This window comes from Heterodontus francisci, chromosome 4 (genome assembly GCF_036365525.1).
Source record: "Heterodontus francisci isolate sHetFra1 chromosome 4, sHetFra1.hap1, whole genome shotgun sequence".
NCBI classification, from domain to species: domain Eukaryota; kingdom Metazoa; phylum Chordata; class Chondrichthyes; order Heterodontiformes; family Heterodontidae; genus Heterodontus; species Heterodontus francisci.
The window spans coordinates 14169349-14313527 of record NC_090374.1 but is presented as its reverse complement, the minus strand read 5'-3'; the positions used below and the strand labels follow the sequence as shown (position 1 = coordinate 14313527).

General features: G+C 45.5%; 1 protein-coding gene across 1 annotated transcript; it reads right to left on the bottom strand.

The window, feature by feature from the left end:
- Window positions 1-29230: 29230 nt before the first annotated feature.
- Window positions 29231-122185, bottom strand: tmem8b (transmembrane protein 8B). Its single transcript, XM_068028980.1, has 16 exons — window positions 122002-122185; window positions 112983-113172; window positions 107937-108144; window positions 101303-101436; window positions 89555-89823; window positions 86784-87068; window positions 74414-74565; window positions 63969-64131; window positions 63488-63885; window positions 46928-47024; window positions 46019-46142; window positions 43370-43512; window positions 40473-40651; window positions 38702-38848; window positions 31869-31985; window positions 29231-29581 (listed from the first exon to the last, which is right to left on the bottom strand). Exons 1-16 carry the CDS (start codon window positions 122183-122185, stop codon window positions 29231-29233), a joined length of 3141 nt encoding a protein of 1046 aa, XP_067885081.1.
- Between the last annotated feature and the right edge of the window lie 21994 nt (window positions 122186-144179).

Below are 144179 nucleotides of genomic sequence, written 5' to 3'. Positions count from 1 at the left end.
TTGTGAAGGGGAGGTCATGTCTCACTAATTTGATTGAGTTTTTTGAAGAAGTGACGAAGATGATTGATGAAGGAAGGGCAGTGGATGTTATCTATATGGACTTTAGTAAAGCCTTTGACAAGGTCCCTCATGGCAGACTGGTACAAAAGGTGAAGTCACACGGGATCAGAGGTGAGCTGGCAGGATGGATACAGCACTGGCTGTTTCATGGAAGACAGAGGGTAGCAGTAGAAGGGTGCTTTTCTGAATGGAGGGATGTGACTAGTGGTGTTCCGCAGGGATCAGTGCTGGGACCTTTGCTGTTTGTAGTATATATAAATGATTTGGAGGAAAATGTAGCTGGTCTGATTAGTAAGTTTGTGGATGACACAAAGGTTGGTGGAGTTGTGGATAGTGATGAGGATTGTCAGAGGATACAGCAGGATATAGATCGGTTGGGGACTTGGGCGGAGAAATGGCAGATGGAGTTTAATTCGGACAAATGTGAGGTAATGCATTTTGGAAGATCTAATGCAGGTGGGAAGTATACAGTAAATGGCAGAACCCTTAGGAGTATTGACAGGCAGAGAGATCTGGGCGTACAGGTCCACAGGTCACTGAAAATGGCAACGCAGGTGGATAAGGTAGTCAAGAAGGCATACGGCATGCTTGCCTTCATCGGTCGGGGCATAGAGTATAAAAATTGGCAAGTCATGCTGCAGCTGTACTGAACTTTAGTTAGGCCACACTTAGAATATTGTGTGCAATTCTGGTCGCCACACTACCAGAAGGACGTGGAGGCTTTGGAGAGGGTACAGAAGAGGTTTACCAGGATGTTGCCTGGTCTGGAGGGCATGAGCTATGAGGAGAGGTTGGATAAACTCGGATTGTTTTCACTGGAACGACGGAGGTGGAGGGGTGACATGATAGAGGTCTACAAAGTTATGAGCGGCATGGTCAGGGTGGATAGTCAGAAGCTTTTTCCCAGGGTGGAAGAGTCAGTTACGAGGGGACATAGGTTTAAGGTGAGAGGTGCAAAGTTTAGAGGGGATGTGCGAGACAAGTTCTTTACACAGAGGGTGGTGAGTGCCTGGAACTTGCTGCCGGGGGAGGTGGTGGAATCAGGTACGATAATGACGTTTAAGAGGCATCTTGACAAATACATGAATAGGATGGGAATAGAGGGATACCGTCCCCAGAAGTATAGAAGGTTTTAGTTTAGGCAGGGATCAAGATCGGCGCAGGCTTGGAGAGCCGAATGGCCTGTTCCTGTGCTGTACTGTTCTTTGTTCTTTGTTCTTTGTTCTGTTCATGGTTTCAAATGATACATGCATGTAATGATTACATAAAATAGCACAGTGAGAGGCTGAGATGAGGTAGATGGAATAGGAGGTGGCTCAGGTGGAGTATAAGCACCAGCACAGGTTAGTTGAGCTGAAGGATCTCTTCCTGTGTTATAAATTCTACATAATTCTATGATTCCTCCCACTAGCTTGCTATAAGTTCATTGAAGGTTTGAGTAACCGTGGTGCAAATGTTGCACTGCGTGGATGAACTGACTGGAGACTCATTAATCAGAGCTCAGCAGAAGCACAAGCACCTGGAGAGAACAGAAGGAGTGACACACAAAGAGAGACTTATTTTGGGACCGTGGTAAAAGATGCCACCATGATAAATGGGGGTCAAATATCTTGTTCTGGATGGACAGCTGTGTTGCAAGATGAGGCTCTAAACTTAACCAAACTAATTGGCACTGCTTTTACCAATGGGAGGCAGAGCTGGAAAGTAAAGAACAATAACCCAAACAAAACCTTTAAATAATTTAACACAAAAGCAAAATACTGCGGATGCTGGAATTCTGGAAATAATGTAATACATTTTATTAGATTTTTGTGCAGTAAGAATGATATGAAATACTTTGCAACATCAAGGCATAAAATATTTCCTTCCAGCATCCTGTTGCTAGTGTCCAGTTCAACATATAAATAAATATATATGGAACGACATCAATGGGAGACAACTGGTAAATAATTAATAAATTCCAATAGACTCATGTGCTAAAGAAAAATATCAAATACAATGCACAGCGCTGTGTAATAATATTTCATTCTGGATGCCATTCCCAATGCCCATTTCAATGTGTAAATAATTAATGAGTGGGTGCACAGCTACAGGAACTGAGAAGTAAATCATATTAAATAAATATTAGATTCATACTACATTCATTCCTATTTTACAACAGTGACTACACTTCAAAAGTATTTCATTGGCTGCAAATCACTTTGGGACAACCTGAGGTCATAAAAGTCACTATATAAATGCAAGTTCTTTCTTTCATGTGCTGCAAGCAAAGTATCAAATGCAATGTATATGTATTTAATTCCTATGGTACAGTTTCCAACAGCAGTTTCAGAAGACCAATAAGCCTGTAAATAGTTCATAAATTATGCCTGATATCTACCTGTAAAAAAAAACTGACTATCCCAATCTTAATAAATCTTTGGCCTCCTTATCTCGAGAGACAATGGGTAAGCGCCTGGAGGTGGTCAGTGGTGTGTGGAGCAGCGCCTGGAGTGGCTATAAAGGCCAATTCGAGAGTGACAGGCTCTTCCACAGGTGCTGCAGTAAAATTTGTTTGTCGGGGCTGTTACACAGTTGGCTCTCCCCTTGCGCCTCTGTCTTTTTTCCTGCCAACTACTAAGTCTCTTCGACTCGCCACACTTTATCCCCGCCTTTATGGCTGCCCGCCAGCTCTGGCGAACGCTGGCAACTGACTCCCACGACTTGTGATCAATGTCACAGGACTTCATGTCACGTTTGCAGACGTCTTTAAAGTGGAGACATGGACGGCCGGTGGGTCTGATACCAGTGGCGAGCTCGCTGTACAATGTGTCTTTGGGGATCCTGCCATCTTCCATGCGGCTCACATGGCCAAGCCATCTCAAGCGCCGCTGACTCAGTAGTGTGTATAAGCTGGGGATGTTGTCCGCCTCGAGGACTTCTGTGTTGGAGATACGGTCCTGCCACCTGATGCCAAGTATTCTCCGGAGGCAGCGAAGATGGAATGAATTGAGACGTCGCTCTTGGCTGAATCTTAATAATAATATTAGTTAATATAAATAACTAATGAAAATAATTAAATACTAATGAATTTCCCATCTGTCGCATGAGTTCTCCCAAACCAATTCCTAAATGATTTAATACTTTCTCCAGGTTTAGTCTTGAAATGATTAATGAATGCAACAAAGCCAGCATCTAAAGAATTAATGAATTCACCAAATTCAATCTCGAAAGATTTAACTAATTCTCCCAACCCACCCTCCAGATGATTACTGAATTCTCCCAATACAACCTGTAAATAATTAATGAATTCTCCCAATACAACCTGTAAATAATTAATGAATTCACCAAACCTAGCCTCAAAATAAGTAATACATTCTCCAAATGATTAATGAATTCTCCCATCCTGCCCTCTAGTCTGTAAATAATTAATTAACTCCCCATTCCGATTTATAGCCTGTAAATTAAATCTTATGTAATTTAGTAATGAATTCTGCCAATCTAAAAAAATTAAATTCTCCTGGCCCACTTGTAAGTAGTAGTCTTTCCCTCTTCACTCTCTGAGTGTCAGGCATGGTTCAGTTGGTAGTACTCTTACCTCTGGCTCAGAAGGTCATGTGTCTAAATCCTACTCCAGGACTTTAGCATGAAAGTATTCTAGGCTGATGCTCCAGTATAGTAGTGCAGAGGGGCTGTCTTTTAGATGGAGTAACAGAGCTGGTTGATGAAGGGAATGCAGTGGATGTTGTTTATATGGATTTGAAGAAAGCATTTGATAAGGTACCACATAAAAGGTTGGTAAACAAAATTGAGGCTCATGGAGTAGGAGGATCAGTGTCCAATTGGATTTTTAAAATTGGCTTAAGGATAGAAACAGCAAGTTGTATTAAGGGTGGAAAACAGCAAATTGTAGTAAATGGTTGTTTTTCAGACTGGAGGATGGTAGACAGTGGTGTTCCCCAAGGGTCAGTGCTAGGACCACTGCTTTATTTGCTATATATAAATGAATTGGATCTTGGAATACAGAGTAGAATCTCAAAATTTGCCGATGCTACCAACCTTGGAGGTGTAGCAAACAGTGAGGATGATATGAACCACCTGCAACAGGACATAGATAGGCTAGCAGAATGGGCAGACAAGTAGCAGATTTAATTTAATACTGACAAGAGTGAGGTGAAGCATTTTGGCAGTGGAATAGGGAGAGGCAATATATGCTTAATGACATAGTTCTAAAGAGTGTGCAGGAAAAGAGAGACCTGGGGGTGCATGTGCATCAATCTTTGAAGGTGGCAGGACATATTGAGAGTGTGCTTAGTAAAGCATATGGGATCTTGGGCTTCATAAACAGAGACATTAAGTACAAAAGCAGGGAAGTTATGCTAAATCTTTATAAAGCTCTGGTTAGGCTCCAACTAGAGTATTGCATCCAGTTCTGGTCACCACACTTTAGGAAGGATGTCAGGATCCTTGAGAGGGTTCAGAGGAGATTTGCCAGAATGATTCCAGGGATGGGGGATTTTAGTTACAAGGTTACTTTGGAAAAACTGGATTGTTCTCCTTAGAACAAAAGGGATTGAGGGGAGATTTTATACGGGTGTACAAGATTATGACAGGCTTAGATAAGTTAGACAAGGAAAAACTGGTGCCATTAACTAATGGTACAAGAACAAGGGGACACAGATTGAAGATTTTGGACAAGAGATGCAGGGGGAATATGAGGAAGCACTTTTGTAAGCAGCGGGTGGTAATGACTTGGAATTCACTGCCCACAAGGGTGGTGGAAGCAGAGATAATCAATAACCTCAAAAGGAACTTGGTTGGCCACTTGAAGGAAATAGACTTGCACAGCTACGGGGTTTGAGTGGGGAAGTGGGACTGACTGAATAGCTCCGTGGAGAGCCAGCATGGACTCGATGTGCCAAATGGCCTCCTTCTGTGCTGTAAATGACTCTATGTTAAACTGAGGCCCTATCTGCCTCTTCAGGCAGATGTAAAAGATCCCATGGAACTATTTTGAAGAAGAGCCAGGCTGGCATTCTGGCAATTCCTGCTGTCCTGGCCAATATTGATCCCTCAACCAACATCACAAAAACAGATAACCTGGTCATTATCAGATTGCTGCTTGTGGAAGCTTGCTGTGCTCAAATTGGCTGCTGCATTGCCTACATTACACAACAGTGACTACACTTCAAAAGAAAAACACTTCATTGGCTGTGAAGTGCTTTGGGACAAACTGCAGTAGTGAAAGACGCTATATAAATGCAATTTTTCCCCATCAAATTCTAAAAATCTCTAGTAAATCTCCTCTTTGTTTCAGTGGAAATAGCCCCAGTAGCTATGGAGGACTTGACAGGGTAGATGCTGAGAGGCTGTTTCCCCTGGCTGGGGAGTCCAGCACTAGAGCTCACGCAGTCTCAGGATAGAGTCAGCCTTTAAGGACTGAGATGAGGAGAACTTCTTCAGTCAGAGGTTGTGAATCTTTGGAATTCTGTACCCCAGCGGGTTGTAGATGCTCAGTCATTGAGTATATTCAAGACTGAAATCGATAGATTTTTAAACACTAAGGAAATCAAGAGATTTGGGGATAGGGAAGAAAAGTGGAGTTGAGATAGATTATCAGTCATGATATTATTTACTGGTAGAGCAGGCTGAAGAGGCCATATAGCCTACTCCTGCTCCACTTTCTTATATTCTTATCTCATGTCTCTCATTACAAAATCTTTAGTATGATCCTTACAAATCTTAGCTGCACGGTCTATATGGTTTTAACGTCATTTCTATAATGAGATGCCCAAAACTGCATCCAGTACTCTATGACCTAACCAATGTTTTGTGTAAATTTATTACATAGAATTTATAGCACAGAAACAGGCATTCCAAAATGGAGACGTGTGACCAGTGCAGTTCTGGGCGCCACATTACCAAAAGGATGTAGATGCTTTGGAGAGGGTGCAGAGGAGGTTCACCAGGATGTTGCCTGGTATGGAGGGCGCTAGCTATGAAGAGAGGTTGAGTAGATTAGGATTATTTTCATTAGAAAGACGGAGGTTGAGGGGGGACCTGATTGAGGTGCACTAAATCATGAGAGGTGTAGACAGGGTGGATAGCAAGAAGCTTTTTCCCAGAGTGGGGGATTCAATTACTAGGGGTCACGAGTTCAAAGTGAAAGGGGAAAAGTTTAGGGGGGATATGCGTGGAAAGTTCTTTACGCAGAGGGTGGTGGGTGCCTGGAACGCGTTGCCAGCGGAGGTGGTAGACGCGGGCACGATAGCGTCTTTTAAGATGTATCTAGACAGATACATGAATGTGCAGGAAGTAAAGAGATACAGACCCTTAGAAAATAGGCGACATGTTTAGATAGAGGATCTGGATCGGCGCAGGCTTGGAGGGCCGAAGGGCCTGTTCCTGTGCTGTAATTTTCTTTGCTCTTTGTTCATACAACTGGTCTATGCTGATGTTCATGATCCACACAAGCTTCTTCTACTCTCCTTTCATCTAACCCTACCAGAATATCCTTCGCGTTGTTCCTTCATGTGCTAATTTAGCTTCCCCTTAAATGCATTGGTGTTATTAGCTTCAACTACTTCATTCGGTAGTGAGTTCCACATTCCCACCACTATCTTTGCAGAGAACTTTCTCCTGCGTTCCTTATTAGATTTATTAGTGACTATCTTATGTTTATGGCCCCTAGGTTTGACCTCTTCCAAAGGTGGAAACATATTCTGTCAGGCTATTCTATCAGAGAAATGGAGTTAATGTTTCAGGTTGATAACCTTTATTCAGTAATAAATTTATTGCATTACTTTTTGCAAAAGTGAGAAGGAACACATCAGTGATAAAATGACAGTGTGTTGTAGAGAATTTCAAAGACCTAAGAGTGCTGTGTGAAGACTTGCATGCTTATTCTATGCAGGTGTTCTACATGTTAAACAACAGTGAAGTGCCACAATATCAGGTCTGGTGTAACTGTACAGTGTTGTTTATTTGCAGCTAACTGCAACGGTTCAAGAAGGTGGCTCACCACCACCTTCTCAAGGGCAGCTCAGGATGGGCAATACATGCTGGCCGAGACAGTGACGCCCACATCCCATAAATGAATAAATTCAATTAAAGTAAATTAATTGCTAGAGGCTCTTCCAATGCTGGATTTGGTACAGAGCATGTCGAAAACTGATAGGCATGTCGAGTATCTGCCTCTTCCATCATAGCACAGATTGCAGGCTCTCCCCTTCCCCCTCCTCCAAAGTCACAGTCTGTGTGGTATCTCTCTGCTCCAGTAGAAAGGCACACTCTGCAAAATGAAATTTCAACAGCTTTCGCCACTTCCCTTTTCAAAAAACTAATTTCTTTCAAATTTAAGTTTGAAGTTTGATTTAGCAAATCTTGCTTTATCGACCAATAAACATTTTACTTTACATTCATAAAATATTCAGTGTTTAAATTCAAGCACTTTAAGTAATAACACATCATCTCTTCACCTCTGAAATTTAAATTCGTATTAATTCTGAATTTTGCAAATCTTTGGTTATTAAAGGACTAGGTAACCTGGAAGCTCCACTTTCTGGTCACAGTCCACAAAATAAAAGAGTTACATTTATATAGCGTCTGTCATGACCACAGCACCTTCCAAAGTGCTCTACAGCCAATGAGGTACTTTTGAAGTGTAGTCACTGTTGTAAGGTAGGAAACACACCAGTCAATTTGTCATAGAGACATAGAATTATACAGCACAGAAATAGGCCCTTTGGCCCATTGTTGGCACAGCAAGCTCCCACAAACAGCAAAATGGTAATGATCAGACAATCTGTTCTAGTGATCTTGATTGAGGGACAAATATTGTCCCAAGGCACAAGAAATCCCTTGCCCTTCCTCAAAATATTGCCATGGAATCTTTTGCATTCGCCTGAGAGGGTGTATGGGGCCTTAGTTTATCACCTCATCCAAAAGACAGCACCTGCAACAGTGTAGCACTCCCTCAGTACAGTATTGGAGTGTCAGTCTAGATTTTTGTGTTCAAGTCCTGGAGTGAGTCTTGAATCTGCAACCTACAGAGACACAAAATGCAGCCAACTGAGCCACAGCTGAACACTCTTAGCGCTTTTATATATCTGTCGACTATATTATCTATCTTTTTTATCTCTATTATCTAAAAAATATATAAAAATCCTGAGTAATGCTATGTCAAGCTTTGTCGATGGGAAAAAACATTTAAAATGGGTAGGCAAACTGAACAAACTAAGATAAAATAAAATAAAATAAACACAAAAAAAAAGAAAAAATAACTAAAAATAAAAGTAAAATAACCTTTGTTATCTCTTGCCCCACCCCCGCTTTACTTGCTTAAAACCTTTCGCATTTCTAATATCTGCTAGATCTGAAGAAGGGTCACTGACCTGAAATGTTAACTCTGCTTCTCTCTCCACAGATGCTGCCAGACCTGCTGAGTACTTCCAGCATTTCTTGTTCAACGCAAACTCGAGGAACAGCATCTCATTTACCGATTACGCACACTACAGCCTGCCAGACAGAACATTGAGTTCAATAATTTCAGAGCATGACGGGTCCCCATTTTATTTTATTTTTATTTTTAGTTATTTTTTCTTTTCTCTTTTTAATATTTTTTTGGTGTTTATTTTGTTTTATCTTAGTTTGTTCAGTTTGCTTACCCTCTGTTTTATTTCATGTTTGTACTTGCGGCTGTTCAGTTTTCAGTCCGTTAACACCCTATCTGTACTAATGCTTTGTCTTTCAACACACCAATAACATACTGTTTGCCTTTGCTCCATGACCTTCTGGTCGGTTATTGTCTGTGACCTTGTCCTATCTAAACCTTCACCTTTGTTATCTCTTGCCCCACCCCGCTTTACTTGCTTAAAACCTTTCACATTTCTAATATCTGCTAGTTGTGAAGAAGGATCACTGACCTGAAACGTTAACTCTGCTTCTCTCTCCAAAGATGCTGCCAGACCTGCTGAGTATTTCCAGCACTTCTTGTTTTTATTTCAGATTTCCAGCATCCGCAGTATTTTGCTTTTATTTAAAATGTCAACATGTGCTTGCAGTGCCAGTCACTGTTAATGGCCACTTTCTCTTTCAAATGTGTCACATTAATATCATGATTTCTGATTCATCCTGAACTCCCCCACGCTGATCTCTTGAAGGCTGTGAAGCAGCCATTACTTCCAGCTCCCTTTTCAAGTATCAGATTAATATCACACCTCTCAATTCTTAAACTCAGAAAGCTGATTGAGATGATTGGCACCGTCTGGCAGAGTTAGAAACCTACTAACTGTTGGTCACAGTCGACCTCCCTTCCTGACAATCAGCCACTCGCTCACACTCTCTTTTTTTTTATTCATTCATGGGATGTAGGCGTCGCTGGCCAGGCCAGCATTTATTGCCCATCCCTAATTGCCCTGGAGAAGGTGGTGGTGAGCTGCCTTCTTGAACCACTGCAGTCCATGTGGGGTAGGTACACCCACAGTGCTGGTAGGAATGGAGTTCCAGGATTTTGACCCAGCAACAGTGAAGGAACAGTGATATAGTTCCAAGTCAGGATGGTGTGGCTTGGAAGGGAACTTGCAGGTGGTGGTGTTCCCATGTATTTGCTGCCCTTGTCCTTGTTGCGAGTTTGGAAGGTGCTGTCTAAGGAGCCTTGGTGCGTTGCTGCAGTGCATCTCATAGATGGTACAAATTGCTGCCATTGTGCATTGATGGTGGAGGGAGTGAATGTTTGTGGATGGGGTGCCAATCAAGCGGGCTGCTTTGTCCTGGATGGTGTCAACCTTCTTGAGTGTTAGAGCTGCACCCATCCAGGTAAGTGGAGAGTATTCCATCACACTCCTAACTTGTGCTTTGTAGATGGTGGATAGGTTTTGGGGAGTCAGGAGGTGAGTTACTTGCCACAGGATTCCTAACCTCTGACCTGCTCTTATAGCCATGGTATTTATATGGCTACTCCAGTTCAGTTTCTGGTCAATGGTACCCCTAGGATGTTGATAGTGGGGGGTTCAGCGATGGTAATGCCATTGAATGTCAAGAGGAGATGGTTAGATTCTCTCTTGTTGAAGATGGTCATTGCCTGGCACTTGTATGGCGTGAATGTTACTTGCCACTTATCAGCCCAAGTCCAGGTCTTGCTGCATTTCTACATGGACTGCTTCAGTATTTGAGGAGTTGCGAATGATGCTGAACATTGTGCAATCATCAGCGAACATCCGCACTTCTGACCTTATGACTGAAGGAAGGTCATTGATGAAGCAGCTGAAGACAGTTGGGCCCAGGGACACTACCCTGAGGAAACCCTGCAGTGATGTCCTGGAGCTCATGTGATTGACCTCCAACAACCACAACCATCTTCCTTTGCGTTAGGTATGACTCCAACCAGCAGAGAGTTTTCCCCCAATTCCCATTGACTTCAGTTTTGCCAGGGCTCCTTGATGCCATACTCGGTCAAATGCTGCCTTGTGTCAAGGGCAGTCACTCTCACCACACTTCTTGAGTTCAGCTCTTTTGTCCATGTTTGAACCAAGGCTGTGATAAGGTCAGGAGCTGAGTGGCCCTGGCGGAACCCAAACTGAGCGTCACTGACCAGGTCATTGCTAAGCAAGTGCTGCTTGACGGCACTGTTGACGACACCTTCTATCTCTTTACTGATGATTGAGAGTAGACTGATGGGATGGAAATTGGCACGGTTGGACTTGTCCTGCTTTTTGTGTACAGGACATACCTAGGCAATTTTCCACATTGCCAGGTAGATGCCAGTGTTGTAGCAGTACTGGAACAGCTTGGCTAGGGACGTTGCAAGTTCTGGAGCACAGGTCTTCAGTACTATTGCTGGAATATTGTCAGGGCCTTTGCCGTATCCAATGCCTTCAGTCGTTTCTTACTATCACGTGGAGTGAATCGAATTGGCTGCAGTCTGGCATCTGTGATGCTGGGGACTTCAGGAGGAGGCTGAGATGGATCATCAACTCGGCACTTCTGGCTGAAGATTGTTGCAAATGCTTCTGCCTTATCTTTCGCACTGATGTGCTGGGGTACCCCATTATTGAGGATGGTATATTTGTGGAGCCACCTCCTCCTGTTAGTTGTTTAATTGTCCACCACCATTCATGGCTGCATGTGGCAGGATTGCAGAGCTTAGATCTGATCCATTAGTTATGGGATAACTTAGCTCTGTCTATCACATGCTGCTGACACAGTTTGGCATGCAGATAGTCCTGTGTTGTAGCTTCACCAGGTTGACACCTCATTTTGAAGTATGCCTGGTGCTGCTCCTGGCATGCCCTCCTGCACTCTTCATTGAACCAGGGTTGGTCTCCTGGCTTGATGGTAATGGTAGAGTGGGGGACATGCCGGGCCATGAGGTCACAGATTGTGGTTGAGTACAATTCTGCTGCTGCTGATGGCCCACAGCACCTCATGGAGGCCCAGTTTTGCATTGCTAGATCTGTTCGAAATCTATCCCATTTAGCATGTGATAGTGCCACACAACACGATGGATGGTATCCTCAATGTGAAGGCGGGACTTTGTCTCCACAAGGACTGTGCGATGGTCACTCCTACCAATACTGTCATGCACAGATGCATTTGTGGCAAGCAGATTGGTGAGGATGAGGTCAAGTATGTTTTTCCCTCTTGTTGGTTCCCTCACCACCTGCCGCATACCCAGTCTAGCAGCTATGTCCTTTAGGACTTGGCCAGCTCCATCAGGAGTGGTGCTACTGAGCCACTCTGGGTGGTAGACATTGAAGTCCCCCAACCAGAGTTCATTCTGTGCCCTTGCCACCCTCAGTGCTTCATCCAAATGGTGTTCAACATGGAGGAGTACTGACTCATCAGGTGAGGGAGGGCGGTAGGTGGTAAACAGCAGGAGGTTACCTTGCCCATGTTTGATCTGATGCCATGAGACTTCATGGGGTCTGGAGTCAATGCTGAGGACTCCCAGGGCAACTCCCTCCCTACTGTATCCCACTGTGCCGCCACCTCTGCTGGATCTGTCCTGCCGGTGGGATAGGACATACCTGGGGATGGTGATTGCAGTGTCTGGGACATTGTAAGGTATGATTCCGTATGTAAATTAAGGCCCCACTGAGGCCTCACCGCCACCGGTAAAATGCTGAGGGGCCTTCTTGGCGTCAGGGATCATGGCAGGCGCAAGTATTTTACGGCCCCGGGTTCCAATCAAACTCCAGAGACTTGAGCACATAATCCAGGCTGACAGATCCAGTGCAGTACTGATGGAGCACTGCACTGTTGCAGGTGCCGTCTTTCAGATGAGACGTTAAACTAAGGTTGCATCTGCTCTCTCAGGAGGACATGAAAGAACCCAAGGCGACTATTTCGAAGAAGAGCAGGGGAGTTCTCCCCAGTGTCCTGGTCAACATTTATCCCTCAACCAACCTCAGTAGAAACAGATGATAAGACCATTATCACATTGCTGTTTGTGGGAGCTTGATGTGCACGAATTGGTGTCACGTTTCTGACATTACAACAGTGACTACACTTCAAAAGTGCTTCATTGGCTGTGATGTACTTTGGGATGTCTATAGGTTGCGAAAGACGCAACAGAAATGCGGATTCTTTCCTTCAAAGATTGGGGCCCTCCTGGCATTCTATGAAACAGAGATACATTGGGATCCAGAGGAAATGGGCTCAGTATGAAGGTGTGACCGTGTTCTAGGCTGACCTTGTGAGGATATTTATACCCTTTATAACTGTGGCAGCTCTCTGGGAATACTTGAGGCTGCTTGAGATTATTGATCATTAAGAGAAACAGTGTTAACTGGAAATATATTCTATTGAGTAATCCCTTGATGTTTGAAACAGAAATACTATTACTGCTACCTTTCAGTTGCTCTTTGTTGTTGCACTTTATACTTTAACAGTGCTCATTCGAGGCAACTAGTGAGCAGACATTTTATATGGAACTCCCTGTCATGAGAAATTCTGCTCGACGATCTCATGTTTGGTCGAGTGACTATGAAAGGACTGTTAAGTAGATATTAACTTTGTATATGATAGTGTAAAACGAGTAATAGCAAATCAACAGCTCGTTTTTCATCTCTCCCCATTGAATTCAATTGAAATAAAGATCGAGAGTAATGTAAAACAGTCTGCCAGTTCCACATTCTAACCACTCCCTGGGTAATGTAGTTTCGCCTGAATTCTTTACTGGATTTATGGATGGGTATCTTATATTTAAGGTCCTTAGAATTGGAGTCACCCACAATTGGAAACATCTTCTCCATGTCCACCCGATTGAAATTGAGGCCCCAACACCAATTCCACTCATCACGTCCTACCCATTATCCCTACTCTATGTCTTCTGCCACTCAGCTAATTGTCTAACCAGGTCATAATAATTTTCCTTCAATTCCATGAGCTTCAAATTTAGCTATCAGTCTCAGATGAGGTACTTTATCAAAAGCCTTCTGGTAGTCCATATAAATGACATCCATAGACATTCCCCTGTCCATGAGTTTAGTCAACTCTTCAAAAACATCAATCAGATTCATCGGGTATAACCTACCCTTTACAAAATCCATGCTGGCTCTCTCTGATTAGCTGAAACCTGACACCCTATCCTGAATTATAGACTCTAGTAATTTCCCAACAACAGATGTTTGGCTAAGTGGTCTATAATTCCCAGGTTTTTGTCTCTCACCTCTCTTAAATAACACAGTGATATGCACAATTTTCCGATTCTGCCGAGTTAATGATCCATCTCGGCCTCCTCCTGAGGTCCCCAGCATCACAGATGCCAGACTTCAGCCAATTGGATTCACTCTGCGTGATATAAAGAAACGACTGAAGGCACTGGATACTGCAAAAGCGATGGGCCTTGACAATATTCCGGCAATAGTACTGAAGACCTGTGCTCTGGTACTTGCTGCGCCCCAAGTCAAGCTGTTCCAGTACAGCTACAACACTGGCATCTACCCTGCAATGTGGAAAATTGCCTAGGTATGTCCTGTACACAAAAAGCAGGACAAGTCCAACCGGGCCAATTACCGCCCCATCAGCCTCCTCTCAATCATCAATAAAGTGATGGAAGGTGTCAGCAACAGTGCCATCAAGCGGCACCTGCTTCGCAATAACCTGCTCAGTGACGCTCAGTTTGGGTTCCACCAGGGCCACTCAGCTCCTGACCTCAGCCTTGGTTCAAACATGGACAAAAGAGCTGAACTCCAGAGGTGAGGTGAGAGTGACTGCCCTTGACATCAAGGCAGCATTTGACTGAATATGGCATCAAGGAGCCCCAGCAAAACTGAGGTCAATGGGAATCTGGGGGAAAACCCTCCGCTGGTTGGACTCATACCGAGCACAAAGGAAGATGGTTGTGGTTGTTGGAGGTCAATCATCTAAGCTCCAGGACATCACTGCAGGAGTTCCTCAGGGTTGTGTCCTTGGCCCAACCATCTTCAGCTGCTTCATCAATGACCTTCCTTCAATCATGTCAGAAGTGGGGAGGTTTGCTGATGATTGCACAATGTTCAGCACCATTCGTGACTCCTCAAATACTGAAGCAGTCCATGTAGAAATGCAGCAAGACCTGGAGAATATCCAGGATTGGGCTGATAAGTGGCAAGTAACATTCGCACCCCACAAGTGCCACGCAATGACCATCTCCAACAAGAGAGAATCTAACCATCTCCCCTTGACATTCAATGGCATTACCATCGCTGAACCCCCCACTATCCACATCCTAGGGGCTACCATCGACCAGAAACTGAACTGGAGTAGCCATATAAATACCGTGGCTGCAAGAGCCGGTCAGAGGCTAGGAATCCTGAGGTGAGTAACTCACCTCCTGACTCCCCAAAGCCTGTCCACCATCTACAAGGCACAAGGCAGGAGTGTGATGGAATACTCTCCACTTGCCTGGATGGGTGCAGCTCGAATAACACTCAAGAAGCTCGACACCATCCAGGACAATGCAGCCCGCTTGATTGGCACCCCATCCACAAACATTCACTCCTTCCACCACCGATGCACAGTGGCAGCAGTGTGAACCATCTACAAGATGCACTGCAGTGATGCACCAAGGGTCCTTAGACAGCACCTTCCAAACCCGCAACCTCTACCAACTAGAAGGACAAGGGCAGCAAATACATGGGAATGCCACCACCTGCAAGTTCCCCTCCAAGTCACACACCATCCTGACTTGGAACTATATCGTCGTTCCTTCACTGTCGCTGGGTCAAAATCCTGGAACTCCCTTCCTAGCAGCACTGTGGGTATACCTACCCCAGATGGACTGCAGCGGTTCAAGAAGGCAGCTCACCACCACCTTCTCAAGGGCAATTAGGGATGGGCAATAAATGCTGGCCTGGCCAGTGACGCCCACATCCCATGAATGAATAAAAAAAAAGAAAAAAAAATGAAAGGAACAGTTTCAGAACGAGAACTTTGGAAGATTATAGTCAGGGCATCTGCAATGTTTCCACCCACTTCCATTAAAAACCTGAGATGGATACCATCTGGTCCTGGGACATTTGTCATTCTTTAGTGCCATTATTATCTTCATGAGGGCTAAAGGATTAGATGATTATGCTGATAGGTTGAGATGAAGTAGAGTGGGAGGAGGCTCATGTGGAGCATAAGCACCAATACAGACTAGTTGGGACAAATGGCCTGTTTCTGTGCTGTACATTTTATGAAATCCTACGTATGTTTATACATCTGAGAATGTGTGTGTGTATATGTGTCGGTGTGTCTGTATGTTAGTGTTATGTGTTTGTATTTGTGTCCGGGTATATGTGTATCTGATATGTGTGTCTCTTTTTGTGTGTATGCCTGTGTGGCTGTATGTAACTATGAGAGAGATAGCAACAAATTATAGTGAATGAATTAAACTTTATTTTGCTTTCCATAAACTTTAGAATGTGAAAAAGAAGGAAAGAGGTCAGAGACTATGCTAGAGAAAGTGGTCAGAGTGCAGTGTCTTTACGTAATGAAAACATTTTCAAACAAAAGTAATTGAAGCCAGCTAATTAATTCATCTGGGATTATGTTGACAGTTAGAAAAAATCATTGCCAACCTTTTATCTGTGACAGCAGAGATTCTAAATCTCTAATGCCTATGAGACAGAGAGACACTGGAGTGCTGATTTGGGTTGCATTAGAGTGCTATAGTGGAAGTTTGGTAACTGAGGATAATTAAGGGTTAATTTTATCTTACACCTAATCTGTCTTTTATTTAGCAGATTAACTTAACAGTTGCTGTTAGGGTCAGGGAAGGTGAGTTTTAGACCAGCTTTAAACAGGGTTCACTCAGGCTCTGCTTGCAACTGCATCTTGTTAATTAGATAACTGGCTTAAACCAGTTTTCAGGGGGCTAGAGTCAGTCAGTATAAAAGTGAGCCAGCTTACACTGCTGACTTTGGTTGCATTGGAGTGCTGACTTGGGTTGCATTAGAGTGCTATAGTGGAAGTTTGGTAACTGAGGAAGTTCGGTAAGGAGGGAGAGAGGAGCCCCTTTATTTCCTACCTGTCCTCAGAGTGAGAGGAGCTGAGAACTTCCAAAGAGCACAGCTGACTAGGAGAAGACTCGGAGGGCGGAGTTCCAGACCGGTAAGTATAAAAAAAAACTTAGCTCTGGTAAAAAAAAACCTGAAAGTGATGTCACAGGAAAGCTGTGACCTGATTGGCTGGTAGGGAATTTTTTTTTTACTGAATTTGAAAATAAAACATTGATAAAAATTGATTAAAACCCTAATTAACTAACAAATAGAGTAACTAAACCAGAGGGAGGCGATTACTGTATTTACTTAGCATTTAATATTTATAGTAGGAATCTAGCACTAGGGACCATATAGTTAATTATAACAATTTAGTAAGGATTTAATAAGTATTTATTTATTTTAAATTAATTTATTAATTAGTGCTAGAAATGTCAGTTAGAGGGGTGAAGTGCTTCACCTGTGAGATGTGGGAGGTCCGTGATGCTTCCAGCGTTCCGAACGACTACATCTGCAGGAAGTGTACCCAGTTGCAGCTCCTCACAGACCGCATGGATCGATTGGAGCAGCAACTGGATACACTTAGGATCATGCAGGTGGCAGAAAGTGTCATAGACAGGAGTTTTAGAGAAGTGGTTACACCCAAGGTGCAGGCAGATAGATGGGTGACCGCGAGAAGGGGCAGGCAGTCAGTGCAGGAATCCCCTGTGGCTATCCCCCTCTCTAACAAGTATACCGTTTTGGATACTGTTGGGGGGGATGGCCTATCAGGGGAAAACAGCAGCAGCCAGAGCAGTGGCACCACGGCTGGCACTGTTGTTCAGCAGGGAGGGACAAAGCGCAGAAGAGCAATAGCTATAGGGGACTCTATAGTCAGGGGCACAGATAGGCACTTCTGTGGACGTGGAAGAGACTCCAGGATGGTATGTTGCCTCCCTGGTGCCAGGGTCAAGGATGTCTCTGAACGGACAGGGGGCATTCTGAAGGGGGAGGGTGAACAGCCAGACGTTGTGGTACACATCGGTACCAATGACATAGGCAGGAAGAGTGACGAGGTCCTGCAGGGGGAGTTTAGGGAGTTAGGTAGAAAGTTAAAAGACAGGACCTCTAGGGTTGTAATCTCGGGATTACTCCCTGTGCCACGTGCCAGTGAGGCTAGAAATAGGAAGATAGTGCAGCTAAACATGTGGCTGAACAGCTGGTGCAGAAGGGAGGGTTTCAGATATCTGGACCATTGGGATCTCTTCAGGGACAGATGGGACCTGTACAAGAAGGACGGGTTGCATCTAAACTGGAGGGGCACAAATATCCTGGCTGCGAGGTTTGATAGCGTAACTCGGGAGGGTTTAAACTAGTGTGGCAGGGGGTGGGAACCAGTGCAGTAGGACAGCAAGTGAAATAAATGAGGGGGAACTAGTAAATAAGGCCAGTAAGACGAAGAGCAAGAGCAGGCAGGGAGATGTTGCGGAGCACAGCGGGACTGGTGGTCTGAAGTGCATTTGTTTCAATGTGAGAAGTATAACAGGTAAGGCAGATGAACTTAGAGCTTGGATTAGTACTTGGAACTATGATGTTGTTGCTTTTACAGAGCCTTGGTTGAGGGAAGGACAGGATTGGCAGCTAAATGTTCCAGAATTTAGAATCTTCAGGCGGGATAGAGGGGGATGTAAAAGGGGTGGGGGAGTTGCATTACTTGTTAAGGAGAATATCACAGCTGTACTGTGGGAGGACACCTCAGATGGGTCGTGCAGCGAGGCAATATGGATGGAGCTCAGGAATAGGAAGGGTGCAGTCACGATGTTGGGGGTTTTCTACAGGTCTCCTAACAGGCAGCGGGAGGTAGAGGAGCAGATATGTAGACAGATTTTGGAAAGATGTAAAGGTAACAGGGTTTTAGTGGTGGGTGATTTTAACTTCCCCAATATTGACTGCGACTCACTAAGTGCTCGGAGCTCAGATGGGGCAGAATTTGTTAGGAGCATCCAGGAGGACTTCTTGAAACAATATGTAGATAGTCCAACTAGGGATGGGGCCATACTGGACCTGGTATTGGGGAATGAGCCCGGCCAGGTGGTCGAAGTTTCAGTAGGGGAGCATTTCGGGAACAGTGCCGATAATTCCATAAGTTTTAAGGTACTTGTGGATAAGGATAAGAGTAGTCCTCGGGTGAAGGTGCTAAATTGGGGGAAGGCTAATTATAACAATATTAGGCAGGAACTGAAGAATTTAGATTGGGGGCGGCTGTTTGAGGGTAAATCAACATCTGACGTGGGAGTCTTTCAAACGTCAGTTGATTAGAATCCAGGACCAGCATGTTCCTGTGAGGAAGAAGGATAAGTTTGGCAAGTTTCGGGAACCTTGGATAACGCGGGATATTGTGAGCCTAGTCAAAAAGAAAAAGGAAGCATTCGTAAGGGCTGGAAGGCTAGGAACAGACGAATCCCTTGAGGAATATAAAGACAGGAGGAAGGAACTTAAGCAAGGAATCAGGAGGGCTAAAAGTGGTCATGAAAAGTCATTGGCAAACAGGATTAAGGAAAATCCCAAGGCTTTGTATACGTATATAAAGAGCAAGAGGGTAACTAGGGAAAGGGTTGGCCCACTCAAGGACAGAGAAGGGAATCTATGTGTGGAGCCAGAGGAAATGGGCGAGGTACTAAATGAGTACTTTGCATCAGTATTCACCAAAGAGAAGGACTTGGTGGATGATGAGCCTAGGGAAGGGAGTATAGATAGTTTCAGTCATCTCATTATCGAAAAGGAGGTGGTGTTGGGAGTCTTGCAAAGCATTAAGGTAGATAAGTCCCCAGGGCCTGATAGGATCTACCCCAGAATACTAAGGGAGGCAAGGGAAGAAATTGCTGGGGCCTTGACAGAAATCTTTGCATCCTCATTGGCTACAGGTGAGGTCCCAGAGGACTGAAGAATAGCCAAAATTGTTCCTTTGTTTAAGAAGGGTAGCAAGGATAATCCAGGAAATTATAGGCCGGTGAGCCTTACATCAGTGGTAGGGAAATTATTAGAGAGGATTCTTTGGGACAGGATTTACTCCCATTTGGAAACAAACAAACTTATTAGCGAGAGGCAGCATGGTTTTGTGAAGGGGAGGTCGTGTCTCACTAATTTGATTGAGTTTTTTGAAGAAGTGACGAAGATGATTGATGAAGGAAGGGCAGTGGATGTTATCTATATGGACTTCAGTAAAGCCTTTGACAAGGTCCCTCATGGCAGACTGGTGCAAAAGGTGAAGTCACACGGGATCAGAGGTGAGCTGGCAAGTTGGATACAGAACTGGCTGTTTCATAGAAGACAGAGGGTATCAGTGGATGGGTGCTTTTCTGAATGGAGGGATGTGACTAGTGGTGTTCCGCAGGGATCAGTGCTGGGACCTTTGCTGTTTGTAGTATATATAAATGATTTGGAGGAAAATGTAGCTGGTCTGATTAGTAAGTTTGTGGACGACACAAAGGTTGGTGGTGTTGCGGATAGTGATGAGGATTGTCGGAGGATACAGCAGGATATAGATCGGTTGGAGACTTGGGCGGAGAAATGGCAGATGGCGTTTAATTCGGACAAATGTGAGGTAATGCATTTTGGAAGGTCTAATGCAGGTGGGAAGTATACAGTAAATGGCAGAGCCCATAGGAGTATTGACAGGCAGAGAGATCTGGGCGTACAGTGCACAGGTCACTGAAAGTGACAACGCAGGTGGATAAGGTAGTCAAGAAGGCATTCGGCATGCTTGCCTTCATCGGTCGGGGCATAGAGTATAAAAATTGGCAAGTCATGTTGCAGCTGTACAGAACCTTAGTTAGGCCACACTTAGAATATTGCGTAGAATTCTGGTTGCCACACTACCAGAAGGACGTGGATGCTTTGGAGAGGGTACAGAAGAGGTTTACCAGGATGTTGCCTGGTCTGGAGGGCATTAGCTATGAGAAGAGGTTGGATAAACTCGGATTGTTTTCACTGGAACGACGGAGGTGGAAGGGCGACATGATAGAGGTTTACAAAGTTATGAGCGACATGGACAGAGTGGATAGTCAGAAGCTTTTTCCCAGGGTGGAAGAGTCAGTTACTAGGGGACATAGGTTTAAGGTGCGAGGGGCAAAGTTTAGAGGGGATTTGCGAGGCAAGTTCTTTACACAGAGGGTGGTGAGTGCCTGGAACTTGCTGCCGGGGGAGGTGGTGAAAGCAGGTACGATGGCGACATTTAAGATGCATCTTGACAAATACATGAATAGGATGGGAATAGAGGGATACGGTCCCCGGAAGTGCAGAAGGTTTTAGTTTCGGCAGGCATCAAGATCGGCGCAGGCTTGGAGGGCCGAATGGCCTGTTCCAGTGCTGTACTGTTTTTTGTTCTTTGAAAAGCATAAATAGAGACAACCTGCTCACTGATACTCATATTGGGTTCCACCAGGGCCATTTGGCTCCTGACCTCTTTACAGTCTTGGTCCAAACATGGACAAAAAGAGTTGAATTCCATAAGTGAGGTGAGAGTAACTGCCCTCGACATCGAAGCAGCATTTGACCGAGTGTGACAACAAGGAGCCAAAGCAAAATTGGAGTCAATGGGAATTGGGGGAAAACTCTCCACTGGTTGGAATCGTACCTAGCACAAGGGAAGATGTTGTGGTTGTTGCCGGCCAATTATCTCAGCCCCAGGACATTGTTGCAGGAGCTCCTCAGGGCAATGTCCTCGGTCCGACCATCTTCATCTGCTTCATCAATGACCTTCCCTCCAACATAAGATCAGAAGTGGGGACATTCACTGACGATTGTGCAATGTTCAGCACTAATCGCAACTGCTCAGATATTGAAACAGTCCATGTCCATATGCAGCAAAACCTGGACAACATCCAAGTTTGGGCTGAGAAGTGGCAAGTAACATTCGTGCCACATATGTGCCAGGCAATGACCGTCTCCAACAAGAGATAATCTAACCATCTCCCCCTGACATTCAATGGCATTATTATCGTTGAATCCACTACGATCAACATCCTGGGGGTTACCATTGGCCAGAAACCAAACTGGACCAGCCATAACAATACTGTGGCTACCAGAGCAGGTCAGAGGTGGAAATACTGCAGCAAGTAACTCACCTCCTGACTCCCCAAAGCCTGTCCACCACCTACAAGGTACAAGTCAGGAGTGTGATGGAACACTCTCCAATTTCCTGGATAAGTGCAGCTCCAACAACACACAAGAGCTCAACATCATCCAAGACAAAGCAGCCCACTTGATCGGCACCCCATCCACCACCTTAAATATTCATTCCCTTCACCGCTGGCGCACAGCAGTGTGTACCATCTACAAGATGCACTGCAGCAACTCACCAAGACTCCTTCAACAGCACCTTCCAAACCTGTGACCTCTAAAACCTAGAAGGACAAGGGCAGCAGATGCATGAGAACACCACCTGCGAGTAGGGAATTTTTGCTACAACTGTACATGGCATTGGTGAGACCACACATAGAGTACTGTATACAGTTTTGGTCTCCTTATTTAAGGAGGGATATATTTGCATTGGAGGCAGTTCAGAGAAGGTTCACTAAGTTGATTCCTGGGATGAAGGGGTTGTCTTATGATGAAAGGTTGAGCAGGTTGGGCCTATGCTCATTGCAGTTTAGAAGAATGAGAGGTGATTTTATTGAAACATATAAAATTCTGAGGGGGCTTGACATGGTAGATGCCAAGAGTATGTTAACCCTCGTGGCAGAATCTAGAACTAGGGGACATAATTTCAGAATAAGGGGTCGCCAATTTGAAATGGAGATGAGGAGCAATTTCCTCTCCTAGGGTCATGAATCTTTGGAATTCTCTACCCCAGAGAGCTCTGGAGGCTGGGCCATTGAATATGTTCAAGGTTGAGATAGACAGATTCTTCAACTATAGGTGAGTCAAAGGTCATGGGGGGGGGGCAGGCACGAAAGTGGTGTTGAAACCAAGATCAGATCAGCCATGACCATATTGAATGGCAGACCAGGTTCGAGGAGCCGAATGGCTGACTCCTGCTCCTACTTCTTATGTTTTTTTATGTTCTCAGAATTAAGTGTGACCAGTAGACAGGAATTGCCAGAGCCATACACCATCCTGACTTGGAACTATATTGTCGTTCCTTCACTATCGCTGGGTCAAAATCCTGGAACTCCCTCCCTAATAGCACCTACACCACATGGACGACAGCGGTTCAAGAAGGCGGCTCACCACCACCTTCTCAAGGGCAATTAGTAATTGGTAACAAATGCTGGTCTGGTCCGCAATGCTCACATCCCATGAGAAAGATGTACACTGGTAATGTACACATTGGTATTGTACACTTTGGTGCTTTGCTGGTTGTGCCAACTTTCAGATAATCTGTTCTACTGAAGTGTTAAAGGTTTTCTAATAAAATACCCTTGTTGGTCACCAATGTTCCAAGAATATGAGTTCAGTCCACAGTAAAGGCCGGCTCGGGTCTGCAAATGAAACCCGACTGGAGCCTGACAGAACCACATCCGACCCCGAGCCCAACCCAGCCCAAGTCCTTCCATTTTTTCCTGGCAATTCCTGTCTGCTTGCCACACTTAACTCTGAAAACAGGTTGTTTTAATTTCCTCCCTCCCTTTTGCCCCCTGACATTCTCCTGTTATTGGGATACTTTTAGTGTCTTCTACCTGGGAGTAATGTGTGCAGTTTTGGTCCCCTTACCGTGGGAAGGTTATTATTGCCATACAGGGAGTGCAACGAAGATTCACCAGACTTGTTTCGGGATGGCGGGACTGTCCTATGAAGAGAGATTGGAGAAACTGGACATGTATTCTCTAGAGTTTAAAGAATGAGAGGTGACCATATTGAAACCTACAAAATACTTAAACAGATTGTTACCACCAGGTGAGAAAGGTGTCTGGGGTTCCCTCTCAGCCTTCACCTGGTCTTACTGTAACAGGGTTTAATTTTAAACACACCGTGTTTTTAGCTTCCTCTTGGTGAATCCTTGTTCACCGCTTTTCAATTATAAGGCAAAGAAACCAGCACAAACAGGCTTTCTTAGGTTTAAAGAAGAAAAGTTGAAATTTATTAAACTTGAACTTAAATTCGAATTCAGTTGACGCCTACGGATACATGACTCGCCCACGCTAGCATGCATACACGATACACACATGCAAATAGAGACAGGAAAGAGCAGAAGAAAAATAAAGTGGAAACGTTTGAGGCAATATCTGAAGAGTTTTTGTTACAGTTCTTCGAGCTCACTGTAAAGTCCTTGACTGTAGGTAGATCTTGCTTTTCATTGGCGTCCAGTATTCTTCTTAAACCTTGTTCGCTGTAGGAGACTTTTCTCTCTTAGGGTTCATGTGTCTTCAGTGGATTCAGAGGCTTGTGAGAAAGAGATGGGAGCAGACAGGAGAGATCTTCTCAGTCCAGGAGCTAACAGTCTTTCTGAGTTCAAATTCTCTGGGGCTAGTTCAAAAGACCCAGAAGCAGCCAGTTAGTCATGTGACCAGCTTCTCTAATCTGTCCTGGATTGTATCACCTTAGCAGTCTCTGGAATGCTCCTCTTATACACAATACCCGGTGATCAAGGTCCATTGTAGGTTTAATGTGTCAGGGAATGGTCCTTTGTCCTTCCGGCACTGTCTGGTAATATGCAAATATCATTTTCCAGCCATGGCTGATCTGTTTAACAAGTCATTTTCTCATTCCAGCAACAGTTTAAAATCAATGTTCATGACAAAATTAGTGTGCCTCATTCTTGGCAGGTGGGGACCTAGCATGACAAGATAGAGAGGGTAGATGCAGGCAATATATTTCCCCTGGTTGTGGAGTCTAGAACCAGAGGACACAATTTCAAAATAAGGGGGAAGCCGCTTAGGACCGAGATGAGGAGAAATTTCTTCACTCAGAGGATTGTGTATCTTTGGAATTCTCTACCCCAGAGGGCCGTGCAAGCTCAGTCATTGAGTATGTTTAAAGCAGTGATTTAAAAATTTCTAAATACCAATGACATAAAGAGATATGGGGATAGTGTGGGAAAAAGGTATTGAAGTGGATGATCAGCCATGATCATATTGAATGGCGGAGCAGGCTCGATGGGCTGAATGGCCTACTCCTGCTCCCAAGTTCCTACGTTCCTATGTATCATGAAGACAGATACAAAATAATTGTTCAAAGTCTCTGCCATTTCATTGTTTCTTCTTACTATCTATTTTTAGATTTCCTGCTAGTTTACTCTCATAATCTATTTTCTCCCTCTTTTGTTTTTAGTCATATTTTGCTGGTTTCTAAAATGTTCCCATTCTTCTGGTCTACCACAAATCTTCACAAAATTGTGCATATTTTCTTTCAATTTGATGCCATTCTTAACTTTCTTAGTTAGCCATGGATGGTTAATCTTTCTCAGAGTTTTTCTTTCTCAATTGAATATATCTTTGTCGAGAATTATGAAATATCTCCTTACATGTCTGCCACTGCTTATCTACTATCTTACCTTTTAATCTATTTTCCCAACACACTTTAGCCAATTCTGTCTTCATACCTTTGTAATAGCCTTTATTTAAGTTTAAAACAGGAGTTTCAGACCCAAGTTCACTCAAACTGAGTATGAAATTTTACCATGTTATGATCACTCTTCCTTAAAGGATCCTTTACTAAGAGATCATTAATTCTGTCTCATTACACATTGCCAGATCTAAATTAACATGTTCCCTAGTCGGTTCCACAACGTATTGTTCTAAGAAACTGTCCCGAATACACTCTATGAACTCGTCCTGAAGGCTACCTTTTCTAATTTGATTTGCCCAATCTATATGAAGATTAATATTGCCCACAATTATTGTCGTACCTTTCTTACAAGCCCCTATTGTTTCTTGATTTATTCTCTGTCCTACAGTGGAGCTACTGTTACGGAGCCTATAAATTGCTCCCATCAATGACTTCTTTCTCTTGCTATCTCTTATCTCCACCCAAATTGATTCTACATATTGATCTTCAGAGCCAAGATAATTTCTTACTATTGTACTGATCTCATCCTTCATAAACATAACTTCCCCACCTCCTTTTCCTTTCTTCCTGTCTTCCCGAAATGTCAAATACCCTGAATATTCAATTCCCAGTCTTGGTCACCTTGCAACCACATCTATGTCATGGCTATCAGATCATACCCATTTATTTCTATTTGTGCCATCAATTTTTCTACCTTGTGTGCATTCAGTTAAAGAGCCTTTAATTCTGTCTTTTTACTATTTTTCCTATTTGCTGGTGCACTATATTTGTACTCTCTGTCCTTTCCTGTTACACTCTGTTTATCATTACCTGTATTGTTACCCTGCATTATTGCTTTGTCCTTTCTCTTTAATTTTCTAAATTTCCCCTCCCTTGATCCTTCCCCTGCAATATTTAGTTTAAGGTCGTCTTTGCAGCCCTAGTTATTTGATTTGTCAGGTCACTGGTCCCAGAACGGTTCAAGTGAAGCTCGTCCCAAAGGAACACCTCCCACTTTTCCCAGTGCTGGTGCCAGTGCCCCATGAATTGAAACCCATTCCTCCCACACCAATCTTTGAGCCACGCATTCAACTCTCTGATCTTATTTACAGTATGCCAATTAGCTCGTGGCTCAGCTAGTAATTCAGAACTTTTGTGGTTCTGCTTTTTAATTTAGTCCCTAGCTGCTCATACTCCCTTGGCAGAACCTCTTTCTTAGTCCTACCTATGTCATTAGTACCTACATGGACCACGACAACTGGATCCTTCCGCTGCCACTCCAAGTTCCTCTCCAGCCCTGAGGAGATGTCCTTACCCTTGGCACTGGGCAAGCAACAACACAGCCTTCAGGACTCGTGCTCTCAGCTGCAGAGAACAGTATCCCCCTAACTATACTGTTCCTTCCACTACTACATGCCGTTTTACTCCCTCAACTTGAATGGCAGTTTGTTCATCTACCCTGTAGTCCCTGCTCTCGTCCACACAAGCTGCAAGAACCTCATACCCGTTGGACAAGTGCAAGGACTGAGCTCCTCCAGTGCTACCTTATGGATCCCCATACCTGCCTCACTCATAGTCACACTCTCCCTGATCACAGACCAAATCTGAAGTACTTAACCTAAAGGGTGTGACTGCTTCCTGGAACCAAGTGTCCGGATAAATTTTCCCCCTCCCTGACGCCTTGCAGTGTCCGAAACTCGGACTTCAGCTCATCAACTCTGAGCCGAAGTTCCTCGAGTTGCAGACATTTACTGAAAATGTGGTTGTTGTGGATCATACTGGTGTCCACTGGCTCCCACATGCTGCAGCTGTAACACATCACCTGCCCTTTCATCTCTATTGTATTTTATTTAACGAATTGGGTTTTCAAGTTTTGAAATATTACTCAATTTTCTTTTATAGTTTTTAATCTAGATAATAACCTTGTTTAATTTATTAAATTTAGTTACATGCTTTAGGTCTTTACTGTAACTTAGCCCACCGTCCTAATTTAACCCTTTTTGTTTATTTTCTATATATCGAGCAGCACCTGTAACTCCCACACTCACCAAATTCCCACAATCGCCAAATTCCCTTGCATTGTGGTGAAATCTGCTCTCAGATGAAGCTGCTCTGTGTTAATGCTCTTATTATTAATTCACTTACTGTTTTACTCACCCTGATTGAAATCTTTAAATTCCCAGGCTCTTAGTTTAAACCAATTCCTTAGTTTAGAGGGAAAAAAGAAAAGATGAAAGACTTACCAACCAATGACTTCCTTGTTTTCCTGCGACATCATGCTTTGATTCTTTTTCCTGTTTTTCAAACTTGTGATTCGAAAGCAGTCCATCTGTTCCCGCTGCTGCTCCCAACCCGCTCAGTCTGGGCCTTGAGCTTCGGGCTTTATTGAAGTGCTAGCAAAGGAAGCAAAGAGGATCTCCCCCATCCCCTCCCCGCGCCAACAGCAATTGTCACCATAAACTCTTGACAAATAATCTGATCCCTTGAACGTGGATCCATTGTTTGTGGTGCTGTGAAACTGTAGACGCCGCCCAAACTCTGTAGCTCACCATTAAATAGGGGCTAGTTATCAGATATCAATAAGTGGACATTGTAGTTTAGTTAAAGTCTCTCACTGTAACTCCCACATTCACCGGATCACTGGATTCTGCTGATAGGCAGGAGGAGACCATTCAGCCCCTTAATCCTGCTCTGCCATTCAATTAGCTCATGGCTGATCTGTACTGCAACTTCATTTATCTGCCTTTGCTCCGTATCCCGTGACACCCTTACCTAACAAAAATCTATTAATCTCAGTCTTGAAAGCTCCAGTTGACCCCCAACATCCACAGTTTTCTGGGAAGAGAGTTCCAGATTTCCATTACCCTTTGTGTGAAGGAGTGCTTCCTGATTTCACTCCTGAATGGCCCAGCTCTAATTTAAGATTATGTCTCCTTGTTCTTGATTCTCCCATCAGAGGTTCTCCAAATCTGCCCTATCAAATCCCTTTAATATTTTAAGCTCCTTCATCAGATCACCGTTCAATTTCCTAAGCGTCATTCCCAAGAATCCAATCTCACACCAAAGTTACAGGAAAATCCTGTGAAATTACCTTGAATAAACTTTTCTTTCCTCCTCTGTTGTCATGGTTAACAACTTCTCTCTCTCTCTCCAGCATCCCTTCACCCCCATTTAACCACTCCCCGGAGCTCTGACTCTGGGTGGGGTACGGTTTCACCAGCACTAGACATAGGGTTGGTTGCCAACTCTGGCGAGATGTATTCTTAGAGGTTTCATGACACTCATCATTGTGGCTCTGCCCTCCCAGCCAACTGGAAAGCAAATGGGCTCTTCATTGCTCGATTGGATGGTTTTTATGATCAGTAAACAAAATGTTCAACGAAAATGGGGAAAAAATGTTGTAATTCCTCTATAATTTTTCTCCTGGTTTTGCACCAAGAAATTAATCTTCAATATCCAGAGACTCCAAGTCAACCCTCCCACCTTGCTTCATATCACGCAATTAACATATCCTTCCCTTCTCTTCCCCTTCATGTGTTCTCTTAAATGCATCTATACTATTCCCCTTGACCACTCCCTTTGGTAGCGTGTTCCACATTCTCGCCACTCTCTGGGGAAAGAAGTCTCATCTGAATTCCTTTTTGCATTTATTCGTGCCTCTCTTACATTTATGACCCTCTAGTTCTGTTCTCCCACACAAGTGGAACACCTTCATTGCACCTACCCTATCAAACTCACATCTTAAAGACCTCTTTCAGTCACCCCTCAGTCCTTTTTTTCTGGAGAATCTTTCCTGATAGTTACGACCTCATGTCTGCTATCATCTGACAGTGGTATTAAATGGCAGGTGACCCGAAGAGCCTGTCCTGAGAGTTATACTGCCAGTGGGTCATTTAAAGGGAGCTCACACTTTCTTAAAAAAAGGTGCATTCAAAAAGCTTTGTCTTTTATTTTATACAGTTTTATTGAGACAATTAATGGGGGGGGGCCCCCCTCCCCTCCCCTTCCTTGTATTTCTGAACAAATAGTTCTTAAGGGGCCGAGGGACAGCAATGATAAGACAACAAGTGTTCCCTTTGGCGGAATGGAAAGCTCCGGTGCCGCCCAGTCTCGTGCGTTTTCACTGGGTTTCCTTTATTTACAGAGCACCTGTTCGTACGTTCGTACTCTTCTCTCTTTTTTTTGTGACGTTCCTTCCATTTGTTCATAAAGAGAGAGAGAACGTTTGTCGTTTTACTGCAGGTCCAAGCAGAAGAACATCAGCTGCTGCAAATGCTGTTTACAGACACCAGTCCCGGATCCACCAGTCCCATCTCCTCGTGCTCATTGACACAGAGCCGGTATCCGCACCCCCTCTTCCTCGGTAGAGGGACGACTCCTGCGCCCCCTGCCCCTCCATCCGGTCTGGCAGTAGGGGGCAGGAGGAAGCCCACACTGCCAGCGATCAGCATGTGCCAGATGCTGTGGATGTAGAAGTAGTTCTCCTCGGTCTCCACAAAGGCGTAGAGTGCCACGGCCGATGTGGCGATGACAGTGCCAGGGAAGAGATAGAAGACCCAGCGCTTCCATGTGGGAGGGTAGCAGTGACGTCTTCGGACCGTACGCACAGACTGTGAGAGAAAGAGGAAGAGAACGTTAAACCTTTTCTTGAAGTATAGTGTACCATGGTAAATCTTCATCAGTAGAGGGATAGAGTACACGAGTAAATATTTATCAATAGAAGTATAGAGTACCACGGTAAATATTTATCAATAGAGGGATAGAGTACCACGGTAAATTTTTATCAATAGAAGTATAGATTAACATTGTAAATATTTATCAATAGAAGTATAGAGTAACATTGTAAATATTTATCAATAGAGGGATAGAGTACCACGGTAAATTTTTATCAATAGAAGTATAGATTAACATTGTAAATTTTTATCAATAGAAGTATAGAGTAACATTGTAAATATTTATCAATAGAGGGATAGAGTACCACGGTAAATTTTTATCAATAGAAGTATAGATTAACATTGTAAATATTTATCAATAGAGGGATAGAGTATCATGGTAATTCTTTATCAAAAGAGGGATAGGGTATCATGGTAACATTTTTATCAATAGAAGTATAGACTAACATTGTAAATATTTATCAATAGAAGTATAGAGTAACATTGTAAATATTTATCAATAGAGGGATAGAGTACCACGGTAAATTTTTATCAATAGAAGTATAGATTAACATTGTAAATTTTTATCAATAGAAGTATAGAGTAACATTGTAAATATTTATCAATAGAGGGATAGAGTACCACGGTAAATTTTTATCAATAGAAGTATAGATTAACATTGTAAATATTTATCAATAGAGGGATAGAGTATCATGGTAATTCTTTATCAAAAGAGGGATAGGGTATCATGGTAAAATTTTTATCAATAGAAGTATAGACTAACATTGTAAATATTTATCAATAGAAGTATAGAGTAACATTGTAAATATTTATCAATAGAGGGATAGAGTACCACGGTAAATTTTTATCAATAGAAGTATAGATTAACATTGTAAATATTTATCAATAGAAGTATAGAGTAACATTGTAAATATTTATCAATGGAGGGATAGAGTACCATGGTAAATCTTTATAAAACATTGGCTCAGTCTCAGCTGGAGCAATGTGTTCACTTCTGGGCATCAAACTTTAGGAATGTTGTCAAGGCCCTAGAGAGGGTGTAGAATGGTACCAGGGATTCAGGACTTGAGTTATGTGGAGAGATTGGAGAAACTGTGGTTGTTTTCCTTAAAGCAGCAAAGATTAAGGTGAGATTTGATAGAGGTGTTCAAAATCATGAAGTGTTTTGATAGAGTAAATAAGCAGAAAATTGTTCCACTGACAGGAGGGTTGGTAACTATAGGGCACAGATTTAAGATAATTGCACAAAGCATCAGAGGGAAGATTGGGAGATTTTGTTTTGCACAGTGATTCTGAATCGGCACCGTTCCGAACCTCGGAATGTTCCAAAGTGTATTACAACCAACAACATACACTTGAAGTGTAGCCACTGTGTAATGTTGAAAACATGGCAGCTAATTTCAACACAACTTCCCACAAACAGCAATGTGATGATGACCAGGTCTTTGGTTTGTTAGTCATGTTGGTTGTGGGATAAATGTTGACCAGGTCACCAGGACAGAGTAGATAGAGAGAAACTGTTTCCACTTGTGAAAAGATTGAGAATGAGAGGGCATTGATTTAAAGTATTTGGTCAGAAATGCAAAAGTGCCATGGGGAAAACGTTTTCACACAGCGAGTGGTTAAGGTCTGGAATTTGCTGCCTGAGAATGTGGTGGAGGCAGGTTCAATTGAAGCATTCAAAAGGGAATTAGACAGTTATATGGAAAGGAAGAATGTGCAGGGTTACAGGGAGAAGGCTGGGGAAAGGGACTAAGGGAATTGCTCGCTCGGAGAGCCAGTGTGAACACGATGGGCCGAATCGCTTCCTTCTGCACTGTAACGATTCTGTGAGGAGAACATCCGTGCTCTTTGAATATTGCCACAGAATCTTTGGCATCTACCTGAGAGGGCAGTCGGGGCCTTAGTTTAATGTCTCATCTGATAGTCGGCACCTCCAACAATGCAGCTCTCCTTCAGTACAAGCATTGGGAGAATCAGCCTAGATAATATGCTCCAGTCCCTGGAGTGGGTCTACAAACTCACAACCTTCTGACTCAGAGAGCTAACCAATCAGCCACAGCTGACAAGTTGGTTGCAGACACTTTAGCACCAACTACCCGATGAATTGGATGAGGGCCACTCGAAATATTTCAGATGATTCCCAGAAACCCAGACTTGTCTTTCACTGACTGAAATGATTATGGCCAATGTAGCAGATACAACAAGGCATCTTTCTCTTTACCCAAGCAATGGCCATGATGCCAAGAGCAAAGAGGCTCGGCCCCAAAAGGTTCCACAGTCCGTGCCGGTCCAACTGCAAGGCCATCGAAAGCAACATGGCTCCCAGTAAGTACAAGATCTGTCAAAGTGCAAAGGACAGGGGTCAGCAAGCATTGGCATCACTGAATGCGACATAATAAACCATTAATGACAGTCGAACATTTTAATTATATACTCTTTCTTTGCTTTGACTTACTATTCATTGTCTTTTAGTAAGAAAAAATCCCCTCTTGTTTTATAGGATAGATCATGCAACCAATCACTTTCAAGCATAGTGCAAGGATATTAAGGGTTACAGAACCAAGGCAGGTGGGTGGAGTTAAGATACAAATCAGCCGTGATCTCATTGAATGGCACAATGGGCTAGAGGGGCTGAATGGCCTTCGGTTCCTATGTTTTTATGTAGGGCAATTTCTATGAATCAGCGAATCTCTGAATTCTATGAACTAGTGCTTGCAGCCGACATTATCCAGCTCTGACCTGCTGCAGGATAACTCCAAGGCCACAACATGACAACTGGGATTCAACCCACTCAGTTCCAGGTAGCCTGACAAGCTAATGGCCCAGAGAGCAGGGTGCTGCTAGTTGGGCAGACAGAGGGTAGCGTACCAGTGCTCCAGGCTGCTTGGCTACGGGGTTTTAACCAGTTAAACTTCACAGTTGCCAATTGCAATATTGGAAAACTCTAAACCTGGGCTCGAGCTGACTGAGGTGAGATGGAAAGGAAGAGCTTGCATTTATACAGCACCTTTCACAACCTCAGGACATCCCAAAGTGCTTTACAGCCAATAAATGCAATGCAGGGAAATGCGGCAATCGACTTGTGCACAGCTTGATCTCATAAACAGCAATGTGATACGGACTAGATCATCTGTTTTTAATAATGTTGAAGGATAAATATTGGCCAGGACACAGGGAAGAAGTCCCCTGCTCTTCTTCCAATAGTGGCTGTGCGATCTTGCGTCCACCTGGGAGGGCAGACCAGGCTTCGGTTTAACGCCTCACATTGGATTGGTATGTGGATTGTACCCCATGGGGACAGCACAGAGACTCCACTTCAAGCAAATATGCTTTAAAGACAGTAGAACCTTCTAATGGGTTTCCACATGTGACAAACCCATCTCTCTGGCTCTGCTCCAACTCTGACCATGAAATGTTCACTAGATGGCGCCTGGGAGCAGCATGGATTGATTCACTTAATTCCTCTAAAAATACTTGAATTATATTTTTCATTATTCAAGAGATAATGAAAGAAACAGGATTAATATACTCATAATCAGAATGTTTAGAAACTTATTTCTCAGACAAATCTGGAGAATAATGGATTACAAGGGCAGACAACTTAAAATTGTTATGTTCAAATAAACTCTTAAATTGGTGTGGTAATAACTAGATGTTTTTATTTTCAGCCCCTCTCCCAGGGCAGGTACAGCATGGGTTGGATACAAAGTAAAGCGCCCTCCACATTGTCCCCATCAAACACTCTCAGGACAGGTACAGCATGGTGTTGGCTGTTGCTTGATTGGAGGTGCTGACTGCTGATTGCAGCAACGAGCCTCAGCTGATAGTGCTGGTGCAATTGGAGGTTGCTGTGGTGGAGAGAGGAGCTACACTGAGCAGAGGGAGAAAAGTTACAAAAAACAAAATAAAAAGGGTTAGATACAGAGTAAAGCTCCCTCTATACTGTCCCCATCAAACACTTCCAGGGCAGTTACAGCACGGGATTGGCTGGGTAGTTTGTGGAGCACTTCCTGTGTGCAATCAGGAGAAACAGCTGCACCTGTGCTGCTGCAACAGCAACTGGATTGGAGAGGAGACTGTGGTCCATCTTAGCACTGCTGAGGCAGCCTGGCCAGCAAACTGGCAGGAGTTGGAAGCAAAAGTCACCACTTGGCTGGAGCACTGGACAGGGCTGCTCCGAGTGCTTTCCTAGGGGCCGAGTGCTGGTCAGAAACTGGTGGTCTCGATGCTGTGGTACTGGTTGGTCAGTTTGGCCCTGCTTCCTGCATTCACCACCAAGATCCAGAAGAAACTCGTCGATTTCTTCTGGGGCAAGAGGAAACACTGGGTCTCTGACGTGGTCCTGAGTCTCCTGATTGAGGAGGGCAGCCAGTCGCTGGTGTGTCCGCACCCAGACTGCGACTCTCCGCCTTCGGACCCTGCAGAGATACCTGTACGTTGAGCATCTTCCCAGATGAAGTGTGCTGGCGACATATTTTTTCCACCGGAGCACTGCCTTCATGACAACACGCAACTCCTGACACAGAACATAAGCTGCGCCTCTCTGAGGAAGTTGCCTGGCCTTTACTGGGATCTATTCAGAGTCGCCTCCAGTCATGGCACTCCCCCGCCGGCAGTGGAGACTGCCTCAGCTGTCCGGGCAGCCGGCTCCAGGGACGGACCGACAGGCGAGGGAGTAACTGAAGCCCCTGGGACGCCCCTCACTGTGGATGACGAGAGGGCTCGGGAGCGCGGAGTGCTCCCGGCCGAGCTGACGCCCACTCGGCCGCAACTACTCACTGGACCCAGGCCCCGAAACCCTCCTCAGGAGCTGGTCCCACACGACCCGAGTCGCCTCTCGGAAATGCCCTCTGTGCCATTCCACACGATGCGGAGGGGTTTCCTGTACGGGCTGCTCCTGCACACACTCCACTTCCTCGCCCTCGTCTGCCGTCTGGACATGCCGTGGCGGACTGTGTTGCCATCTGGCGGCAAGGGGAATCCCCAGTGGAGGTCTCTCTACGTGGGAGTCCTCCCCCTTTACATCGGGGACCTGGGGTGGAGGGTACTGCACAGGGCAGTCCTGTCAATCAACTTTTAAGTAGGTTCACGGACTCCCAGGCCGCCTGTATTTTCTGCGGCCTGGACGAGTTGGTGTTCCTTGTATACATGGAATGTGCGAGGTTGCAGCCCCTCTTTCAGTAGTTAAAGGGGCTGCTCCTCATGTTTTGGCTGCACGGTCCTGATCTTTGGGCACACAGTGCAGAGGGGGATGGGTCGGGAGGAGGATCTCCTCGTCGGTCTGCTCTTGGGCCTGGCCAAGGTGGCAATTCACAGGTCCAGGCTGCAGGCTGTCGGGGGGGTCCATCTGCCCTGATTGCCTGCCCCTCTTCCGAGGTTACGTTCACACCCGGGTGTCCCTGGAGAAGGAGCATGTGGTGCCCACCGGTTCGCCTGAGGCCTTCCACGACCGGTGGGTACCGCAGGGGCTGGAACGAAGAACAAAAGAACAAAGAACAGTAGAGCACAGGAACAGGCCATTCGGCCCTCCAAGCTTGCGCCGATCTTGATGCCTGCCAAAACTAACACCTTCTGCATTTCCGGGGCCCATATCCCTCTATTCCCTTCCTGTTCATATATTTGTCAAGATGTCTCAAACGTCGCTATCGTATCTGCTTCCACCACCTCCCCCGGCAGCAAGTTCCAGGCACTCACCGCCCTCTGTGTAAAAAATACTTGCCTCGCACATCCCCTCTAAACTTTGCCCCTCTGTATCCATCTTGCCAGCTCACCTCTGATCCCGTGTGACTTCACCTTTTGTACCAGTCTGCCATGCAGGACCTTGTCAAAGGCTTTACTGAAGTCCTTATAGACATAGGGCGGCGCAGTGGTTAGCACCGCAGCCTCTCAGCTCCAGCAACCCGGGTTCAATTCTGGGTACTGCCTGTGCGGAGTTTGCAAGTTCTCCTTGTGTCTGCGTGGGTTTTCGCCGGGTGCTCCGGTTTCCTCCCACCACCAAAGACTTGCAGGTTGATAGGTAAATTGGCCATTATAAATTGCCCCTAGTATAGGTAGGTGGTAGGGAAATATAGGGACAGGTAGGGATATGGTAGGAATATAGGATTAGTATCAATGGGTGGTTGATGGTCAGCACAGACTCGGTGGGCCGAAGGGCCTGTTTCAGTGCTGTATCTCTAAATAAAATTAAAAAAATAAACATCCACCGCCCTTCCCTCATCAATCATCTTCGTCACTTCCTCAAAAAACTCAATCAAATTAGTAAGACACGACCTCCCCTTCACAAAACCATGCTGTCTCTCGCTAATAAGTTCGTTTGTTTCCAAATGGGAGTAAATCCTGTCCCGAAGAATCCTCTCTAATAATTTCCCCATCGCTGACGTAAGGCTCACCGGCCTATAATTTCCTGGATTATCCTTACCACCCTTCTTAAACAAAGGAACAACATTGGCTATTCTCCAGTCCTCTGGGACCTCACCTGTAGCCAATGAGGATGCAAAGATTTCTGTCAAGGCCCCAGCGATTTCTTCCCTTGCCTCCCTCAGTATTCTGGGGTAGATCCCATCAGGTCCTGGGGACTTATCTACCTTAATGCTTTGCAAGACACCCAACGCCTCCTCCTTTTTGGAATGCATCATCGATGCCGAAAATGCTATTTTAATTTAAGTTTTTGTTTTTTTATTTGATTTTAATAAAGTTATTATTTTAGAATCTATATAAAATGGGCCTGGGGAATAAAGGCCCCATCAAGCAAAATAAAAGGGGCTTAGGGTATAAAGGCCACCTTTAAAAAAAAACAGGTTAGGTACAGAGTAAAACTGTCCCATAAAACACTCTCAATGTGAATTAGTGTAGATTTAATGGTTCTATCGAACCCTGGGTTTACAGCTCAGAATGAAGCCATTTAAGTCCATCATTTTTGCCAGCTCTTTACTAGAACAATCATAAACTAACCCCACTGCCCCACTCCCAAACCCTCTCTCTCTTACACTGTTTCAGGTATTTACCTACCCGGATCTTAAACAACACAGTTGGATGCATCCATCATTCTCTTTGGCAAAGCCTTTCATTTCCAACAGACCTCAGTGTAAGGAGATGTCTCCAAACCCCTCTCTCCCCTTAATTATCCTTTTTTCCCCCAAATTTATTCACAGGTTGTGAGCATCATTGGAAAGGTCTGCAGTTATTGCCCACTGAGTGGCTTGCCGGGCCATATAAGAGGGCAGTTCAGAGTCAACCACATTGCTGTGGGTCTGAAGCCACATGTAGGCCAGACCGGGTAAGGACGGCAGATTTCTTTCTCTAAAGGACCAGATGGGTTTTTATAACAATCTGATAGGTTCATTGTCATTATTTCAGATTTTTATTCAAGTAATTGAATTCCCTCAGTTGCTATGGTCGGATTTGAACTCATCACCTCCTGATTACAAGTCCTGCCCTCTTGGTTTCTAGTCTAGTAACACAACCACTATACGACTGTACTGACTGACCTGTACAGGCGATTAGTTTTCTGCTTACTCAGAGAATGTCCAAACCTGGTTCACATAGGACATGGAACCAGGAGACTAAGGACACTCCCAGAGCCTCAAGATTGAAATTCAGGAGCCTAGAAAGAGAAGACCTGATGTCGAAACCACAACAACATCCAATCTGTTCAAGTCATAGAGTCATTACAGCACAAGAAGGAGGCCATTCAGCCCATCGAGTCCATGCCAGCTCTCTGTGGAGCAATCCAGTCAGTCCCACTCCCCTGCTCGATCCCCCTAGCCCTGCAAGTTTATGTCCCTCAAGTGCCCATCCAATTTCCTTTTGAAATCATTGATTGTCTCCACTTCCACCACCCTGTGGGCAGAGAGTTCCAGGTCATTACCACCCGCTGCATAAAAAAGTTCTTCCTCACATTCCCCCTGCATCTCTTGCCCAAAACCATCAATTTGTGTCCCCTATCTTTGTACCATCAGCTAATGGGAACAGCTTTTCTTTCTCCACCTTATCTAAACCTGTCATAATCTTGTACACCTCTATTAAATCTCCCCTCAATCTCCTTTGCTTCAAGGAGAACAACCTCAGCTTCTCCATCCCTGGAACCATTCTGGTAAATCTCCTTTGAACCCTCTCAAGGACCCTCACATCCTTCCTAAATTGTAGTGACCATATGAACATACGAACATTCGAATTAGGAGCAGGAGTAGGCCATTCGGCCCCTCGAGCCTGCTCAGCCATTTGATAAGATCATGGCTGATCTGAATGTGGCCTCAACTCCATTTTCCTGTCTACCTCCCATAACACTTGACTCCCTAGTTTATCAAGAATCTATCTAACCAGAACTGGACACAATACTCCAATTGGTGCCTAACCAGAATTTTATAAAGGTTCAGCATAACTTCTCTGCTTTTGTACTCAATGCCTCTATTTATAAAGCCCAAGATCCCATATGCTTTGCCAACTACTCTCTCAATATGTCCCTGCCACATTCAAAGAGTTAATCACTGCTAGACACTAGATAAAGTGTCACATACCTGACATTCAATGCCAGGAGAACAGACAGACCAACATCATTCAGCCAAATCACACAGTTCTGAGACCACCTTAAGAGCGGACCACCTTAAGAAGCTGTAAGTGAAGGTCACTGGAGGAAGTGATGTCCTGTCACACATGACCAGGGAGTTGTGAGTGTAGCCCGACAGTGAGATGTGTTTAGCAGTAACTGTTTGTATATATATGTGCCAGTTTAACATATAATAAAGACCCACGTTTTCTTTGGATATTACTTGTAGTCTTGTGATTCTTACAATAAATCACACACCAAAGGAACAAGTAATATTAGACACACAAACCCTAATACAAGAGTAAAATACTGTGAATGCTGGAAATCTGAAATAAAGACAGAAAGTGCTGGAAATACTCAGCAGATCAGGCTGCATCTGTGGAGAGAGAAGCAGAGTTAACATTTCAGTTCTGTTGAAGGTCATGACACTGAGCAGGAGGTATAGAACAAAATGGTTCTGAACTGTCGTAAAACAAGGCTCCATTCGCCTGACTAAAGCCAAGACTAACCTGCTTGATGATTGGCTGAAGTCTCGCCATGGCAATGACCGTGACCCAGACAGACATCAGTGACCCCAGGAAATCGCAGAACTGCAGCACATCGTACTCCATGATACAGAAGACCACGATCCCAGGCTGATCGCACGCGTGGTAAAACTGCAGGAATTACATCAAGCAAATTTTACTTCGAAAATAATAGCGAGACTGAAGGTTAGAGGGATCCATACAGTCAGGGGGAGGAGCAGGGGAATGAGAGAGAGGTGTACAGAGTTGGAGGAGAGGGAGAGCGGAGGGAGAGAGTGAGAGAGGGGGAATAGAGAAAGTGGAGGAGAGGGGAGGGAGAGAGGGGGTGTAGACAGAGTGGAGGAGATGGAGACAGGAGGGAGAGAGAGGGAGGGGATGGAGAGAGTGGAGGAGAGGGAGAGAGGAGAAATAGAGAAAGTGGAGGAGAGGGAGATGGCAGGAAGAAAGAGTGAGGGGGGGGTACAGAATGGAGAGCGGGAGAGAGAGGGCGTAGACAGAGTGGAGGAGAGGGAGATGGTAGGGAGAAAGAGAGAGAGGTACAGAGTGGAGGAGAGAGAGACAGGAGGGAGAGAGAGTGAGAGAGCGGGTAGAGAGAGTGGAGGAGAGGGAGTGACAGAGAGGGGACAGAGAGAGTGGAACAGAGGGAGATGGGAGAGAGTGAGAGTGAGAGAGGGAAGGGTTATCTGAGAGAAGAGAGGGAGCAGACGGGGAGGTCAAGGGAGAGGTGAGAGAGAGGGAGAGAGAAAGGGGGAGGGAGAGATGGAGAGAGGTTATAGGATGTAGACTGAGAGAGAGGGAAGGTTACAGGATATATGTAAACAGAGAGAGAAAAGTGAAGGATGGGGAAAGTGGAAGAGAGACAAACAGATATCAGTACATGCCATGTAAACTGATTTTCAGAAAGCATTTGATAAGGTTCCACACAAGGGACCAAGATGGAAACGAGACAGGTGATGGGGGTTACATTTGGGAGCTTGTCCCCCTCCTCCAACAAGGCAGCATTATTCCCCATGCACTGACAGTGAGCTCCAAGGAGCCCAGACTCGGACTCCAACATCCTGAAACCACGCTGCTGGAGGACGAGAGTCTTGGAAGGCACAGCTGCGTATTAGGCAGGGAACTGGGGAGGGAGGGGGCTCTCTTGGAACTGAAGGCTAGTGAAGTGAATGATAGGGATCGGGAGGAAGGGATGGGGGGGGGGCGGGGGGAAAGAGATCGAGGGTCAGGGGTGAGGGATCGAGGGTCATGGAGGGATCGAGTGTCATGGAGGGATCGATGGTCAGGGAATCGAGGGTTGGGGAGGGGGAATCGAGGGTTGGAGGAAGGGATCGAGGATTGTAGGGAGGGGTCGAGGTCGGGAGTCCTGCTGATCAGAGGTGGGGCTTCTCAGATCTGGAAGTGCAGAGGATTGCGGTCAGCTACATCATGTTTCGGGTTGGTTTCCAAGCACACTGCATCCGGGGGAGATGTTGCAGCGAGTACCTGAAGGAGGCATGAAGCCTCTTGTCTACAGAGCGTACGAACTTTGTTCTAGGCAGTGATCAGGAGTGGGAGCTGTGGTCAGTCATCCCCATCCCGGTGACCCAGGGTCCTGTGGGAAAACAGTCACCGTCCGAACCAGCCCCTTGGGCCGAGATGGGCTAGCTGAGCACAAGCCAGAAGTCAAACTAGGGACATTCCTGCTGAGTGTATGCCACTGAGGGCCACTAAGCTGCGCCTCTGGGTAGTTTCCAAATGGACAGACACTGGTACTGACCGTAGAGAAAAACATGGTGAAAATGTAGACAGAGGCTTCCAGGAGATATTCACTGCGTATCGCTATGGCGACAGGCGGGACAAACATGAGGTTGCTGAGGCAGAGGAGGAGGGTGGAGAGGAGTTGAAAGCCATACGAGTAGGCCTCTAGGTTGTCAGTGCAGCCCCAGCCATTCCAGCCTGTAACAGGACAAAGCACAGTCAGAATCATGCCTGTGTTGGCTCTTTGAAAGAGCTATCAAATCAGTCACACTCCCTGGCTTTTACTCACAGCCCTGCAGATTAATTTTCTTCTTTCAGTATTTATCCAATTCACCTTTTGAAAGTTACTATTGAATCTGCTGCCACCACCCTTGCAGGCAGCGCATTCCAACACATAACAACTCATTGCGTAAAAAATTTCTCCTCATCTCCCCGTCTGGTTCTTTTGCCAATTATCTTAAATTTGTGTTCTCTGGTTACCAATGATTCTGCCTTCAGAATCAATTTGTCCTTATTTACTCTGTCAAAATCCCTCAGAAATTTGACTAGCTCCACTGACTGTTCCCTTAACCTTCTCTGCTCTGAGAGCAATCCCAGCTTCTCCAGTCTCTCCACGTAACTGAGGCCCCTCATCCCTGCTCCCATACAAATAAATCTCCTGTGCACCTTCTCAAGGACTTGACATCCTTCCTAGAATTGAAGACAATACTCCAGCTGAGATTTACAAAGCAACAGCGTAATTAGCCGTCCCAAGGTGCTTTACAGGAGCATTATAAAACAAAGTAGGACAACAGAGCCACAAAAGGAGATATTAGGTCAGATGACCAAAAGCTTGGTCAAACAGGTAGGTTTTCAGGAGAGTCTTAAAGGAGGAAAGCGAGATGGAGAGGAGAGGTTTCTGGAGGGAATTCCAGGGCTTGGGGGCCTTGGCAACTGAAGGCACAGCCACCAATGGTGGAGCGATTAAAATCAGGGATGTGCAAGAGGCTGGAATTAGAGGAATGCAGATATCTGGAGGGTTGTGGGGCTGGAGGAGATTACAGAGATAGGGAGATAGAGAGATTGAACACAAGGGTGAGAATTTTAAAATCAAGATGCTGCTTGACCAGGAGTTAGTGTAGGTCAGCGAGCTCAGGGGTGATAGGTGAACGGGACTTGGGTGAGTTAAGACTCGGGCAGCATAAGTTCTGTGCTTTTGTACTCCATGTCTCTGTTAATTAAACCCAGGATTTAGTATAAAAACAGAAAATGCTGGAAATACTCAGCAGGTCTGGCAGCATCTGTGGAGAGAGAAACAGAGGCTGGAATTTTACACTGCAGTGGTGGCCCCATCTATCAGCTTAAAAGAAGGAGCCCACCTCCTCCGGGCCTGGAAGCCACGCAGAAATGTTGCGTGGCTCAGGCCCTTAATTGGCCTCGGGCAGGACTCCAGCCCTCTGAGGCAGGAAGTCCCACCTCCAAGAGCTGCTGGCCAATCAGCGGGCCAGCAGCTCTCAGTCCCAGCAGTGCCACTGGGAGCCTCCCCTGTCGGCATTCCGAAGGGACTCTGGTCCACTCCTCAATTGCCCTCCCAATACCCTTCCAATGGCACTTTCCAAGAAAGCACAGGAGATGCAACACCTGCCCTTTTACCTCCTCCCTTGCCTCACATAACAGCCTGGAATACATCTCATCTGGGCCTGGGGACTTATCCACTTTTAAGCCCGCTAAAACAGCTAATACTTCCTCCCTTTCAATGTTAATATGTTCAAGTATATCACAATCCCCCTCCCTGATCTCTACACCTACATCGTCCTTCTCCATAGTGAACACAGATGAAAAGTAATCATTTAAAACCTCACCTATGTCCTCCGGCTCCACACACAGATTGCCACGTTGGTCCCTAATGGGCCCTAATCTTTCCCTGGTTATCCTCTTGCCCTTAATATACTTAAAACACCTTGGGATTTTCCTTTATCTTGCCCACCAGTGTTTTTTCATGTCCCCTCTTCGCTCTCCCAATTACTTTTTTATGTGCCACCCTACACTTTCTATACTCCTCTACCGCCTCCGCTGTTTTCAGCACTCTGAATCTGCCATAAGCCTCCTTTTTTTTCCTGATCCAATACTTTATATCCCTTGACATCCAGGGTTCCCTGAACTTGTTAGTCCTACCCTTCAGCTTAACGGGTACATGTTGGCTCTGAACTCTCACAATTTCCCTTTTGAATGACTCCCACTGAGTTGGGAGTTCAATAATTTCAGACCGTAACCTCTGCCCCCATTTTGTTTCCTTTTTCTTTGCTGCTTTTGGCTTTTTTCTCTTGTTTCTCTCTTTTTTTTCCTTTCTTTGATTTCAGACTGTAGCTGTTCATGATCTGCCATTCACACCTCCATTAAACACATCTTTTATTTAAATAAAAGCAAAATACTGCGGATGCTGGAAATCTGAAACAAAAACAAGAAATGCTGGAATCACTCAGCAGGTCTGGCAGCATCTGTGGAAAGAGAAGCAGAGTTAACGTTTCGGGTCAGTGACCCTTCTTCAGAAGGGTCCGATTACTTGTCCGATTACTAGTCCTTTTGGCTTTGCACCATGAAACCTTTTGTCATTTAATCTCTCCCGCCCTCCATCCTATCACAGGCCTTCCCTTTTTGTTCTTTTTCCACCCTCCGCCCTTTCACTTGATTAAAGACGGTTACATTTCTAACTTTTCCTGGTTCTGATGAAGAGTCATCGACCTGAAATGTTAACTCTGTTTCTCTCTCCACAGATCCTGCCTGACCTGCTGAGCATTTCCAGCAAATTCTGTTTTTATTTCAGATTTCCATCATCCACAGTATTTTGCTTTCACACCGGGATCCTGTCTGCCTCGTTCCCGATCGAATACCAGACCTAGCCATACAGCGCGAGCCCTGGGACTGCCTGCGGCCTACCTGCTTTACACTCGCAAGCTGCATACAAGTAGTTGTTGGTGCGCAGAAGCTTGCACTGCCCGTAAGTGCCACACTCATTTATGCACGGTGTCAGGTATGTCCTTAGATACACCTCTGCTGTCACATTGTTGCACACGTCATACCTGCTGGAACCAGAGAACACTCATGTTACACCCTTGTCATGTGACTATGGCCTCCTGTTATACCTGTCATGTGACCACAGCCTTCTGGTACACCAAGGTCACAAGATAGTGGCTTCCTGTTATGTGCCTGTCATATGACTGCAGCCTCTTGTTACACCCTGTCACATGACTGCAGCCTCTCGTTACACCCTGTCACATGACTGCAGCCTCTCGTTACACCCTGTCACATGACTGCAGCCTCTCGTTACACCCTGTCACATGACTGTGGCCTCCCGTTACACCCCATCATGTGATCACAGTCTCATGTTACACCCATCACGTGACCGCAGCCTCCTGGTCTAGGCCGTCACATGACCTAGGATAGTCTGTGAATCTGAGCTGAATCAACCTCCAGAGACTTGAGCACACTCCCAGTTTCTCCCTCAAACTCTCTCCCTAATAAAGCTATTGTTGGTTTAATTGGAATTCTCAAAGCTGTGATTGAATGATGTTTGTTCATTCAGGGTATCAAGGGATAAGCAGCAAAGGTGGGAAAATGGATTTGAAGTGTAAATCAGCCTTGCTGCTCTTCCTATGTTAAACTGAGGCCCCTTCTGACCCCCTCAGGTGGATGTAAAAGCTGCAGTGACACTACTTTGAAGAGTTTGGGAGTTCTTCCTGCTGTCCCGGCCAATATTTATATCTCAACCAACATCACAAAAACAGATTATCTGGTCATTATCACATTGCTGCTTGTGGGAGCTTGCTGTGCACAATTTAGCCATTGCGTTTTCTGCATTACTACAGCGGCTACACTTCAAAAAGTACTTCATTGTTGCAAAGTGCTTTGGGACATCCTGATTGCTTTTGAACAGTAAGTGAGTGATTACTAATCAAAGTTCTTCAATCGGTTGTGAAATCCCACCATTGCTCCAGGCTAATTTTGGTTGAACCTTTCATTTGGGCAGCATTTGCTCAAATTCTCCAAACATCCCTTTTTTTTGTTGTTCTGTGTAAATCAGTGCCTGATCCTGATTAAACTGCTTTGGGTTTAAACAGACTCCTCTGATAAACAAGCTTCCAATTATTTTCAAAGCAAATTATATTTAATAATAATCCCAGACGTCAAGTTCCAGTTTGTTCCGCCTTATATGCACATTTGGATATGTACAAATTCTCCATAACTGGGAGGTAAACAGTCTCTGCAAGAGATAAACCATCTCACACACAGTCGGGGGATAATTTTAACACTCAGAAATGGGCGTGTTGATGTCAAGTGAGATGTAAAAGCTTTTAAAATCTTAAACCTGACCCCTACCCATTGACTTCAGGGTTTGTTGGACATGGGACAAGGGGCAGGCAGCCAATCTGCTTGGAAAAGGCATGTTGGCCATTTCAATATGATAACAAGGCTGGGAGCCTCATATTTAACCTGTGGTTTAACTAAGCCTCAGCCGCAAGGAACTCAGCAGCTAATGGGAGGTGAGGACAGCTTCAAGGAAAAAGCTAAATGCCTCTACAGGAACCCCCTCCCCCACCCACCCCATGCAGCCCACCCTCCCACTGCCCCCCACTCCCCAGTTTCCGGGGTCAAAGACGGGAGGTTGGGATCCTCTCCGCTTCCCTTTCCTTGTGGCCTGGTCTGGAATGCTCTCCACCTCGCAGATCCAAGGGTGTTGATCAGTCCTGTTAAAACTCCATGGCACATGGAGAATCCCGGCCTTCCAGATTTCCCTACCAAATCTCCATGCCCCTCCTCCCAACCCCCCACAGCTCGGAAAACCCACCCTGTCAATATCAGAGCCTCTCTACAGGGAGATCAACAGCCTCTGGAGCATTATGGAGAGTTTTATCGAGGCTGAAGGAACAATGGATTGAGCAAAGGCAGAAATGAAAGAAGAGAGAAAAGACTAAAAGCACTGAATTTTCTTCCATAGCAACCTGCGAGAGTAGACAGAGCCTTAGTTTAACATCTCATTCAAAAGATGTTTATGATTCCAGCATTGTCTTTAATCAAAAGGTGAAAGTAGGTCGGCAAAAGGTTGCCATAATTTCAGTTTACTTATCTTTAAAATTATGACGGGGTTTGAAAGGGTAGATGGAGAGAGATGATGGTTGGGGGAGACCAAAACTAGGGGTCATAAATGCAACAGTCACTAATAAATCCAATAGGGAATTCAGGAGCAATTTCTTTAGCCAGAGAGTGTGGAATCCGCTACCACAGGGAATGGTTGAGGTGAATACAATAGATACATTTAAGGGAAAGCTAGACGAGGGAGAAAGGAATAGAAGGATAGTCTGACAGAGTAGATGAAAAGGGGTGGGGGGGTGCTTGTGTGGAGGATAAGTACCAGCGTAGGTCAGTTGGGCTGAATGGCCTGTTTCTGTGCTGTAAAATCTGTGTGATTGAGAGGAACTACAGCCTCAATCCTCAAAGATTTTCCCCACCAGACAGTTCACAATCTTTAAATCTAATTATCCTCCTTGTGTTAGCTGAAAACTGTATCATTTAAACGTGGAACCTTACCCATAGTCAACTGAGCAGAGGGAACGTAGACTGATGTACCAATTTCCTGTCTGCGGGTAAGGGATGCGCAGTCTGGTAACATTTGAGGTAGAGTTGACCAACAAGAGAAACCCTGCATAAGTTTCTGGAACAGAAGATATTTGTGTCAATTCTGAGTGAATTGAATGCTCCTTCTTCCTCCACAACACTGAGATGCTGAAACAAATGTTTTAACAATAACGGCAATTCTCTGCAATGGTCCACGGGAGTGAAACACCCTCATTATTGGTTGACAAGGAAATAGGTCCCATTCTTCAATGTCCTAGAGAACTGAAGACCACCTGTCTTTGGCCAACTGTTACTTTGTTGGAATTAATTCTGCCAGATATATTCCCAGTGGATTCTCAGTATTTGTATTTCCTTCACTGTGCTGCCTACACATCAGAGAAAGGATGTGGACCTGTAGCATGATGCTAAGTGACTCTTTATTTCCCTGCACCATCACAAGTGAATTCAACCAATTAGGCTCTAAGCTCTGGAACTCCCTCCTGCACCTCTCCGTCTCTCCTCCAAGGAGTGTCTAATTCCAACAAAGTAATGGTTGGCCAAAGACAGGTGGTCTTCAGTTTTGCAGGACGTTGAAGAATGGGACCTATCTCATTGTCAACCCATAATGGAGCTGTAATTCATCTCAGGTGTTAACGAATCAGCAGCCAAAGAAAGCAGGCGGAGTGTAAAACGAGCTGCCGATTGGTTGACGATTTTTCTTCCAGGGATCTCTGCGCTCTCCAAGCTCGAAGGGCACTGCAATATGAGGCCATATTTGAAGTGTGAGCATTAAATGGAACAATTCAAAAGTCAGAATGTGGGCTTGTTACTCAGGACAGGGATGAATGTAGAGATTTCTCCTGGTGCCTCCTCTCTATTTACCTGATTCACAACTGGTTGAAGTGTTGTCTGATGATGTCAGAGGCATTCCATGATTCAAGCAGCCAATCACAGTCACATTCTCCCCTTTTACTGAGGACTGTGGAGAAAGAGAAAAAGTTGGCAGGTTAATTGTTAAAATAATGATACTTTATTTCCTGGTCTAATTTTCACAGTGTATTTGTTGAGGGAAATGTGTATACAATTAGTCAACTGGACACCGCCCAACTCTTCTCAAACCTTCATGGACCTGATCTCCTTTGTCGATCTTCTCCCCACAGCCCTCCCAACCCCGTTCAACCCATTTCCATCTCCGCCAAGGTCCACCAACAGGACTATCAACCGACCAACGGTTTCAGTCTGCTCTTCCCTCACCAAACTTTTTTTCCTTTCAGCTCAGCTCTACTTTTCCCTTTTACCCACCTATATCCATGACTCTTCTCAAACCCCTCAGCCACTTTAGCCAATCCCAGTTTCCTAGCCCTAGTTATCTCCTTTAACTATGGCCATTCAGGCCCTCTGTGCCTCCATCCCTCAGCAAGACATACTGTTCCTTTACACGACCATACCTCACCAGGATGTCCAGTTTCTCTATACCTTCATCCCTCACTAGGACATTCAGTCTCTCTTCACAGCCATCCCATACCAGAATGTCCAGTCTCTCTACACCTCTATCACTCATCAGAATGTCCAGTTCCTCTGCACCTCCATACCTCAGCAGGACATCCAGTCCCTCTACATCTCTATCACTTACCAGAATGTCCAGTCCCTCTACACCATTACAGCTCACCAGGACATCCAGTCCCTTACCCTCCATCCTTCAGCCAGATAGTCCTTGAACAAGGGAACAGCCACTCCCCATTCACCACCCTCCTCCACCTGGCTGAACTTGATCTTATATTGAGCAAATCTTCCTTTAACTTCACTCCCTTCATCCAGATAAAAGGCATTGCTATGGGAACACTCATGGGTGCTAGTTATCCTCGTCCTTTTGTAGCATATACTGAACACACAGGTCACCTCTGTGATCTATCTTTGTGTTAAATTGATGATCGCGCTGACGCTGTTTTGTTCTTCAGCCCTGATCTAGTGAATTTCCACGTCTAGCTTTCCTTTCCATATTCCATCTGTAACTCTTCATAGTTACAGAAGGAGGCCATTCAGTCCATCAATCCTGTTTCACCATTCAGTGAGATCATGGTTGATCTGCATGCTAACTCCATCCACCCACCTTGGCTCTATATCCTTTTATACCCTTGTCTAGCAAAGATCAATCGATCTACGATTTAAAATTATTAATTGATCCGGAATCTACTGTTTTTTATGGGAGAGTTACACACTTCTACCACCCCTGTGGGAAGAATGGTCTGGCTTTGATTTTATGAATTATAGAATTGTAGGGCACAGGGTGAGGCCATTCGGCCCACCGTGCCTGTGCCAGCTCTTTAAGAACTATCAATAGGTCCCAATCCCCTGCAAATACTTTCCCCTGAAGAATTTATCTAATTTCCTTTTGAAAGTTGCTATTGAATCTGCTTCCACTGCCCTTTCAGTCAGTGCATTCCAGATCACAACAACTCACTGTGTAAAAAACTGTGTCCTTGTGTCACGTTGGATTCTTACAAAATTCTAAAAACCTAAATCACCCCTTAAGCTTCTGTAATCTAGAGAATACAAGCCAAGTCTATGTAATCTCTCCTCATAATTTAACTTGGAGCCTTTGGAACATACTGGTGAATCTGCACTGCACTCCTTCCAAGACCAATATATCTCTTCTAAGGTGCAGTGCCCAGAACTGTACACAATAATCCAGGTGTGGTCTAACCAAGGTTTGGTACAGCTGTGGCAAATCTTCCTCCCCTTTATATTCTAGCCCTTTAGATTTCATTAACCAACATCTGCAATATTTTGCTCTTATTCCATTAACCTTTTTGATTTTTTTTTGGTACCTGAATACTGCATTTTAGTGATCTGTGTACATGAAGCTTTTAATCTCTTTGAATCTCTGCTGCTTCTAGCTTTTCCCTCATTTAGAAATACTTGGTTGGGTTAAAACGGATGACTAAACATTTAACTGCATTGAAATTCATCTGCAACAATTCCACCCACTCACTGAATCTATCAATGTGTCTTTGTAATTTTATATTCCCATCTCCTGCTACTTACCACAATATTTTTGTCATTGGCAAGTTTGGGTATACGGCTCTCTCAGTCATTAATAAATATAGTGAATAGTTGAGACCCTAGCACAGATCCTTGTGGGGTACCACTAGTCACTTTCTTCCAATTCAAGCATACAACTATGAAGTGATACATTTTGGTAGGAAGAATGTGGAGAGGCAAAATAAACTAAAGGACACAATTTTAAAGTGGGTGCAGAAGCAGAGAGACCTGGGGGTATATTTGCACAAATCGTTGAAAGTGGCAGGGCAGGTTGAAAAAGTGGTGAATAAGGCATACGGGATCCTGGGCTTTATAAATAGAGGCATAGAGTGCAAAAGCAAGGACATTATGGTGAACCTTTACAAAACACTGGTTTGGTCTCAAGTAATTGTGTCCAACTCTGGGCACCACACTAGGAAGGATGTGAAAACATTGAAATAAAAGCAAAATACTGCGGATGCTGGAAATCTGAAACAAAAACAAGAAATGCTGGATTCACTCAGCAGGTCTGGCAGCATCTGTGGAAAGAGAAGCAGAGTTAACGTTTCGGGTCAGTGACCCTTCTTCGGAACTGACAAATATTAGAAAAGTCACAGATTATAAACAAGTGAGGTGGGGGTTGGGCAAGAGATAACAAAGGAGAAGGTGCAGATTGGACCAGGCCACATAGCTGACCAAAAGGTCATGGAGCAAAGGCAAACAATATGTTAATGGTGTGTTGAAAGACAAAGCATTAGTACAGATTAGGTGTGAATATACTGAATATTGAACAGCAGCAAGTGCAAACCTGAAGAAAAACAACCTGAAAAAAACAGTGGGTAAGCAAACTGAACAAACTAAGATGAAATGAAATAAATGCAAAAAAAGATTGTAAAAAATGTAAAAAGGAATGTAAAAAAAAAAGAATAACTAAAAATGACTAAAAATGAAAGTAAAGTGGGGGGCTGTCATGCTCTGAAATTATTGAACTCAATGTTCAGTCCGGCAGGCTGTAGTGTGCCTAATCGGTAGATGAGATGCTGTTCCTCGAGCTAGCGTTGATGTTCACTGGAACACTGCAGCAATCCCAGGACAGAGATGTGAGCATGAGAGCAAGGGGGAGTGTTGAAATGGCAAGCAACCAGACGCTCAGGGTCCTGCTTGCGGACTGAGCGGAGATGTTCTGCAAAGCGGTCACCCAGTCTGCGCTTGGTCTCCCCAATGTAGAGGAGACCACACTGTGAGCAGCGAATACAGTATACTACATTGAAAGAAGTACAAGTAAATCGCTGCTTCACCTGAAAGGAGTGTTTGGGGCCTGGGATAGTGAGGAGAGAGGAGGTAAATGGGCAGGTATTACACCTCCTGCGATTGCAAGGGAAGGTGCCCTGGGACGGGGATGAGGTGGTGGGGGTAATGGAGGAGTGGACCAGGGTGTCGCGGAGGGAACGATCCCTTCGGAATGCTGACAGGGGAAGGGAGGGGAAGATTCCTTTTTACATTTTTTACAATCTTTTTTTGCATTTATTTCATTTCATCTTAGTTTGTTCAGTTTGCTTACCCACTGTTTTTTTCAGGTTGTTTTTCTTCAGGTTTGCACTTGCTGCTGTTCAATATTCAGTATATTCACACCTAATCTGTACTAATGCTTTGTCTTTCAACACACCATTAACATATTGTTTGCCTTTGCTCCGTGACCTTTTGGTCAGCTATGTGGCCTGGTCCAATCTGCACCTTCTCCTTTGTTATCTCTTGCCCAACCCCCACCTCACTTGTTTATAATCTGTGACTTTTCTAATATTTGTCAGTTCCGAAGAAGGGTCACTGACCCGAAACGTTAACTCTGCTTCTCTTTCCACAGATGCTGCCAGACCTGCTGAGTGAATCCAGCATTTCTTGTGTTTGTTTTGTGAAAACATTGAAGAGGGTGCAGAGGAGATTTACGAGAATGGTACCAGGGATGAGGGACTTCAGTGATGTGGAGAGACTGAAGAAGCTGGGGTTGATCTCCTTAGAGAAGAGAAGGTTGAGAGGAGATTTAATAGACGTGTTCAAAATCATGAGGGGTCTGGACAGAGTGGGTAAGGAGAAATTGTTCCCATTGGTAGAAGGGTTGAGAACCAAAGGTAACTGATGTACAGTGAATGGCAAAAGAACCAAAGGTGACATGAGGAGAAACTTTTTTATGCAGCAAGTGGTTAGGGTCTGGAATGCACTGCCTGAGAGTGTGGAGGAGGCAGATTCAATCGAGGCTTTCAAAAGGGAATTGGATAATTATCTGAAGAGAAACGTTTTCAGTGCCATTGGGAAACGGCAGGGGAGTGGGACTAGCTGAGAGTGCTCTTTCAGAGAGGCAGCACGGACACCTTCCATTGGCAGAGATTCTGAAATGTTCTTTTTCCTCAGCTGAGTGTTTCCATTCACCATGGGAAGTCTCTTGAGCACGTCTGTTCTATTTATCCGTGCCTCTGCCCTCCAGAAAACCCCTCAGAATGATGATGCAGCCCCCTTGTCCTCATCTTCCACCCCACCAGACTCCGAATTCGACAAATATCTTTCATCACTTCCAGTTTCGTGTATTATTTCTGTTAAAAAAGTCTACTTTTATTGTGCCCTAGGGAGGGAAAAGTTACAATAGTGAGGTATGTGCCACAAAAAACTAAGTGTAAGAGGGAGGCAAATTGTTGTTTGTGCTCAGGAATAATGGTGGGTAACATTTTGAAACTGGGCAATTGTTGTTCAATGTTATTTGTCTAATCAAATCACACTGGACATTATCCCGACCAATGGAATTGGGTCCTGCAGCATCGCAATATTAAAATTCCCATCCTTGTTTTCAAACCCCTCCATGGCCTCACCCCTCCCTATCTCTGTAATCTCCTCCAGCCCCACAACCCTCCGAGATCACTGCGCTCCTTCAATTCCCACCTCTTGCACATCCCTAATTTCCTTTGTTCCACCATTGGATGCCTGGGCCCTCAGCTCTGGAATTCCCTCTGTAAAGCTCTCTGCCTCTCTACCATTAATATACTCCATAAATCTACTTCTGTCATCTATCCTAATATCCCTCTATGTGGCTCAGTGTTTGATAATTTGTTTGATAACTCTACGGTGAAACACTTTGAGACGTATAACTACATTAAAAATGCTATATAAATGCAAGATGTTTTCAGAGTTTGGACACATCGGGAGGGGGCAATTGTAGCCCAATTTTAAGTCAGTGAAGAGCAAAATTGAGCAGGGTGTAAAACCACGGGTATCCCAACTCCCAAGTAAAGTTAAAATTACCCCCATTGTCTCTTCCTGAGTTCTACTCTTCCTGGTAGGTGAGAGAACTGAGTGTAGCAAGGAGTTGAAAGAGTTAAAGGAAGAAGTTAACTTTCACAACCTCAGGGTGTCCCAAAAAGCCAATGAAGTACTTTTGGTGTAATTTGTGTTGTACGATTGTTGAATGGCAGCACAGTAGCGCAGTGGTTAGCACCGCAGCCTCACAGCTCCAGCGACCCGGGTTCAATTCTGGGTCCTGCCTGTGTGGAGTTTGCAAGTTCTCCCTGTGTCTGCGTGGGTTTCCTCCGGGTGCTCCGGTTTCCTCCCACAGCCAAAAGACTTGCAGATTGGTAGGTAAATTGACCATTATAAATTGCCCCTAGTATAGGTAGGTGGTAGGAAAATATAGGGACAGGTGGGGATGTGGTAGGAATATGGGATTAGTGTAGGATTAGTATAAATGGGTGGTTGATGGTCGGCACAGACTCGGTGGGCCGAAGGGCCTACTTCAGTGCTGTATCACTAAACTAAACTAAACAGTCGGAGGAGATGATGACCCCCCTCGGCTGATAAACACCAATTGGAAGTAGCACTGAGGGTGGCAAGACCACAGAATGTACTCTGGGTGGGGGACTTCAATGTCCATCACCAAGAGTGGCTCGGTAGCACCACTACTGACTGAGCTGGACAAGACCTAAAGGACATAGCTGCGAGACTGGGTCTGTGGTAGGTGGTGGGGGAACCAACAAGAGAGAAAATCCTCACCGATCTGCCTGCCGCAGATGCATCAGTCCATGACTGTATTGGTAGGAGTGACCACCACACAGTCCTTGTGGAGACGAAGTCCTGCCTTCACTTTGAAGATTCCCACCATCATGTTGTGTGGCACTACCACTGTGCTAAATGGGATAGATTTTGAACAGATCTAGCAACTCAAAATTGGGCATCCATGAGGTGCTGTGGGTCATCAGCAGCAGCAGAATTGTATTCAACCACAATCTGTAACCTCATGGCCTGGCATATCCCCCACTCTACCATTACCATCAAGCTGGGTCACCAACCCTGGTTCAATGAAGAGTGCAGGAGGGCATGCCAGGAGCAGCACCAGGCATACCTAAACATGAGCTGTCAGCCTGGTGAAACTACTTGCATGCCAAACAGCGTAAGCAGCATGTGATAGACAGGGCTAAGTGATCCCACAACCAACAGATCAGATATAAGCTCTGCACTCCTGCCACATCCAGTCGTCAATGGTGGTGGACAATTAAACAACTAACAGGAGGAGGAAGCTCCACAAATATCCCCATCCTCAATGATGGGGGAGCCCAGCATATCAGTGCAAAAGACAAGCCTGAAGCATTTGCAACAATCTTCAGTCAGAAGTGCTGAGTTGATGATCCATCTCGGCCTCCTCCTGAAGTTCCCAGCATCACAGATGCCAGTCTTCAGCCAATCCGATTCACTCCACATGATATCAAGAAACGACTGAAGGCACTGGATACTGCAAAGACTATGGGCCCGGACAACATTCCAGAAATTGTACTGAATATTTGTGCTCCAGAACGAGCCACGCCCCACACCAAACTGGCCTAGCCAGTGATGCCCACATCCAATGAACGAATTTTTAAAAAGCCAGAGGATTGGAGAATGGCAAATATTCAAGAAAGGTGTAAGGCCAGTCCTAGCAACTACAAGCCAGTTAGTTTAACATCATGGTGGGTAAGGTTTTAGAAATAATAATCAGGGAAAATATCAACAGACACACAGAGATTCGAGTTAATTAAGGATAGCCAGCATGGATTTGTAAAAGACAGATCATGCTTGATTAATCTAATTGATGTTTTTGATGAAGTAACAGAGAAGGTTGATGAAGGGAATGTGGTGGATGTTGTTTATATGGATCTTAAGAAAGCATTTGATAAGGTACCACATAAAAGGCTGGTTAACAAAACTGAGACTCATGGAATAGGAGGGTCAGTGTCCAATTGGATAAAATATTGGCTTAAGGACAGAAACAGTGAGTCGTAGTAAATAAGAGCAAAATACTGCAGATGCTAGAAATCTGAAATAAAAACAGAGTTCTGATGAAAGGTCATAGACCTGAAACATTAACTCTGTTTCTCTCTCCACAGATGCTGCCGGACCTGCTGAGTATTTCCAGAACTTTCTGATTTTATTGAGTCATAGTAAATGTTGCTTTTATGACTGGAGGAGGGTAGACAGTGGTGTTACCCAAGGGTCAGTGCTGGGACCACTGTCTTTTTGCTATATGTAAATGACATGGATCTTGGAATACAAAGTATTCTCAAAATTTGCCGATGACACCAACTTGGAGGTGTGGCAAACAGCGAGGATGATGTAAACCATCTCCAACAGGACATAAATAGGCTAGCAGAATGGGCAGGCAACTAGCAGATAGAATTTAATACTGACAAGAATGAGGTGATGCGTTTTGGCAGAAGGAATAGGGAGAGGCAATATATACTAAATGGCACAGTTCTAAAGAGTGTGCAGGAACAGAGGGATCTGGGGGTGCAAGTGCATCGATCTTTAAAGGTGGCAGGACATATTGAGAGAGTAGTTAGTAAAGCATATGGGATCTTGGGCTTCATAAGCAAAGACATTGAGTACAAAAGCAGGGAAGTTATGCTGAACCTTTATAAAGCTCTGGTTAGGCCCCAACTGGAGTATTATGTCCAGTTCTTGCCCACCACACTTTAGGAAGGATCTGAGGGTCCTCGAGAGGGTGCAGAGGAGATTTACCTGAAAACAAAGAAGATTGAGGGGTGATTTAATAGAAGTGTATAAAATTATGACTGGTTTAGATAAGTTAGCCAAGGAAAACTGTTCCCATTAACTCATGGCTTAAGAACTTGGGGACACAGATTGAAGGTTTTGGGCAAGAGATGCAGGGGGGACTATGAGGAAGAACTTTTTTATGCAGCGAGTGGCAATGACCTGGAACTCGCTGCCCACAAGGATGGTGGAAGCAGATCCAATCAATGACTTCAAGGGGAAGTCATTTGAAGGAACTAGATTTGCAGGGCTACGGGGATTAAGCGGGAGTGGGACTGACTGCATACATCTGTGCAGAGCCAGCATGGACTCGATGGGCCAAATAGCCTCTTTCTGTACCATAAATGACTCGATCACTCAATTTACACGCAGCAAGATCCCCCAAGCAGCGATGTGGTAAATGAGCTGTATAAGGGATAAATGCTGGTCAGGATACCTACTCAAGGGTTCAGCATCTTGAAGGAGCAGCAGGGAGAGAGCCCAAGTGTGCTATTTGTGTATTTTTAATTAACATAGTTGCTGTATGATCCTTTTTTTTTTATGTCACAGTGAGTTGGACAAGGAACAGACATGGCAACTGTATCCAGGGTAATTTTGTTCCATGGAATGTGATTGGGGAGAAAAATTAAATAGGGAGAGGGATGGTGAAAAGGTAATCATTATTGGTGAATAAGGAAGTTAGAAAATAACCAGCTGGAAAGGAGTAAAATGGAGAGACATAAAACAAGGAGGAAGATCAGTGATTATAAACTGGCTCTAACCCCTGTCTACCTTGCTCAGTTTGGAAAACGCTTTTTATGTAGAATTACAACAAATTAACAGCATAGAAGCAGCATTTGCCCTTGGCAGTCAATGCCAGTGTTTATGCTCCTCACAAGCCTCCTCCCACCTTACCTTATCTCACTCTATAAGCTTATCCTTCTATTCCTTTCTCCCAAAATGTGGTAGCGAGTTCCACATTTTCACCAATCTCTGGGTAACGGGATTGGACAAAGTCAGCATGGGTTTACAAAAGGGAAACATACTTAACAAATCTACTGGAGTTTTTTGAGGATGTAACTGGTAGAATAGATAAGGGAGAACTGGTGGATGTGGTGTATTTGGATTTTCAGAAAGCTTTTGATTAGGTCGCACATAAGAGGTTAATGTGTAAAATTAAAGCACCTGGGATTGAGAATTGGTCGACAGACAGGAAACAGAGAATAGGAATAAATGGGTCTTTTTCCGGGTGGCAGGCAGTGACGAGTGGAGTACTGCAGGGATCAGTGCTTGGGCCCCAGCTATTCACAATATATATATTAATGACTTGGGTGAGGGAACTAAATGTAACATTTCCAAGTTTGCAGACGACACAAAGCTGGGGGGGGGGGGGGGGCGGGGGGCACTGTGAGCTGTGAGAAGGATGCAAAGAGGCTCCAATGTGATTTGGACAAGTTGGGTGAGTGGGCAAATGCATGGCAGATGCAGTATAATGTGGATAAATGTGAGGTTGCCCACTTTGGTTGTAAAAACAGAAAGGCATATTATTATCTGAATGGTGATCGATTGGGAACGGTGGAGGTGCAACGAGACCTGGGTGTCCTATACACCAGTCACTGAAAGCAAGCATTCAGGTACAGTTAGGAAGGCGAATGGTATGTTGGCCTTCATTTATAAAGGATTCCAGTACAGAAGCAAGGAGTCTTATTGCAGTTATACAGGACCTTGGTGAGACCACATCTGGGGTATTGTCTGCAATTTTGGTCTCCTTATCTGAGGAAGGATGTTCTTGCCATAGAGGGAGTGCAAAGAAGATTTACTAGGCTGATCCCTGGGATGGCAGGATTGACGTATGAGGAGAGATTGGGTCGACTAGGCCTATATTCAATAGAGTTTAGAAGAATGAGAGGGGATCTCAGAAACCTATAAAATTCCAACAGGACTAGACAGGTTGGATGCAGGGGGGATGTTCCCGATGGCTGGGGAGTCCAGAACCAGGAGTCACAGTCTCAGGATACGGGGTATGCCATTTAGAACTGAGATGAGGAGAAGTATCTTCACTCAGAGGGTGGTGAACCTGTGGAATTCTCCATTGCGGAAGGCAGTGGAGGCCAAGTCATTAACTATATTCAAGAAGGAGATCGATATATTTCTTAATGCCAAAGGGATCCAGGAATATGGGGAGAAAGTGGGAACAGGAACAGGGTACTGAATTAGACAATTGGCCAAATAGCCTCTTCCTGTTTTATGTTCCAGTCATTGTACTTCAAAAGCATTATGTAGGTAAAGTACTTTGGGACGAACTGAGAGACGTGCATCAGGTGTATTAATTATGGAAGTGTTTTATCAGTTGGTGTAATTGGATGTCTTTACTGTCACCTCTCAATCTGTGCACGGTTTATTGAAGAGAAAGAGTTCTATTAACACGCTTGTCTCTTGCGCTAGCTCTTTGGAGTGAGGCAGGTTTTCTGTCGGTTTTCTAAATCACGTGCAGCCTGGGGCACAGAGGATGAGGCAATGTTTTGGCAGCGGTCCCACTTACTCAAATAAGCACAGCCATCCCTGAGGCTATTTCAGTCCAATATTAATGCACACAACATGTTACCAGAAAGCTACACGCAGACTTCAAGCTAAACTTATCACAGCAGTCCTGAGGTTATAAATTAATTAGAGCCATCCCAGATCAGTCTGTAATGGACTAGCTGAACATTTCCCCTGCACTCTGATTATCTTACATGAATTGAACAAGAAATGAGCAGTAGCAGTATTAAAACATACATTCCCACCAATCATAGTTAAAAACAGCAAGCCCAGCCCCATCTTTGATAATAGCACAGGAACAAGTGGAGGCCATTCAGCCCCTCAAGCCTGTTCCACCACTCAGTTAGATCACGGCTCATCTGCACCTCAACTCCATTTACCAGTTAGAGCAATGATCTTAAATACACAGATCAGATTAGAGCTAAGTATTAAAATTACATCCCAAATCCCAGGCTACCTATAAACAACGCCACGTGCAATCCACTAGAATCCATATCTTTTTTTCCCATGTCCATTAGTCTCTAGATGTCACACTTGAAACTGTAAAGAGTAGTAAAAATGAGAAAGGTTTTATTTTTCTCCGACCCAGTGCTGCAAATTTCCCTCGGCAAACAGCAATTAAACTCTGATTGACCTACTTAGACCGTCACCCACAGGCAATGTCTGACACAGTTTGATTAAAGAACAAGACCAGGCTATGAGTTAAACATCATAACTCTGATCAAGAACCTAGACCCTAATGTCAGAGAAGATCAGCTGATGTATATACATACATGAGAGAGACAGAGAGAATAAATGTCAGAGGAAGAAAGAGAACAAGATAGACATCGCCAGAAAGAAAGATAGGAAAAAAATCAGAGAAAATGAAATGGAGAGTGAGACAGGTTGGGGCAGATGAGAGAGAGAGAGAAAGAGAAAACAAGGGAGAGAGACAGAAAGAGGGAGAGAGAGGCAGAAAGTGAGACAGAGAGAGGCAGAAAGAGAGATAGAGACAGACAGAGAGAGAGACAGAGATGCAAAGAGGCAGAGAAAAGAAAACTGAGAGACAGAGTGAGAGGAACAGAGAGAGACCGAAAGAGTAAGAAAGAGATAGAGACAGAAAGTGTGTCATTATGGAGACCAATGGATTCAGCCCCAGCATTAAGTAAATAAAATAAGAACATAAGAAATAGGAGCAGGAATAGACCATATGGTCCCTTGAGCCTGCTCCACCATTCAATACAATCATGGCTGATCTTCTGCCTCAGTTGCCCACTCCCCATATCCCTTGATTCCCTGAGAGACCAAAAGTCTCTCTATCTCAGCCTAAAATATATTCACCGATGAAGCATCTACAACCCCTCTGTGGTAAAGAACTCCAAAGATTCACTACCCTTTGAGTGAAGAAATTTCTCCTCATTTCACTCCTAAATGATTGACCCCCTTATCCTGAGACTGTGCCCCCGTGTTCTCGGCTCCCCAGCCAGGGGAAACAACCTCTCAGTGTCTATCCTATCAAGTCCCTTCAGAATCTTGTGTGTTTCAACAAGATCACCTCTCATTCTTCTAAACTCCAAAAAGTGTAGATTCAATTTACTCAGCCTCTCAACATAGGATAACTCTCTCACCCCAGGAACTAATCTAGTGAACCATCCGTGTGTTATCTGCAATGTAAGTATATCCTTGCTCAAATACAGGAAGCAAAACTGCGCACAGTATTCCAATTGTGATCTCATCAAACCCCTATAAAATTGTAGCAAGACTTCCTTATTCTTGTACTCTAATCCCCTTGCAATAAAAGCCAGCATGCCTTCCTAATTGCTTGCTGTACCTGCAATCTAACTTTCTGTGTTCCTTGTACAAGTACACCCAAGTCTCTGAATATTAACATTTAGAGGTTCCAGGCCATTTAAAAAATATTCTGCTTATCTGTTCTTACGATCAAAGTGAATAATCTCACACCGCCTCATATTATACCAGATCTGCCACCTTGTTGCCCACAGACTTAACCTATCTATATCTCTTTGCAGCCTCTTTGTGCCCTTATCACAGCTTACATTTCACCTAGCTTTGTATCATCAGCAAACTTGGGTACATTACTTTCAGTCTCTTCGAATAGATTGTATCATATAGATTGTAAATAGCTGAGGCCCCAGTACTGATCTTTGTGGCACTTCACTAGTTACACCCTACCAACTTGAAAATGCCCCATTTATCCCTACTTTCTGTTTCCTGTCCGTTAACTAATCTTCCATCCAAGCTAATATGTTATCCCAAACTCCATATTCCGTTATTTTGAGTATGAACCTTATGTGTGTTACCTTATCGAATGCCTTTTGGAAATCCAAGTATACTACATCTTCTGGTTCCTTACTAGTTACATCCTCAAAAAACTCTAATAAATTTATCAAACATGATTTCCCTTTTATAAAACCCTGTTGACTCTGTCTGATCATACTATGATCTTTGAAATGCATTGTTAAGACTTCCTTAAGAATAGATTGCAGCAATTTCCCGACAACTAATGTCAAGTTAACAGGCTTGTAGTTCCCCATGTTCTCTTTTCCTTTCTTGAATAATGGTGTTACATTTGTTAACTTCCAATCTGCTGGGACCATTTTAGAATCTAGGGAGTTTTGCAAAATCATAACCTGTGCATCTACTACCTCTTTTAGAACCCTAGGATGCAGGCAATCAGGTCCTGAGGATTTGTTAAATATTTATGCCTTAAGTTTCTCCAATACATTTTCCTCTGCCGATATTGAGTTTCTCACTCTTATTAGCCCCTTGGTTACCCTCTATTTCTGGTATTTAATTTGTGTCTTCTACTGTGAAGACAGACTCACAATACTTGTTCAATGTCTCTGCCGTTTCCTCATTCCCCATGATGATTTCCCTTGACTCTGCCTCTAAGGAACCTCTTTAGCTGCTCTCCTTTTTATATATTTTTAAAAGCTCTTAAAATCTGTTACTATATTCCTGGCTAGTTCACTCTCATTCTATTTTATCCCTTTTTATCAACTTTTTGGTGGCCCTTTGCTGGTTCCTAAAACACTCCCAATCCTCAGACTTACTAATATTCTTTGCAACATTATAAGCCTCTTCTTTTAATCAGATACTATCCTTAACTTCCCTAGTAAGCCATGGATGGATCTTTCTTGCTGTTTTTAATAGAATGTATTTTTATTGAACATTTTAAATCATTTCTTTAAATGTTTCCCACTGTTCACTGACTGCCATATATTTTAGTCTATTTACCTAATTAATCGTAGCCAACTTTCTCCTCATACCTATATAATTGGCTTTGTTTAAGGTTAAGATTCTTGTTCGGGATTGGAGTCTGTCACTCTCAAAGTTAATATGGAATTCAATTGTATTATGATAATTTTTTTGCCCCAAAGATCTTTTGCTATGAGATTACTAATTAACCCTGCTTCATTAAACAATACTAAATCTAAAATAGCTTCATCCCTAGTTGGTTCCACAACGTATTGTTCCAGGAAACTGTTGTGAAAGCATTCTACAAACTCATCTTCTAGACCACATTTGCTAATTTGATTTGTCCAGTCAAGACCCCCAGAATTATTACATTGCCTTTGTTACAAGCTCCATTTATTTTTTTGCTTAATGATCTGTCCAACATTATAACTATTACTGTTAAAATGGACGCTGAGAGGGAACAACTTGTCAATACTGACCAACCGCAGTCAATCTGAGTCTATTGCTGAGTGAGATGCATGACACACTGTTTGCACTTTTATCACCCCTATCACTTTGAGATACTGCTCGCTATCTCTCATTTACCCAGAAACATGAGTTCAAATTCCACCATGGCAGCTGGGGAATTTAAATTCAGTCAATAAACAAATCTGGAATAAAAAGCTAGTATCAGTAATCGTCACCAGATTGTTGTAAAAACCCAACTGGTTCACTAATGTCCATTAGGGAAGGAAATCTTTAGTCCTCACCGAGTCTGGCCTATGTGCGACTCCACCCACACCAGTGCGGTTGACTTTTAACTGCCCTCCGAAATGGCCTAGCAAACTATTCAGTTATATTCAAGAAGGATGGCTCACCACCGCCGTCTTGAGGGAAATTAGGGACGGACAATAAATGTTGCCTTGCCAGTGTCGCCCTACCCCTGTTCCTATTTCTTATGTTCAACCATTTACAATCTAGATAAAGACGTGGATAAGGGACCAAGTATATTGTAGTCAAATAAGGTGACGATACAAAGATAGATGGGAAAGCAAGTTGTGAGGAGCGTCTGAAATGGTATATAGATAGATTAAGTGAGTGGGCTATAATTTGGCAGATGGAGTATAATTAACTGTTTGGTTCAAGGACTAGGGGACACAGATCGAAGGTTTTTGGCAAGAGATACAGGGGTATGTGAGGAAGAACCTTTCTACACAGTGAGTGGTAATGAGCTGGAACTGGCTGCCCACGAGGGTGGTGGAAGCGGAGACAATCAATGATTTCAAAAGGAAATTAGATGGGCACTTGGGGGAAATAAACTTGCAGAGTTACGGGGCTCGAGGGGGGGAGGAGTGGGACTGACTGGATTGCTCAGCGGAGAGCTGTCATGGACTTGCCGAATGACCTCCATCTGTGCCATAAATGACTCTATGATTCTATAACTTAATTGAAGTCTATAAAATTTGGAGGAGTCTAGACAGAGTGGCTAGGATGGCCCTATTCCCCTTGGTTGTGGGGTCCATAACAAGGGGGCATCAATTTAGGGTAAGATATCGGAGGTTTAGAGGGAAAATATTTTCACCCAGAGGATCGTGGTGGTCTGGAACTCACTGCCTAAAGGGTGGTAGAGGCAGAAAAGCTCAGAACACTAAAAAAAAAAGTACTTTGATATGCTCTTGAAGTGTCGTAACCCACAAGGCTACGGACCAAGAGCTGGAAAGTGGGATTTGGCTGGATGGCTGTTGTCGGCCAGTGCGGATACGATGAGCCAACTGGTTTCCTTCCATGCTGTTAATTTCTATGATTTCTATAATGTTGGCAAATGTGAGGTTATCCACTTTGGTAGGAAGAATAGTAAAGCAGATTATGACTTACATAGAGCAAGACTGCAGAATGCTGTGGTACAGAGGGTGTCCTTGTACATGAATCACAAAATATTAGCATGCACATACAGCAAGTAATTAGGAAGGCAAATGGAATGTTGGCTTTTATTTCAAAGGGGATAGAGTATAAAAGTATGGAAGTCTTGCTGCAACTGTACAGGGCATTGGTGAGACCACACCTAGACCACTGTGTACAGTTTTGATCTCCTTATTTAAGGAGGGGTAAACTTGCATTGGAGACAGTTCAGAGAAGGTTTACTACATTGATTCCTGGAATGAAGGGGTTGTCTTATGAGGAAAGGTTGAGCAGGTTGGGCCTATACTCATTGTAGTTCAGAAGAATGGGAGGTGATCTTATTGAAATGTATAAGATTCTGAGATGGCTTCACAGGGTAGATGCTGAGAGGATGTTTCCCCTTGTGGGGAATCTAGAACGAGGGGGCACAGTTTCAGAATTAGGGGTCTCCCATTTAAGACAGAAACGAGGAGGAATAACTTCTCTTAGAGAATGGCTGGAATTCTCTTCCCCAGTGAGCAGTGGAAGCTGTGTCATTGAATATATTCAAGACTGAGTTGGACAGATATTTGATCTACAAGGGAACCAATGATTATGGGGGGCAGGCAGGAAAGTGATGAAGCCAAGATCAAATCAGCCATGATCTGAATGAATGGCAGAGCAGGCTCAAGGGGCCGAATGGCCTACTCCTGCTTCTATTTCTTATGCTCTTATGTTCTTATCGTCTCATGATGGGCTTGAATGAATAAAAAGAAAACTTACGGTGTTGAATTTTAGCTCCATATTCAGGACGCCTCCACTGTCCAGGACAGGAACCAGATTGATCACAAACACAGCCGGCCTGTCAGGTGGTACAGAAATGTTGGGCCCAAAAAATACGTAGAAATGGACGGAGAAAGTGTCCAGCTCATTCCGGAGGGTCGGGCGAACGGGCCAGCATCGGACTCTCGTGGCAAACGCGTTCTGCTGACGCGTGTCCTCCTGGGACGGACGCTCTGCGAAGCCTCCCTCCGACTCATTCAGCCCTGGAGGGGTGAGTCCGGTGACGAGGAGGGTGTCGAGGATGGATGGGTGTCCAGGGGAGCCGAATGACTGCGGCATGTTTAGCGTTGGGGTGATCAACTCAGAAACGCTCTTCGAAACGCTGGGCTTGGAACAATCTGGAAGGAAAAGAGAAAGTGTATTTCATTATCACGGCATGCACTGGGAGAGTGGGGGATGGGCCCGCTTTCAAGCCCCTCACCTGAGCTAAACAGACAAATCAGTGGCCCGAAGCCACTGCTTTGTTCTATACTGGCACTCAAGCCATCGCCATCTTGAGTTGGGTCTTGATATGGGTGGCCTGAGGCTGCTTGCAAATAAGCAAACGGGCTTCTGAGACCTACCTGGAACCATCCCTCCCACTCCTGCAAGTGCAATTTTTGGGGGTGCAAATGAAAAGGAAAATGAGGGAAGGAATATTTTGACTTTGAGAATGTTTTAAAAAAAAAACCTTCATGATTTTGAACACCTCTATTTAATCTTTCCTTAATCTTCTCTACTCAAAGGAGAACGATCTCAGTCTCTCTGCATAACTGAAGTCTCTCATCCCTAGCACCATTCCAGTACAATAAAAGCAAAATACTGCGGATGCTGGAAATCTGAAACAAAAACAAGAAATACTGGATTCACTCAGCAGGTCTGGCAGCATCTGTGGAAAGAGAAGCAGAGTTAACGTTTCGGGTCAGTGACCCTTCTTCAGAACCATTCTAGTACATCTCTTTTAATAACTTGTTTATGGGATATGGGTGTTGCTGGCAAGGCCAACATGTGTTGCCCATCCTAAATTGCCCTTGAGAAGGTGGTGGTGAGCTGCCTTCTTAAACCGCTGCAGTCCCCCTGGTGCAGGTACACCCACAGTGCTGTTCGGAAGGGAATTCCAGGATTTTGACCTAGCGACAGTGAGGGAACGGCGATATAGTTCCAAGTCAGGATGGTGTGTGGCTTGGAGGAGAACTTGCAGGTTATGATGTTCCCATGTGTCTGCTACCCTTGTCCTTCTAGGTGGTAGAGGTCATGGGTTTGGAAGGTGCTGTCAAAGGAGCCTTAGTGTGTTGCTGTAGGGCATCTTGAATATGGTACACATTGCTGCCACGCTACGTTTATGTGCAGGGAGTGTAGGTTTAAGGTGGTGGATCAGGTACCGATCAAGTAGAATGCTTTGTCTGGGACGGTGTCGAGCTTCTTGAGTGTTGTCGGAGCTGCACCCATCCAGGAAAGTGAAGAGTATGCCATCACATTCCTGACTTTTTTTTATTACTATTATTTTTCATGGAAAGTGGGAGTTGGCAGTAAGGCCATCATTTGTTGCCCATCCCTAATTGCCCTGGACAACTGAGTGGCTTGCTAGCCCATTTCAGAGGAGCAGTTAAGAGTCAACCACATTGCTAAGAGTCTGGAGTTATATGTAGGCTAGACAGGGTAAGGATGTAGATTTCCTTTCCTAAACCCTTCCATATAGGAAGGATGTGGAAGCTTTAGAGAGGGTGCAGAGGAGATTTACCAGGATGCTACCTGGACTGGAGGGCATGTCTTACGAAGAAAGGTTGAGGGCGCAAGGGCTTTTCTCATTGGAGCGAAGAAGGATGAGAGGTGACTTGATAGAGGGGTACAAGATGATGAGAGGCATAGATAGAGTGGATAGCCAGAGACTTTTTCACAGGGTGGAAAGGGCCATCACCAGGGGGCATAATTTAAAGTGATTGGAGGAAGGTTTCGGGGAGATGTCAGAGGTAGGTTCTTTACACAGAGAGTGGTGGGTGCGTGGAAAGCACTGCCAGCAGTGGTAGTAGAAGCAGATACATTAGGGGCATTTAAGCGACTCTTGGATAGGTACGTGGATGATAGTAGAATGAAGGGTATGTAGGTAGTTTGATCCTAGAGTAGGTTAAAGGTTCGGCACAACATTGTGGGCCGAAGGGCCTGTACTGTGCTGTACTGTTCTATGTTCTAAAGGGCATTTGTGAACCAAATGGGTTTTTGCAACAATCGATGATAGCTTCATGCACCATTACTGAGACTAACTTTCAATTCTAGATTTTTTGTTAATTCATTGAATTTAAATTCCACCAGCTACAGTGGTGAGATTGGAACCTGTGTTCCCAGGGCATTAGCCTGTGCTAACTATTCCAGGGACATTACCACTTCACCACTGTCTCCCTTTGTACCTTACAGATGGTGACAGGCTTTGGGGAGTCAGGAGGTGAGCTACTTGCTGCAGAATTCCCAGTCTCTGACCTGTTCTTGTAGCCACAGTATTTATATGACTGGTCCAGCTCAGTTTCTTGTCAGTGGTAACCCCCAGAATGTTGATAGTGGGGGATTCAATGATTGTAATGTCATTGAATGTCAAAGGGAGATGATTAGGTTCTCTCTTGTTTGAGATGGCACTTGTGTGACGTGAATGTTACTTGCCACTTATCAGCCCAAGCCTGGATGTTGTCCAGGTCTTGCTGCATATGGACAAGGGCTGCTTCAGTATCTGAGGAGTTGCAAATGGTAATGAACATTGTGCAATCATCAGCAAACATCCCCACTTCTGACATGATGGAGAGAAGGTTATTGATGAAGCAGCTGAAGATGGTTGGGCCTAGGACATTACCCTGATGAACTCCTGCAGTGATGTCTCGGGACTGAGATTTTTTTTGTTACTCTTTCATGGGATGTGGGTGTCACTGACAAGGCCAGCATTTGTTACCCATCCCTAATTGCCCTTGACAACTGAGTGGCTTTCTAGTCCATTTCAGAGGGCATGTAAGAGTCAATCACATTGCTGTGGGTCTGGAGTCACATGTAGGCCAGACCAGGTAAGGATGGCAGATTTCCTTCCCTGAAAGACATTAGTGAATCAGGTGGGTTAGATGATTGATCTCCAACAACCACAACCATCTTCCTTTGTACTAAGTATGAACTCCAACCAGTGGAGAGTTTCCCCCCCCCAATTCCCTTCTCTTCTGTACCCTCTGTAAGACCTTGACATCCTTTGTAATCTCTAGAGCCCAGGGTTGAACACAATACTCCAGTTGAGGATGAACCAGTGTTTTATTTCAAAAAAGTTCAGCTAACCTCCTTGCTTTTGTACCCTCTGCCTGCATTTATAAAACCCAGGCTCCTGTATGATAGCTTTTAAGTTAGATGAATTTTAGGGAAAAATATGATATTGAGGCCGAAGGAAGCCAAGATTTTGGGTAATAACGAATAGGTGTCAGGTACAACTGATCATCTTCTTAGGGGTTCGGAGAGGAATTTTGGCAGAGGTCCCTGAAGTGGTTACGTGTCTCTGTGAGTTTGTTCATCTATCCTGGAAGGTAGGTGAGAAGGGAAGGAAGCATTTTGGTTGGGTTGTGGGGGGCGGGGGTGTGGGGGGTAGTTGGTGGGAGGGTGATGGGGGGGGGGGTGGTGGTGAGAGTGATATGAAGCCAGTTTCAGTAAGATGATGGGACAGTGCATATTGAACTAATTACTTAACATCTCATTATAGTGCTGGGATTGAATTTGTAATGACTGACTGTTTTACTGTCTGTAATAGTTACTGTTTCATTCCTGTAAAATCTCTTCCCAGTAAACAGTTTTAAAACATGGAGCCCAATGTCTAGTACAACACTGATCAAGAGATAAATTCATGATACACAATAGATATAGATTTATATGTAAAGAGACATTCAAATAGAATGACAGAAAGATGGATATTTATAGATAGATATATAGAAGATAGGCTGACAAAATATTTATATAGAAATATAGATAGGGACAGGTAGTCACAGATATCGTAATAAATTGGTGGATAGATACAGAGTTAGCGATACAAATGGGTAGAGAGAGATATAGCGATATAGTGAGTTAGAGATAAAGGGAGAGACAGAGAGTCAGAGAGAGAGACAGAGTCACAGAGAGAGAGACAGAGATTCACAGAGAGAGAGACATGGAGTCACAGAGAGAGAGAGACAGAGAGTCACAGAGAGAGAGACAGAGAGTCACAGGGAGAAAGACAGAGTCACACAGGGAGAGAGAGAGACAGAGAGTCACAGAGAGAGAGAGTCACAAGAGAGAGACAGAGAGTCACAGAGAGAGAGAGACAGAGAGAAATAAATATTATTGTTAGGTTGGCCCTATTAATTTATGCTCAGCAAGCGTTAGTTGCCAAGGAAACCTTGCCTAGAGATGGAAAGCCATGCTAACTGACAGCTCAGTGAAATAAATGCTGGAGATATGGTTGGGGTGGGGAGTATTGGAAGAAGGTCAGGTGGTTCCCTATCGAGCTACAGAATAACAAAGACGGCACAGAAGATCTGGTAAGAGATACACAGATACAGGGAACTGGATTTTCAATCGCCTGTGGGGCAAGGTCAGGTGTGGGCGCGTTTTAAAAATAACACTGTTGGACAGTGTGCCAGTGTTCCGACACCTACATGGCACACTGCAATTTGCAAAATGGGGGGAGAGCCAGCAACGTGCATGCTTCCAATTAATTGGCTGTTAAGACCATCGAAGAGCTTGTTAATGGGCTGGAGAGGGATAGAATGAAATTTTCAAAGGCAAGAATGGGAAGAGTGAATAGTCTGGGGCACGTTGGTGCACAGCTGGCGGGAGCACAGCTGTCGGGAGCACAGCTGTCGGGAGCCATTATTTATTGTTGTTGCTAATAGAAAGTCTTGAAACAAAAGGGAAAGTTAAACTGAGGCACTATTGCAGTGGTACAAAGTCACTATCACTTAAGATCAGATTAATTACCCAGTGAGTGAGTGTTTGGACACTTGTTTGAACTGTGAAGCTGATGCCCTCTGCTCTTTGCCTGCTCCATTCCACTAAGCAATGGCAAACCCAGTCAATGGTTGCCGTCTACCTTTGAGAATCATCCTCCAGAGCCAATTTCTGTCTCCAGGCAGCGCCTGGCACCATTGATTGGGCGCCAAACCCGCCTCCAACCCAATTAAGGAATTTGCATATCAAAATTGCATCACACCAGTGACACTAACGCGGTGTGGGGCAGGACCTGGAAATGATCCTGGCGTCAGGTTCCAGATCCTGGATTGAAAATCCAGCCCAGGGAGTGAGATCGCTCTCAAGCTAGTGCCGATCAGAATCAGACTGATAAGGAAAGCTATATGTAGCCCTGCTAACAGGGACACTTTGTTCCATATTAGATAGGAGCAGATTGGGAAGGACTACAAGGAACACAAAGACATGATGACAGTGCATGTATGTAAAAGCACAAAGTGTGCTGAATAAGGTTGGTGAGCTACAAGCACAGCAGTATGGGAATATGATATAACAGCAATAACAGAAACAAGGCTTAAAATTAGTGAGGACTGGGCGCTTAATACACAAGGATATAAAGTGTTCAGAAAAGATAGAGAAGGGAAAAAGGGGGTGGGGGGGGGTGGGTGTCAGTCCTGATTAAAGAAGACATTGTAGTGTTAGAAAGAGAGGAATGTCCTTGAGGGGCAAGGATAGAATTCATTTGATTAACATTGAGAAGCAAAAAAGGGTGTGATCACACTAATTGGGGTATTTTATATGCTTTCAAATAGTGAGGGAGAGATAAAGGAGCAAATCTGCAGGGAAATCACAGAGATGCGCAAGAATGGTGAAGAGTGGTGATATTAGGGGACCTTAATTACCCAAATATCATTTGGGATAATGTTACAGTAAAGGGTAAGGAGGGGAAGGAATTTCTGGATTGTGTCCCAGAGAACTTCCTTGATCGTTATTTTCTCAGTCCAACTAGAAAGGAGACATTGCTGAATCTGGTGCTGGTAAATCAGGTGGGTCAAGTGGATCAAGTGTCTCCGGGAGAACGGTTGAGTAAGATTGATCATCGAATCATAAGGTTTAGACTCATAATGCAGAAAAGCAAGGAACAAAATTAAGGTAGAATGTCTAGATTGGAAGAGGGCTAATTTCAATGTGATGAGAAAGGATCTAGCCAAGGTAAAATGGAACCAAAGACTGACTGGAAGACTATATCGGAACAATGGGTTATCTTCAAGGAAGAGATGATTCAGGTACAAACTAGGTACAAGGGCGAAAGGAAGGGAAACCAAAAACAGGGCTCCTTGGACGATGAGTGAGATAGACATTATGATGAAACAAAAAAGAGGGTGTATGATACATGTCAGGTGAATTCTTCAAATGAGAACCAGGCCAAATACAATAAGTTAAGAAAGGAGGTGAAGAGGAAAATAAGACTGGCAAAGAGAGAATGTGAGAATAGAATGGCAGTCAACATAAAGTGAAACCCCAAACTCTTCTACCGGCATGTAAATAATGAGCGGGTAGTAAGAGGCTGAGTGGAACCTATTAGGGACAAACAGGGTAATATACACTTAGAGGCACAGGGCAAGGTTAGAATACTTAATGAGTTCTTTGTATCAGTGTTTACGAATGAAGTGAAATCTAACAAAATGTTGGTGGAAGTGGAGAGAGTAGAGGCAATGGATAGGGTAAAAATTGAGAGGGAGGAGGTACTGGAAAAGCTGGCTATGCTTAGGGTAGATAAGTCACCTGATCCAAATGGCTTGCATCCCAGGTTGCTAAAGGAAGTGGGACGGAGATAATGGAAGGGCTTGCCATAATCTTCCAGTCTTCCCTAGATATGGGGGGAGGTGCCTGAAGATTGGAGAGTGGCAAATGTGACACCCTTATTCAAGGAAGGGTGTAAGGACATTCCTAGCAAATACAGGCCAGTTAGTTTAACATCAGCGATGGGTAAGGCTTTAGAAACAATAATCAGGGGAAAAAATCAACAGGCACTTGCAGAAGTTTGAGTTAATTAAGGCTAGCCAACATAAATTTGTAAAAGATAGATCATGGTAGACAGTGGTGTTCCCCAAGGGACAATGCTGGGACCACTGCATTTTTTACTATATATAAATGGCTTGGATTTTGGAATACTGAGTAGAATTTTAAAATTTGCCAATGATACCAAACTTGGAGGAATGACAAATAGTGAGGATGATACGAACTGCCTTCAAAAGACTAGACTAGATAGATGTAATCCAGAGACCCAGGCTAATGCCCTGGGGTCACAGGTTCAAATCCCACCGCAGCAGCTGGTAGAATTTAAGTTCAATAAATTATTAAATTCAATTAATTAATAAAAATCTGGAATTGAAAGCTGTTCTCAGTAATGGTGCTATGAAGCTATCATTGATTTTTGTAAAAACCCATCTGGTTCACTATTGCCCTTTAGGGAAGGAAATCTGCTGTCCTTACCTGGTCTGGCCTGCATGTGACTCCAGACCCACAGCAATGTGGTTGACTTTTAAATGGCCATTGAAATGGCCTAGCAAGTCACTCAGTGCCAAGGGCAATTAGGGATGGGCAACAAATGCTGGCCTTGTCAGCACCGCCATATCCCATGACAGAATATAAAAAAGTGTCTACCAGAACGGGTAGACAAGTGGCAGATGGCATTTAATGCAGACAAGTGTGAGATGATGCATTTTGGCAGAAGGAGAAGGGTGAAACAATATAGAGCAAATGGCACAGTTTTAAAGAGTGTGCAGGAACAGAGGGACCTGTGGGTGCAAGTTCATCGATCTTTGAAGGTGACAGGACATATTGAGAGAGTGTTTAGCAAAGCATATGTTATCTTGAGCTTCATAAGCACAGACATTGAGTACAAAAGCAGGGAAGTTACGCTGAACCTTTATAAAGCTCTGGTTAGGCCCCAACTGGAGTATTGCATCCAGTTCTGGTCACCACACTGCAGGAAGGATGTGAGGGTCCTTGAGAAGGTGCAGAGGAGATTTACCTGAATGGTTCCAAGGAGGGGGGATTTTAGTGACAAGGTTAGGTTGGAAAACTGGGGTTGTGCTCCTTAGAGCAAAGGAGATTGCGGGGAGATTTGATACAGGTGTACAACATTATAACAGACTTAGATAAGTTAGACAAGGAAAAACTGTTCCCATTAACAGACAGTACGAGGACTAGGGGACACAGATTGAAGTTTTTGGCAAGAGATGCAGGGGGAAATGTGGGGAAGAACCTTTTTATGCAGCGAGTGGTAATAATCTGGAACTCGCTGCCCACGAGGGAAGTGGAAGCAGAGACAATGAATGATTTCAAAAGGAAATTGGATGGTCAATAATAAGGAAATAAACTTGCAGGGCCACGGGATCGAGCGGAGTTGTTGGACTGACTGGATTGCGCCGCAGAGAGTAGCATGGACTTGATAGGCCAAATGGCCTCTTCTATTCCATTAATGATTCTATGACTCTATGTGTATCCCACTAGTTAGTGGCCTATAGAATACACCCAGTAGTGTAATGGTTCCTGTATTTTTTCTTAATTCAGACAAGATAGATGCTGTCCTTGACCCCTCTAGGATATCCACTCTCTCCTGCACTGCAACATTATCGCTGAAAATAGAGACATGCTATTGAAGCTTTTTGTCTTGCACTCATCGGGACAATCCGCAAGAATACCAATAAGGGAAAACCAAAGACTTTATACTGTATGAGAAGCGAGTGCTGATTGGTTGGCAAGTGAACTCTGATTGGTAGAGGCATTGCCATGGAGAAAGCACCAGTTTACAGTGATGGACAGTTAACTGCCATTAGACTAGCTTTTAATTCCAGATTTATTAATTGAATTTAAATTTCACCATCGGCCATGGTAGGATTCGAACCCATGTCCCCAAAGGAGTAGCCTGGGCCTCTGGATTACTAGTTCAGCGGCATTGCCACGATGCCACCGCCTCTCCTAGTGTTGATTGGGTAGATAGAGAGAAACTATTTCCTCTGGTGGGGGAGTCCAGAACAAGGGGCCATAACCTTCAAATTAGAGCTAGGCTGTTTGGGATGATCTCAGGAAGCACTTCTTCACACAAAGGGTTGAAGAAATCTGGAACTCTCTCCCCAAAAAGCTGTTAATGCTGGGAGTCGTCAATTACAAATGTCAGAACCGAGAGCAATAGATTTTATTAGACAAAGGTATTAAAGGTTAGGGAACCAAGGCGAATACAATTGAGATACAGATCAGCCACAATCTTATTGAATGTTAGATCAAGCTAGAGAGGCTGACTGGCCTTCTCCTGTTCCAATGTTCCTAACACCCCTCAGTAAGAGGGAGATGTGTGTACCAGATGGATACTGTGGTACTGATAACAAGATAGATGGACTTTGTAATGACACAGGCAGAGTAACATTATTGGTAAAACTAGCTGCATTGCAAATTAGGTTTAGAATTGAATTTAAGTAGCATGGATCACTGAAATGTAATTGTCTTCCCCTTATTTTAACAAAACAATCCTTATTTCTTCATGCCCTTGGGTCCGAAGCAAATTATTCTTCATTATAATTTGTATTCGTATCAAGAAGTCATGAATGAAACAATAAGTTTTGAGGCAGCAGAGACATTCCAAATGCATTCAGGCTCCCAAAGTGAGAAATTAGCACCAATGAACACTTAATTGTGCAGTAATTGCCCACAAACTCTGATTTGCCACTCAGTTAAAGCAGCTCGAGAAGCACAAGCTAATGGAGCAACAGTGGTGTGGTAGTAATGTCACGAGGCTAGGAATCCTGAGGCCCAGGCTAATGCCATGGGGGGCACGGGTTCAAATCCACCGCGGCAGCTGGTGAAATTTAAGTTGACAATTAAGAAAATCTGGAATTGAAAACTGGACTCAAAACTCTCACCGATTGTTGTAAAAACCCATCTGATTCACTCATGCCCTTTCGGGAAGGAAATCTGCTGTCCTTACCTGGTCTGGCCTACATGTGACTCCAGATCCACAGCAATGTGGTTGACTCTGAAATGGCCTAGCAAGCTACTCAGTTGTCAAGGGCAGTTAGGGATGGGGAACAAATACTGGCCTTGCCAGTGAGGCTCACATCCAATGAAAGAATAAAACAAAAATACAGGGCTTTCCTTTCCCACAGCTCCACAGGCAAAAGAATAAATCACATGGCCTAGGAATTTCCTCGGAGCACTCTTGTTCAGCTGCCATAAAGGAGTTTCTGCTGCACTTGTGATGAAGTTATGGTGTCTGAGAGGAATCAGTCAAGCAAATTTTCCAGCCATGCTTTTCTGTTTCACCAAGGCTCCAGGTTATTTCTTTCTGCATTGCTCTTTCTCTGTGCTGACAGGTTATCTGAAACTGGGAGTGAATGATGCTATTCCTGCATCCCGCAAATTTCCAGTTGGTCCTATGTGTGCTGAGGAGCCATCTTCCCCATTAGTTCACAGTTTGCCCCTCACTCCTGTTGTCTGCTGGCGATGCTGGGTCAGTCCCTACTCTGCCAGTCACTCCAACCCGTCTAATCTAGCAAGAGGAACTTCTCCGTCAGACTCCCAGATGGAGCCCCTGCAGAGACACTTGTTCCAACTTAGAGAGAGGCAGAAGTGAGTCTCAAAATGTCCTCATTTTGGACATCTGCAGCACACACTGTTGGTCTGTAGAGAGACTGTGAGTCTGTCAGAGAGACCTGGATTTTACGATGGGCGGGTTGGGGGGGGTTGCAGGGGTAGCTATCCACCAACCAAAAAGTCGGTGGCGATCCTGCCTCTGCTGGGCCTGGGGGTCCAGACCGGATTTACAGTCCCCAGGCCCTTAATTGGTCTTGGGCGGGGCTTCCACCTCATTGAGGCAGGAAGTCCCGCCCAATGGAGCTGCCGGTCAATCAGCGGACCAGCAGCTCTTACTCCCAGCAGCGCCACCAGGAGCTGTGGCCACTGCTGGGACTGCAACCCAGCTGAAGAATGAAGATGACGGGGAGAAGCGGAAAATGGGTAAGTTGTATCTCTTGCAGCCTTGGGCTGTCCTGTTTGAAATGTGTCAGTTTGTTTGCTGGTGGCTGAATCCGAACACAGAACACAAAGATCTGTTGAGGTTAGTGGCCACAAAATTCTTGGAACTTGAGAGGGCACAGTACAGGGGGTTGGGGGAGGGTGGTAGATGGTGGCCATAAGTAGGACTTCTGCCCTCTCCAATTCCAGCACAAAAAACTCACCCCACCCCTCGCAACAAAATATAGCTAAGAAATAATACAAAGCCTACAAGGGCCCTAATGACTCACAGCGCATCAGTTTTCACACATTAGGTTCAGCTGCTACATAATTCATTCCCAGTGATTGCATTTTTCATAATAACATTTGCATATTCTTTTCAATATAGGAACATCCAATATGTATGATTGAATATGACCTGCACATATTTACTCATAAGATGGATCATCCATTATTTAATGCTCTTGAGGTTTCTGCAATGACAGTTCCTGTTAGAACAGAAGAATATATTCCATTTCTCCATCAACTCATCTCCTCCCAAACCAGATTTCCCTAGCAAAGGATAAATCAATTGCACAGATTTTCTCAAGTCTAATAATATGTAAACACATTCATCCCTCTCAGGACTGAGCAGAGCTTTATGGAGAAAAAAAAGACGCAAATGAAGAGTTGGGCTTCTGATGACTTTATCTTTGAAGGTATCCGATCAAAATAGATTCAGTGGTTGATTTGGCTTTACATCTGTCCACATAACAACATCTTCTTCAAAGTTAATTTATTGGTTGGGATGTTCTGAGGATGTGACAGGTTTTTAGTTTAGTTTAGAGATACAGCACTGAAACAGGCCCTTCAGCCCACCGAGTCTGTGCCGACCATCAACAACCCATTTATACTAATCCTACACTAATCCCATATTCCTACCACATACCCACCTGTCCCTATATTTCCCTACCACCTACCTATACTAGGGGCAATTTGTAATGGCCAATTTACCTACCAACCTTCAAGTCTTTTGGCTTGTGGGAGGAAACCGGAGCACCCGGAGAAAACCAACGCAAACACAGGGAGAACTTGCAAACTCCACACAGGCAGTACCCAGAATTGAACCCGGGTCGCTGGAGCTGTGAGGCTGCGATGCTAACCACTGCGCCACTGTGTAAATCTTTCTTTGGTACACATCATGACATCTTATCAGAGAATCATACAGCACATGAGGAGGCCATTTGGCCCACCGTGCCTGTGTGGGCTCTCTGAAAGAGCTATCCAATTAGTACTACGCCCCCTTCTCCGAGAAGGCCATTCGGCCCGTCGGGTTTCTGCTAGCTCTTTGAAAGAACTATCCAATTTTGTCTCACTCCCAGCTGTTCCCCATAGCCATGCAAATGTTTTCCTTGGCTAGTATTTATCCAATTCCCTTTTGAAAGTTACTATTGAATCTGCTTCCACCGCCCTTTCAGGCAGCGCATTCTAGATCAGAACAACACACCGGAAAAAAAAAATTCTCCATATTGCCCCATTGGTTTTTTTGCCAATTATCTTGAATCTGTGTCCTCTTGCACCCGACTCTTCTGCCAATGGAAACAGTTTCTCCCTAAAAACTCTGAAAACCATTCTCAATTTTGAACTGTTCTTTCAAATCTCCCCCTAACCTTCTCTGCTCTAAGGAGAACAATCCCAGCTTCCCCAGTCTCTCCACATATCTGAAGTCCCTCATCCCTGGCACAATTCTCATAAGATGAGCATTGGTAAAATATTATACTGGCCACAATTAACTGATCCTTCACTCTCTTCAATCTTGAATGCCCCTCCCCTGTTACATTACTACCAGTATTGAGGATAACAACATGCAAAATCCCCTTTGAACTTTCAAGCCCAGTTCTCCAATATACTCTGTCAATTCACACATCTACAGTCATTTATTTAAAGATTCTAAGGTGAAAGCCACATTGTACGGCACAGTTCGGCAAAATCTCTCTCATTCACAAAAGTAACTGAGCCAAATTTGCAGGATGTCTAGATAGAATAACTCACAGCACAGAAATAGGCCATTTGGCCCAACTCGACTATACTGGTGTTTATGCTTCACCCAAAGCTCCTTCCAACCTACTTCATCTAATCCTATAGCATAACCTATTCCTTTCTTCTTCATGTGCTTATCCAGCTTCCCCTTCATCTACACTATCTGCCTCAACCACTCCTTGTGAAAGCAAGTTGCACATTCTAACCACTCTCTGAGTAAAGACATTTCTCCTGAATTCCCCATTGGATTTATTAATGATCTACATTTGTGCTTCCTAGGTTTAGACTCCCCCACTAGTGGAAACAACTTCTCTACATCTGTGTAATGTTTACTCTTTATTGTATTGCACATTGTCCCTAACCCATGTAGGGTGGGCACTACATTATTCCACATAGTGCCCAATTATCCATTGAATGGCTGCACAAAGGCTAGCAGACATGCTGATGGGGGCTGTAGACTCAAAACACCCTGTCCAGTCACCATGGAGCGGCATTCAAACAATTAACAGAGTTGGAAGGTCAAGGGTTCAAGCCCCACTCCAGAGGCGTGAGTACATAATCCAGGCTTCTAGTGCAGTACTGAGGGAGTGCTGCATTGTCAGAGGTGCCATTTTTTCAATGAGACATTAAGCTGAGGCCCCATCTGCCCTCTAAGGTGGGTGTAAAAGATCCCATGGCCACGATTTCAGAGAAGAGCAGGGGTGTTCTCCCTGGTATCCTGGCTAATAATCTATCCCTGACCAACATCACGAAAACAGATTATCTGGCCATGATATCACTGTGGGAGTTTGGTATCATGTTTCCTACATTACAACAGTGACGAAACTTCAAAAGTACTTCATTGGCTGTGAAGCTCTTTGGGATAATCTGAGGCTTTGAAAGGTACTATATATTTCGAAGAAATAAGACCATTTATGTCCACCTGAGAGAGAACATACCAGGGTTGTGATGAAAGGTCATCAACCTGAAATGTTAACTCTGCTTCTCTCTCCACAGCTGCTGCCAGATCTGCTGAGTATTTCCTGCACTTTCTGTTCTGATTTGATATTGGAGCATACAGGGCCTTGGTTTAACGGAAAGACAGCATCTGGGGCAGTGCAGCACTCCCTCAGTACTACACTGAAGTGTCAGCCCAGATTATGTACTCAGGTTTCTGGAGTGGTCTTTGAACCCACAATCTGCTGATGTAGAATCAAGAGAATTACCCCCTGAGCCACAGCTGACATATGAGGAAAAAGAATGCTGAGCTAACCTTCTGAATCAATTGTGTTTAAATCTGAAGTCATTACACGTGCTCTGGTCGGGCCTCACCTTGAGTACTGGGTTCAGTTCCGGTCACTGAGGGGTAGAGTAAACAGCCAAGCGGGAATGGGCAACAAGATTGATCCCCGGTGTCACAGGACTGACGTATGGGGAAACGTGAAATGAGAAAAACCGAGGCTCAGAACTTCCGTCCGTGACTTACAATGGAATTTAAGGATCATGTTAGATTAAAGAAGAGGCTTATAATGTTGCAAAGATTAGGAGTAAGCCTGAGGATTAGGAGTGTTTCAGAAACCAGCAAAGAGCAAACAAAAAGTTGATAAAAAGGGAAAAAATAGAATGAGAGCAAATTAGCTAGGAATTAAAAAAAAGATTGTAAGCACTTTTACAAGTATAGATAAAGGAGAGTAGCTAAAATAAATAAAAACATTTCTGATGAAAGGTCACAGACCTGAAGCGTTAACTCTGTTTCTCTCTCCACAGATGCTGCCAGACCTGCTGAGGATTTCCAGCACTTTCTGTTTTTACTTCAGATTTTCAGCATCTGCAGTATTTTGATTTTATTTATGGCTAAAATAAACATTGGAGGCAGAGACGAGGGGAATTATCATGGGGAATGAAGAAATGGCAGAGACATAGAACAAATATTTTGTGTCTAGCTTCACAGTAGAAGACGCAAATTACATACCAGAAATTGAGGGTAACCAAGGGGCGAAAAAGAGTGAGGAACTTCAGGTAGTTAATATCAGGAGAGAAATAGTATTGGAGAAACTTAAGGGGCTAAAAGCCAGCAAATCCTCAGGACCTGATGGTCTACATCCTGGGTTCTAAAAGAGGTAGCTGCAGACATAGTGGATGCACTGGTTATGATTTTCCAAATTTCTCTAAATTCTAGAATGATCCCAGTGGATTGGAAGTTAGCAAATGTATCAGCACTATTCAAGAAAGGAAAGAGAGAGAAAACAGGGAACTGCAGGGTAGTTAGCCTGACATCACTCATTGGGAAAGTGCTGGAATCTATTATTAAGGAAGTCTTAACAATGCAATTAGAAAAATCATAGTATGATCAGACAGAGTCAACAGGGTTTTATGAAAGGGAAATCATGTTTGATAAATTTATTAGAGTTTTTTGAGGATGTAACTAGTAGTGTAGATAAAGGGGAACCAGTAGATGTAGTATACTTGGATTTCCAAAAGGCATTCGATAAGGTGCCACACAAAAGGTTAATACGCGAAATAAGGGCACATGGAGCTGTGGGTAACATATTAGCATGGATAGAGGATTGGTTCATAGTCAGGAAGCAGAGAGTAGAGATAAATGAATAATGACTTAGATGAAGAGACCGAGAGTAATGTATCCAGGTTTTCTGATGATACAAAATGAGGTGGGAATGTAAGGTGTAATGAGGACACAAAGAGGCTGCAAGGAGATATAAACAGGTTAAGTGAATGGGCAACAAGGTGGCAGATGGGGTATTTTGTGGGGAGGTGCGAGGTCATTCACTTTGGTATTACGAACAGAAAAACAGAATATTTTTTTAAAGGTGTGAAACCTTTAAATGTTGGTGTTCCAAGAGAATCGGGTGTACCCAAAGGAGGAGTACGGAAAGTTAGAATGTAGGTACAGCAAGCAATTAGCAAGGCAAATGGCATGTTGGCCTTTCTTGTAAGCAGATTGGAGTACAAGAATAAGAAATCTTGCTGAAATTGTACAGGGCTTTGGTGAGACTACACCTGGAGTCCTGTGCACAGTTTTGGTCTCCATATCAAAGGAAAGCCTTTGACTTGGAGGCAGTACAGCGAAGGTTCACTGGATTGGTTCTTGGTGTAAGAGGATCACGATAGGCAATTCCATTGAAACAAACAAGATTCTGAAGGGACTTGACAGGGTTGACACTGAGAGGTTGTTCCTCGTGGCTGGGGAGACTTGAACGTGGGGGCACAGCCTCAGAATAAGGGGCCAATTATTTAGGACTGAGATGAGGAGAAATGTATTCACTCAAAGGCCTGTAAATCTTTGGAGTTCTTTACCCCAGAGGTAGACAAACTTTAATCAAGAGATATGAGGAGCGTGCAGGAAAATGCAGCTGAAGCCCAGGATCAACCATGATTATATTGAATGGCGGAGCAGGCTTGAGGGGCTGAATGGTCTTCTCCTTCTCCTATTTCTTATGTTATGTTCTTCATTCTTGAATGGAGGTGAATGAGAGGGGAATTTACAGAGAAATTAGATGAAATAGAAAAAGCATCGCCCTGAATTTAAGTTTAACCTTGATCAGCAGATAATGGGGGAAAGTGGGAAAAGACTTGCCTGTATGACCCCTTAAGTGTCAGCCATGGCTCAGTGTATAGCACCTTGCCTCTCAGTTAGAGGGCTGTGAGTTCAAATCCCACTCCAGGATCTGAACCCAAACAATCAAGTCTGACACGCTAGATGGTACTGCGGGAGTGCTGCAGTGTCAGAGGTGCTGTCTTTTGGATATGATGTTAAACCAAGGTTCAGGTGGAAGTAAAATATCCCATAGCTGCTATTTTAAGAAGGAGCCCTGGTCAATATTTATCCCTAAATCAACATGATTATAACTGGTTATTAACACATTCCTGTTTATGGGAGTTTGCTGTGTACAAATTGGCTGCCATATTTCCTGCCTTACAATAGTGACTACACTTCAAAAGTGCTTCATTGGTTGTAAAGTGCTTTGGGACGTTGTGAAAGTGCTATATAAATGCAAGTCTTTCTCTAGAAGACCGTGCATTCAAACCCCGCTTTGGGATTTAAGCACACTCCTAGTGCAATACCAATTGAGTGCTGCACTGTCAGAAGTGCTGTCCTTTAGTTAAAGTGAGACTCTGTCTGCCTTCTCAGGTGAATGTAAAAAGATCTCATTGCACTCCTCAAAAAGAGCAGGAAGTTTTCCTGGCGTACTTGCCAACATTTATCTCTCAATTAGCACCATCAAAAAATGGATTAACAGCTTATTCATCTCACTGGCTGTTTGTGGGATCTTGCTGCGTGAAAATTGGCTGCCAGGATTGCTGACAGAACAATAGTGCCACATCGACACACGCGAGTATAGACTGTGAAACTGTTCCTCACACCATTGCTGGATGATGGACAGCAGAAAGCTACAGTTAGGAGATAGCACTTTCAGTAATTAACAGTACATCCCACTCTTTACAACACTGAATTAATATTACATCTCCATCTCTCAGTGAATACAGAGCCCAAAACATGAATCTTTCATTACTACAAGGACACCAGCCTTTGCTCCCTGAATTCAGAGTAATTGGAATCACTTCCTACTTGTGTATTTTAATTAGATTAGGTTTTATATTCATTATTTTCTTCATGTTTTATCAGATCTGTCAGACAATTACAGAAGCCCTCCCAACCATATGTTTCTCCACATGAACATCTTTCCTACATTCTGCTGTGTTCTGTTATCCCTCAACTTTCCCAGAGATCGATGAAAGGGTTTGAGGGGGTAACCAATGAAAGATTGTCATTTCCGGTCAGTGAATCAGTTGCAGACACTGTGGGGCAGAAATTCACCTCGGATGTTACTGTGAGATGTGAGGTCACACATTAGTCACCATTATAGGCTTGTTACATGTTCTTTATATTCATGCTACATGCTTGTTATATGCCTGTTGCATACCCATTACAAGCTTGTTACACGCCTGCTACATGCCCATTACATGCCTGCTACATGGCCCGCCCGATGGACTAAACATAGGGAGAATGTTTCCATTGTGGGGAAGAGCAAAACTGGAGGCCATTGATATAAGATAGTCACCAAGAAATCCAATAGGGAATTTAAAGGAACTTCTTTACCCAGAGAGTGGGTACCAAAGGGTGTGAAAACGCAAATAGTATAATTGCATTTAAGGGGAAGCTGGATAAACGCATGAAGGAGAAAGGAATGGAGGGTTATGCTGAAAAATGAGGAAGAACAGGAAGAGGTTTGAGTGGAGCTTGAATGCTGGCATGGACCACTTGGGCTGAATGGCCTGTTTCTGTGCTGTAACATTCTATGTACTGCCCAAGGAAGTTTAGAATCAGTGCCCAAGGCAGAGTTTAGAAGAAATGTTTCACAGAAAGGGCACAATAATATCGTACTTACGTTACAGGACCAGTAATGCAGAGAACATGAGCCTAACATGGCAGTCTGAGAATTTGAACTCAGCTTTAAAAAAAAAATCTGGTATCAGTAAATGTGATCATGAATCTGTTAGATTGTCCTAAAAGCTCAACTGTCTGCTAATGTCCTGTAGAGAAGGGATCCCGCCATCCTTACCTGGTCTGGCCTATATGTGGCTCTAGTCCCACACAACCTGGTGACTCTGAACTGCCCTCCAAACTCACATTCCCTGGGATATTAGCCCAGGCCTCTAGATTAGTAGCATAAACCCTGCACTACCCCACTGTTTGTTCATTGTTAGTTATCGGATGATGAATTAGCAGCTGTATTTGTCTACGTTGCAACACTGGCTCAAAATTAGGGGAGTTCTCCCAACATTCATCCCTCAACAAACATCACCTAAAAAACAGATGAACTAGTCATTTACCTCATTGCTGTTTGTGGGAGCTTGCTGTGCACAAATTGGCTGTCGTATTTTCCTATATTACACCAAGGACAACACTTCAAAAAGTACTTAATTGGCTGTAAAGTGCATTAGGATTTCCTTAGGTCATGAAAGGTGCTATATAAATGCAAGACTGCCACATTTAATATTTCCTCAGCCCCTTCCTTCGAGCTAAGATTGCAAAGGCAGAAAAATAATTCGAGGGGAAAAGTCTCTTGGCAGCTGTGTCAGCCGTGGCTCAGTTGGTAGCACACTTGCCTCTGAGTCAAAAAGTCACACTGAGGGAGTGCTGCACAGTTGGAGGTGCCGACTGTCTGATGAGACATTAAACCGCGGCTCCGTTTACTTTCTCAAGTGGATGTAAAAAATCCCATGGCCACTATTTCGAAGGAAAGCAGTGTCCTGGCCAATATTTATCCCTCAACCAGTATCACTAAAAAACAGTTGATCTGATCATTGTTATTTGGGGAACTTGCCGTGCTCGAATTGGCTGCTGCATTTCCCTATATTACAACAAGGACTTCACTTCAAAAAGTACTTAATTGACCAACTGCAAAGTGCATTAAGACTTGCTTAAGTCATGAACAGCACTGTTGAAACACACGTTCTATATTCCTTCCTTTCATTGACTTGGACAATTTAGCCTCTCACTGAGATGCAGGCTAGATATTTAAGGTTAGCATCTGCTATCAGCCATCTGACAGATGTCTGGTCCAAATCTCCAACTGGGGCAGTCACTCAACAATTACCCAACACTTCAAGTAGACATCCTATTAGCTGATCATTATAACTTACCCACAGCTACAGCGGTGACTAAGTCTGTTTGGTTTGTGCTATTTCTACCCATGTGAAGTGGGAAGAGTGGGCGGTTGTCAAAGATATGATATACACTTTATATTTTAGAATTGTACAGCACAGAAGGAGGTCGTTTGGCCCGTTGTGCCTGTGCAGGCTCTTTGAAAGAGTTATCAAATTAGTCCCACTGCCCTGCTCTATCCCCATAGCCCTGAAATCTTCCCCATTTGAAGTATTTATCCGATTCCCCTTTTGAAAGTTGCTATTGAATCCGATTCCACTGCCCTTTCAGGCATCACGTTCCAGATCACAACAAGTCCCTGTGCAAAAAGAATTAACTTCATCTCCACTCTGATGTTTTTGCCAATTATCTTAAAATTTGTGTTCACCATATTTATTAACAACTTAGATGATGGGATAGAAAGCCACATATCCAGATTTGCTGATGACAGAAAGATAGGCAGCACTGTAAGCAGTGTAGTAGGGAGTGTAACATTACAAAGAGATATTGATAGGTTAAGTGAATGGACGAAACTGTGGCAAATGGATTTCAATGTAGGCAAAGGTGAGGTCATCTATTTTCGACCTAAAAAGGATAGTACAGAGTACTTTCCAACTGGTGAGAAACTAGAAATAGTGGACAGAGAGACATGGGGCTTGATTTTACGCTCTCCCCCTGGTGAGTTTGAAGGTGGGAAGAGCATTTAATCAGGCAAGATAGTGGCAGGTGGAGACCCCGCCACCTCCCACCTCCATCCCATTTAAGTCTATGACGGTAAAGCCCATGGATGGCCTTCCCGCCCCACCACCAATTGAGGCCCTTAAGTGGGAAATTAATGCCCAATTAAGGGCCCCTTCCCGCCGCCGTCAGTATTAGCCCAGCGGCGGGTGGGCCTGTCGTCAAATGGGGACCATGACGAGGTGCTTGCTGGCTCCCGGGTGGGCTGCCTGATTGAGTGACCCGGCGTCAGGAAGGGGGGGGGGTGGCCACCCCAATCCCCCTACACCTCCACCCCGCAAAACCCCTCCCGCCCTCACTCACCTGTGACCTTGGTCCATTGACGATCCTGCGCCTTGGGTGGGTGCGTTACCGGCAGCCGCCACCACCTTTGTGGTGGGGCTGTTGAGTAAAAGAGCAGCTGGCCTCTGATTGGCCGACAGCTCTCATCCGACGCAATTTATGACCACAACATCCTTAATCCCAGGGAAGGCCCACTGCTGCCCAGTTAAGTGTCCGATTGGCACGTAATGCAGTGGACCTTGCTGAAAAGAAGCGATGTGAATTTCTCACCAGCTCTTCAGCCAGCGGGCGAGACTCCCGTCGTCTCCATTAAATACTGCTCATAGAATCCAAGTATATAGATCATTATAAACAGGTACAGAAAATAATCACAAAGTCTTTTGGAATGTTCACCTTCATATCTAGAGGACTAGACCGAAAGAAGGTGGAAGTCATGCTTCAGCTATACAAAGCCCTAGTAATGTGAGCAGTTGTGGGCACAACGCCTGAGGAAGGATATATTGGACTCAGAGGGAGTGCAGTGTAGATTTAATAGAATGATACCTGGACTCCAAGGGTTAATTTATGAGGCGAGATTACACAAACCAGGGTTGTATTCTCTGGAATTTAGGGGGATAAAGAGTGATTTGAGCTAGGTCTTTTTTTATTCATTCATGGGATGTGAGTATCATTGGCAGGGCAAGCATTTATTGCCCATCTCTAATTGCCCTTGAGAAGGTAGTGGTGAGCCGTTTTCTTGAACCGCTGCAGTCCATGTGGTGTTGGTACATCCACAGTGCTGTTAGGAAGTGAGTTCCAGGATTTTGACCCAGTAACAGTGAAGGAATGGCGATATATTTGCAAATCAGAATAGTGTATGACTTGGAGGGGAACTTGCAGGTGGTGATGTTCCCATGCATCAGAATATTTTTTGAAAGTTGCGAAATTTGTAAATGCTGATGTTCAGGGATACTTGGATGCATCCATACAAGGAACACAGAAAGTTCGTATGCAGGTACAGCAAGCAATTAGGAAGGCAAATGGCATGTTGGCCTTTATTACAATAGGATTGGAGTACAAGAATGAAGAAGTCTTGCTGCAATTGTGCAGGACTTTGGTGAGACCGCACCTGGAATACTGTGTGCAGTTTTGGTCTCCTTATTTAAGGAAGGATATATTTGCAATGGAGATGGTACAGCGAAGGTTCACTCAATTGGTCCCTAGGATAAGGGAGTTCTCCTATGATGAGAGGCTGAGTAAATTGGGCCTATATTCTCTGGAGTTTAGAAGAATGAGAGGCGATCTCATTGAAACATACAAGATTCTGAAGGAGCTGGATAGGGTAGACACAGAGATTGTTTCCGCTGGTCAGGGAATCTAAAACATGGGGGCACAGTCTCAGGATAAGGGGCCGATCATTTAGGACTGAGATGAGGCAAAATTTCTTCACTCAAGGGGTTGTGAATCTTTGGAATTCTCTACCCCAGAGGGTTGTGGATGCTCCATCATTGAATACATTTAAGGCTGGGTTAGACAGATCTTTGGTCTTTTAGGGAATCAAGGGATATGGGGAATGGGCAGGAAAGTGGAATTGAAGCCCAAGATCAGCCGTGATCGTATTGAATGGCAGAGCAGGCTCGATGGGCCATATGGTCTACTCCTGCTCCTAATTCTTGTGTTTTTATGTATCTGCTGCCCTTGTTCTTTTAGGTGGTAGAGGCCTCGGTTTAAAAGGTGCTGTCAAAGAAGCCTTGGGGAGTTGTTGCAATGCATCTTGTAGATGGTACACACTGTTGCCACTGTGCATCAGTGGTGGAGGGAGTGAATGTTTAAGGTGGTGGATGGGGCGCTAATCAAGCGGGTTGCTTTGTCCTGGATGGTGTCGAGCTCTTTGAGTGTTGTTGGAGCTGTACCCATCCAGAAAGTGAGGCGTCTTCCATCACACTCCTGATGTGTGCCTTGTAGATGGTAGACAGGCTTTGGGGAGTCAGGAGGTGAGTTACTCACTGCAGAATTCCCAGTCTCTGACTTTTCTTATAGCCACAGTATTTATGTGGCTGGTCCAGTTATGTTTCTGGTCAATGGTAACCCCCAGGATGTTGAAAGTAAGGGATTCAGTGATAATGCCATTAAATATCCAGGGAGATGGTTCGATTTTCTCTTTTTGGAGATTTCTCTTGTTGGTCATTGCCTGGTACTCGCAAATGTTACTTGTCATTTATCAGCCCAAGCCTGAATGTTGTCCAGGTCTTGTTGCAAGCGGAATGGACTGCTTCATTATCTGAGAAGTTATAACTAGGACTGAACACTGTGTAATTATCAGCGAACATTCCCACTTCTGAACTTATGATGGCGGGAAAGTCATTGATGAAGCAACTGAAGATGGTTGGGCCAAGGGCACTGCCCTGAGGAACTCCTGCAGCAATGTTGTGGGACTGAGATGATTGGCCTCCAACAACCACAACCATCTTCCTTTGTGATAGGCATGACTCCAACCAGCGGAGAGTTTTCCCTCTGATTCCCATTGACTTCAATTTTGCTGGGGCTCTTTGAATCCTTACTCGATCAAATGCTGCCTTAACGTCAAGGGCAGTCATTCTCACCTCACCTCTGGCATTCAACCTTCTAGTGCCAAGGCTGAAATGAGTTCAGGAACTGAGTGGCCCTGGTGGAACCCAACCTGAGCATCAGTGAGCTGGTTATTGTTGAGAAAGTGCCTCTTGATCACACTGTCAATGACACCTTCCATCACTTTGCTCAAGAATAGACTGATGGAATTGGCGGGATTTGATTTGTCCTGCTTTTTGTGTTCAGGACATACCCGGATAATTTTCCACACTAGCGAGAAGCTGTACTGGAACAGCTTGACTAGGGGCGCGGCAAGTTCTGGAGCACAAGACTTCAGCACTGCAGCCAGGATGCTGTCAGGGCACATAGCCTTTGCTTATGTCCAGTGTCTTCAGTCGTTTCTTTATATCACATGAAGTGAATCGAATTGGCTGAAGACTGGCATGTGATGCTGGGGACCTCAGGAGGAGGCCGAGATGGATCAAGAAGATGGTTGCAAAGGTATCAGCTTTGTCTTTTGCACTGATGTGCTGGGCTCTGCTATCTTTGAGGATGGTAATGCTCATGGAGCCTCCTCCTCCTGTCAGTTGTTTAATTGCCCATCACCATTCACAATTGGATATGGCAGGACTGCAGAGTTTTAATTGATCCATTGGCAGTGGGATTGCTTAGCTCTGTCTGTAACTTGCTGCTTCCGCTGTTTGGCATGCATGAGGTCCTGTGTTGTAGCTTCACCAGGCTGATTGCTCATTTTTCGGTAAGCCTGGTGCTGTTCCTGGTATGTTCTCCTACACTCTTCATTAAACCAGGGTTGGTCCCCCGGCTTAATAGTAATAGTAGAGTGTGGGATATGCTGGGCTATGAGGTTACAGATTGTGGGTGAATACAATTCTGCTGCTGTTGGATGGCCCACAGCGCCTCATGGATGCCCGGTTTTGAATTTTTAGATCTGATGTGAATCTGTCCCATTTAGTGCCGCACAACATGATGGAGGGTATCCTCAGTATGAAGAGCTTTCAAAGTATTAGGGGGATAGATAGGGTAGATAGACAGAAACTATTTCCACTGGCTGGGGAGTCTAGGACTAGGGCACATGGTCTATAAGTTAGAGCCAGACCTTTCAGGAGTGAAATTGAAGAATACATGCAAAGGGTGGTAGAAGTTTGGATTTCTGTTCTGCAAATATCAATTGATGTTCAATCAATTGTTAATTTTATACCTGAGATTGATAGATTTTTGTTATCTGGAGGTGTTTAGGGATATTGGACAAAGGTGGGTATATGGAGTTCAGTTGCAGATCAATGTACCCTCTAATTTTTTTTTTGGATTGTGTGGACAATTTGTTTAAGTTCCCGATCCCTTTAAATTCTTCTCTGCAGCTGCGCATGCGCAGTAGTTTAAAGGGGACGACTTGTGCACGGCCTGCGTGGGAACTGTCAGGTGATACACAGCTGAGAGGGAACATTGTCACAGATCAACAATGATCTCATTGAATGGCAGAACAAGCTAGAGAGGTTCCTCCTGTTCCTATTTCCCTACCTGCCCACTGGTTAACTACCATTCTGCTATTTAAAAAAAAAGATTTTTTTTTTTTTACAAAGTAACAATTCTCCAATTATCAATTGACTCTCTTCAATTATTTACTAGTTACAACCAGGAAGACATCACTAACACAGTTGTATGGTGTGAACAGCTGGGTGACTTTGCCCTGAATTCAGCAGGGTTTTTAAATGGATAACAACAGGGATAAGAACTTATTGAATGGCCCAAAATAGTTGGTGGGTTTATTACATTAAAAATGGTGCCCTTGTAACTGACTCCTGTGATGATGATGATCGGTAACGCACCATTTGCTCAATATGGCTGTTTTATCAGCTCTCAAAGCGCCCAGGAGCTTTGCATCCAAGGTGTGGGGAAGGTAAAGTTAAACATGTATAGGACCCTGGACAGGCCGCATTGTGAGTTACTGTGCACAGTTCTAGTCTCCATACTATTGAAAGGACATAGAGGCACTGGAGAAAGTACATAAAAAGATTTACAAGGATAGTCCCAAAACTGAGAGGTTATAACTATCAGCTCCCCCAAACAGCAATACTGGGACAGAGATTGAGCAGATGGGAGACTGATGGAGAAGACAAGAGAGGCTGAGGGACTGAGAGCCAGAGGAAAAGATATTGGGAGGAATGGAACACCAAGAGAGAAAGAACTTTCATTTATATAGCGCCTTACACAACTGCAGGACATCCTCAAGTCCTTTTGAAATGCAGTCACTGTTGTGATGTAGAGAATCATGGCACCAATTTGTGCACAGCAAGTTCCCACAAACAGCAATGAGATAATGGCCAGCTAATCTGTTTTTAGGTATTGGACAAATATTGGCCAGAACACCAGAACTCCCTACTCTTTGTCCAAAAGTACCTTTGGATTTTTTACGTCCGCCTGAGAGAGGGCAGATGGGGACTTGGTTTAATGTTTCATCAGAAAGACGACACCTCTGACAGCGCAGCACTCCCTCAGTACTGCACTGTGGTGTCGACTAGGTGATGCGTGCAAGTTAGTGGAGTGAGGCTTGAATGCAAGACCTCCTGATTCTACTGAGAGTGCTGCCCACTGAGTCAAGGCTGACGCCATTGGTGAGTTTAGGAGCAATGGAATACCGAGAGTCTGTGAGGGATGGGAGATGGACATCGCTGTCCAATGTCTCTTTGAACCGTAACCAGATTCTTGTGAACCAATGTGTGCTTTATAACCGGTGCTGACCAATGGTTCCCCAGCCACCCCTGCATTTCACTAGGGCTCAACACTCCATGTATCGAACCCATTACCTTTGACGTGAACCCCAACCCGGAAGTACACATCAACGTTGCGGACGGACTTCTCCACCAGGATGTAGTACCACTGCTGCCAGAATGGCATCTGATCCTGCAGCTCGCAGAGGTGGTGATCCCGGCAGTCTACACGGGTGGAGTTGTGGAGTGGGGGGGCCTTAGCCCTGATCTTCAGCAGCACTGGGCAGCCCCTCACCGTCCTGTTACTGTTGCTGCAGTCCGAGAGCTGCACCATCACCCGGGAGGTGTAACTTGGTATGAAAACCCTGAGGAGGAAGAAAAGAGTGAAAGGTAGAGGAAAGGGGATTAGCAGGAGAGCAGGAGATCCAGCTGAGGGTTTAAAAGTGCTTTGATTACCCCATCAGCATTATTTGCAACATCAGAACAGGAGAAGGCCATTCAGCCCTCAAACCTGCTCCTCAGTTAGATCATGGTTGATCGGCACCTTAATCCATTTACCTGTTTTGGTTCTGTATCCCTTGATACCCTGAGCTAATGGTAAAATGTAGAAGTGTCAGTGGGGGAGCATTTCGGGATTGTGACTATAACTCTGTAAGATTTAAGGTAGTCATGGAAAAGGACAAAGATGGACCAGAAATAAAGGTACTGAATTGGGGGAAGGCCGATTTCAATATGATAAAACAGGATCTGGCCAAAGTGGACTGGGAGCAGCTACTTGTAGGAAAGTCTACATCAGACCAGTGGGAGTCATTCAAAGAGGAAATAGTGAGAGTTCAGGGCCAACATGTACCCAATAAGGTGAAGGGTAGAACCAACAGGTCCAGGGAACCCTGGATTTCAAGGGATATAGAGGATTGGATCAGGAAAAAAAGGAGGCTTGTGGCAGATTCAGAGCACTGAAAACAGCGGTGGCACTAGAGGAGTACAGAAAGTGTAGGGAGGTACTTAAAAAAGTAATTAGGAGAGCGAAGAGGGGATATGAAAAAACACTGGCGGGCAAGATAAACGAAAATCCTAAGGCGTTTTGTAAGTATATTAAGGGCAAGAGGATAACCAGGGAAAGAGTAGAGCCCATTAGGGACCAAAGTGACAATCTATGTGTGGAGCCGGAGGACATGGGTGAGGTTTTAAATAATTACTTTTCAGCTGTGTTCACTATGGAGAAGGACGATGTAGATGTAGAGATCAGGGAGGGGGATTGTGATATACTTGAACATATTAGCATTGAAAGGGAGGAAGTATTAGCTGTTTTAGCGGGCTTAAAAGTGGATAAGTCCCCAGGCCCAGATGAGATGCATCCCAGGCTGTTATGTGAGGCAAGGGAGGAGAAAGCAGGGGCTCTGACACAAATTTTCACATCCTTTCTGGCCATAGGAGAGGTACCAGAGGATTGGAGGACAGCGAATGTGGTACCATTATTCAAGAAGGGTAGCAGGGATAAACAGGCTGGTGAGTCTAATATCAGTGGTTGGGAAACTATTGGAAAAAATTCTGAGGGACAGGATTAATCTTCACTTGGAGAGGTAGGGATTAATCAGGAATAGTCAAAGAACAAAGAACAAAGAAAATTACAGCACAGGAACAGGCCCTTTGGCCCTCCAAGCCTGCGCCGATCCAGATCCTCTATCTAAACATGTCGCCTATTTTCTCAGGGTCTGTATCTCTTTGCTTCCTGCCCATTCATGTAACTGTCTAGATACATCTTAAAAGACGCTATCGTGCCCGCGTCTACCACCTCCGCTGGCAACGCGTTCCAGGCACCCACCACCCTCTGCGTAAAGAACTTTCCACGCATATCCCCCCTAAACTTTTCCCCTCTCACTTTGAACTCGTGACCCCTAGTAATTGAATCCCCCACTCTGGGAAAAAGCTTCTTGCTATCCACCCTGTCTATACCTCTCATGATTTTGTACACCTCAATCAGGTCCCCCCTCAACCTCCGTCTTTCTAATGAAAATAATCCTAATCTACTCAACCTCTCTTCATAGCTAGCGCCCTCCATACCAGGCAACATCATGGTGAACCTCCTCTGCACCCTCTCCAAAGCATCCACATCCTTTTGGTAATGTGGCGACCAGAACTGCACGCAGTATTCCAAATGTGGCCGAACCAAAGTCCTATACAACTGTAACATGACCTGCCAACTCTTGTACTCAATACCCCGTCCGATGAAGGAAAGTATGCCGTATGCCTTCTTGACCACTCTATTGACCTGCGTTGCCACCTTCAGGGAACAATGGACTTGAACACCCAAATCTCTCTGTACATCAGTTTTCCCCAGGACTTTTCCATTTACTGTATAGTTCACTCTTGAATTGGATCTTCCAAAATGCATCACCTCGCATTTGCCCTGACTGAACTCCATCTGCCATTTCTCTGCCCAACTCTCCAATCTATCTATATTCTGCTGTATTCTCTGACAGCCCCCTTCACTATCTGCTACTCCACCAATCTTAGTGTCGTCTGCAAACTTGCTAATCAGACCACCTATACTTTCCTCCAAATCATTTATGTATATCACAAACAACAGTGGTCCCAGCACGGATCCCTGTGGAACACCACTGGGCACACGTCTCCATTTTGAGAAACTCCCTTCCACGGTTACTCTCTGTCTCCTGTTGCCCAGCCAGTTCTTTATCCATCTAGCTAGTACACCCTGGACCCCATGCGACTTCACTTTCTCCATCAGCCTACCATGGGGAACCTTATCAAACGCCTTACTGAAGTCCATGTATATGACATCTACAGCCCTTCCCTCATCAATCAACTTTGTCACTTCCTCAAAGAATTCTATTAAGTTGGTAAGACATGACCTTCCCTGCACAAAACCATGTTGCCTATCACTGATAAGCCCATTTTCTTCCAAATGGGACTAGATCCTATCCCTCAGTAACTTCTCCAGCAGCTTCCCTACCACTGACGTCAGGCTCACCAGTCTATAATTACCTGGATTTTCCCTGCTACCCTTCTTAAACAAGGGGACAATATTAGCAATTCTCCAGTCCTCCGGGACCTCACCCATGTTTAAGGATGCTGCAAAGATATCTGTCAGCGTGGCTTTGTCAGAGGGAGATAGTCTCCAACAAATATGATTGTATTTTTTGAGGAGGTGACTAGATGTGTAGATGAGGGTAAAACAGTTGATGTAGTCTACATGGACTTGAGTAAGGCTTTTGTTAAGGTCCCGCATGGGAGATTGGTCAAGAAGGTAAGAGCCCATAAGATCCAGGGCAATTTGGCAAATTGGATCCAAAATTGGCTTAGTGGCAGGAGGCAGAGGGTGATGGTCGAGGGTTGTTTTGGTGATTGGCAGGAGGCAGAGGGTGATGGTTGAGGGTTGTTTTTGCGATTGGAAGCCTGTAACCATTGGTGTACCGCAGGGATCGGTGCGGGGACCCTTGCTGTTTGTGGTGTACATTAATGATTTAGACGTGAATATAGGGGGCATGATAAGTAAGTTCGCAGATGACACGAAAATTGGTGGTGTCATAAATAGTGAGGAGGAAAGCCTTAGATTACAGGACGAAATAGATGGGCTGGTAAGATGGGCAGAGCAATGGCAAATGGAATTAATCCTGACAAGTGTGAGATGATGCATTTTGGGAGGACTAACAAGGCAAAGGAATATACAATGGATGGTAGAACCCTAGGAATTACAGAGGGTCAGAGGGACCTTGGTGTACTTGTCCTTAGATCATTGAAGGCAGCAGCACAGGTAGATAAGGTGGTTCGGAAGGCTTATCGGATACTTGCCTTTATTAGCCGAGGCATAGAATATAAGAGCAGGGAGGTTATGATGGAACTCTATAAAACACTAGTTAGGCCACAGCTGGGGTACTGTGTACAGTTCTGGGCAGCACACTATAGGAAGAATGTGATTGCACTGGAGAGGGTGCAGAGGAGATTCACCAGGATGTTGCCCGAGCTGGAGCATTTCAGCTATGAAGAGAGATTGGATAGGCTAGGGTTGTTTTCCTTAGAGCAGAGAAGGCTGAGGGGGGACCTGATTGAGGTATACAAAATTATGAGGGGCATTGATATGTTTTTCATGCAGTCAGAGCTGCTCATTATTCTACTATTAACACTCTCTCTGGACTAACGCTTTGTCTTTCATCACAAGCAGTAACACACTCTTTGCCTTTGTCCCAGGACAGCTTTTTTATTTAATCTATCCTGCCCTCTGCTCTAGCTAACACCTTTCCCTTTTGTTCTCTTTCCCCATCCCCCCATCCTCCCCTTCACTTGCTTAAAACCTAATTCTTTTCTAACCTTTGTCAGTTCTGAAGAAGGGTCACTGACCTGAAACGTTCACTCTGTTTCTCTCTCCACAGATGCTGCCTGACCTGCTGAGTATTTCCAGCACTTCCTGTTTTTATTATCGCTATTTAATGTCTCTTTCAACTATAACCAGAATCTTGTGAAGCTCCATCAGCCCCCAGCATCTGCAACCTTTTTGGGGGAGAGAATTCCAGATATCCACTCTCCTTTGCGTGGAAAAAGTGCTTCCTGACAATTCACTGATTTCACTGCTGAATGTCTTAGCTGTAATTCTAAGATTCCTTGGGCTTATTAACTTCTTGTTCACAATGAGTTCTCACCTGTCAGACTGTTAGTCAGCCTGCAAATTCTTCTACTGCTTTACATTTTCTCCAAGGGAAGGTTGTGAATAAACGACAACAAATTGTATTTATAAATCTTCATTAATGTAGTAAAATGTCCCAAGAGACTTCACAGGTGCATTATCGAACAAAATTCAACACTAAGCCATGTAAGGAGATATATTTAGGTCAGATGACCAAAAGCTTGATCAAAGAGGGAGATTTTAAGGAGTGTCTTAAAGGAGGAAAGCGAGGGGGAGAGGTGTAAGGAGGGGATTCCAGTGCTTGGTTCCAGGCAGCTGAAGGCACAATGCTTAAAATCGGGGATGTTCAAGAGGCTAGAATTGGAGGAGTGCAGATATCTCAGAGGGTTGTGTGGCTGGAGGAGATCACAGAGATAGGGAGAGGTGAGGCCGTGGAGGGATTTGAAAACAAGGTTGAGAATTTTAGAGTTGTGGTGTTGCCGGATCGGGAGCCAGTGTAGGTCAGCGAGCACAAGGGTGATGAATGAACGGGATTTGGTGCGAGTTAGGGCACAGCCAGCAGAGATCTGGATGAGCTGAACTTTACAGAAGGTAGAATATGGGAGACCGGCCAGGAGTACATTGGAATGGTCGAGTCTAGAGGTAACAAAGGCACGGATGAGAGTTTCAGCAGCAGATGAGCTGAGTTGGGAGCAGAGAGGGACATTGTTATGGATGATACAACAATGTCCTGATGGAGCACAATCCATCACTGGGGGGAAGGCACCTCCACTCATGGGTCCATCAATATGTAAGGAAAGAGTTAATTAAACTGTATTGAAGTCTCTTTATATTGAAGTAATATTAACTTTTAGGTCTTGTCTAGTAAGAGTATTACGGGTAAGAGAATGAAAATATAATCATACGTCAAGCTTGCCTAATTTTTGGATAAATGCATGTTTTAATATGCAATGCAACATTTTAGATTAGACCATGGACTTAATTAAAATAAGTACCAGGCAGAGACAGTCTTTAGCTGATAGATTCAGCAGCGGAAAATAACATTCGACTGATGAAGTGGAAGTATATTCTCAGGATATTAACTCCTGTAAAGATAATCTGCGTTAGGGATGTGGTCAAGTGATAATGCAGCCTTCATTCATTCGTCTCTCTGTAACTATCTCCGGTTAAATGATTTGATTGGCAGCTCAGCCAAGGTGAAGTTGGAGAGCTGTACTTGTTAAAGCTGAAGTTATTGATAAAGGCATGAGGGTTAACAGCGGATTGAATGTGGTAATTCTACGGAACATGTGGATTCCCAAACAGCAGGATAGGGAAAAAGGTGTAAAAGAATGGGAGTGTTCAGAGAGATGCTTCAAAATTCAATGAGGCCTGATCGGTTCTGAAAAAAATCCTCGATCTCTGAATTCTTAACATGTTTGAAATCTCTGGTTAACTGGCAAGACATCGCCATAAGCGTGGCTGTCAAATGCGTGTTTACTTATTGCCTCTGATAGTTATCACTGTGTGCTTAATTCCTATCAATGTCAATAAATCCTTTGAACTCTATTACTTTAAGGAGTAAAGGAGCAAGGACACCCATCCATTAACAGAAACATGCGTCAGTGATCAATGCAATCTGCTGTTCCTCCTACAGTGTCGCTCTGTGTGTCTGCACTGGCTCCATGCCCAGTTCATGCTCCGTGTTAGGGAAGGCAAACAGTGTCTGGCTCTGTGTGTGTATGTGTGTGTATGTGTGTGTTTGTCCATTGGCTCTGAGCCGACAAGCCTAGCAGCCAGCATCAATTTGACAGTCCCAGGCTCTGTGAAGCTCGTGTTAAACACGGACACTCTGCACGCACGTACCAGGCAGTGAGGAGGACAGAGCTTCCCAGGATTGGGACCAGTGCCAGCGATTAATGGAACCAATTAACGAGAAAGGATCTGTGCCCTTGGCAGTGATAATGTCACCTTGGCTCTTATATCACATGGTCTCCGACGCCTGGGTCACAGGGAGCCAGTACATCTTGGTGAGGCTGGCAGTGAGGGGTGTGTGGGAGAGGACTGGGCAGACAGAGTTATGTAGCAAATACCCACAAACTGATCACAACATAGTTGTGCAGGAGACACAGCTCTGTGCTCCTTCTAAACAATACCAGGCTCCAACAGAACCAGCAAGGCACCAGCACAGCAGCCACAAAACCAGTACAGCAGCAACACCAAGTGTACGCAGGAACAGAACCAGTACAGTACCAACAGAGCAGCCCCAATACCAGCAGCAACACCACGTGAATCACCAATGCCAACATTACCAGCACACGCACCAACGCCAATACCAGTACCAAACCAGAAGCAACATCCCCTGGGATTGTACTTTGCTTGTCGTGTCTCAGAGTGTTTTACAGGGGAGATAATGATGAAATAAAGATCTTTGGATGGCACCGATAGTGCAGTGTCTACTTCAACGCCAGCAGCATCCGGAATAAGGTGGGTGAGCTTGCAGCATGGGTTGGTACCTGGGATCTCGATGTAGTGGCCATTTCAGAGACATGGGTAGAGCAGGGGCAGGAATGGATGTTGCAGGTTCCGGGATTTAGATGTTTCAGTAAGAACAGAGAAGATGGTAAAAGAGGGGGGGGGGGGTGGCATTGTTAATCAAGGAGAGTATTACAGCGGCAGAAAGGACATTTGAGGACTCGTCTACTGAGGTAGTATGGGCCGAGGTTAGAAACAGGAGAGGTGAGGTTACCCTGTTGGGAGTCTTTTATAGACCTCCGAATAGTTCCAAAGATGTAGAGGAAAGGATAGCGAAGATGATTCTCGACAGGAGCGAGAGTAACAGGGTAGTTGTTATGGGGGACTTTAACTTTCCAAATATTGACTGAAAATACTATAGTTCGAGTACTTTAGATGGGTCAGTTTTTGTCCAGTGTGTGCAGGAGGGTTTTCTGACACAGTATGTAGACAGGCCAACCAGGGGCGATGCCACATTGGATTTGGTACTGGGTAATGAACCCGGCCAGGTGTTAGATTTAGATGTAGGTGAGCACTTTGGTGATAATGATCACAATTCGGTTAGGTTTACCTTAGCGATGGGCAGGGACAGGTATATACCGCAGGGCAAGAATTATAGCTGGGGGAAAGGAAATTATGATGTGATTAGGCAAGATTTAGGATGCGTAGGATGGGGAAGGAAACTGCAGGGGATGGGCACAACCGAAATGTGGAGCTTATTCAAGGAGCAGCTACTGCGTGTCCTTGATAAGTATGTACCTGTCAGGCAGGGAGGAAGTTGTCGAGCGAGGGAGCCATGGTTTACTAAAGAAGTTGAAGCGCTTGTTAAGAGGAAGAAGAAGGCTTATGTTAGGATGAGACGTGAAGGCTCAGTTAGGGCGCTTGAGAGTTACAAGCCAGCCAGGAAGGATCTAAAGGGAGAGCTAAGAAGAGCAAGGAGAGGACACGAGAAGTCATTGGCGGATAGGATCAAGGAAAACCCTAAGGCTTTCTATAGGTATATCAGGAATAAAAGAATGACTAGAGTTAGATTAGGGCCAATCAAGGATAGTAGTGGGAAGTTGTGTGTGGAATCAGAGGAGATAGGGGAAGCGTTAAATGAATATTTTTCGTCAGTATTTACAGTAGAGAAAGAAAATGTTGTCGAGGAGAATACTGAGATTCAGACGACTAGGCTAGATGGGATTGAGGTTCACAAGGAGGAGGTGTTAGCAATTTTGGAAAGTGTGAAAATAGATAAGTCCCCTGGGCCAGATGGGATTTATCCTAGGATTCTCTGGGAAGCCAGGGAGGAGAATGCAGAGCCTTTGTCCTTGATCTTTATGTCGTCATTGTCGACAGGAATAGTGCCGGAAGACTGGAGGATAGCAAATGTTGTCCCCTTGTTCAAGAAGGGGAGTAGAGACAGCCCTGGTAATTATAGACCTGTGAGCCTTACTTCGGTTGTGGGTAAAATGTTGGAAAAGGTTATAAGAGATAGGATTTATAATCATCTTGAAAAGAATAAGTTCATTAGCGATAGTCAGCACGGTTTTGTGAAGGGTAGGTCATGCCTCACAAACCTTATTGAGTTTTTCGAGAAGGTGACCAAACAGGTGGATGAGGGTAAAGCAGTGGATGTGGTGTATATGGATTTCAGTAAGGCGTTTGATAAGGTTCCCCACGGTAGGCTATTGCAGAAAATACGGAAGTATGGGGTTGAAGGTGATTTAGAGCTTTGGATCAGAAATTGGCTAGCTGAAAGAAGACAGAGGGTGGTGGTTGATGGCAAATGTTCATCCTGGAGTTTAGTTACTAGTGGTGTACCGCAAGGATCTGTTTTGGGACCACTGCTGTTTGTCATTTTTATAAATGACCTGGATGAGGGTGTAGAAGGGTGGGTTAGTAAATTTGCAGATGACACGAAGGTCGGCGGAGTTGTGGATAGTGCCGAAGGATGTTGTAGGGTACAGAGGAACATAGATAGGCTGCAGAGCTGGGCTGAGAGATGGCAAATGGAGTTTAATGCGGAAAAGTGTGAGGTGATTCACTTTGGAAGGGGTAACAGGAATGCAGAGTACTGGGCTAATGGGAAGATTCTTGGTAGTGTAGATGAGCAGAGAGATCTTGGTGTCCAGGTACATAAATCCCTGAAAGTTGCTACCCAGGTTAATAGGGCTGTTAAGAAGGCATATGGTGTGTTAGCTTTTATTAGTAGGGGGATCGAGTTTCGGAGCCACGAGGTCATGCTGCAGCTGTAGAAAACTCTGGTGAGGCCGCACCTGGGGTATTGCGTGCAGTTCTGGTCACTGCATTAGAGGAAGGATGTGGAAGCTTTGGAAAGGGTGCAGAGGAGATTTACTAGGATGTTGCCTGGTATGGAGGGAAGGTCTAACAAGGAAAGGCTGAGGGACTTGAGGTTGTTTTGGTTGGAGAGAAGGAGGAGGAGAGGTGACTTAATAGAGACATATAAGATAATCAGAGGGTTAGATAGGGTGGATAGTGAGAGTCTTTTTCCTCGGATGTTGATGGCAAACACGAGGGGACATAGCTTTAAGTTGAGGGGTGATAGATATAGGACAGATGTTAGAGGTAGTTTCTTTACTCAGAGAGTAGTAGGGGCGTGGAACGCCCTGCCTGCAACAGTAGTAGACTCGCCAACTTTAAGGGCATTTAAGTGGTCATTGGATAGACATATAGATGATAATGGAATAGTGTAGGTCAGATGGTTTCACAGGTCGGCGCAACATCGAGGGCCGAAGGGCCTGTACTGCGCTGTAATGTTCTAAAAAAAAAGGGATGACTTTAGAAAAGCTTTGAAGGTAGGAAGAGAAGAGGGTGGATTGAATTTGTCAGAGAGCTCCCAGGTTGGTGCGGGGATGGGGTGGGTGGGTGGTGGAGCGGGGATGGGGGGAGCGGCGAGGTTGAGAGATTAGAGATCAGGGTGGACCAGTAGGACTGGGTAACAAGCGGGAATGTAGAGCTGCAGACATTAAGGTATTGGCTGGGACAAGGCTGTGCGAGGATTCGAAACCAAACAACAAAGAACATGACACTGATCCACTGAGTAAATAGATGGCAATGGGAGTAGGAGAGAGTCATGGAGGAACATAGCAACAGATGGAGGCCATTCAGCCCTTCGAACTTGTTCTGCCATTCAATTAGATCATAGCCGATCTGTATCTTAACTCCTCTTACCCACCATAGTTCCATATCCATTAATATGGCTCATGCTTTGCAACCTGTCATCATAATTTAACACTTTTAACCTGATATCATTCTGATAAACCTGTGTGGCACTGTCACCCAGCTTGTTCATATCCCTCAACCCCATCAACCCACCTCCTCACAATGTCCCTCAGCCTCACCGACCCACATTCACACCATATCCCTCAACCTCACCTATCCACCTTCTCACAAACACCCTCAAACCCGCCTCCCAAACTTCTCACCATATCCCTCAATTCCACCTACCCACCTTCTTACCATCCTCATCCCCACCTACCCACCTCCTCACCCTATACCTCAACACCACCTACCCACCTTCTCCCCATATCACACAGCCCCACCTACCCCTCCTCACCATATCCCTCAACTCCACCTACCCACCAGCTCACCATATCCCAGAACTCCACCTACCCACCTCCTCCTCATATCCCACATCCCCACCTACCCACCTCTTCACCATATTCCTCAATGCTACCTAACCACCTTCCCACAAAATCCCTCAATCCCACCTTCCTTCTCCCTATATCCCTCAACTCCACCTACCCATCTTCTCTCCATATCCCTCAACCCCACCTACCCACCTTCTCCCCATATCCCTCAACCCCACCTACCCACCTTCTCTCCATATCCCTCAACCCCACCTACCCACCTTCCCTCCATATCCCTCAACCCCACCTACCCACCTTCTCCACATATCCCTCAACCCCACATACCCACCTTCTCCACATTTCCCTCAACCCCACCTACCCACCTTCTCCACATATCCCTCAACTCCATCTACCCACCTTCTCCACATATCCCTCAACTCCACCTACCCACCTCTTCACCACATCCCTCAACTCCACCTACCCACCTTCTCCACATATCCCTCAACTCCACCTACCCACCTCTTCACCACATCCCTCAACTCCACCTACCCACCTTCTCTCCAAATCCCTCAACCCCACCTACCCACCTTCTCCCCATATCCCTCAACTCCACCTTCCCATGATATTCGCAACTCCACCTACCATATTTCTCAACTAATCCCTCCACACCATTGTCTCTAATGTTGTCTACTTCATACCTTTGCCTGGTAACTCACTCCATGTTTGGATGGAGCCGAGTTCTTATTGACTTCCTTTTTTACCCCCATCTTCTAATTTCTAAACATTGCCCCTGGGTGACTGAGGTCCATGCCCCAGGGGGAGATTTGCCTGGATCAATCCCCTTCATAATTGTGAATAAGGTCACCTCGAATTCTTCTCTTTTCCAGACAGAACAAGCCCACGATTACTGACCTGCCGCTATTGCATTACATTTCCCAGTGCACAGAGTGCTCTTACTGACCACAAGATTGACAGGCTGTTGGAGGAATGAATAGGGAGCTTTATCCATTTCCCATAAATAACTGTCAACAGTAACAGGAAGAGCACATTTCACACAGTTACCGTGCTCTCATACTCCATTATGTCATCTACTTGGTAACATTAGTCGAGGAGGCCTCAGCCTGACTCACTTACTTGTAGAGTGCTGATCTGTTGTGCCCCGAGATCATCTGATCTATCACGTAACCAGGATACAGGACAGGGATGCCAATCAATCTCTGCACAATCAATTGGGGTTGGAAGAGATATTGACATTCTTCATAGAGGCCCTGAGGACACAAGGCAAAACAAATTAAATCAGACAGAGCGATGGCTGATTTCCCTGTTTGGTGTCCTGCCCTTTGTATAGCTATGTGTTTAGGGTAGAATAATGGATCATCAGTGGGTAAGTTTAACAACAAATTATATTTATATATCTGGTTATGGTGAATGAAATCGGACAAGTGGATCAAGCCTCAGGAGGGGAACATTTATGGAACAGTGATCATGGTATTATAAGGTTTAGGATAGCTATGGAAAAGGACAAGGAACAATCTTGAGTAAAAATACTCAGTTGGGAGAGGGACAATTCCAGTGAGGTGAGAACAAATCTGGCCCAGGTAAACTAGAATGAAGAATTGACAGGCAAAAATGTAATGGAAAAATGGGCTTCCTTTAAAGAGGAGATGTTTCGGAAACAGTCGAGGTACGTTCCCATGAGGGGGAAAGGTAGGGCAACCAATCCGGAGCTCCCGGGATGATGAAAGAGATAGCGTGTAAATGAAGCATAAAAAGGTTGCATATCTCAAATGTCAGGTTGATAATACAAGTGAGAACCAGGCAGAATATAGAAAGTTCGGAGGGGGAAGCGAAAATGGAAATAAGACAGATAATGAAAGAGTATGAGAAGAGACTGGCGGCTAACATTAAGATGAATCCAGAGTCTTCTATAGGCATATAAATAGCAAAAGGGTAGTAAGAGGAGGGGTGGGGCTGATTAGAGACTAAAATCAGGATCTACACATGGAGGCAGAGGGCATGGCTGAGGTACTAAATGAGTATTTTGTATCTGTCTTTACCAAGGCAGAAGATGCTGCCCAAGTCATGGTGAAAGAGGAGGTACTTGAGATACTGGATGGGCTAAATATTGATAAAGAGGAGGTATGAGAAAGGCTGGCTGTAATTAAAAGTTGATAAGTCACCAGGAAAGGATTAGATGCATGTGAGGATGCTGAGGGAAACCATTAATTGTCTCCACTTCCACCACCTTGAAACATATAAGATCCTGAGGGGTCTTGACAGGGTGGATGCGGAAAGTATGTTTCCCCTTGTGGGAGAATCCAGAACTAGGGGTCACTATTTAAAAATAAAGTGTTGCCCATTTAAGACAGAGATGAGGAGAAATTGTTTCTCTCAGAGGGTCGTGAGTCTTTGGATTTCTCTTCCTCAAAAGGCGGTGGAAGCAGAGTGTTTAAATATTTTCAAGGCAAAGGTAGGTAGATTCTTGATAAGCAAGGGGGGGGGGGTGAAAGGTTATTGGGGTAGGCGGGAATGTGGAGTCGAGGTTATAATCAGACCAGTCATGATCTTATTGAATGGCAGAGCAGGCTCGAGGGACCGAGAGGCCTACTCCTGCTCCTAATTTGTATGTTCGTAATTTCATATCCCCCCAAATCTCTTGCCCAAATCCTTAAATCTGTGTCCTTAGTCCTTGTACCATCAACTAATGGGGACAGCTTTTGTTTGTCTACCTTATGTAAACCTGTCATAATCTTGTCCACCTCTATCAAATCTCCCGCAATCTCCTTTGCTCAATATGAACAAGCCCAGCTTTTCCAACCCAACCTTGTAGCTAAAATCCCACATACCTGGAACTCTCCTGTGCACTCTGTCATGGAGCCTCACATTCTTCCTTAGGTGTGAAGACCAGAATGGATGTAATATTCTAGTTGTGGCCCAGCCAGAGCTTTATAAAGTTTCACCATAACGTCCCTGCTTTTGTACTCAATCCCTCTATTTATGAAGCCCAAGATTTTTTTAATTCTTCCATGGGCTGTGAGTGTCGCTGGCAAGGCCAGCATTTGTTGCCCATCCCTACTGCCCTTGAAAATCTTAGAATCGTAGAATGGTTACAACACAGAAAGGGGCCAGTCGGCCTGTCATGTCCGCGTCGATTCACTGCAAGTGCAACTCACCTAGTCCCATCCCCCGCCTTTTCGCCATAGCCCAGAATTTTTTTTCTCTTCAGATAATTGTCCAATTCTCTTTGAAGAGCCATGATTGAATCTGCCTCCACCACACTCTGAGGTAGTGCATTCCAGATCCTAACCATTCTCTGCATAAAGAAGATTTCCCCCATGTCACCGTTGCTTCTTTTGCCAATCACCGTAAATCGGTGCCCTCTGATTCTCAATCCTTCTGCCAAGGTCCCATATGCCATATACCGCCAAGAAAATCCAATATGCTTTGCTAACTACTCTCTCAATATGTCCTGCCACCTGCAAAGATCTATGCACGTGAAACCCCAGGGCGTCTGTCCCTGCACGCTCTTTAGGACTGTATCATTTAGTCTATATGGCTACTCCTATTGCTCTGCCTTCACCACACACTTCTCTGTATCAAATTCCATCTGCCACTTGTCTTCCCATTTTGCTAGCCTATCTATCTCCTGTTGCAGTCAATTGATATCATCCTCACTGTCTGCCACACCTCCAAGTTTGGTATCATTTGCAAATTTTGAGATATTACTCTGTATTCCAATATCCAAGTCATTTCTATATATCAAAAAAGCAGTGGTTCTAACACTGAATCTTGGGGAACACCACTGTCTACTTTCCTCCAGTCTGAGAAACAACCATTCACCATGACTCGCTGTTTTCTGTCCTTAGGCCAATTTTTTTTATCCAAGCTGACACTGACCCTCCTATTCCTCAAGCCTCAATTTTGTTAACCAGCATTTTATGTGGTCCCTTATCAAATACTTTTTCAAAATCCATATGGACAACATCTATTGCATTCCCTTCAACAACCTTCTCTATTACTTCATCAAACATTCAGTTAGATTAGTCAAGCCTTTTACAAATCTGTGATGGCTATCCTTAATATCTTGATATATATTGATGACCTAGAATGAGGTGTACTGGACACAATTTCACTACGATTCCTCTTTCACTCCAACTTTGGCAGCATCTTAATCCTTGCTAAAGACAGATGCAAAGTATAGCTCAGCCATGCCCTCCGCCTCCATGTGTATTTCCCCTTTTTGGTCCCTAATCAGCCCTACTCCTCCTTTTACCATGCTTTTACTATTTATATGCCAATAGAAGGCTTTTGGATTCCTTTTTTTTATGCCAGTCTCATCACATACTCTATCTTTGCTGCTCTTGTTTATTTTTCAACTCCTGAACCTTCTATATTCAGCCTGGTTCTCACTCGCATTATCAACCTGACATCTGTCATACACACCCTTTTTTTTGCTTCATTTCATTCTCTATCTCTTTCATCATCAGGGAGCTCTGACTTTGTTTGTCCTACCTTTTCTCTTTGTGACAATGTACCTCAACCGTATCCAAACTATCTCCGCTTTAAAGGCAGACCATTGCTCAATTACAGTTTTGCCTACCAATCTTTGATTCCAATTTACCTGGGCCTGATCCATTCTCACCCCATTGAAATTGACCTTCCCACAATTAATTATTTTTACATTGATATTGCTCCTTGTTTTTTTCCATAGCCAATCTAAACCTTATGATACTATGATCACTGTCGCCTAATGTTCCCCTACTGAAGCATGATTTACGGGACCCACCTCATTCCCCATAACCATCTCTAGCAGTGCTTCCTTCATCCTTGGACTGGAAACATACTGATGTAGAAAATTCTCCTGAACATTCTTTAGAAACTTTTCCCCTCTCTGCCCTTTAGACTATTACTATCCCAGTCTATATGAGGATAATTAAAGTCTCCCATTATAACTACTCTATTGTTTTTGCACCTCTCTGTAATTTCCATGCAAATTGGTACCTCTATTATTTCTTAGCTCTAACCAAGTAAATTCTGTCCTTGGTCCCTCTAGGAGATCCTCTGTCTCCAGCACTGTAATATTATCCTTAATCAGGACTGCTACCCCTCCTCCTTTATTTCCTTCCCTTCCTTCCCTATCTTACCTGAGCACCTTGAATCCAGGGGTATTCAGTACTCAGTCCTGCCCTTTTATGAGCCAGGTCTATGTTATCGCACAACATCATATTCCCACGTGGCTACTTATACCTGCAGCTTGCCAACCAATTTACCACACTCCTTGTGTTTACATGCATGCACAGTAAACCCAATTTAGGCCTTATTGCATTCTCTCTTACTCTGACACACCTAATACCTTACTATTTCTTATTCTAGTGCTATTTGTCTCTCCCAATTCTTTGTACACATTGTGTTTCCTTTCTACTGTTACCTCCTGTTCCCATCCCCTGACAAGTCAGTTTAAATCCTTCCCAACAGCACTAGCAGACCGCACCACAAGGACACTGGTCCCGGCTCTGTTCAGGTGTAACCCGTCCAGACTGTACAGGTCCTATCTCCCCCTGAACTCATCCCAATGTCCCAGGAATCTAAAGACCTCCCTCCCGCACCATCTCTCCAGCCACACATTCATCTGCTCTATCCTCCTATTTCTACACCCATTAGCATATGGCACGGGGAGTAATCTGGAAACTGCTATCTTTGAGGTCCTACTTACTGGTTTTTCTCCTAGCTTTCTCAAATCTGCCTGCAGGACCTCATGCTTCTTTCTATCTCTGTCGTTGATACTGATATGGACCACGACTGCTGGCTTGTTCACCCTGCCCTCTCAGAGTGCTCTACAGCCTATCAGTGACATTCTTGACCCTGGCACTGGGGAGGTAACACACTATTCCAGATTCACATCTGCAGCCACAGAAACGCCTGTTTGTTCCCCTAACTATCGAATCCCCTATCGCTATTGCTTTACCAGTGTTCCTCCTGCCCTCCTGTGTAGCTGAGCCAACCACGGCTCTGGCTGCACATCCTCGAGGAACCATCACTGCCACCAGTATTCGGAACTGAATACTGATTGGAGAGCGAATACATTCATCGGCTGCTTCTCTACCTGCCTGGTCCTCCGTTACTGCTTGACAGTCACTTCCTCCCTCTCTGCCTGCATACCCTTGCGCTGCAGTGTGACCACATCTAGAAATGTGCTTTCCACAAAACTCACAACCTCGTGGATGCACCATCGTGATGCCAGCTGCCACACAATCTCCGAAACCCGGAGCTCGAGCTGCTCCAGCTGACAACACTTCCTGCACATGTAGCTGACCAGCCTCTCACGCCCATGTATCCATTATTCTATATAAACCACTCAAAACCCTCAATCAAATTCAAGCCTGTAACTCACCCCCAGGTATCTATTAGTCTCTATATATAAAAAACACCTGAATCCCTCAATTAGATACCAGCCTGTGACTCACTCCCAGATATACATTACACATCCATTACGTATTGAAACTAATGAGTGGCCTCCACAAGGCAGAGATATTGCACCTGTAAGTGGAGCTGTGTGTCTAATGTTACGTGACCTAAGGTCGGGTGGCAGTGCCACCGAAAGGTGAAATAAAAATTACCTCTTTGCAGGAAAATATGACAAGAGGTCAATGCAAAAAGATATGGAGAGCACTTTGGAAAATTCATGCATGACTTGGTTCAGTGGTAGCCTATGCACTCTAAATCAGAAAGATGTGGGTTCAATTCCCATTCCAGAGACTGGAGCATGTAATCCAGGTTGACACTCCAGTGCAGTACTGAGGGAGTGCTGCACTATCAGAGGTGCCATCCTTTGGAGAAGGTCTTATGCCGAAGCCCGACCTGCTGTTTCAGATGGACTTAAAGGGTCCCGTGGCACTATTCATGAGAGAGAGCCCTGGTCTCTGGGTCAATATTTATTCCTCAAGCAAGACTGCTGAATAGGGGAGAAGGTGGCATAGTGGTAATGTCACTGGGCTAATAATCCAAAGGCCTGGGCTAATGCCCTTGGGATATGGGTTAAAATCCCACCTTGGCAGCTTGGAATTTAAATTCAATTTATTAAAATCTAGAATTGAAAGCTAGTCTCAGTAATGGTGCCATGAAACTATCATCGATAGTTGTAAAAACGCATCTGGCTCGCTAATGCCTTTTAGGGAAGGAAATTTGCCATCCTTACCTGGTCTGGCCTACACGTGACTCCAGACCCACAGCAATGGTGGTTGATTCTTAACTGCCCTATGAAATGGCCTAGCAAGTCACTCAGTTGTAATTATGGATGGGCAACAAATGCTGACCTTGCCAACATGGCCCACATCCCAAGAAAGAATATAAAAAAATACAGGTGATCTGGTCATATTGTTGTTTGTGGGATCTTGCTGTGCACAAATTGGCTGCAGCACTCTAGTGACTGGGGAACATAATTTAGGTGGACACATCTGTAGGAGGTGGCACATTTTGGATGAAAATTAAACCAAAGACCTGTTAGGTGGATATAAAAGATCCTGTTTCACCATCAGCAGAGGAGCTGGCAAGCTGTCCTGGCTAACATTCATCCCTCAATTAACAGCTCTAAAATAGATCAGCTGCTCATTATCTCATCCCTGCGAGTCGGACCTTGCTGTGAGCAAATCAGCTGCCACATTGCGAGTGACTGTACTTTCAAAGGACTTCATTGGCTGCAAAGCACTTTGGATGTCCTGAGATGCTAAATGCAAATCCTTTCTTTCTGATGCAATTATCTTGGGTTTACCTTGACTGAAATTTTCCCTTTGTCCTTCGGTAAGTGAGCAGCAAGGAACCAGTCTCCCGGAAGCGGGCTGGTGATGTTAAACACCCCCGTCGTGCGGTTTGGTAGAGTCCACGTCAGAGTTACTGCAAATGACCCCGGCACAATGGTGTCGGTAGGAAACCGGGTGTGTAGTGGGTTAATAACTGGCGGAGCCCCGGATCGGAAATACCTGGTGGAGATTCGGAGGGAAGTAAGAGTTAGGAGTGGAAATAACAACTTCCATTTATATAGTGCCTTTAATATAGTAAACCGTAGTAAGGCACTTCACAGGAGCGTTACAAAACTGAATTTGACACCAAGCCACAATCGGAGATATTAGGACAGATAACCAAAAGCTTGGTCAAAGAGGTAGATTTTAAGGAATGCCTCAAAGGAGGAGAGAGAGGTAGGGAGGCGAAGAGGTGTAGGGAGGGAATTCCAGAGCTTATGACCTTGACAGTTGAAGGCATGGCTACCAGTGGTGGAGCAATTCAAACTGGGGTAGTGCAAGGCCAGAATTGGAAGAGTGCAGACATCATAGAATCATCGAAATTTACAGTACGGAAGGAGGCCATTCGGCCCATTGTATCCACGCCAGCCAACAAGGAGCCATCCAGGTTAATCCCACTTTCCAGCTCTTTTTCGTAGCCTTGTAGTTTACAACACTTCAAGTGTATGTCCAAGTACTTTTTAAATGTTAAGAGGGTTTCTTCCTCTAACACCCTTTCAGGCAGTCAGTTCCAGATCCCCACCACCCTCTTGGTGAAAGAAATTCCTCTCGAATCCCCTCTAAACCTCCTACCTCTTACCCTGAATCCCCCTCAACCAAGGGGAATGGGGCCAAGCTCTCCACTCTATCTAGACCCCACATAATTTTATGCATTTCAATTAGGTCTCCACTCAGCATCCCCTGTTCCAAAGAAAACAACCCTAGCCTATGCAATCTTTTATCATTACAAAAATTCTCCAGTCCGGGCAACATCATCATAAATCTCCTCTGTACCCTCTCGAGTGCAGTCACATCTTTCCTATAGTGCAGTGACCAGAACTGCATGCAGTCCTCCAGCTGTGACCGAACTAGTGTTTTATACAGCTCCAGCATAACCTCCCAGCTCTTATAATTTATGTCTCAGTTAATAAAAGCAGGTATCCCCTATGTCTTTTTGACCACCTTATCTACCTGTCCAGACATCTTCAGGGATCTGTGGACATGCACTCCAATGTCCCTCTATTCCTCTACACTTCTCAGTATCCTACCATTTATTGTATATTCCATTGCCTGGTTAGCCTTCCGCAATTGCATTACCTCACACTTCTCTGGATTGAACTCCATTTGCCACTGTTCCACCCACCTGACTAGTCCATTGATATCTTCCTGCAGTCTACAGCTTTCTTCTTCATTGTCAACCATGTGACCAATTTTTGTATTGCCTGCAAACGTCTTAATCATATCTCCTATATTCAAGGGAGTAGATTTAGTGTAAGAGGTAGGAGATTTTGAGGGGATTCGAGGAGAACTTTTTTAACCCAGAGGGTGGTGGGAATCTGGAAATCATTGCCTGAAAGGATGGTAGAGGAGGAAACCCTCATAAGATTTAAAAAGTATTTGGATATGTGCTTGAAGTGTCGAAACCCACAAGACTATTGTGAAGAACTGTAAAGTGGGATGTAGGCTGGATGGCTACTTGTCAGCTGACATGGACATGATGGGCCGAACAGCCTCCTTCTGTGTTGTAAATTTTTTTTATTCGTTTCATGGGATGTGGGTGTCACTGGCTACGCCAGCATTTGTTTCCCAGCCTTAATTGCCCTCGTGAAGGTGGTGGTGAGCTGCCTTCTTGAACCGTTGCAGTCCATCTGGTGCGGATACACCCACAGTGCTGTTAGGGAGGGAATTCCAGGATTTTAACCCAGCGACAGTGAAGGAACAGCGATATAATTTCAAGTCAGGATGGTGTGTGACTTGGAGGGGAACTTGCAGATGGTGGTGTTCCCATGCGTCTGCTGCCTTGTCCTTCTAAGTGGAAGAGGTCGCGGATTTGAAAAGTGCTGTCGAAGGAGGCGTGGTGAGTTGCTGCAGTGCATCTTGTAGATGGTACACACTGCTGCCACTGTGTGTTGGTGGTAGAGGGAGTGAATGTTTAACGTCGTGGATGGGGTGCCAATCAAGTGGGCTGCTTTGTCCTGGATGGTGTCGAGCTTCCTGAGTGTTGTTGGAGCTGCACTCATCCAGGCAAGTGGAACTTGTGCCTTGTAGATGGTGGACAGGCCTTGGAGAGTTAGGAGGTGAGTTACTCGCCACAGAATTCCCAGCCTCTAACCTGCTCTTGTAGCCACAATATTTATATGACTGCTCCAGTTCTGTTTCTGGCCAATGGTAACTCCAGGATGTTGATAGTGGGAGATTCAGCGATGGTAATGCCATTGAATGTCAAGAGGAGATGGTTAGATTCTCTCTTGTTTGAGATGGTCATTGCCTGGTACTTGTGTGGCGCGAATGTTACTTGCCACTTATCAGTCCAAGCCTGGATATTGTCCAGGTCTTGCTGCATCTGGACATGGGCTACTTCAGTATCTGAGGAGTTGCGAATGGTACTGAACATCGTACAATCATCAGCAAACATCCGACTTCTGACCTGATGACGGAGGGAAGGTCATTGATGAAACAGTTGAAGATGGCTGGACCTAGGACACTACCCTGAGGAACTCCTGCAAGAATATCCTGGGGCTGAGATGATTGGCCTTCAACAGCCACAACCATCTTCCTTTATGCTAGGTATGACACCAACCAGTGGAGAGTTTTCCCTTTGATTCCCGTTCTATGATTCCATGATCACTTCCACCACAGTATTCCCCAACTAATACCCTTTCCACCTGCCCCACTTCATTCCCTAAAGCTAAATCTTGAACCTTCCTTTCTCTTGTTGAGCTTGCTACCTACTGGCTAACAAAGGTCTCCTAAATGCATATTAAGATTATCTCAAAGGGATGTAGGATTGGAGGAAGTTACAGAGATAGGGAAGGGGGAGGGGCAGAGACCATGGTGGGAAACGAAAACAATTATAAGAATTTTGATGCTGAATGACTGGAAGCCAATGGAGGTGAGTGAGCATCGGGTCATTGATTCGAAAATCAGTATGTGGGGAGGGGTTTTTGAGAAATGAGGATGACAAGAATGGAGCTGATGGTCAAGTGGAAAAGGAAGAAAGTATTGCAAAAAGATGATAGAAAAAAAGGGTGAAACAAGAGGAAAGAGGAGAAAGTCATGGGGAAGACAGATGGGTTAAAGGGGAGACAGAATGAAAAGGTGAACTGCGGAGAGGCAATGAAAACAAACACAGGAGAGGGATTTTTTTTCATGGAACGTGGGTATCACGGGCAAGGCCAGCATTTGTTGTCCATCCCTAATTGCCCTTGAGTGGTTTGCTCTTTTCAGAGGACAGTTAAGAGTCAACCACATTGCTGTAGGTCTGGATCCACATGTAGGCCAGACCAGGTAAGGACAGCAGATGGGTTTTTACAACAATCAATGATAGTTTAATAGCACCATTACTGAGACTAGCTTTCAATTCCAGATTTTTAAAAATTAATTAATTGAATTTAAATTTCACCATCAGCCGCGGTGGGATTTGAACCCCTACACCTAGGGCATTACCCTGGTCCTCTAGATTACTAGCTCAGTGGCATTACCACTAAGCTACCGTCTCCCATTAATTAGAGACCATCGAATCACTGAAGCGCCCAGTCCAGAAGGAGACCATTCAGCCCATAGTGTCTGTGCCAATTCTCTGCTCGAAAAATCCAAATCCCAGTGCTCGAGTTTCTCCCCATCACCCATCTATCTACCTCTGCTTCAAATGTTTACACAATTTTCCCTTAAAAAATGCAATGCTCTCAGCCGCATCTACCCTCTGAGGCAAAGCATTACACGCTCCAACAACCACCTGTGTAAAGAATTGTCATCTGACTTGACTTCTCACTTTTTAAGTGAGAATTTTTAAACTGGTGATCCCTCATTATTGACTTGCCAATCAGTGGTAAGAGGTTTTCTCAACTCAGTCTGTCAAATCCCTTCTTAATTTTAAAAGCCTCGATCAAATCTCGATGGGGTAACAGATCTGAGCTATTTCGGGGTACATATTCACTAATCATTAGAAATAGCAAATACTGTGGATGCTGGAAATCTGAAATATAAACCGATAATGCTGGTAACACACAGCAGGTCATGCATCATCATGTACCTCCCCAGGTTAATGATGCCATAGAAAATGCAAGCAAAGCACTGGGGTTCATTTCTGGAGGGATAGAATTGAAAAGCAAGGAGGTTATAGTAAACTTATATAGAACCTTCGTCAGGCCACATGGGGTCCTATTACCAAAAGAAAAAGAATAAAAATGGATAAGGTGCGTAAAGATTTACAAGGATGATATCAGAACTGAGAGCTTATAACTATGAGGAAAGAGTGAAAAGGCTGAAACTCTTTTCTCTATAAAAGAGAAGGCCAAGGATTGTCCAATAAACATTATTAAAAACGTGAAAGGGTTTGATAGGGTAATCGTAGAGAAGATGTTTCCACTTGTGTGGGAGACTGAAAAAGGGGGGCCATTAATGTAAGATAGTCACTGAAAAATCCAAAAGGGAATTCAGGAGAATGTGGAACTTGCTCCCACATGGAGTGGTAAGGCGGAAGCTGGGTAAATGCATGAGGGAGGAAGGAATCGAAACAGATGTTGATGGAGGTGAGGTGAAGAGGGGTGGGAGCAGGCTCGTGTGGAGCATAAACACCAGCACAGACCAGGTGGGCCGAATGGCCTGTTTCTGTGCTGCAAATACTACGTAAGGTGGCACGTCCAAATTAATAACCAATTTAATTCTGCCTTTAATGGAAACCCCACCACCTCCACTGCCCTCATCCCCCTATTCCACCTCACCAGTCCCAGCAGGTGCAGCTCTGCCCCAGGATTGACATGGACTCGATGGGCCAAATGGCCTCTTTCTTTGCCATAAATGGTTCTATGACTACTCACACAGTGATGTCTCGGTCCGGGCAGCTATCTCCAAAACTGTCTCCTTGCTCCTTGAAGGTGATGAGGTTCCAAACCGCCACCACCGTGTCTGCAGGCACGTGGAAGTGAAAAAGCTCGGCACTAGCGAATGAAGTGAAGGCGTTGAGCTTGCGAGGAGTCCTGGTGAAGTAATCGGTGACAAAGAGGCACTCTGGGGAAGAAAGAGGCAGAGGGGTGGGAATGGTCAGTGATGGCCTGTATGATGCCAGCGAGAGGCTTCTCGGGCCATTCAGCCTATCGTGCCTGTGCTGGCCCTTTGTTGGAGCTTTTTATTTATCCCCTACCCGCCGTTGCTCAGTTCCCAGTTCTCTGTCATGATTCCAATGCTTTGAAATTAAGTAAACATTAGATGGAGCTAGCAATAGAACACGCGGAGCACCAGGTATGCATGCAAAGTGGCGATGGAACACAGGATCACGGGCAGGACTAAATATCTGCCTGACATTTACTGTATCTGAAACCTATCATAGAATCATACATCACACAACGCAGAAGGAGGCCATTCAGACCATCACACCTGTGCTAGCTCTTTGAAAGAACTATCCAATGCCATTCAGCCCAACTCGTCTATGCTAGTGTTTGTGCTCCACATGAGCATCCTTCCACCTCCTCTTCATCTACCCCAATCAGCATATTTTTCCCAATTAATCCCCCTCCTGCTGTTCTTTCCTCAGAGACCTCCAGGTTTTGACTGTTCAAGTGTTTCATGGTAGCTTTACTCTGTATCTAACCCCCGTTTTTTTTTTCTTCCAAAAGTCTCTCCTCCTCTGCAGCAAAAGTTGTTCAAAGTTTTTGCAGTTTCTCCTCAGCACTCCCTCTCCAGCAGCACCTCCAGCAACTGACTGCAGCACTGTCAGCTGCACCTCGTTGAGGCACTCAGTATTCCCAATCACAGAGGAGCCAATCCCCATTTTTTTTTTAAAGGTGACCTTTATACCCCAGGCCCCTTTTATATATTTTTATGTCGAGGGGGCCTTTATTCCTCAGGCCCCCTTTATATATTTTTTATGTCGAGGGGACCTTTATTCCTCAGGCCCCTTTATATACACACTTATATTTTTTAAAATAACTTTATTAAAACCAGATAAATAAACAAAAAAACTCAAATTAAAATGCCATTCTCAGCGTCGACGATGCACTCCAGTCCCTGCGGTGCCCACCGGTCGCGGAAGGCCTCAAGCGTACCGGGGGACACCGCATGCTCCTTTTCCAGGGACACCCGGGCGCGAACGTAACCGCGGAAGAGGGGCAGGCAATCGGGGAGGACGGAACCCCCGACGGCCCGCAACCTGGACCTGTGAATTGCCACCTTGGCCAGGCCCAGGAGCAGACCGACGAGGAGATCCCCCTCCCGGCCCAAGCCCCTCCGCATCGGGTGCCCAAAGATCAGGAGCGTGGGACTGAAGTGCAGCCAGAATTTGAGGAGCAGCCCCTTCAGATACTCAAATAGGGGCTGCAACCTCGCACACTCCGTATAAATGTGGAACACGGACTCGTCCAGGCCGCAGAAAGTACAGCTGGCCTGGGAGTCCGTGAACCTACTTAAAAGCCTATTGCACGGGACTGCTCTGTGCAGCACCCTCCACCCCAGGTCCCCGATGTAAAGGGGGAAGACTCCCGCGTAGAGAGACCTCCATCGGGGTTTCCCCTCGCCGCCAGATGGCAACGCGGACCGCCAGGGCGTGTCCGGCCGGCTGACGAGGGCGAGGAAGTGGAGAGTGTGCAGGAGCAGCCCGTACAGGAAACCCCTCCGCGCCGATTGGAATGGCACGGAGGGCATTTCCGAGAGGCGGCTCGGGTTGTGCGGGACCGGCTCCCGAGGAGGGTTTCGGGGCCTGGGTCCGATGAGCAGTTCCGGCCGAGCGGGGGTCAGCTCGGCCGGGATCACTCCGCACTCCCGAGCCCCCTCGCCACCCGCAGTGAGCGGCGTCCCGGGGGTTTCGGCTACTCCTCCGCCCGCCGGACCGTCCCCGGAGTCGGCCGCCTGGACAGCCGAGGCGCTCTCCTTCGCCGGCGGGGGAGCGCCCTGACTGGAGGCGACCATGTTCCAGACTCGGAAAAGATCCCGGTAAAAGACAGGCAACTCCCTCAGAGAGGCGCGGCTAACGGACTCCACCGGGAGCTGCGTGTCGTCTTGAAGGCAGTGACACTGGCGGAAAAAATACGTCGCCAGTGCACACCATCTGGGAGGACGCTCGACGTACAGGTATCTCTGCAGGGTCCGAAGGCGGAGAGTCGCAGCCTGGGTGCGGACGCACACCAGCAACTGACCGCCCTCCTCGATCGGGAGACTCAGGACCGTGGCAGAGACCCAGTGTTTCCTCTTGCCCCAGAAGAAATCGACGAGTTTCTTCTGGATCTTGGTGGCAAATACAGGGGGCGGGGCCAAAGTGACCAACCGGTACCACAGCATGGAGGCCACCAGTTGGTTTATGACCAACGCTCGGCCCCTGTAGGAAAGCACTCGGAGCAGTCCTGTCCAGCGCCCCAGCCGAGTGGTGACTTTCGCCTCCAACTCCTGCCAGTTTGCCGGCCAGGCTTCCTCAGCGGGGCTAAGGTGGACTCCCAGATAGAGGAGGTGCGTGGTGCTCCACGCAAAAGGTGTCATCTCCTCCGGCAGGGAGTCCACCCGCCACTGACCAACCAGGAGTCCGGAACATTTCTCCCAATTGATCCTCGCGGAGGACGCGGCAGAAAAGGTCTGCTGGCAGTCGCGCATCCTCCGCAAGTCAACGGGATCTGTGATTGCGAGGAGCACGTCGTCGGCGTAAGCCGAGAGGACGACCCGCATGGCCGACTCGCGCAGAGCCAATCCCGTCAACCTCCTGCGAAGCAGGCACAGGACGGGCTCCACGCAGATGGTATACAATTGGCCGGACATGGGGCACCCCTGACGCACTCCTCTCCCAAATCGAAGGGGCGCCGTCAAGGACCCGTTAACTTTGACTAGACACTCTGCGGCGGCGTATAAAAGTCGGACCCGAGCCACGAAATGCGGCCCGAGTCCGAAAGCGCGCAGAGTCCCGAAAAGGTAATCGTGATCCACCCTGTCGAACGCCTTCTCCTGATCGAGGGAGAGAAAGGCGACCGACTGACCAGTCCTCTGGGAAAGATGGATCAGGTCCCGGACCAGGTGGATGTTGTCCTGGATGGACTGGCCTGGGACCGTGTAGGACTGGTCGGGGTGGATCATGTGGGCCAGCACAGAGCCCAGGCGGTAGACATAGCCCGGGCAAAGATCTTATAATCCGTGCTGAGGAGGGAGACCGGACGCCAGTTTTTAAGCAGGCGGAGATCGCCCCTCTTCGGCAGCAGGACGATGACCACCCTGCGCCACGAGAGGGGCATCTCCCCGGTCGCCAGGCTTTCCCCCAGGACCCGCGCGTAATCGTCCTCCAGGACGTCCCAGAACGCCCTGAGGAACTCCACGGTCAACCCATCCAGCCCTGGGGATTTGCCCCTCGAGAGCTGGTGGAGGGCGCCAGTCAGCTCCGCCAACGTGAGCGGAGCCTCCAATCCTTCGGCGCCCTCCGGGCTGACCTGCGGCAGGTCCTCCCACAAAACTCTGCGCGCATCCTCGCTGGACGGATCCGGAGAGAACAACGCACTGTAATACGTCCGGACCAGGAGGCCCATTCCCTCCGGATCCGTGATGGAGGATCCGTCGTCGGCCAGCAGCTCAACGAGCTGCTTACGGACCCCCCCGCCATTTTTCCAGCGAGTAGAAGAAGGGTGAGGTGCGGTCCAAATCTTCCAGGATCTGGATCCGCGACCTCACGTACGCGCCTCGGGACCCTCTGAGCTGCAGGTTCCTCAGCGCGCTCTTCTTCTCTTTGTACGCCTGCCACAGGGCCGGGTCCGCGACGGCATGACCGAGGCGGGATTCCAAGTCGAGCACCTCCCTCTCAAGGCGCCCGATCTCGGCTTCCCGCCTCTTGGTCGACCCCTTCGCGTACTCCTGACAGAAGACGCGGATGTGAGTCTTGCCCACATCCCACCATAGCCTCAAGGAGGGTGCTTCCTTCTCCAGTCGGCCCAGAATCGACAGAACGAGTCCCGAAATCGCACGTCCTCCAGCAGCCGGTTGTTAAAGTGCCAGTACGCGGACCCCGCCCGCGTGCGGAGCGGAGTGAACTCCGCCCACACCAGGCGGTGGTCCGAGCACGGCACCAGCCGCATGGAGGCCGCCGAAACGCGGGAGACGTACGCCTGCGAAATGTGGAGGCGGTCGATTCGCGACCCCCCTCCTCCAGACCGCCACGTGAAGGCGCTGGAGTCGGGATGGAGATTCCGCCAGACGTCCACCAAGTTAAGGGAGCTGATCAGTCCCCTCAACTTCTCCACTGACGCTTGGCCGCGCTGGGGACCGGAGCGATCCCCCACCTCGAGGGTGCAGTTAAAATCCCCCCCGAGGATGATGCACTCGCCGCTATCGATGGAGCTCAAGAGAGCGGACACTTCTTCAAAGAAGCGCGCTTGCAACGCGCCGGGCCTGGGCGCGTACACGTTCACAAAGTGGAGCGGCACGCTACCCAGGCGAACGGCGAGGTGGAGCAAGCGGCCCGGCACTAGCTCCTTGACCCCCAAGATCTCCGGCTGAAAAGTCGGGGCCAACAAGATAGCCACCCCACTAGAAATAGGGGTGAGGTGACTCATGTCGACCCCACCCTGCCACTCCAGGAGCCAGGTGGCTTCGTCTCCCGGAACGATGTGGGTTTCCTGCAGAAAGCTCACCGCGTATCTCCCTTCCCTAAGGACTGAGAGATTGTGAAATCTGCGGTGAGCCCCTCTGCTGCCGTTGATGTTGAGGCTGGCTATGGTTATCTTCATGTCAAAGGTACTTAAAACCCGTCACCAACAGCTCACTGTGAGGAGGGAGTGGAAGTGCACCTGGCCCTCCACTCCCCCAGCAACCCATTGAGGAACACATTAAAACGGCGCCTCTCAACCAGTTTCACGTCCGCGCGCTTGCCCGCTATCTTAAGGGCGGCACGGACGGACTGTATGATCAGCGCCAGATTCGACCAACGGTCGAGGGCCAGCTGAACTTTATTGCGGCAACCCCTGCAAGCCGCGAGGAAATCCCGGAGTTCCGCCGTGGGGATGAGAGGAGATTCGGTGGGAGGCACGAGGGACTCCACCACCTCACTGGCGATGGAATCAAGATCATCCTCCGTGCCCCGCACTGAATCCCCATCCTCCTCCGGGTCGTCACCGCCAGCGGCCGACACATCTACCACACACTGTGGGGCGGACGTCCCAGCCGCGCCAGCTGGTCCCGCCTCCGTCACGATCCCACCCCCAGGATCGATGGCGGAGGAGTCCTCTCTGGGTTCTATTGTGAAACTGGAGCCTGTAGGCACCAGCGGTTCAGGACCCCCCTCCACCTCCGTCCCCAGGCAATGAGTGGTCCAGGGGAGACAGAAGTTCCCGACTCCGGGAAACCAGCCGGAGCCGAGACTGGAGGCGGAGGGAGGAGGCTATCTCCCGCTCCGCCAGCACCCACAGGCCCAGCAGATGGGGCAGCATTCTCAGTTATAACTGGGTCGGGTGTCTCCTGGTTGGTGGTGGACTCCGGCTGGGAGGCCCGACCCTCTGGGGCCTCGCCCTCCCCTTCATTCAGGACACCCGACCCAGTAGCAGTGGCAGAATGGGCGGCTTCCCCAGGCTCCCCCACCACAAGCAGGGCCCCACTTACTCCTTCAGGAGGGGCCTCATGTACCGGGGCCATCCCCTCCCCTCCATCCTGAGGAATAGGGAGCACCTGCCCGGACTTTGCAGCCTTGGTGGTGGCGGTAGGGGAAACCTGGGGACCCGAAACAGGAGACAGTTCCCCTCCAACAGATGGGCCCTGCGCCTCAGGGCCCCTTGTTAACTCAGTGGAGGGGTGCCTTCTCCTCTTTTTCCCAGTTGTGTGCGGAGGCTCAGAGACCTCCATATCATCAGAGGCCTCCACCTCCACACTCTCCTTTTTTTTATTCACCCTGGGCCTGAGCCCAGCCCTGGGGCAAGTTGACTTCCCGAGATCGGGCCTTGGGCTGAGCTCAGGCTCGGGTAGTGTCACGATATCCAGGGGACGCGCCTCTCGATGTTTATTTCTCCTCCGCGCCTTCCTTCCACTTGGACGGTCACCCCCCTCCCTGCCGGAGGCCGTGAAAACCACAGCCTCCGGTACCGACTGAATGGTATCTGGTGGTGGTGTAGTGGGGGTGGGAGGAGGTGCAGCGTCGCCACCCTGGGCCGTTGAGTTGGAGTTGGCAGCCGGGAGGTTGGGGCAGTTCTTACGAACATGCCCCACCCCCTTACAGACATGGCACCGCACCCCGTCCAAGGTCCAGAAGACGCGGTAGGCCGTCCCCTGGAATTCTACATTGAAGTGGCCCTCTGTCACCTCCTCCCACGCCAGCTGCATGAATAACTGACGGCGGAAGGAGTACACGTGTCGGAGGCTGTTCTCCCGAAGACCGAGCGGGACTGGGGTGAGCCCCGTCTTTACCTCCCCCAGATAGTGCAGGTGGGGAAGGAGGAGCCCACCAGGGATGAAGGGTGGGACATTGGATAAAATGAGCCTTTGCGCAGTGGCCTCCAGGGGGTCCACTGGCAGAAAGGTCCCGCCCACGGTGAGCCCCTTGCTCAGAGCCAGGGACACCGCCCGCTCGGTCTTCAGGAAAAACACTGCCTTCCCGTACATTTTAGAGGCTGCAACAATGGCCGAAGGGCCGACAACCTCGGCCATTGCTTTCACGCATGCCTCTATAGTCATGTTCGGGTGGACGTAGCTCTTGACCCCATGCTTCGTTGTTAATAAAGCAAACGGTGACGGGGCAACAGGTGCAGCTGCAGCAGCCGCAGCAGCATATGAACGGGAAGGCCCCGCCACCGGCGAAGAGGGGCTTGCCATGGGGTCTAAGAGCTACGTCCACCCCCAAGAAACAAAACAAATTTACACAATTTTTTAAAAAAGCAAACTTTAAACAAGGTGGAGTGGGAGTAGAGGAGGATGGCGTAGGATGGTAAAGGAAAAGGGGAGGATAGGTGATTGAGGCGACTGAGTGGAGGAAGGGAGAGAAAGGCTGAAAAGGATGTTTGTTCCAACTGCCAGTTGGAGCACCTTTATCACAATTAGTCCAAACTTGTTTGTTGTCTTCCAGTTGGGGGAGGCTTCTTCGCCCGGGACTGCTGGAGCCGCCCGGTACTCTCCTCTTCTGCTTTTAACAAGACAGTCTTCACCCGGGCAACTCCAGCTGTCCCGAGCAGGCAGTTGGGGTGGGGAGGGAGCTCCCTGTGTGCAAACACCAATACAAACACAGGGGCCCCTACTGGATTTGGCTGCCCCACCCCTGAGTCTTCAGGCCTCTTCTCCCTCCCCCAAACAGTTTAAACTTAAGAGTCTTTCAGGTGCCCTGACACCCACCTCTCCAGAAAAATTGCAGCCTTCCTTGATGGTTTCCCTCCACTCTGTATTCACCTTTCTCCAGTCTCTCTCTCCAGTTGCTGCAGTCTCCACTCTGTATTCACCTTTCTCCAGTTGCTGCAGTCTCCACTCTGCAATTGCTGCAACACAGGTGCAGCTGCTCCCCCTGATTACTGGCAGGAAGTGCTCCAAATTGACCAGCCAATCGCAGTGCTGTACCTGTCCTGGGAGTGTTTGATGTGGACAGTGTAGAGGGAGCTTTACTCTGTATCTAACCCCGTGCTGTACCTGCCCTGGGAGTGTTTGATGGAACACTGCTCTCTTGAAGTTGAAAATCTTCTGATCCTCAGCACTAATCGTGATGAATGAGCAATGTTGAATTTAAATTCCATCTGCTCTGTCCCTGTTGTTTAGACAAAGTGTGTATAAGTAACAGCTTGTCCTGAAGGTTCACAGAGTGTTTGACCTGTAAGTACAGGCACTCCTTGCCATATCCGCATGGCGATTTCTCTAACCTTCAGTTCGTAACTCCCTCCTGCAATCCGACACTTGGATCTAACTCAGAACTCAGAGTCTTTGTGTGATTCTCCCAGATGGACAATGCTATAGTGAAAGAGCAGATCACACAATCTGTTACCTGCACAGTAGTGTCAGAGAGAGAGGCTGGGCATGCATCACTCTCAATTGAGCTCAGCTGTGATCTAAGCTTAGACACCACATGCACCTGTCAGTCCATGACTATAGGGACAGCAGGAGGCCAATCAGCCCCTCCACCCTATTCTGTCATTCAATTAGATCACGGCTGATCTTTATCTACACTCCATCTACCTGCCTTGGTTCCATAACCTTTAATACCCTGCCTCAGAAAAAAACATTTCTGTTTGGAAATTTTCAATAGACCTCCAGCCTCAACAGCATTTTGGATTTCCACTGTGTGAAGAAATGCTTCCTGACATCACCTCTGAACAGCCTAGCTCTGATTTTAAGGTTATGTTCCCTTGTTCAGGACTCCCCTCATCAGAGGATATAGTTTCTCTCCATCTACCCTATCAACTCCTTGAATCATCTTCAACACCTCGATTAGATCACCCCTTAATCTTCTATACGCAAGGAAATACAAGCCCAGTCTACACAACCTGTCTTCTTAATTTAATCCTTTTAACTCTGGGATCATTCTGCCTATACAGCAGATGTCTCTGCACCAAACCCTCGAAGTTCATCCATGCCGGTGACGTAGCAGGCCTCGATGTTAGAGGAAGCAAGTCAGATGCTCACTAGTAACCTGGACCGACTGGAATGCTACTTCTGGGCCTTGTGTCTCCGCCCCAATCCGGAGAAGACACTGTCAATATTCCATCTGAACAATAACGCTTCCAGGAAATAATACATTTCCTTCTGCAGACGTTGATTTAGCAATGACCTCCACCAAAATACCTGGGTGTCACCTGGACAAGACTCTCACCTATCGGTCTCATCTCATCAACACTGGGCAAAAAGTAAAAACCAGGGCGAACCTGGTCCGGAAACTCGCTGGAAAACCATCTGGGAGCAAAGTCATCACACTACGCATCGCAACAGTGGCCCTGGGCTGCTCCGCTGCAGAATACTGCTCAGCTTCATAGTACTGCAACCGCCACACAATGATCATGGGCATGTAGCTAAACACTGCCACGAGGACAATGTCATGGATGCTCAAGTCCACTCCAGCTGAGTGACTCCTGCTGCTGTCCCACATTGCCCAGCCTGTCATTCACCGCAACTCCAACGTGCTCCGTGAGATGGAAAAAGACATGAGCAATATCAACCATCCCACTCATGAGGACTTGAAAAACCCGCCAAGAAATCCGTTAAAATCGTGCTGGGCATTCTGGCAAGCAGCAGTTAGTATTCACAGAGTTGGTATCAACCCATTATCTAGATAGATGGAATCGAGAGACACGTGCAGCATAAAAAATCCAACAGCTCATCACTGAGCCAACAGCAGGGGTTCCCAGCTTCCAACTCCCTCGAAGACAGTGGACAGTGCTGAACCACATCTGCTCAGGGCATGGACGACGCGGCAGCTGCTCCAAAAATGGAAGATGAGGGACAAGCCAGATTGTGGCCATGAGTCTCAGACCATGGAACGCATCACACCAACCAGAGCACTCAGATCTGTTGTGGGAGGCACCTCATTTCTCCATTCAGTGGCATTTCAGGAGGCCATCAAATGGATGGCCAAACTAGACATCCCTTTCTCATCATACCAAAATAGTAGTGGTGCCTTTGTTGAGTTGCAACTAAACAGAAATGACCCTCAGTCGCAAAATCCAACAAAGAATATATTTTAGTCAAAAGCTCAAAGTTGGATGGCTCAGTGAGTGAGTGTTGGGCTGAGTTTGATAGCTGAACAGAGCTATCAAAAGTCCCAGGTCCAATCCTCACATAGTCCTGAGGTAGCGAATCAAAATTAAAATCTGGCCCCTCTTTCTATGATGACCTTCAGTCTGCTAGGCTAGGGTGGGGATCATCACTGCTACTCCTAATTCTGATCACAATCCAGAGACCCCTGTTTAAGACAGGATCAGACTCAGTTACAGTGTCCCAGTCTCTGAACTGAGCTCTTGTAAAACCCAGTATCTGAATCATCCCCATTACTGTACTGGCCTCACCCTGGAGAGATAGAATGTGCTGACTCCTCATACAGATTACAAACAGAGAGAAAATGATCCATTCTTAGCACTGTGATGAGCAATTGGTTTACAGGGACTATGACATCAGAAATAATAACAGTAAGATATCAACATAAGTAATCTATCTATGAATATCAGTGCAACTCTTCATTTTGCAATCAATATTTTAACATCGTTTAATCAAAATATTGATAAAGGCCTTCTCTTAAAGGAATACTCAGACAGCGGCTATACGTTTGGATTGAGGAGTAACTCTATAGTTTCATAGAGACACAAAATGGGATAAGGAAGAGGGATGGATTATAGGTGGTGAATTATCCAATGGGATGGATTATAGGGGGTGAGTTACCCAATAGGGTGGATTGTAGGGAGTGAGTTAACCAATGAGATGGATTGTAGGGGTTGAGTTAATCAATGGGATGGTGTGCAGGGTGTAAATTATCCAATGGGATGGACTCTAAGGGTTGATTTAACCAATGGGATGGAGTGTAGGGGTTGAGTTAACCAATGGGATGGATTATAGGGGGTGAGTTAACCAATGGGATGGATTGTAGAGACTGAGTTATCCAAGGGGTAGAGTGTAGGGGTTGAGTTAACCAATGGGATGAAGTGTAGGGGTTGAGTTAACCAATGGGATGGATAATAGGGGGTGAGTTAACCAATGGGATGGATTATAGGGGGTAAGTTATCCAATGTGATAGAGTGTAGGGGTAAGTTATCCAATGGGATGGATTGTAGGGGTTGAGTTACCCAATGGGATGGATTAAAGGGTTGCGTTAATCAAGGGATGGAATTTCTACTGCAGCGGTGCGATATGAGGTCATTGCAGTCCATTTTACACTGCGTCCAAATTTCTTTTCCTTGACTTCAATCATGCGCGGTTTAAAACTGACTACTGTTTTGCACTATTGGCAAAGATAAATTTCACCCCCTCCCTCCCCACTTTCATTCTTCTCAGGAGGACATAAAAAATCCCAGGGCACTATTTCGAAGTAAAGTAAGGGAGTTCTTCCTGGTGTCCTCACCAATATTTATTCCTCAACCAACCATCACTAAAACAGATTATCAAGGCATTCTCTCACTGCTGTTTGTGGGAGCTTGCTATGTGCAAATTGGCTGCATTACAACAATAAATTAACTTCAAAAGTACTGTGGGATGTCCTAAGGATATGAAAGGCACTATGGAAATGCAATATTTCTTTTTTGCTAGTCCAGTACCATAACCACAAGGCTATTGTATCCTACAGACCAGGGAGGTGATTCGGCCCATCATAACATCTATCTGCTTCGTGAATGTTTCCTAAGGTTTGTTTTTTATCTCCAGTCTCCTACCTTGATTCCATTACAGGTACCAATCATACTCTCTACATAAAGAAGTACTTCCTGACATTAGTCTGGAACTTTTTCAAGCTTGTAGCTATGTCCATTTCTCCATTGGTTAGTGGTTTAACCCACTATTCCACTTAGTTCCTTATCTCCCTCTATAAGGTTGCCTCCCATTCCCCTCCTTTCAAGGCTGAAGCATTTGAGTCTTTGTAACCTGCACTTATCCAACTGAAAGACTAGGATTCCCCCTGTGATTCAATAGCTTAGGCTCAGTCCTTGAGATGTTAGCATCCAGCCTCAAAAGTAAAGAGCCAGGGAGAGATGCTGAGCACTCCTTCCTCTCTGCTGTTCCATCAGTGCTAACATCTCAACTGTTTTTGAATGGCATGCCCAGAAATTTCTAGAATGTTTAATGCACCTTAATTCATCTTTTGAATAATGACAGATGTTTTTCTCTGTAATTAATGTCTCACTAATGAAATCATATTCTCAGAAATCGCGCATCCCAAGGAGCTGTTCATACAGTTTCACCAGAAGATCACTAATAATGCAGAGAGGTGACATCCTCCCATTTAGCACAGAGGGAAAATTCAGCCTAGGCTCAGAGTCAGGAGGTTATGGGTTCATATTCCATCCACCCAGAGACTTCAGCACATAACCTAGGCTGATACTCCCAGTGCTGTACCGAGGAGGTGCCGACTTTCACACGAGACATTAAACCCAAGGTCCCTTCTCCCTCTGATGTGGATATTACGAATCCCATGGCCACTATTTTGAAAAAGAGCAGGGGAGTTCAACCCAGTGCCCTGGCCAATGTTCATCCCTCAATCGACATCACTAAAACAGATTATCTGGCCATTATCAGATTGCTGCTTGTGGGAGCTTGCTGTGCAATTCCTACAACAGTGACTACACTTCACAAAGTATTTCACTGGCTGTAAAGAGCTTTGGGATGTCCTGGGGGTGTGCAAGGTGCTATAGAAATACAAGTCTTTCCCTCTTTATCAACCGGAAGGGCTGGGCAGATGGAACAGCAGAGAGGAAGGAGTGCTCAGCATCTCTCCCTGGCTCTTTACTTTTGAGGCTGGATGCTACTGTCCTTTGGGGATTTTGTCAAGCATTATGTCAGGACAGAGCTGTGTTTACAGTAAACTGGCCTCAGCTCTGAGTCAGTCAGACGACAAATGCCACACTATCCTTCACTACTGCTCAAGCTGCATGACCTTTTGTCCCTCTCTCTCTCTCTCTCTCTCTCTCTCTGTCCCACAGATACATCAATACTGAATCAGGAATTACATGCTGGCTATTCCAATCTCTCCAGTCGGTGCACATTATCAACAGTAACAACTTGCATTTATATAGCACCTTTAACGTAGTAAAACATCCCACGGTGCCTCACAGGAGCGTAAATCAAACAAAATCTGGCACAGAGTCACATCGGAAGATGTTAGAGCAGGTGACTAAAAGCGTGGTTAAAAGACAGGTTCTAAGGAACATCTTAAAGGAGGAGGGAGAAAGCTGGAGAGGTTTAAAGAAGGAATTCTAGAGCTTAGGACCAAGGCAGCTGAAGGCATGGCCACCAATGGTGGAGTTATGGAAATCAGGGATGCTGAAGAAGCCAGAATTAGAGGAGCTCAGATATCTCTGAGGGTTGTGCGGCTGGAACAGATTACAGAGATAGGGAGGGGTGAGGCCATGGAGGGATTTGAACACAGGGATGAGAATTTTAAAATCAATGTGTTGCTTGACTGGGAGCCAATGTAGGTCAGTGAGCACAGGGGTGATCGGGAAACAGGACTTTGTGCAAGTTAGGATATGAGCAGCAGAGTTTTGTATGAGTTTACAGAGCATGGAAGGTGGGAGGGCAGCCAGGAGAACATTGGAATAATTGACTGATCTGCGAGAAGGGGGAGCAGCAGCATTGTTCCTGAGTTAGGAAAGGGAAATGCCAATCCTGTTTCCCACTTCTGATCCCTATCCATCGCATAGAAAGTGCTTCATCATTGATCTACTGAGCAAATCGCCAAAGGTTGAGAAATCCTAGGGACCTGCTCCCCCTCCACTGGTGTCACTTCACTGGAAGGGGGGGGGGCACATGCCTCTGAATGGTGCACATAGCTGGACTAAATTGTGATGAAGCCCGAGATGAATTTAGTTCAGCACTCTGGGCTTCTGTGGCACACTACTGGAAGGGCGCTCGGTTTAGGGCACTGAGACCCTTCGGATGACTTGTAGGAGTGACCAACGCTGCTGAGCCAAGGGGATTTCCTCAAGCAGACCCTAACACTGGGTTGTGGAACCAGAGAATGATACAGCACAGAAAGAGGCCATTCAGCCCATCGCGCCTGTATCTGCTATTTGAAAGAACTCTCCAATTAGTCCCAACCCACACCAACCCCTGCTCTTTCCCCACAGCACTGCGAATTTTTCCCCTTTAAGTATTTATCCAAGTCTTTTTGAAAGCTTTCTTTATTGTTTCATGGGATGCGGGCATCACTGGCAAGGCCAGTATTTGTTGCCCATCCCTAATTTTCCTTGACAACCAAGCGGCTTGCTCGGCCATTTCAAAGCGGCAGTTAAGCGTCAACCACATTGCTGTGGGTCTGGAGTCACATGTAGGCCAGACCAGGTAAGGACGGCAGATTTCCTTCCCGAAGGGACATCAGTGAACCAGGTGAGCTTTTGCGACAATCGATGATAGTTTCATGGCACCGCAACTGAGACTAGTTCAATTCCAGATTTTTATTAATTAATTAAATTTAAATTCCACCAGCTGCCGTGGTGGGATTTGAACCTATGTCCCCAGGACATTAGCCCAGGTCTCTGAATTACTAGCCCAGTGACATTACCACCAGGTCACCGTCTCCCATATTATAAGTATTATTGGATCTGCTTCTACCGCCCTTTCAGGCAGTGCACCATAACTTGTTGCGTAAAAATATTCCTCCTCGATACCCTTCTGGTTGTAGACGGAACAAATTACTTCCTCATAATTTGGAGCGACTAAAATATTTTTGTATTTATTGAGAAGCAGAGAGGAAAGGCGAAGGTTGGGGACACCATGTTTAGTTTGATCTGGAGAGAACAAGAGGTATATGAGAAATCAGTCAGATGACACCATTATTGGGTTTAACTATTTTAAATCAGTCTGATTATACGTCTGCATTTCCCAAACTATATTAAGTAACTGTGCTTTCGATAAGCTCTGGAATTCCATCCTTAAACCACTCCGCCTCTCTACTTCTCTCTCCTCCTTTAAAACGCTCCTTAAAATCTGCCTCTTTGTGTCTTAGTACCTCCTATGTGGCTTTGTGTCAAATTTTGTTTGATAACTTTTCCTGTGAAGCCCCTTGGGATGTTTTGCTCAGCTAAAGACACTATATAAATACAAGTTGCTCCTATTGTTGTTAACTCAATGTTCTGTACCAGGGATCTGCAGGGCTCATACTGTCTAAACCTGCTCCAGGTGTTCACCAGTTGACTGGGCTCTCCAAACAGAAAGACTGGGCCACAAATCCCACAATCATTCCATTAAAGCAAGAAAGACTTGCATTTCTATAGCACCTTTCATGACCTCAGGATTCTCCCAAAGCACTTAACAGCCAGCGAAATATTTTTGAAATGAAAACAGAAAATGCTGGAAATACACAGGCAGCATCTGTGGAGATAGAAGCAGAGTTAACGTTTCGGGTCTGTGACCTTTCATCGGGGTTCACTGTCAGACTGCTGAGCATTTCCAGCATTTTCTGTTTTCATATTTCCAGCTTCTGCAGTATTTTGCTTTTGGCTGCTCCGGAATTGGTTTGTACCCAAGCGAATCTTCATATCCAAACATTAAACAACTTTGCAGTTAAATGTGGCACAGGAAATGAATGCGAAACGGAAAAGATAAGGAGCAGGCCAGACAGCTCTGCTCTACGTCAGTCTTTTTTTTTTGGATGATAACTTTATTCTTTTCCCATTTTCTAAAGGTCACCAGACTCCTTAATATCTTCAGTTTGGAATTTCTGCTGGCTTCACCATGAACAATAAAATAAGTGATTGTATTTCAGAGTTAAGGCAGGTCAGTGTCTGTGTTACAGTGAAGGGTGTGATATATTAGAATGTTACAGCAAGGGGCCTGATTATATCAGAGTGTTACAGTGAGGATGATGGGGTAGATCAGAGTCTTACAGTGAAGGGTGTGAGAAATATCAGAGTGTTACTGTGGGGGTGTGGGGAATATCAGAGAGTGCTACAGTGACAGGAGTGGGGTATATCTGTTACTGTGAGGGGTCTGGGGCACATCAGTGTTAGTGAGAGGTGGGGGGGATATCAGAGAATGTTACTGTGAGGGGGCTGGGGTATATCACAGTGTTACTATGAGAGTTGTGGGGTACATAAGATTGTTACAGTGAGGGGTGTGGGATATATAAGAGTGTTACTGAGAGGGGTGTGGGGTATATCAGAGTGTTACTGTAAAAGGTATGGGCTATATCAGTGTTACTGTGAGAGATGAGGGATATATCAGAGTGTTACAGTGAAGGGTGTGGGATATACCAGAGTGTTACAGTGAGGGGTGTGTGATATATCAGAATGTTACAGTGAGGGGTGTGGTCTATATCAGAGAGTTACAGAGGGGTGTGGGATATATCAGAATGTTACAGTGAGGGGTGTGGTCTATATCAGAGAGTTACAGTGAGGGGTGTGGGATATATCAGTGTTACAGTGAGGGGTGTGGGATACATCAGAGTGTTACAGTGAGGGGTATGGGATATATCAGAGTGTTACAGTGAAGGGTGTGGGATATATCAGAATGTTACAGTGAGGGGTGTGGTCTATATCAGAGAGTTACAGTGAGGGGTGTGGGATATATCAGAGTGTTACAGTGAAGGGTGTGGGATATATCAGTGTTACAGTGAGGGGTGTGAGATATATCAGTGTTACAATGAGGGGTGTGGGGTATATCAGAGTGTTACAGTGAAGGGTGTGGGATATATCAGTGTTACAATGAGGGGAAAGGGGTATATCAGAGTGTTACAGTGAGGGGTTTGGGGTATATCCGAGCATTACAGTGGGCGGTGTGCGGTATATCAGAGTGTTACAGTGAGGGGTTTGGGGTATATCAGAGTGTTACAGTGAGGGGTGTGGGGTATATCAGAGTGTTACAGTGAGGGGTGTGGGATATATCAGTGTTACAATGAGGGGTGTGGGGTATATCATAGTGTTACAGTGAGGGGTTTGGGGTATATCAGACTGTTACAGTGAGGGGTGTGGGGTATATCAATGTGTTACAGTGAGGGGTGTGGGATATATCAGTGTTGCAGTGAGGGGTGTGGGTTTTATCAGAGTGTTACAGTGAGGGGTGTGGGATATATCGGTGTTACAGTGAGGGGTGTGGGATATATCAGTGTTACAGTGAGGGGTGTGGGATATATCAGAGTGTTACAGTGAGGGGTGTGGGGTATATCAGAGTGTTACAGTGAGGGGTGTGGGGTATATCAGAGTGTTACAGTGAGGGGTGTGGGATATATCAGTGTTACAGTGAGGGGTGTGGGATATATCAGTGTTACAGTGAGGGGTGTGGGTTATGTCAGAGTGTTACAGTGAGGGGTGTGGGATATATCAGTGTTACAGTGAGGGGTGTGGGTATATCAGTGTTACAGTGAGGGGTGTGGGGTATATCAGAGTGTTACAGTGAGGGGTGTGGGATATATCAGTGTTACAGTGAGGGGTGTGGGATACATCAGAGTGTTACAGTGAGGAGTATGGGATATATCAGAGTGTTACAGTGAAGGGTGTGGGATATATCAGAATGTTACAGTGAGGGGTGTGGTCCATATCAGAGAGTTACAGTGAAGGGTGTGGGATATATCAGTGTTACAGTGAGGGGTGTGAGATATATCAGTGTTACAATGAGGGGTGTGGGGTATATCAGAGTGTTACAGTGAAGGGTGTGGGATATATCAGTGTTACAATGAGGGGAAAGGGGTATATCAGAGTGTTACAGTGAGGGGTTTGGGGTATATCCGAGCATTACAGTGGGCGGTGTGCGGTATATCAGAGTGTTACAGTGAGGGGTTTGGGGTATATCAGAGTGTTACAGTGAGGGGTTTGGGGTATATCAGACTGTTACAGTGAGGGGTGTGGGGTATATCAATGTGTTACAGTGAGGGGTGTGGGATATATCAGTGTTGCAGTGAGGGGTGTGGGTTTTATCAGAGTGTTACAGTGAGGGGTGTGGGATATATCGGTGTTACAGTGAGGGGTGTGGGATATATCAGTGTTACAGTGAGGGGTGTGGGATATATCAGAGTGTTACAGTGAGGGGTGTGGGGTATATCAGAGTGTTACAGTGAGGGGTGTGGGGTATATCAGAGTGTTACAGTGAGGGGTGTGGGATATATCAGTGTTACAGTGAGGGGTGTGGGATATATCAGTGTTACAGTGAGGGGTGTGGGTTATATCAGAGTGTTACAGTGAGGGGTGTGGGATATATCAGTGTTACAGTGAGGGGTGTGGGTATATCAGTGTTACAGTGAGGGGTGTGGGGTATATCAGAGTGTTACAGTGAGGGGTGTGGGATATATCAGTGTTACAGTGAGGGGTGTGGGTTATATCAGTGTTGCAGTGAGGGGTGTGGGTTATATCAGTGTTACAGTGAGGGGTGTGGGATATATCAGTGTTACAGTGAGGGGTGTGGGTTATATCAGAGTGTTACAGTGAGGGGTGTGGGATATATCAGTGTTACAGTGAGGGGTGTGGGTATATCAGTGTTACAGTGAGGGGTGTGGGGTATATCAGAGTGTTACAGTGAGGGGTGTGGGATATATCAGTGTTACAGTGAGGGGTGTGGGTTATATCAGTGTTGCAGTGAGGGGTGTGGGTTATATCAGTGTTACAGTGAGGGGTGTGGGATATATCAGTGTTGCAGTGAGGGGTGTGGGTTATATCAGAGTGTTACAGTGAGGGGTGTGGGATATATCAGTGTTACAGTGAGGGGTGTGGGATATATCAGTGTTACAGTGAGGGGTGTGGGATATATCAGTGTTACAGTGAGGGGTGTGGGATATATCAGTGTTACAGTGAGGGGTGTGGGTATATCAGTGTTACAGTGAGGGGTGTGGGGTATATCAGTGTTACAGTGAGGGGTGTGGGGTATATCAGTGTTACAGCGAGGGGTGTGGGGTATATCAGTGTGTCACAGTGAGGGGTGTGGGATATATCAGTTGCAGTGAAGGGTGTGGGGTCTGTCTGTTACGGTGAGGGGTGTGGGATATATCAGTGTTGCAGTGAGGGGTGTGGGTTATATCAGAGTGTTACAGTGAGGGGTGTGGGATATATCAGTGTTACAGTGAGGGGTGTGGGATATATCAGTGTTACAGTGAGGGGTGTGGGTATATCAGTGTTACAGTGAGGGGTGTGGGGTATATCAGTGTTACAGTGAGGGGTGTGGGGTATATCAGTGTTACAGCGAGGGGTGTGGGGTATATCAGTGTGTCACAGTGAGGGGTGTGGGATATATCAGTTGCAGTGAAGGGTGTGGGGTCTGTCTGTTACAGTGAGGGATGTGGGATATATCAGTGTGTTACAGTGAGGGGTGTGGGATATATCAGTGTGTTACAGTGAGGGGTGTGGGATATATCAGTGTTGTGGTGACCCCTGGGTAACAGAATGGAAGGAGAACTCCTGGAATGGTTTAGATAACAGTTGATGCTCTTTGGGATAATGGATTGGGCAAGCTGGAAGGGGTCGAATGAGCTTGTTGTCCGCCAATTATTCTGTGTGAAATGCGTCTGTGTGTGGACTGGAGTCTCTTGCACTTTCGCTGTGGACTCAGCCTACTTTTTTTGCTCCTTCCTACCCTTCTCCCTCACTGCTTCTCCACTATCCCCTTCCTCTGTCAGACAGCCCAATATATTCGGTTCAACTTGATTTATTGAGCCGGTGCACACTACACACAATAATCTTTCTTCATAAGGATTCGCCATTCCAGAAAGTGTGCTTCCAATCTACTTACTGCAGCCACTAATTCCCACGTGAAGATAGCTCTAAACTGAAAAGCCCAACCATTTTCCTGAGTATTTCAGTAACAAGGATTGTTTAAGCTCGGGTGTAAGGATAAACCGAGCAACAACAGACCAGTCAGTTTAAACTCAGTTGCGGGAAAGCATTTAGAAACGGGACAAATAACAGTCACTTGGACAAGTGCGGATTAATTAACAGGAGTCAGTACTAGGACAACAGCTTTTCTTGATATATATTAATGTCATAGACTTGGGTTTACAGGGCACAATTTCAAAATTTGCAGATTATAGAATCACAGAATGGTTACAGCACAGAAGGAGACCATTGTATAGATTCTGGAAGTTTCCTGCAGACTGGAAAGTAGCAAATATAACCCCACTATTTAAGAAAGGAAGGAGAGAGAAAACAGGAAAATACAGACCTGTTAGTTTGATGTCAATAGTCGGGAAAATGTTAGAATCTATTATGAAGGATGTGATAACTGGACACTTGGAAAATAATGATATGATTGGGCAGAGTCAACATGGGTTTATGAAAGGAAAATCATGTTTGACAAACAAACCTGTTTTTTGAGGATGTTACTTGTAGCATAGATAAAGGAGAACCAGTGGATGTGGTGTATTTGGATTTTCAAAAGGTTTTTGATAAGGTTCCTCACAGGAGGTTTAAACAAAATTAGAGCACATGGAACTGGGGGTAATATATTGATATGGATTGAGAGACAGAAAACAGAGAGCAGGAATAAATGGGTCATTCTCAGCATAGCAGGCTGTTGCTGGTGGGGTACTGCAAGGATCAGTGTTTGGGCCACAGATGTTCACAATCTATATAAATGATTTGGATATGGGAATCAATTGTAATATTTCCAAATTTGCTGATGACACAAAACTAGGTAGGAATATAAGTTGTGAGGAGGATGCAAGGAGGCTTCAAGGGGATTTGGACAGTTTAAGTGAATGGGAAAGCACATGGAAGATGAAATATAATGTGAATCAGTGTGAAGTTACCCGCTTTGGTAGAAAAAACAGAAAGGCAGAGTATTTCTTAAACGGTGAGAGGTTGGGAAGTGTTGATGTCCAAAGGGACCTGGGTGTCCTTGTTCATGAGTCACTAAAAGCTAGCATGCAGGTGCAGCAAGCAATTAGGAAGACAAATGGTATGTTGACTTTCATCGCAAGGTGCTGCAATTATATAGAGCCTCGGTGAGACCGCACCTGGAGTATTGTGTACCATTTTGGTCTCCTTATCTAAGGAAGGATATACTTGCCATAGAGGGAGTGCAACGGAGGTTCACCAGACTAATCCCTGGGATGGCGGGATTGTCTTATGGGGAGAGATTGCAGAAACTGTGCCTGTATTCTCTAGAGTTTCGAAGAATGAGAGATGATCTCATTGAAGCAAAGAAAATTCTTACAGGGTGTGTACAGCTCAATCATTGAGTATGTTCAAGACAGAAATCAATAGATTCTGGATACTAATGACCTTAAGGGATATGGGGATAGCACGGGAAAGTGGTGTTGAGGTAGATGATCAGCCATGATCTAATTTGGATGGGGGTGCAGGCTCGATGGGCCGAATGGCCTATTCCTGCTCCTATGTCCCTGTTTTCCAATGTTCATTTGGCCCGTCTGTGCTGGCCCACTGCAGCAGCAACTCAGCAAGTCTCACTCCCCAGCTTTTCCTGACAACGTTTTCTCTTCAGATAATTATCCAATTCCCTTTTGAATGCCATGATTGAATCTATCTCCACCACACTAGCGATAGTCAGCACGGTTTTGTGAAGGGTAGGTCGTGCCTCACAAACCTTATTGAGTTTTTCGAGAAGGTGACCAAACAGGTGGATGAGGGTAAAGCAGTGGATGTGGTGTATATGGATTTCAGTAAGGCGTTTGATAAGGTTCCCCACGGTAGGCTATTGCAGAAAATACGGAAGTATGGGGTTGAAGGTGATTTAGAGCTTTGGATCAGAAATTGGCTTATTGAAAGAAGACAGAGGGTGGTGGTTGATGGCAAATGTTCATCCTGGAGTTTAGTTACTAGTGGTGTACCGCAAGGATCTGTTTTGGGGCCACTGCTGTTTGGCATTTTTATAAATGACCTGGATGAGGGTGTAGAAGGGTGGGTTAGTAAATTTGCGGATGACACTAAGGTCGGTGGAGTTGTGGATAGTGCCGAAGGATGTTGTAGGGTACAGAGGGACATAGATAGGCTGCAGAGCTGGGCTGAGAGATGGCAAATGGAGTTTAATGCGGAAAAGTGTGAGGTGATTCACTTTGGAAGGAGTAACAGGAATGCAGAGTACTGGGCTAATGGGAAGATTCTTGGTAGTGTCGATGAGCAGAGAGATCTTGGTGTCCAGGTACATAAATCCCTGAGAGTTGCTACCCAGGTTAAGAAGGCATATGGTGTGTTAGCTTTTATTAGTAGGGGGATCGAGCTTCGGAGCCACGAGGTCATGCTGCAGCTGTACAAAACTCTGGTGAGGCCGCACCTGGAGTATTGCGTGCAGTTCTGGTCACCGCATTGTAGGAAGGATGTGGAAGCTTTGGAAAGGGTGCAGAGGAGATTTACTAGGATGTTGCCTGGTATGGAGGGAAGGTCTTACGAGGAAAGGCTGAGGGACTTGAGGTTGTTTTCGTTGGAGAGAAGGAGGAGGAGAGGTGACTTAATAGAGACATATAAGATAATCAGAGGGTTAGATAGGGTGGATAGTGAGAGTCTTTTTCCTCGGATGGTGATGGCAAACACGAGGGGACATAGCTTTAAGTTGAGGGGTGATAGATATAGGACAGATGTTAGAGGTAGTTTCTTTACTCAGAGAGTAGTAGGGGCGTGGAACGCCCTGCCTGCGACAGTAGTAGACTCGCCAACTTTAAGGGCATTTAAGTGGTCATTGGATAGACATATGGATGAAAATGGAATAGTGTAGGTCAGATGGTTTCACAGGTCGGCGCAACATCGAGGGCCGAAGGGCCTGTACTGCGCTGTAATGTTCTAATTCACACTCTCAAGCAGTGTATTCCAGACGCTAACCACTCACTGCATAAAAATGTTTTTCCTCATGTTGCCTTTGGTTCTTTTGCCATTCACCTTAAATTGGTGTCCTCTAGTTCTCGATGCTTCTGCCAATGGAAGCTATTTCTTTCATAGAGGTTTTCAAAGTCATCAGGGGTCTGGACAGTGTAGCTAGGGAGAAATAGAATCGATAGAGAGAGTAAAACTCCCTCTACACTGTCCCATTAAACACTCCCAGGGCAGTTACAGCACAGGGTTAGATACAGAGTAAAGCTCCCTCTACACTGTCCCATCAAACACTCCCAGGGCAGTTACAGCACAGGGTTAGATACAGAGTAAAGCTCCCTCTACACTGTCCCATCAAACACTCCCAGGGCAGTTACAGCACAGGGTTAGATTCAGAGTAAAGCTCCCTCTACACTGTCCCATTAAACACTCCCAGGACAGGTACAGCTTGGGTTAGATACAGAGTAAAGCTCCCTCTACACTGTCCCATCAAACACTCCCAGGACAGGTACAGCACGGGGGTTAGATACAGAGTAAAGCTCCCTCTACACTGTCCACATCAAACACTCCCAGGACAGGTACAGCTTGGGTTAGATACAGAGTAAAGCTCCCTCTACACTGTCCCATCAAACACTCCCAGGACAGGTACAGCACGGGGGTTAGATACAGAGTAAAGCTCCCTCTACACTGTCCACATCAAACACTCCCAGGACAGGTACAGCTTGGGTTAGATACAGAGTAAAGCTCCCTCTACACTGTGCCAGAATATCCCCCTCCCACATTATCCTCTGAATTCACTCATTTCCACTACTTCAGTGTAAGTAAATTGGGTTGTTTAAGCCTATGTTTCAGTTTGGAATTATTTTCTATTTGAAGTGCAGACTGAGAGAATTTAATGACACCATCAGGTATGTTTGGATGAAGATGAACCCTCTCGACCCTTTCAACCCCTTCCTCCAAGAGCAGTGATCTTTTTGTCTTCCTGTCACAGCATCGAGACGTCGCTGGCAAGGCCAGCATTTGTTGCCCATCCATAATTGCCCTTGACAACTGAGTGGGTTGCTCGGCCATTTCAGAGGGCAGTTAAGAGTCAACCACATTGCTCTGTGTCTGGAATCACATGTAGGCCAGACCAGGTAAGTACAGCAGATTTCCTTCCCTAAAGGACATTAGGGAACCAGATATGCTTTTACAACAAAAACTGATAGTTTCATGGCACCATTACTGAGAGACTAGCTTTCAATTCCAGATTTTGATTTGTTGAATTTAAACTCCACCAGCTGCTGTGGTGGGATTTGAACCCAAGCCCCCAGGGCATTAGCCTTGGCCTCTGAATTACTATGTTCAGTGACATTATAACGATGTCACATTCTCCCCTATCAATCTGTTTGAAGATATATGCTGATGATTTTACTGAGAGGGAGGTGAGGACAGGAATTCACATGGCACCTTCTCACATCTCAAAACACCTCAGAACGTGCCACACACAATAAATGACTTTGAAGTGGAGCAATGGTTGCTACGGAAACAAACATGGCAACCATTTTGATTGCCAAGCCTCAAGCAACTCTAAAGGTTGTGGAGGGGTATTTTTAACCCCACTTAATGGTGTTCACTATTAATTTAACTTCTCGTTTTCCTTATTTTGAGGTCAGGGAACCCGGTGCTGTGAACCGTTCCCTTCCCCCTCTTCCTTCCCTCTCAGTGGGACGGGTGTGTCAAGCCAGGAATCTGCCCCAGACCCTCCCTTAATATTATACCAAGACAGCCAGGGAAATAAAATATGAGGGTGTGGGATTGGAGGTTGTCCCTGCTTAAGGTGACTCTCAGGGAAAGATGACAATGACTACCTGGCTCACCATTGTGTGAGTTGCAAAAATGTGGATTCACCTTTAGATCTGTCACTTTATTGACAGGCAGAATAATTTGCATTTATATAGTGCCTCTCACTGTAGGACATCCCAAAGAGCTTTGCGGTCTTGAATGGATCGTGGCATAGTGGCAATATCATTGAACTCATAATGCCTTGGGATAGGGGTTCAAATCCCACCACAACAACTTGCAAGAATTTAAATTCAATCAATTAATAAAAATTAGAAACTAATAGTGCCATGAAGATATTATCAATTATCAAAACAAATCTCATTCACTTAATGCTCTTTAAAGAAAGCAAGGCTCCTTAGACAACTTCTCTGGTAATGAAAACAGGAAGTGCTGGCAATACTCAGCAAGTCAGGCAGCATCTGTGGAGAGAAGCAGAGTTAATGGTTCAGATCTGTAACCTTTCATCAGAACTCTGACTTCTCCTGTCTCTCTATTGTAACTGAAGTCCCTCATCCCTGCTATCATACTAGTAAATCTCTTCTGCACCCTCTCCAAGGCCTTCACATCCTCCCAGAATTGGGCATAATGCTCCCGCTGAGGAATAACCAGTGGCTTTGTTTTGGCTTTGATTGCTCAAAATATTTTGTAAAATGTGATGGATTTGGGTTGTTAAACAACAACAATGTGCATTTATAAAAGCACTTGCAAGCAGAAAAATGTCCCAAGGTGTTTCCCACTGCAGTGTATTTAGCCATGCAAATATTAGGACAGGTGACCAAAAACATGGTCAAAGAGGAAGGTTTCAAGAAGTGTCTTAAAGGAGGAGAGAGAGGTGGAGAGGCGGAAAGGTTTAGGGAGGGTATTCCAGAGATTAGGCCACGACCACCAGTGGTGGAGCAATTAAATCGGAAATGCGCAAGAGGTCAAAGTCAGGGTGACTCCCCATGACAGCCATTACTGAGGCTGCTGGTTGTCCTGAGGGAGAGATAGAAACATAGAAAATAGGAGCAGGAGTAGGTCATTCGGCCCTTCAAGCCTGCTCTGCCATTCATTATGATCATGGCTGATCATCCAACTCAGTAACCTGTTCCAGCTTTCGCCCCATACCTTTTGATCCCTTTAAACCCAACAGCTATATCTAACGCCTTCTTGAAAACAAACAATGTTTTGGCCTCAACTGCTTTTTGTGGTAGCAAATTCCACAGGCTCACCACTCTCTGGGTGAAGAAATTTCTCCTCATCTCAGTCCTGAAAGGTTTACCCCGTATCCTGAGACTATGACCCCTGGTTCTGGACTCTCCCACCATCGGGAACATCCTTCCTGCATCTACCCTGTCAAGTCCTGTTAGAAATTTATAGGTTTCTATGAGATCCCCCCTCACTCTTCTGAACTCCAGCGAATATAATCCTAACCAACTCAATCTCTCCTCCTACGTCAGTCCCGCCATCCCAGGAATCAGTCTGTGGTTTGTGTCAAAGCCTTCCACAGCACCAGAGGGAAGCGGGATATCACAGGAGAGCCAGAGGCCTGGCACCCCTCACCTCATCGATGCCAACCTGGATCTAATGCTGGAGGCTGTGAGGGAGAGGAGGGAGGTCCTCTTCCCGGAGGGTGGCAGGAGATGGCCACCTCTTCACGTAGCAGGGGCATCTCTCTGTTCAGTGTTATCTCCCTCTGCCTCCTCTTCCTCTTCTTCTCTCACTTCCCCCCCCCCCCCCCCCCAATGAGCTGTCTTCTTCCAGGGTCTCGCTCTCCTCAAGATACACACCTCTCTGGAGGGCCATGTTATGGAGAGTGCCAGCAGATCACCACAATGACCAAGATCCTTGCAGGACGGTATTAGAGGGTGACGCCCGACTGATCCTGGCAGCAGAATCACATCCTCAGCAGCCCAATGTCCTACTCAATGATTGGCCTGTTGAACAGGTGGCATTGGTTCTTACATCTCTGTGCCTCTGTCTGGGGCTTCCGTAGAAGGGTCAATAGCCATCTCTTCACGGGATATCCCTTGTCCCCTAGGATCCATCCATACACTTTGGGGTTGGAGTGAAGGTCTGAGACAGCCTGGACTGTTGGAGGATGAAGGCATCATGGCAGCTGCTACGAAAGCGAGTGCACACATAGGCCAGGCTCTAGTTGTGGTCACAGACCAGTTGGACACTGAGGTAGTGGAAGCCCATCCTCTTAATGAATCTGATTGGCTGGTCATTGGGTGCCTTGGTGGCCACATGGGTACAATAATTGATGTCCTGCACCTGGGGGAATCCAGCAATGGCAGCAAAACCCACTGCCCTCTGTCCCTGCAAGGCCATGTCTGTGGTGAAATGAACTGTCAATCACTGGCAAAGAGGGCATCAGTGATCTTCAAGATGCGGTGATGTGCTGCCGTCTTTAAGATGCAACCAAGATCTGAAGGTGATCCTTGGAAGGAGCCAGGAGTGAAGAAGTTCAAGGCCACAGTGACTTTGACAGCTACTGGCAGGGTTTGCTGATCAGTGCTGCAAGGTGCCATCTTCCCAGAGTGGGGGATTCAATTACTAGGGGACACGAGTTCAAAGTGAAAAGGGAAAAGTTTAGGGGGGATATGCGTGGAAAGTTCTTTACACAGAGGGTGGTGGGTGCCTGGAACGCGTTGCCAGCGGAGGTGGTAGACGCGGGCACGATAGCGTCTTTTAAGATGTATCTAGACAGATACATGAATGGGCAGGAAGTAAAGAGATACAGACCCTGAGAAAATAGGCGACATGTTTAGATAGAGGATCTGGATCGGCGTAGGCTTGGAGGGCCGAAGGGCCTGTTCCTGTGCTGTAATTTTCTTTGTTCTTTGTTCTTTGTGTGAGGTCTTCCACAGTCATGGCTCACAGGCATCTTTCCTCTCCTGTGCACTCCTGCTGCTTGGGGCTCCATTTTCCTGTGCAGGGCGTTGCCCTCATTGCCACTGGGCTCAAAATCTGACAGCCGTGCCCCTATTGCCAGCTGCAGACTTCCTTTCGTCCTTTTTCCCCCTGCTCTTCTGCCTTGCGATGCCAACGGGGGGGGAGGGGGGGGGGGTTGACCACATCATTCAATGCCCTAGTGCTAAATCCCTACTCTCCCTGTCACCTTCACAGTGTCAAGGGCACATCTTTGCCAAATTCCAAGTCCCCCTTTGCCCCACTGACCCTCTCTGGGTTGGGGGTGAAGCTCTGGGGCAGCCTTGACTAGCTCCCCACTCTGTACCCGCTTTCCTTAAACTCTTAACAAGCTTTTTAACTAATTTAATTGGCCTCAACAGGGAGGAGAGCGGGATCCCTGTCCCTGCTCTCTGCCTGCTCTGGTGAACGTCGCTGAGGCCAGGAACTGCATCCTGAAACTGACACACTGTCCGGCACTGGTATCTGGCATCACCACCACCAGCCCCTCCCTCCTCCCCCCCCCCACGCCTCTGTTCCCAACTTCAGTGGGGCCCAAACATTTAGCGCACAATGTGATTTACAGAGCTGTGTTCAGTTACTTTTAGACAAACAGTGTGTGTTACAGAACTTTTCTCAATCACTATTACACAATACTCACTAACTTATATTGACTCGTTAAGCAACGCCTCGATTTTAAAATTCTCATCTTCGTTTTCGAACCCCTCAATGGCCCCACCCCTCCCTGTCACTGTAACCTCCTCCAGCTTTACAGCACTCCGAGATCTCTGCGCGCCTCTAATGCTGGACTCTCCCTGAGAATTCCTGATTTTAGTTGCTCCACCATTGGCGGCCGTGTCTTCAGTTACCAAGGCCCTAAACTCTGGAATTCCTCCCTAAACCTCTCCAGCCCTCTATCTGCTTTCCTCCTTTAAAACTCAGCAGTTAGTGTGGAGTCACACATTTTAACGGCAGCCTTATTAAACATGACTTACTTCATTGTAAATCACACCATCCATGATCTAGGCTTTCTGTGTCCCTAAAAATGCCCTATGAAACAGCGTGAGATTAACCACTTCAAGCCACAGAGAAAGTCAACAAATTACACCAGCCAACAACCTCTGGCCTCGCAGAGGGTCAGGTGTTTCTTTTTTTAAGCACGCAAAAAATCTTGAGGATTTGACAATGCAAGGATAATGTGTGGGATGATAAATTATGTGGCATCGCTGAGTCAGGACACTTTCTCCGGAGGGAATACTGATGGCTGCTCCTGAGGAATGATGAATGGATTTAATATTTTCTGCTGTGCTTGCTGCCACAAGGGATTAAGGAGGGATTGAAAGCCTATGGCATTTCTGCTTGGTGCTGGTGCATTGGTGAATCCTGGGGGGCACCGGTCACCTGCAGCTGCAGCCTAAAGCTGAGGGAAGAATATTAACAGCAAGGACATCGCTTCCCATTGGTAAATGGCACAGTATCAGGTTCTATGTGTCACGTCGATTTGCTGCTCATTGAGCTGGCAAAGGATGGTGGCAAGATGCCAAGTTTGAAGAGCGGAGATGCGAGGGATCAATGACTATCCTGAAATTTCCTTGATTACCTTTGGGAAATGGGTAATTAAATAAAGAGGCCATAAATATAAGATAGTCACCAATAAATCCAACGGGGAATTCAGAAGAAGCATCTATACCCAGAGAGCGGTGAGAATGTGGAACTCGCTACCACATGGAGTAGTTGAGGTGAACTGTATAGATACATTTAAGGGAAAGCTTGATAAGTACGCGAGGAGAAAGGAATAGAAGGATATAGAGTCATAGAGTCATAGAGAGATACAGCACCGAAACAGGCCCTTTGGCCCACCGGGTCCGTGCCGACCATCAACCACCCATTTATACTAATCCTATATTAATCCCATTTTTCCCTCTCACATCCCCACCTTCCCTCAATTCTCCTACCACCTACCTACACTAGGGGCAATTTTTTTTTACAATCGCCAATTTACCTATCAACCTGCAAGTCTTTGGCATGATCTGGTCATATACTGATCTGGTTAAATGTAGAGGGTGGAACACCAGCACAGATCAGTTGGGCCAAATGTAATTCTATGAATATGACAGTCGTACTTTCAGCTGCTTTGGCCCTAAGCTCTGGAATTCCTTCGCTAAATCTTTCCTTTTCTCTACCTCTCTCTCCTCCACTGCTTAGAAACCCACAGTTTGACCAAGCTTTTCATCACCTGATCTAATGTCTGCTGATGTGGCTCAATGTTTGATTTTGCTCCTGTGAAGTGCTTTGACACGTTAAAGGTGCTATAGAAATGCAAGTTGTTATTGCTTTGTAATTGAGGATTAGAGCAGGTTCAATGGTCCAAGGAGGATCAAAGACCAAAGTGGTCCTTCCTATGTTGGTAACATAGAGAGAGAGGCCTACAACCTCCCTCCAACCTACACACAGGACTACAAAGCACCATTGAACCCAGCTTCCTTACCTCTTTATCCAGTTCTTTCCCAGATTTAAACTTTGCCAGACAGTACAAACAGAATACATTATGATTTGCTCAATTGAGTAAACAGATCAGTCCTTTCATGGGACGTGAACTCTATCCAGAAGGTTTAATTTACACTTGGTGCATTGATTGTGCATTGAATTAGAGTTCATTCATTCCCTACCTTTTTCTAATACGGTCACAATATCCCATGGGATAATTCAGGGCACGTTCCTCGAACTCGGAATCACGCCAACTGACAGAGGATAAAGGAGAAAAGCCTAGATGCTGAACTATCCCTTAATTTTATATGAGGTCGTTAAGCACTATGACCCTCAATACAACAACTTAACTGTGGAGCAAATTAGTCAGGGTGCTGATGGAGGAGGAGCCCTTAACCAAGGCTGACACTCTCCTGTGCAGTATTGAGGGGGAGCTGCAGTGTCAGAGGTGCTGTCTTTCGGATGAACAATTAAACCAAGGCCCCATCTGTCCTCTCGGGTGGATGTAAGAGATCCCACAGCCACTATTTTGAAAAAGAGAAGGGGAGTTAGCCCTGCTGTCCTGACCAATATTTATCTCTCAACCAACATCACAAAAACAGATTATCTGGTTAATATGTCATTGCTGTTTGTGGGATTTTACTGTGCACAAATTGGCTGACTCATACATTACAACAGCGACTGCAATTCAAAAGACTTCATTGGCTATGAAGTACTTTCAGATGCCCTGAAGCTGTGAAAGGCGCTGAATAAAAACATCTTTCTTGCTTTAAAGCCTCCTGTTACTGATGGAGCCTGTCAGCTTACTGTGGACTTTGAGCGTGAGTTCAAATCCCAGCACAGCAGCTTGAGAATTTGAATTCAGCTTAAAAAATCTGGAAATAAAAACAATCTGTCCGATTGTTGTTAAAACCCAACTGGTTCACAAATGTTCCTTCAGAGGAAGGAAAGCTGCCATCCTTATCCAATCTGGACCTCTACATGACTCCAGTCCCACACCAACGCCGTTGACTCTCAACCACCCTCTGAGGTGCCCTAGTGAGTCACTAGGAAGTAAAACAATAATCTAACTAGACCAACCTCTGTGCAAGATGCAATCATTGTAAATGTCTGTTCACAATGGCTTGTCTGCTTCTAAGTCTGGCTACTCCTATTTTCAGCTAGAAGGTCAGTCCCATTACATTAGTGAGCTTTGAAGATCTCCCTGATTAGTGGGCTAGAGTTAGCCTTTCATAGACACCTGCTGAGCTTTCCATACACACCACAAGTTTCAGATCTATTGATTGTTGGAGTGAGAAGCTGAAATATTGCATTCCTGGAGGCAACTTTCAGCTCCCTTTCGAGGGGCTTTGGTACCTTACTGAAAGAGTGAAAGATATGAATTCTTACAACACAGCAGGAGGCCATTCATTCCATCATGCCTGTGCTGGCTCTTTGAAAGAGCCATGGCCCTGAAATATTGTCCTTTTCAAGTATTTATCTAATTCCCTTTTGTGAGTTATTATTGAATCTGTT

Bases quoted from the DNA above. Each gene is read 5' to 3' on its own strand.
- tmem8b (XM_068028980.1), bottom strand. From the start codon at position 122,185: ATGACAGGCTGGGCAATGTGGGACAGCAGCAGGAGTCACTCAGCTGGA. The intron at 74,566-86,783 runs GTTGAATGCCAG...GTTCGGATTCAG, and splicing joins TTCAGCCTTGGCACTAGAAG to CCACCAGCAAACAAACTGAC. The intron at 38,849-40,472 runs GTCAGTACCAGT...TAATTCCTGCAG, and splicing joins TCACCATGTTTTTCTCTACG to TTTTACCACGCGTGCGATCA.